The sequence below is a fragment of the Hetaerina americana genome, unplaced genomic scaffold, assembly GCF_022747635.1.
Source record: "Hetaerina americana unplaced genomic scaffold, ioHetAmer1.1.p SCAF_2, whole genome shotgun sequence".
Classification (NCBI taxonomy): domain Eukaryota; kingdom Metazoa; phylum Arthropoda; class Insecta; order Odonata; family Calopterygidae; genus Hetaerina; species Hetaerina americana.
In genome coordinates, this window is record NW_027286763.1 from 70,640,409 (window position 1) to 70,771,938 (window position 131,530).

The 131,530-nt window shown below is 40.4% G+C and overlaps 2 protein-coding genes across 2 annotated transcripts; one reads left to right on the top strand and one right to left on the bottom strand.

Moving 5' to 3' along the window:
• Window positions 1-18,955: 18,955 nt before the first annotated feature.
• On the top strand, window positions 18,956-27,240 carry LOC139688144 (insulin-like growth factor-binding protein complex acid labile subunit). Its single transcript, XM_071585572.1, has 3 exons — window positions 18,956-20,355; window positions 26,049-26,771; window positions 27,165-27,240. The coding sequence occupies exons 1-3, from the start codon at window positions 18,956-18,958 to the stop codon at window positions 27,238-27,240; spliced, it is 2,199 nt and encodes a 732-aa protein (XP_071441673.1).
• Window positions 27,241-30,964: 3,724 nt separating this feature from the next.
• On the bottom strand, window positions 30,965-118,936 carry DAAM (disheveled-associated activator of morphogenesis-like protein). Its single transcript, XM_071585234.1, has 20 exons — window positions 118,447-118,936; window positions 53,300-53,548; window positions 49,376-49,507; window positions 48,017-48,106; window positions 47,838-47,909; window positions 44,932-45,171; window positions 43,976-44,173; window positions 43,252-43,466; window positions 42,791-42,857; window positions 42,565-42,682; window positions 42,076-42,208; window positions 41,840-41,966; window positions 40,823-41,410; window positions 39,198-39,334; window positions 38,951-39,112; window positions 37,794-38,097; window positions 37,560-37,621; window positions 37,217-37,409; window positions 34,219-34,389; window positions 30,965-33,426 (listed from the first exon to the last, which is right to left on the bottom strand). Exons 1-20 carry the CDS (start codon window positions 118,531-118,533, stop codon window positions 33,079-33,081), a joined length of 3,693 nt encoding a protein of 1,230 aa, XP_071441335.1. The 5' UTR covers window positions 118,534-118,936; the 3' UTR covers window positions 30,965-33,078.
• Window positions 118,937-131,530: the final 12,594 nt, after the last annotated feature.

The following is a 131,530-nucleotide window of genomic DNA, read 5'->3' on the forward strand; positions in this document are numbered from 1 at the left end:
AAGAAGCAAATAATCTCGACACCCACGTATTCCAAAAAGTTTCCAGTTTCCTGGACAGTACTGACACAAACTCGAAAAACTGCGGATGAAATTAGAGAGGCGGACGTGACGTAGTATTTGACGAGAGTGAATATGTAGTAATCCTCCGCATAGCCATATACAAAATAACTATTAGGCCTCGGTGGCTGTCGCGCGGTTGCAAGGCATAACTAGGGGGGGAGGGCAGAGTAAGAAAGGGGAGAGTCAGTGGAAAAAATGGCGCACCAAAACCTCGACAGAAGAGTTAGTGGAGAGTGGAAGAAGTTAGATTTAAGAGAAAATGTGGGCTAAGTAAGAAGGGATGGACCCACAAGGGCGGGAAGGAGATGAGTGGGAGTGGTGTTAGGAGGTTGGGCCGGTAGATGAAAGGGAGGCGAGGAGGGGAGACCAAGGAGCTGGTGGGAGTGAAAGGGTTATGGAGATGCCTCGTCTCGAAACCTGGCCTTCCTTGCACCCGGTAATGAGGACTCGCACCACACCACCCTTCCCTCACTTCTCTCCCAAGGAAGGAGGGGGAGGGAGTATGAGCCGGGGGGCAGCAGAGGGTTGCGCCCCCATGTCTCCTTTCACACGGTGCAAATTCCATTTATGGAGGGGGAAGAGAATTCTCGGCGGTGAGTCGCTCACGGCTCCCAATTTGCCCGAGTGAAATCTCGACTTCCCCGTGCGTCGCAAAGTGGTTCCGCGCGCGCGTCGAGTGAAAGGCTCCTCCTTCCTATCCATCCCTTTGCCCACCACCCCGTCGGCGCTTCTCTTCCCAACCCTCCCAAGAGGGAGAAGGGCGAGGGAGTCACTGCGGCGGAGAGATCCCCCGTGAAATTCGTCCTCTGGAGAGCCCTGCTCCGGGCGGAAGTTAGTTGAGCAAGTCTCCTCCTTTCGTGGGAGGAGAGGAGAAGTTAAGGGCCCACCCCTCCTTCTCCCGAGGCGCGCCTTTGACATGCGGCCTCGGCTATTATTGTCGTTTGCCGTCACCTGGGGGATGAGCCATGCTACCCCGATCCTCATTACGCATCTCTGCGTAGACCGTGCTGCCCTCCTTGCGCGTCGCTCTCCCGACGAGGACAAGTCGGGCCGAACAAAAGCCAAAGACAAATTACCGGTGCTTTGGCACATTACGCGGGCTGACAGATTAGGACCTCCACAGGGTTCCCGCGGCGGATAAAGGTTGGGGGAGTTGAATGGGGAAGGATCGTGCTCTCCGTCCCCTTAGATAAAGGAAGGGGAAAAATGTTTTAAAATTTGAAGTTCAAAAAACATTTTCTTGAAAATGTCGTAAGTGAACTTAAAATAGACTGCATGTTAATAGCTTTTTTCAACTTCTTTGCTACAAAGATCCCTCGCCTCCCAGTATGAGTAGTTTTTTTAGAAATTAAATATTATTAAAATTGAATTGTCCGTTTGCATGTTTGTCCATCAAAGTGGCCTTTATGCTCACCCAACCCACCCATGCTGTAGCCGCGGAACTTACTATATCATTCCATGCGCAACGGTGCTCACTCTAATAACCCGTTGCACTATTTTTGCTAAATCTTGGAGGCGAAGAGCTAGGGTCAAAATAGTGAATTTTTTCAATTTCTATGTAAATTATAAACCTATTATCGACTTTTGTGGTCTCGATATAGACGAAGGGAGACAAATAATATCGATCTCAACGAGATCTATTCAATGATCATGGAATTACATCAGTCGGATGAAACTATAACCAGAATTCAAAAGTTCTTCAATAAAATAATTCAGCAACAAAACAACCTGACTACTCCCGGTACGGAGTTCCAGGTGAGTGAAACTGGTATTTTATTAAAGATTAGAACTAAAGGAATTTACCGAAAACGCTATGATAAAATAAAGATGCGAAATATTTATTGACCTCATGCATTGAATGTTACGCCAGATGGTCGCTTCCCACTCACAAGTATTTTGTATCCTCCCCTTCAGGGCACTCAAGTATACCTGTGGAAGCAAGATAATCTTTGTTGCAGCGGATTATATCCGCAGATTATGTATTATTAACACAAATATAGCACAATTTCACGCTTGCCAAATTGAATATCTCAATGCATTGAAGATCATTCCTTAAATGGGCCCTTAAGTGTTTGATAGGTACAGGTTTCTGTTTCTGATGGATACCTGTACAGTAACAGCTGTTCTAATATTATTATTGGTAATGTACTGTTTAAGATAGGTGTTGGGTGGATACAGCCTATTCAATGGTACAACTATTAATTTAGATCTATAAATGGACATGGGACAAATAATTGAGGTGGTTTCCCATTTCCTTTCTGGTTTTAAGGTGACAACATCACTCAAGTAGTCGCTCCATTGGAATCAGACGATTTTGCAGCCGCCTCTTTAGGAACAGGTAGTGCGAGGACTACCTTTCATTTGGCCTTCCGACATATATGACATGGATTACCCTACCTGGAATAAATGTCGTTGCTCACTTCAGCACAGCTCTAGAGGTCATCAGTACGCACAAACCCTTTCACCACGTCGCGGTTGAAGTCCATGTGGAGGGTGTCATAGAACAGAGAATAAAGTAGGTCTTCCAAGCTTCTGAACAATTGGTAGCAGCTTGACAGTATATGAAGGTTTTTAAATAAGCTACATTGAAGCTACACAAGGTTCCATTGGAATCAAATGAAGTATAGAATGTCAGTAAAAAATCCATCAGGTATAATAGACTAAGCCATAAAAATTATCCATAAACCCAGCACCTCCTGGCTCTAGGAGTACTTCATTTGATAAATTCTTTCCAGTTACTTTTAACAGATATTTTTAATGCTATCGATTCGCGTCAGGTGGATGAAATAGGAGCAGGGACTGGTAGGAATACATGAGCAAAGGGAATGTAAAATTATTTTATTCCCATCACCCATGAACATTATACGATGTTTGATGAGTGTAAACAGGAATCGTATGATGAGTCTAAATAGGAAAAAAAATGGGGTTTGTTGTTTTATTCATAGACTCCTTGCAGACTCCTCATAGAGAATACAATACGAAAATCCAACATACTTTTGCAACCCGAGTGAATCTTGATGAAGTAAGTAATACAAGTAATAATACAAGTGATACAAATACTTTTAGATAAGGTGAACAAGAGAATAATACCATCCATTGTGATGCAACTGATATGAATTACTTGCATACTCAAAGAAAGTAGATTATTGTATGGCTTTATAAAAACATGAAGTCACTTAGCAGATATACGTAGAGCAGTGAAATCTACAATTCATTAATGAGTCATGAGGGCTATATAGATTCGTTGTGACTCTAAGGTAAAACGTGTGGGAGGGCGCTCTTTACTCGAAAAACAATGAAAAAAGTTAGGTTATTCTTCTGATAAACTTACGTATTTAATAAATTTATTTTTAAATACTAAGGGAAAAGTACCATTGCAGTTACCCTATAACCTTTCATTTGTCGAGCACACTCGTAGCTAAACTCCAATTCTGGATGATGACCCGCTATACGCCAGCCGGTCGAATCATTCGTCAATTCCGACTTAAGCCGTGAATGATGCTCATTAAGAAGAGACGAGTCAAGAAGATGAAAAGGTTAAGGGTGCCTGGCCTTCTCAATCAGCGAAGCTAACCGAATTTATTTTGCATACGACATAGAATAAAGAGGATAATGTTCGATAAGGAGAAGAGGAGGAGAGAAAGCATGGGCAAAATGACATGGTGTTTTACGGAGCGACAGTATTTATTTTAGTATGTTATCAGCGCTGGATAAATAATTGTAAATCTAATGAGTGAATCAGGGATAATATCCATCGAAATACAGAACAATCGAATTAATGTACTTAAGCAGAAGGGAGGAAGCATTAGAGTAAAATTTGAGAAGGAACCACGGTTAACTGGATGAAATTTGTCACGTGCCCCTGGGGAAGTTAATATTTAACAAAATAAATCTTCCTTGTAATGATTTGAATTATACATGTATAAAAGTCTGCAGTGAGCTGGAGACGCAATAGCACTGACAAAGTATGTACAGACAATGTATGTACAGACAAGGTCTGTGCCAAAGGTAGTAGGACTTATTTTTTCCCGGATAGACGGACGGACGGGCGGCGGTTTCTCTGGCTGGGTTCGAGGGAGTGGAGTTCCAGGAAAGGCTGGAGGCCAGTGGCAGTTGGCTCCCAGCCTTTTAAGAGTGCGGATCGTTCGTTTGCAAAAACTTGTGCGTAAATAAAGAACAGTGGAAAGATACATTGTTTTTCTTTTAATGAACATGAACTTCCACGAAGTTGAGCCGGGAACAATTTAATGTATGACATGGTTGATAGCTTCAACAAGGCTAGGGAAGATTGCAAGCGGTAGAAATTGGATGCCATAGAAAAATATTTAAGATTTGCGGGGTGAGTTTAGGTTTATTGTATATTATGTAATACCCATCAATACGCATTTTGTTAGCAAATATGCAGTGAATATACAGTTTAGAAGCACTCTGTGGCTCTTATTCCTTTTTGAAACCTGCTCCAAAATTTATTTTGAGGCACCAATTTTTTAAACTAAGGGATTTTAGTGGTTAATTCAAAAAAAATAATTGATATAATTAAAATAAAGGTGGGTAGGTAACGCTATGTTAAAGCTATTAAAACTAAAACTCGGAGATAATTGGGTACATTATATCAATTTTTCGTGAGGACGACATGTTTTTTTCTTCACCGTTAATCCATAATTCCTTTCGTGGTAGTCCCCAACTGCCATTAGAGTATTTATTGAATCTTGGATTTTCGATGCCGATTTCTATAAAAACCGAAATGGGAAGCTCTGTTTCATCACAAATAGAGGACATTTTTTAAACAATAAACCTTGAAGAAATGCAATTTGATGATGGCATTTCCGATACTTTTAACGCCTTTGTTTGTAGCTGGACTGAGTAGAAGTAGTGCATAAAGTAGAAGTAGTTTTTAGGGGAGGCGACCCACAGCTAAGGTCATTTGCGCCATAAGGAATGGACAGGAAAGGATGAAGGGTGGAGAGAAACCCGGCGTCGGCATTAGCCTACTCTTTACGAAACGCGCCAAGGGGTCCGCGGAATTTTAACGTCCCATCCGACGGACGGCGTACTCACTTAAAGTGCCCTCCACTAAGCACCTCAAGTAGGGATCGAGGTACCACTGAAAAATATTCAACACCGCCGGGATTCGAACCCGCGCCCTCAGGGTTGGAAGCCAGTACGTTAGCCCCCGCATCTCAATCCTCCAGTAGTGCATAAAGTAGCTCAATAATGTTGAAAGTGTATTTCGTGGTTGCAGTATATTTTTGACTCAACCATAATAGGATACTTTGGATACAAGAACAGGACGTTAGATTTTGGGATGGAGTTAAATCCATCTCTCTCTCTCCCGAAATTTTTAATTGACCGCCCGAACGGGCAAATAAAAACCGTCTCGGAGAGTGAAGTCTCACCTTTATCGGTTTCTCTCTCTCGAGACATGCGGTCGAATGAGTGAATGTTTCTTTGCAGCAAGCACCATCAAGAAGACAAACATTTTGTTTCTTTCTCTCATTCCAATTATGTTTCATAATTAGAAAAATAATTCAGTGCATAATTTTATGCACAATCTCAAACTTTTTAAGATTTGAAGACTGGTAGAAACCTTAATAGTCAGTATTCAGGAATTTTTCTCGGGTTTCCAACCGGGTCAGGTTTCGGAGTACCGACGTTTCGATGGCTGACTCTGCCATCGTCTTCAGGGTTGAAGTGCAGAGCATGGAAATTACCCGGCAATTTCCATGCTCTGCACTTCAACCCTGAAGACGATGGCAGAGTCAGCCATCGAAACGTCGGTACTCCGAAACCTGACCCGGTTGGAAACCCGAGAAAAATTCCTGAATACTATTCGCCGGGAAAGCCTGAGATCCTTCTTAATAGTCAGTATTCCCGTTGATTCCTGTGAAATCTTAGACGTGTAGGTTAATGATAGTTCGCAGAAGATCATGTTTGAATCAATAGTATTTGTCCTTTAATATTTTTAAATGTTTTTTATTGGGGATCAATTAAAATTTTTGAAGTTCATTCTCCATGGACAAGAAAAATAAACAAAATATTCAACCCTAGGAGTGAATTGATAGGTGAGGGTTGATATCATCTCCTGCTAATCCCCTTGCGCGTGGAGATGCACACATGAGGCTATGGAAGGAAGTCCTTTTGCCTATGGTTATGATCAACTGGAAGGAATAATTGTGGGTATCCCTATGTGGAAACGTTGGATATTTATGGTGGAATAGAATAATTTGGTGGATGGAAGGAGAGATGGAGTGAGGTAGGATACTACAGTTTAGGAATGAGGGATGACCGCGGAGAGAAAGCAAATAGAGTTCAGCAGGTGAAATGCTCTACTGGTAACGAGCACTTGATTACTCATCAATATAGGCATTAGTAATTCATAGAAAATGCCTGGGTATCGACGAAGATATCAGTTGGACAAGATTAGACTCTATGATGAGATTATATTATGTTATGGTTAGCAAACGTGGATGCATGTTACCATGAATGTTCAATATATTTATAGATTTGTAACAGACGGATGAATGGATAAGGCAGGGACAGTGTCAGGATCGTAAATGTAAATGCACCCGTTCTCCTCGTATATCCACAATGTAGAGTTGCTGCCTGAGAGCTCAGCATAGTGCCCAGTGCTCTTTGGAATCTTGGGTGGCTTAATTGAAGTAACTGAGAGAATGAAATCTAAAAGGAAAGTAGTCATGTTGGATTAGAATAACATAAAGAATGCTTTTATAGTGATTATGAACAGCAAAATACTTGAGCAAGTGGATCATTTCGTACACATACGCTGTGCTTGTGAAAGATAAAAGTAGTAGCATTTATAAAGAAATTTGGAAGTGTGAGAATTCCAGCAGAAATTATATTGGTGATATGTCCAATATGAGTGAATGCAAATAAACCCAATATGAACATGGGAGCAAAAATATGTGTAAAAGTTTAATCCTTGGATATTATTTTAGGGAAGAGAGATTCGTATGCTATGTGAAATCTATCTTCAAATTCCTGTATATGGTATGCCTGAGCCAGCATTAATTTAAACTAAATTGTGTTGGAGAATTGAGAGCTTGAGGAATTTTAGGGGTAAAATTGATAGAGATAGGGTTTGAAATGAGTGGGTCATGAAATAATACGGATTGGATGCACAGGTGATAGACTAAAACTAAGGACTAGCTTATACAGGATACCATGGATTAATTTTGGTGAGCTTATAGTTTAGTATTTATTTGGGGAAGCAATGTTTAAAAATGTCTGGGAAATTTCATAAAAAACTTGGAAAACTAAATTCTTTTTAAAGCATAATTTAAATTACTTTTCAAGGCATAAATACAGGCTATGCACAACTACTTCATTTTTTGAGGGTCAATGTTCATTGACACACAATACATTGTAGCCACCATGTTTCACAACTGCTTCATTATCAGACATCTCACATTTTGACAAAATATATTAAGGTCTCCACATAGTCAGAAGGACTTAGGTTTTGAAATTGCTGTTTGTAGTAGGCAAGACACTTAATCAATGAACACTTTTCCGTAGCATTGTCATTGTGAGCCCTTGTTGCTGTGGTTGATATTGGAGCTTCACAATTTTTCAATGACTCAGAGTTCCACTCATTTATTACTGCAGCATTTTGACTTCTTGTGTTCATGGAGGAGTCCAGGATGTTATTCATGGCACTGCTGCATTCATCCTTGTTAGAATTCTCTCCACAACTTTGTTTGGTCTGATCAGAAACATCGTCAACTTGGATGCTGCTGATTGCGGGAAAGTCTCCAATTCAGGGTTCTTCAACTGCTCTGGCCAGAGAACGGCCTGACAGCCTCATTCTCTGGCCAGAGCAATTAACTTGACAACTAGCCTTTACAAGAATCTGGCATAGAAACCCAGAAGGAAGCATATTCACCCTTTGTTTCTAGTTTCACCACTTCCAGGTCACTTTTCACAGATCTCTTCAGGAATGACAGAATATCATTCACCGAAGTAGACATCGGTTGCACTTTCCAGATGTGAATATGGCACTTCTTTAATGTACTCCTGAAAGGACAATCACTGAGATCCTTAGCTTTTCTAAAAATGAGCTTACCATACTTTTTTTTGTGAATGCTCATTAATAAACCCATCATTTTCATTAGTGCTGCTTAAAGACATACTCGAACCATCTATCACCGAGTTCTTATCTTCTCTCAAAGGGGCAGAACTGGAGTGAATAACTAATATGTCCTCCTGAGGCCTTTTTCTATCACTATGATCTTGCATTGTATCTCATGCTTTTGATAAGTTTTATCGCCAGTTTCATGTTTTGCCACATCAGCATAAGTCACAGTATTCACCCTTGTAGCTAAGACCACTGAAGGTGGATGCTATAGAGGACTTCCTTTGTTTGGAATCAAAAATAGGTCTTGCAGTCGTTTTTAAAAAAGCTAACTCAGATTTCAGGATTGCAATATTCACCACCATTTTGGACAATGAAAATTTCCGAAGCTGGCAATTGAAACACTTCTAAAAAATATCTCTTTCCTTTTAGATCTTGCAGCAATAAATCATTTTGGCCCGTGCACTTAAAGTGAAAAAAAGTTAGACAAACATCGCTGGAAACCACTTGGTCTGGTCATTCTTGTCAACAGGTTTTTGCAATAGCCACACTGTAGGCTCTTGCTACAAGACACCATCTTCATCCTCAAACTTGATTTATGTGCAACAAATAATGAAATTATACTCCTTAGGGTATATCAAAGAATAACTGGCTGGGTAATCTATGGTTATTTCCAAGGAGATTTTAATTTTTTATTTCAAGTTGTCAATGATTCCATGGGATTAGTCATTGAAGGAATCATACATGCTTTCATTGCTTTAGAACATTTTGACTTGAACCCTATTCACCTGGTTACCTAGGTACACATTAATTACCCCTTACCACTCACTCAGCCTCTTTAATTGCCACACTATTCAGTAATAATTTTATCCAATCGCTCACCATCCATTGAGTGAAGTAATATGTAATACTGAACAATTGAGCAGTAAGAAACCAAACTGTGAATCCATTGATATTCTTAACGTGTGAGCTAATTCTGATTTAGTATCTCACCATCTAATATTTCTCATGTCTCAAATTTTGAAAATATTGATAACATGGGAAAGAAGGTTAATAGTTTTTTATATTAATATTAGTATTGATGATAAAAGGTGAAACTCATGACATTTTCACTGCTATTTAACCATTGATGATATCTAATTTCAAAGCATTTCTGCATTGTATCACAGATTCATCCTGTACATAGTATTTGTTAAGCTGCATAATGTCATTTTTTACCACTATTCACTTCTAGGCCTCATATTATTAGAGCTTCAATGTAATGTAAAAGGAGGAGGCTTTTTGTATTTATATATGCAGACGAAAATGGTAAGAGAGGTATGGGATGGGCTTTGAGTAAAAGAAGGGGAGCAATCTACATATAACATCAATGGATTGGCAGGTGAAAAGATATTTATTAGTCTGCCCATATTAAAAAATGTAACTGGTACCTTGTGAAATCAATGTGTAGGTATGTAATGTGAATTAATCAAATGAAAATTTTTGTGAAATTTTCAAGATACAAAGTGAGATAAGATAAACATTGAAGTTTAAGAGTATAAACTGGAACAGGAAAAACAGTTTACCTAATTCGGCATTGTTTTGAGGTTGAGGTTCCCTCGCTCAGTAAAATAACATTTAATAAGTGTATCTTTTAAAAAATAGGTTCATAGCAGTATCACATTCAATTTCAAGATTGTTGAATAAAGCTTAATTTAATGTAAAAATGGCATGTACAAATAGGAACACTCAAGGTTTCATATGTGAAAAGAATAAAAAAGCCATATGTGCAAAGGAATACAAATAAGGTATCTATGAAGAGAACCGCAAGGAATGATTATATGAAGAAGATTAAAAGGAAGGCATATATGAAGAGGATTACAGAGAAGGAATTTATGAAAAATATTACAAAGAAGGCATATAGATAAGTAGGATTTTAAAAAAAGGCATGGAATTATCTGCTTGGAGAGTCAAGTAGAACTGGTATGCAAAGAAGTCGTATCTTTTCCCTCATTCTGTAGCATGAGCTTTTTCTAATTTTTTTTCCATGCATAATATCTTCATTGTTCCTATTTTCTTACCTGTCAAACCATGAAAAATTAGCTGCCATTTTACTTATGGAAAGTTCTGGTTAATCTTTGTTGTATTTGCCTTTTGCCATTACACTTAATTCCTCTGTCCAATTAAATAGAAATCTGCACTCTGATATGACCTTATATTATCATCTAAATCCAAATCAGCACCTTCGAGAATGAATACTATTCCCTAAATCTGTGCCTAGCTATAGAGCACTTACTGATATACTTCAGAGTTCTTAGACCTTTCCAGAGAATACTTTAGACTTTCCCAAGAATAGTCTGTTGTGGTATTTAAATCGTGTTTCTTTTGATTAAACTATTTCTCTTGTAAAACTATGTGCTTCCCCCTGTGATAATTCTTTGTTCCTCAACTGTAGTACCCTACCTCACGCCCATATCCCCTTCCACCTACCACGGCATCCCTAACTACCATAACAAACAAATTTTTCCTCTTGGGGACACACACAATCATTTCCTGTAGTTGATCATAAAATTGTTTATTTCTTCCTCCATACTTTTTGGTGGTGAACCTGAACAATGATCAAATTCATTGGTTTAGCTTTTATTCCTACTAATAATATTCTATCACTCACCTTCTTTATGTTTACTCTGCTATTTCCTACCTATTCGTTTGATATTACTGCAATCCCTAGCTGGCTCCTTTTTCCCTCCACTATTACTCTAGATCTACTCAATGTTATGCTCCTGTTATTTTTCCTTCTCACCTCCCACAACCCTAAAATATGTATCTATATGTCCATTCTCCATCTGCTTCCCTATATGTTCGGATTGCAAGCTTAATTGAATTATGTAATCAAATGCAAAGTTCTAACTTTCATGGTGGTGAGTGTGCTTTCTAATTTGTCTTTAGTACAAAATAGGAGGAATTTGTGATCAAAGGACAAATTAGTATAGTTAGTTTTACAGTAAAACGCAAACAGCTGACTGTTGATAAATTATTTCTCTTTTTTCAATTAATACTGAAACAAGAATGCATATCTAATTGCAGATTCATTTACATTTTAAAAATTGCAATGCAGATATGGTAGGCGCAAATATTCACTTGTAAAATTTTGTAAGATAGCTAATTCTGATCAAATCATTTTTCTCATTTAGGAGTTCAAGCAATAGTGCCACGTATATATAAGCTATCATAAAAGTGTATGTGTATCCTCAACTTACATTTTTCATTATCCAGTAATATTTATTTTTTAAACTGTCAGTAGCCATTTTATTCATGATCTACTTATCAGATGGAACAGTAGTTTTAAAATATACTGGCAGCCAATGTTTAAATGTTTTTTTCACCTTTGGTTGCCCCTAGGAAGAGCCAAGGAGCCAGTTAGTGTGTAGACCACAGGCCCCTCTTAGACATACATAAAGAGATTTGGAATGTTTAAGGCTCATTATGAGAGAATCTTCATGCAATCTGTTGGTTTCAATAAGTTGGCAAAGCAGTTAAAGTTTGCAGCATTATTCACCATATTGCCTCAGGCTGAGAGAATCTTTGTACTGTCAGAATGCCAGTTTTAAAATTATTTTCACATGATGTTTGGTCTACTTGTAAATAGTTGATCCACTTTTTTTCCAATAACATTAATTACCCCCCATAATGCAATAAAATCAGAGTGTAAAAATCATTTGCCTAGACCGGGATAAGGTGAATGACTTTCATACTCTGAAATTATTGCATTGAAATGCCTACTAGCGGATGACTCCAATTAAAGTTACTGTTGCTGCATCTCATGCAGTTTCTTTGGAATTTACCCTCCACTAGGCGAAATTTTTATTCATAGAAGGCCAAATTTTTCCCATCAGACCCTGTTCAGTACACTTGTAATGGATTTTTGTTTATTCTCCATTTATAAAAAAGAAAATCATAATGCAAACCATTTGACACATTTTATCTACTGTTATTTAGTTTTTCTTTTTTATTAACTTTATGAATTACATCATTTAGCTTCCTTTGTCTAAAAAATGTGGCAGTCTCGGGTACTGCCAACAGAAGTGAAAACTTGAAAAACAGTAATGATATTGAAAGCAAGTCCATGGATTCTAATGTAAAGTATATACATAAAAATTGTAATTTACACAACCCAAAATAAACCCAGTCATGTGCAAGCACAAAACACAATCCACAAATGTGGGTATTGAAAGCAGTTCCATTGATTTTAATGTCAAATATAAACACAACAAAACAATAATAACAGGCAGGGAAACCTGTAGATTACTAGTATTTGTTGATATAGCTGATATGCATGTCACCACAATTGGCGTCTTTAAGAAGAATGAGCTGTATCTCTTTTATAGTTTTGAGTTAGCGCTTTTCTGACCCAAAAATTTGAAGGGAAAGTGGGAAGTAGGGGGGGACTAACAACCCCCACTGCTAGTTAACACCCTTGAAGATGGGAATAGGTGGGGTTTGAAAATAATAACATTGTAAGTGAACCCATCTTAATGCCAATTAGATGCACAACAATAATAACCAGCCGCATGACGTGACATCACGCATCTCTCACCAAATCACTCGCCATCTAGAAAAGCGAGAGAAGCGGACCTCGCATTAGAAGTTTTCGCTTCAAAAATTGTGGCCATGCTGACAAATAGTAATTACCAGTCACTTTCATGGTTTCCAAAGTAAAGTGTTTGGGTATTATTTGTCAATGATTTCATTTGGGGCAAGCGTAAATGAAAAATATGATTGCTATCCTGATTGCCACTTTGTTCAGCATTCTTAGGTGAAGCCGATAACTAAGACTCACTTCAAAGAGTTTTTATAATTAGAGGCATGGAAAACTGGGGCAAACCACATTTAGAATGATGTAATTGAAGTTTAATACCATGTTATGCTTGAAACTTTCCTCTATTCTACATAAAACCAGGGGTGTGTACTGTTAAGTAAGATCTTTTATTTAGATCAAGAGAAAGGTTTTTGTAACACCAGAGTATTTCCTAAGATTGTCATATTTTCAAAGTTTCTTTTAAGGTGTCATTTTCCTTCTTTCAGGATTATTTAAGAAAAATTTGTGAGATGTTACAGATGCTGTGAGGAAAATTTTGACAAATGATTTTTCATAAAATTTAGAAAATAACAATGGATAAATGACTTGATAATTGATTTGTTAAAGTAGAGTAACATGATCAAGAATTGCAACCATTGACCACAATTATTAGATCATTTTTTAATAGGAGAATAGGAATAGAAGTGCCTGATTCTGTAGTTGAACTAACCGTATCATTGTATGTTAATAATAGGCTTTAAAGACAGTTTATCTTTCAAACTACTATATCATTTCCTTTCTCTTACTTTATGGAACATACTTCAATAATATTCTGTGCTACTGATCCCAGTGTTAACAGAAATGCAATATAAAGATCTCATTGAATACAAATTGAAATTAGTGTACACAAAATTGCCTTGAAAGAATCACATGGAAGTTAATGAATCCATGAACTTATAAAATTAAAATGTATAGGAAAAAGTTCCTTCAAGTAGGTTTAAAATATATTTTAAACCTCTACTGGTCTTTTAAGACAATGGGATCTGGGTGAGAATGACTCTAGGTGGAATGTTTACAGCAACATTCATAATAGGAGGAGATAATCCAGGTACATGGTGGGTATTTCAGTAAGCACAGAAATTTTAGTTCCCATCCACTTATTTGGAACCTTAAGGACATAAAAATATCATACTAGTAATATACCCGACCTTTCCTACAAATTGCCTATTTCAATTTTCTATCTTGCTTGAAATACCTAAATTTCGCTAAAACGAAAGATAAATTTAATTAACTCGTTACAAACCGATTCAAGGCACTTGAATGGCCAAACGTTCTGTGCGTGCCCACACATAACAAATCTCGTTAAAGGTCGATCATGGGGAAAGTTTTCACAATTAATTTTGTGACAAAAGACTAAATGATAGTGATATGAGAAAAAAATATCACTCGGCTGCATTTCCGCGCCGAATTCCATTTGAGCAATCATCATCAGTGAGATACATAAGGAAATATAGTAATCCCAAAGTTGCCGAAGAAATAAAAACTGTGATGTTGTATACCTCAACATTATCATTCCGAGTTAGATTCAAAACATTGAAATTGCGTGAATGCACTTCTAATGAATTGTGTAAACATGAACAAACCAAAAACGTTATACACAAAACTAGAGACCAGAATCGTACTTGTATTATTATTGTTTACAATCTAGGTTTGATAGGAAGTCTGAAACGCTATCAGACAGGCATGATAAAATATCTTAATCTTTAAAGTTGAAACAAGGCAATGAATTTCATGGGCAAGCTTCGAAATTGAAAAATGTTGCCATTATTATGCATGTTGGTTTGCTTGTAACGATGTTCAAGTATTTGATTTTGTCTACAGCAAAAAAAGAGAGTAGTGCAAATGGGAACACGCCACTATCCTCGAAATAACTCATTATAATTTCTTGAGGTTTTGGGCTAAAGAGTTTCGAAAAGCAATACCTATCTCTCGAGCTGTGGATATCGCGTTACCCGGAAAACGAGGTTGAAAGCAACTCTCGTGCACGACGAACTGTAGGACGTTGTGAACGAAGCCAAATCGGCCGCTGCATATGTTGAGAGGAAGTCGAAAAGCCAGACAACGAACGGCGGGTGTACATCAACTAATGGTTGAGGTTTCGCTTATAATAAATATCGCATGTTGGAATGATACCGGTTAAATGTGTAAAACATTTCAATGGAAGTGCAATGCGTCGAAGTATTGAAGCGGGTTATACTTACCCCAAAAATAATTTAATGTCTTCTTCACAACGGTGGGTAGATGGGTAGCTATGCATTTTCCAATATACGAGATATCATATCATGAAAATGGTTGGATTTCTGTGGGCGTCCGGAGCCCCTGGATGGTGAGGAAACCGTTGAAATTCCAATGGTAATCATACACAGGAGTACCCGTTACAGAATACATACGACGCGCAGAAAGTCAAGGTTTTAGCGAAGAGGTTCTAGAAACAGCACTCCAAGCAACTGCTCCAAGCAAAAGTATTCGCTAAAATCATTACGGAGCTGGTAAAAACGGGAATGGCGAAAAAAAGTGAATAGACAAAGAAGAACAAAACCGTGTGTTTTAGCGGCACATTTCAGTTGAAAGGAATCAGGAAAGCCTGTGACGTTTCATCCTGATTTTAATAAATGCTCTGGAGTTGACAGTGCTAACTTCAGTTTATTCATAAATTAACATGCTAAGTCGAGACGTCAGTAAAATTCCATTGAGTTGTTTACACGAAGAATCATAGAGACGCCTCAGCTACTAGTAAATGGAATCCTCATGGAGTTGGATTTATTGGCGAATCGGATCGCGTGCAGCGCAGAGGAGCCAGATGTCAGCGCGTCGATGAGAAGACAGATTAGCGGATTGGTGATTAGATAAGTCCTGCGGACCGTTAAGATTGTTAGATAGCCCTCTCACTGGTGCATCCTACATTTTTTCTGCTTTCAAGTGGTCAAAAACTGGATTTACGAAGGCCATTCAAATATTTCATGCTTTAAAATTGTAAACGATAATCGTCAGCATAAAAATTTAATTTCTCTTTTACGTAAACTTTATTATGAGGACTGGCAGATAATGGTAATCACCCCGTTACAGTGGAAGTTACGAGGTCCGTATTTCACGCATGTAAGGACAAACAGCATAATTATAATTATGATGTTTCTACACAGCTCAAATCACGGTTATGACATAATCAAATATGGATAATTTCGCGAAGAGTAGTACAGCCTTCTTGAAATGGCAGAGAGTCAAAAAGGTAACTAAGCAATACTTAGACTAATATAAAAACCCTAGGGTTTCGAGAAAGTGGTTCCCTGAAGGTCAAGAATTTATATTTTACAGAAACAACATATCTCGGAGTTATTTAAAGAGCAATCTGGTTGGCATGCCATATTTATGACATGTCATTAAAAATTGAAAATAACAGCAAGTCGTCGTCTCGAAAGGTATAGAAAAATTCATTTACTTAGGAGCTTCTCAAATTCGGAGTCCACGCCTGTTTTTACGTCACACTGCAAGGCAGGCCCCCATTTCGTTCTCCACTCAACTGAACTCGCTGATAAAAGGCAGAACATTAAATTTCCCGTTTTACTGTTTATAGAATTCTAGGAAGAAGCCATGGTAAGATAGCAGGCAATCTGCCGGAGGTTTCTATTAAAATGAACATCTAATGGCAAATAATACTGGTCTAGACAGAATGAAGAATTCATCAAATCTCATACATGGATAATTTTCTACGGTCTTGAGGCATTGATGATAGGATCAGCTGAATAAAGGAGATTATCTGAAGCTACAGAAGAATGGTGGCAATAAAGTGGACTGACAAAGAAACATGTGAAGAAGTACTCCGAAGAGTGGTTGAAGACAGAATAATTAGAGGGATAATTGGAAGCATCCTGAGGTACGACAGTGAACCGAAGATCATGATCGATTGAAACATAGCGGGGAGTAATAAAAGATAAAGGCCAAGGATGAATTACAGTAAGCAAGTGATGAAATACGGCAGCACAAGGAACTATGTAGGAATGAAGAGATTGAAGCTCGGAAAATTACTAAAAATCAATCAGAGGGCTGGTTTCTAGTATTTGATTGCTACCGGTAATTGTTTACTCTTTCATAGCTTTGGGCCTACGAAAAGGAGTCGCCTTCAGTTCAAGTCATGATTTGAACACTCCTAAGCTCTAGGGGAACTATTAAAGATTAAAAAGACAGATTTCTAAATTTCGTTTGCTTCTCTAGAATTCCAAAATTAATTTTGCACTTGGAGATTCAAAGAACCATCTGTTAATATATTTATTTTCCCATTTAATATTTATCTTTTAAGGAGTCCTGGGGAAATAATAAATAATAATATAACAATAATAATGAATTGAATTGTTGCGATGGCCTGTGTATTGCCCTCCCACCACGTGAGTCCGGGTTTGAATCCAGCGGGTAGAAGGAATATTTCAATGGGGTCCCTTCATTCCTTAAATTCCTTCTTCAGAGCACCTAAGAGGAATTAATTGGATGGGACATTAAATTATGCACCCGCCATCATCCTTCGTTAAGAGTAGGCCACCCGCCGGCTTTCTCTCCACTCATCTCCAATTCCCTGAAAATCCTGTATTTACCAAATTACCCACCTGGCCCTAATGACACAATTGTCCTCATCTGTCAGCTGCAATCCCTTCATTATTTGTTTCGTCATTTCTTCGTAGCTGTCTCTCTTTGCTCACCCTAGTATAAACTTCGGCTTTTGTCTTCTTCTCGGTCCAACTTCTTTTCTCCACCCTTCGCCAAATCCACATTTCAAAAGCCTCCAATCTAGGCTCATCCTTTGGTCTCCGATATCAGGTTTCACATCCATGATGCCTCAAAAAACAAAAGGCATTCCTACTGTGTTTGTCTCTCCAAAATTTTTACGCCAGTGTAGTACGAAAAGCATTAATTTTGAGTATAATATATTTGAGTAATGTATGGAATCAGAGTATATCATGTGGGTGGCTTCAGGTAAGGGCTAAGAGAAAAAAAGGAAACTCCTCACACAATTTATTCATTTTTACAAACTTACTTTACAAATATTCTCACTCGAGTCGAGGGATTGGAACTTAATATTGTCTATGCGAATAGATCACACGCTTATTGATTTACATATAGACTACATGGGGAGGCCCAGAAGTACCCGGAAAAATGGCTCGGTGGTCAAAGATTTTCCAACCGTGAAGAAGTGATGTCAGCAGTTAATGGCTACTTTGAGGAGCAAGACCGTTATAATAAAAAGGGTATCGAACTTATTGAACATCGTAAAAGGGAAAAGTGTATATAACTGAAAGGTGATTATGTTGAAAAATAAATATATTTTTTTCCAACATTTTTGTGTTTTCTTTGTTGGGTCGGGTACTTCTGGTATTACCCTCGTATTATTATCATTCGTAAAATACAAAAGATATTGAAGTAAATTCTTCTGGTCAGACGAAAGCCAGGCTATAATGTCATTGGATAACCTACCATTATTTCCCTCCATGAATGATGGTTCTCTTTCCCTCAATTTATTTAATTTGACAACTTCGCACGAATTTTGCTCAGATAAATTATATTTGATTTTCCTATGAAATATGAATTAACAACCAAGAAAATGCCATACGAGTGCAATTAATTTTTCATTTATGAATTACTTCCATCCTTGGATAGGCTCATATATTGCTCGATTGCAATGCCCTACTAAATCCCTATTCTGTCTGATCGGAGCTGCTATGTCCTCCTCTCCCAGAGATCCAGTACAGACTTACTCCAGCGCTTTGCCCTCACACTCTCTTATCTCCGGCTTGCTCTAATCTCTCTTCTTGCTCGCCGACTCACACCTTGTATCAACGACTCTCACTCGCCCCCTCCCCCCGCCCCCAAGCCCTCCTCCACTTCTCCCTTCTCTCACCCTGGCCCTTCCCGCCGCCTATCGCCGTTTCACAATCTCGTGCGCCCGTCAGCCTCGTGCGACTATCCTTCCTCTGCCACTCCCTACGTCTTCGACTCTAGTGAAACGTTTTCTTGTCAACGGCAACTGTTCCTTGAGATGAGTGCGCCGCAGAGCTAATGTGAGCATCGAACCGGGGTCCCGAGCCCCGGCTGGCGCGCCTCTTCCTGATCCATTCCCGCGTGAGAATGGAATACGGCCGACCACTTCCAAGGAAAAACCACGCAGTCATATCTCTCCGAGTGAAACTCAGGCAGCCGTGATGATGGCCCCCGGGAGGCGACTGGCACATACGGCCTTCTTCATCCTCGGGTTCTCTCTCATCACGACTCTTTCGACGACTCCCAAGTACCCCTTGTGCCCATATCTCTGTCTCTGTTCGGGCACTGAACACTCGGGTATCCTCAATACGTCGACTTCGGTGACCAAGATCAATTGCTCCGGGGTCAACTTGAAGAAGTTTCCGACCGACCTCCCGAGTTCGGTGAAGGTACTAGATCTCTCCTTCAATCTAATTGATACCCTGCCGACCCCAGGGGCTTTGGCTTACCTCGTGAACTTGGAGACGCTGATTCTCCGGGGAAACAGTTACGAGGGGCCGGTCAGGCCCAAGGAGTTCCTCGGTCTCCGCGCTCTACAGAAGATCGATCTCTCCTACAACACTATCACCTCCCTGCACAATGAATCCTTCTATGGCTGTGATCAGCTCCGCATCGTGGACCTCAGAGGTAACAGGGGGCTGACGGTGATCCCATCTTTTAACTCCTCCTCCCTCAAAACTATCCTGCTGGATCGCTGCGGCATAGTGGAAGCCGGGAAGGGACCACTGCCGTCTAACCTGACCAGCCTGTACCTGCGAGGAAATCCCATGGTGGAGATGCCGGCCATAGTCGGCCAAAACCTCCACGTCCTGGACGCGAGTTCTTGTGCCCTGTCTTTTGTGGGCAGCGACTCTCTCCGGGGCATGCCCCACCTGACGGACCTCTACGTCTCCAAGAATGCTCGCCTCACTTCCCTGAGCGACGTGCGATCCGAGTCCCTGAGATTCATCTACGCAGAGGATTGCATCCTCGGCTCTAACGAGATCAAGGGGCGTAAGGGATCCGCGGTTGCCCTTGCTCCCTTGGCGTCTATGGGTGGACTGACCCACGCCCATCTTGCCGGAAACAGAATCAAGGTCGTGGGCCCAAATTCCTTCTCATCCAACGTGCATTTGGTGCACCTCGATCTTTCCCGCAACGGGATTGAGCTCATCACCGGGGACTCCCTGTTCCGCCTGGAGAAACTGCATGCCGTCAACCTTTCCTTCAATGCCATTAAGTCCCTGGACGAGGTCACCTTCTCCAAAAACAACTTCCTGGATACCCTGGACCTGTCACACAACGAGCAACTCACTCACCTCCCGGCATTCGACGCCATCTCCCTTCGCCGCTTATGGGCGTCCCGCTGCGAAATCTCGGGGATAGGGATCAAAGGGGAGGGCAACCCGCTCGCTCACATGCCTAACCTAGAGAGCTTGGACCTCTCTCGCAACCCGCTGGAGAGCTTGCCGAAGGATTTGTGGTCGCAGGCTCTCAAGAATCTCGACTTGTCCTTCTGCAGAATTACGGTTGTTGAGCCCCAGACTTTGAAGGGGCTGAGTCACCTCACATGGCTAGACCTCAGGTAAGATAATTTCATTTCAAAATCCATTCTTATTAGTTTGCTTAATATTATGCTCCCATCCATACCATCGCTTCCATTTATTAACAAAAGACCTTTGCGCGGAAACATGGTCTTTGAAGCAAGATGATAAACGTAGATTAGAATATTTTGAAATGTGGGTGTAGAGAAGGATGGTAAAGGTGAAATGGACAAAAAGGAAACAAACGAGGAAATTCTGCGCATGGGGGAGGAGAGACGATTATTGAGAGAAATCCAAAGGAAGCAGGAAACTTTGGTGCAGAGCATTTTGAAGGGATGATATGTTGAAGACTGTGTAAGAGAGGAGAATATTAGGCAAACGAGGAAGTGTTAGGAATGGAATAGGCATATTAGACCTTATGATGGGAGGAAGGAAATATGCGCAATCGAAGAAGGGTTCATTGTAGTTTCGGATGTCAAGTTGTTTTGTTAGGAGAGGAAAGAAAATGTTTCGTTGAGTCCATTCAAAACCTAAATTAACCGGTAAAATACCAATAGTAAAAATGCACCCAGCTTCCGGCCGATAGTTATTTATTTCTTAGGTTAAAATAGTCGTAAATTGTGTGAAAGGCACAGGGGTAAGAAAATAAGAGTGATTAATGTCATTAGGATTCTTAGGAGCATACCAATTAGTATATCACATACAGCTCAATAAATGTAATTTGAATTATTACTACGTACTTAATGCGATACGCGATGTCATAGAGATGTTGCTATCTAATGAGTTCCTGAGGTGAGCGAGCAGTTATGAGTAAAAAATTACCTCATAGAATAGAAACATTTGAGTTTACTGACGAGTCTGCCAACACCCAATTTAAAGTGTTTAAAAGTAACTACAACGAGCATCCATATCATGTTCCTGTGTACTGTGCACACTTGCGTGCTAAATTAATTATTTCTTTTAAATGAATCACCTGACCGGTTTCCCGAATATGGGAGAACAAAGAGAAGCCGAAATCAAGGGTGACTGGAGGAAAAAGTGGAAAATATTAACACTTGCATGTGAGCCGAAAGAGAGAGTGGGCGAGAATGAGGAAAGCAGCAAATTAGATTGAAAGCAGATAAAGGAATCCCGGAAGAAGAGAATGGATGCGTTACAGCGTGGAAGTGAGCATGGTGAGAAGAGGTGGGGAATATACTGAAATTTGGTATAGCAACACGCGAGTTACCAAAAATATGTTCAGTAATAGTTACAGAAATGTTCATTACTCCTACCCCTTTTCACCCTGCCGATATGTACTCTCTCACCCACCTAGACAGTGTCAGATCTATGCTTGACTTAACGAGTGCCGTAATATAGCGCGAAAGCGAAAAGTTGGACACTTAGAAAACTGGGTCGCTTGTAATAAATCTGTATCCCAAAAGCATGGACACTTGGCCGATTGTTACTGGGGACAAGCTTCGCACCGTGAAACCCGTGACTTCAGTTTGGTCACCTTCTGTCATAAGTACACGGTAGGAGGAGGTCGTAATCGCGCGATTGAGAATAGGGCACTTTACTCTAATACACTCTTACCTCTTCTCTGAAGATGAAACTCTACCTCTCTGTGAAGACTGCGACTCACAAATTACCGTGGGTCACCTACTGACTGAATGCCAGAAATATCTGGTAGCCTAAGCATCGAGGGAGACCTCGTTTTTATGATCGGTGATAACCCAGATGTCCTTGGCGGAGCAATAGCATTGTTAGAGGAACCTGGCCGCCTACAACTCTTGTAACGTGATGCAAGGCACAAATCATATTTTGCTTAAATGTTATTTTAATGTTGGCAGGACTCTTTTATTTGGCTAGTCTCATCATTCTTATCCGACTAGCCAAATGTGAGAGATGCTTAATGGCTTTAGTAGTAGGTGCACCCACATGAATGAATCACTACTGCCCCGCTATCTGGGTAAATAGCCATTCCTCCAGGAACAGAAAAATATTAATATTTAAATATTATACATAATTAAATTTTTGTTGATAATAAATTATACATACTCGTATTAGCTGTATCATGTCCATAAAACATAGTTGAAACAAATTTCAATTAGGTTTTAACATTCGCACATAAAACTGATATTGGTACGCTGAGCACAAGCGTAGCTAAATATATATATAAAATATTTATAAATCAGACAAAATATCAGCTAAAAAATCAGTCATGTCTATTAAATTGAGAAAAGAATCTCTCATGAATATCCCTCTCAAAATGTTCATCAACATAATCATTGTCTACTATGTAAGTTTGGGAATTCATCAACTCTTTTCTGCGTACCTGAAATTCTGTTATCATGGATTTTCCCGTCAGCACTGAATGCTTATCAACTTTGATATTACAGTTCGATTGGCGTTTAAATATCCTGTAATCTGATAACTACTTTCGGGATTCCTGCCAAAAGCTCGTTCTTTCACATGAATGTGCTCCGTGAGTTAAGGAAACACTGCATAAAAGTTAATAATGGCGCTCATAGCATGACTGAGGAAAATTTCTGACAATTGATGACGCATTAAAATGATCATATCAGCCCACCATAAAGGGATGACAGGGAGAGAGAAAATTGCCGAAGTGTGATCCACCTATTCTATTTTAAAAAAGTCAGGTGAAATATGCTTCATTATATGCGAAAAACAAATTTGAACAGTTTTCCATTCAACACCCCTTCTCCGTCTCCTTCGCCGACTAGTACAATCATTCAGCCAAAAACCGGGTGCAAAAAAAGCTGCTCGGCAGAACACTGCCGAATTCCATTCGTTTTTTTTAACTAATGAAGCTAGATTAGTTTAAAATACGTACTGAAGCTTGGAGAGACGATTATGACTCCTTTAACATCAAACTTCTGAATTTCGAATATATACTTTACCATCATCCTTCTTTCCTCTCCTCAATAACATATATACAAGAATGCAAAGGTACACCGTTGGAAGCATAGCAGCTCGGATAATTAACTTGCTATTTTGTTTCGCTAAAACCATTTCGCATCCTTAATAAAATAATTTACCCGTATATTCTCAGTATCCGTCATGCACATTTGTAACTATGGGAGTCGGAGTTTCATTGTTTACCGTATTTGCAACGTCTAACAAGGTATTACTTCTCAGGACTTTTTTATTCATAGCCTGACTGCTTCTGTACCTCACGGAGAAAGAAATAAATTGTTATTCGTACGAGAGTCCATTTGTGACTTTTATCCGCAACAAAACGATGCATCGAATTAAACTTTAATAAGAGAAAAAAATATCGGGATATCAGAGATTTGATAATTTTTCAGATGACTTGCAGCAATGACTCACAATTTACATTTATCGTCTTAAGAATCTATTTTTATTTCTCTGCACGAGGTTAAATTCTTCGCTGAAGATTACAACCAAGCAACGCCTTCGCTTGGAGAGCTAACATGAGTATCTACCTACGTGACGAACTCAGTCACAATCCATATTAACACCTATTCGAACGGACTATTTAGAAAGGAGGGGAACGCGGCCGTAATTGCAGTGATCAGACTCGTACTGAGGAGGAGGATCAAAGAAAATAAACATCATTATAGTGGTTCAATAGTTTCAGCCTCAACTTTGTGGAAGTTCATTTTAATAAATGAAAAAGAAACACTTTGTTTCAATCCACCACTTTATTACAGGTACTCTACTTTATTACAAGTACCTGTAATAAAGTGGTGGATTGAAACAAAGTGTTTCTTTTTCATTTATCATTATAGTGCTTCGCAACTATTGATAAAACCTTCGTTGAGTTTCTTTTATGAAATTAAACGGTTATTTAAAAAACGGGTAACAACATATTTTAAGGGCAAACGGATAGGTACTCAGCCTAAAGAGTGTTTTCAAGTTATAGTTAGACGCAATACAATACGAAGACTGACATGTACATTCCTACACCGCTTACCAGGCATCGAATCTGAAATTTGAGCATGAGCCGGGATTACTCGTTTCCCCTTATTTTTTTATTAATACGAACAGGCGGTGATAAAATGAACGTGGATAGGTTTGCATGAATTAAAACGCTGAAGGCCAGAGGGAAACATTTTTATAGGAGATGTTTGTGGATTATAGAGCTTTAAATTAGTCATTCGATCAATCATTTATAAATCCTGACTATCTCTGTTATTGATAACGGGGCAAACAAAGGAATTAAAGGACTCGAAAACAATGGAACTCTCTGGGATAACCTTACTTGTAGGATGATAAATAATAGATTACGCATTAGTTTTAAAAAAGCTAATGAGAGGAGATGGAACATTTTTCTTATTTGGGGAGCATTATGAGTGGAATGGAAGGGGCAGAAATAAGATTATAAGGAAATTTTCCATAACAATGAAGCTGTTGATTAGCCTTAGATGAAAGATTATTTACGAGAAATGTATTCAAAATAAACTCGTAAAAATAAGTTTTGAAATGTGGTTATGAGAAAAATAAGAAAGCAAAGTGGAGTGTCGGTAAGCAATGCAGAGACATTTTTGGATAATTGGAAGGACAATTAGTTTAGAAAGACGAATCATTGAAGGAAAGATATATGGAAAAAGAGGATTAGCCTGCTATCGATCATGATGAGAACAAGCTATGGAAAGCTGAGAAGTTATGCGTAGTAAAGGGAAGGTTGGACAGCCAGCTGATTCTTGGGTTAGTTTCACAAAAGAAGAAGAAATGGTGGGAGTGGACATTCGAATTTTAACGTCAGTGAAAACGGAAATGAAAACTCTTTTGGTAAAACGTAAGCAAATAGATGAAGGGCTTTTGAGATATCATTTTATAGAAGGCTAGTTAAGTGACCTCTAAAAGAAAGATAGCGTGTTTAAAGATTCAGATTAGGTGTGATTACTGAAGAGATTGATTCTACGACACGTGGATTAAAGAGAAGGAAAGAATAACTGTATCAAGAGGAGGATGAACAAATAAGGGATAGAAAGATAATAAGGGATTCAGACCGGCAAATAGGGATTGAAAAACTATCAGAATTTATTGTTATAAAAGAGGTATGAAACAGGAATGATGAATGTTATTTTCGAGCAAGCAATTTTAAAATTGTGGCGGTCAAACTTGCATGACCTACGTGGGTAGCAAAATCCTAACTTCAGTCGAGAAATCGATTAGATATAATATATACTAAGCCTATGAACATCATTTGAGATTCTCTCCATAACATTTTTCATGACAATGGGGTTTAGTTGCATCAGAGGTAAATGAACAGGACAAGACACCACGGCCATTATGAAATCAGTATAACTTCATTGTTTGGCGTAACTCCTGAGATGATTTTATTTTTTAACACTAAGAGCTGGGTGAAGTTTTTTAGATCATTGTAAATAAAAAACACATGCGCCGGCTGATTTGATTGACAATGCGTTCAAGTCCTTCTGATCCTGTAAATACCGATAGCAAGCATGATCGTCGCCTACTCCAGGGATCGCTGGTGATACTAAGTTCGTGTAGGGGCATACGGAATGACATTTCATGAATGTACAATGGAGAATGGCCTCGGACGTCGGAGTGCCCCAAGAAAATCTAAAACTAATACTCCATACCATTCATGAGTAACTGAGAAAGTATTCGCACCTATTAGTATTAACAGGAGGTCCACCTTGCAAGAATGCTCATCTCTAGCCGTCAGTCATTCGTTTACCGTATTTCAGATTTTCAGAGGAAACTCTAAGGAAATCATATATTCCCTTCGCTCTTTCAGGGGGAACCGTATCGCCACCCTGAATCCCGACTCAGTGCGGGGGCTCAAATACCTGGCCCTCTCAGACAACCCCTGGAAATGCGACTGTAAAAACCCGCGCTTCCAACAGCTGTGGACGGTGCTGGATAAGATGGAGCCCCTGGAACAGCCACTCCACTGTGCGCCCTACGACGAGGACCAGAAGCTTCTCCAGGCCCGCCTGGCGCCGGGCGAGGGCCTCAAGCGTTGGGAGGAAGTCTGCTCGCGGTCCTCCTCCACTGTTCCCGTGCCGGCCTCCTCCATGTGGTCCCTCTCCGTGGCGATGGTGCTTACGGTGGCGTTCTTCATGGTGGGCGGCGTGGTGCTTCGCCACTGGCTCCGGGAGAAGCGGAAGCTGAGGCAGGAGGCGGAGGGAGAGGAGAGGTCAAGGGGGCAGCGGCAGGAGGCCCAGAGGAGGAGGGTCCGCCGGCGGGAGATGACGAGCGAGGAGAGCGATGAGGAAGAGGAAAGTAGAGGGACGGCGAGCCGGGACATAGTGGTGGTGCGGCGGCTGAGGCCTGAGACTCAACCCCCATCGTACGAGGAGGCCGTACTCATGGCGCGCCCCGAAGAGGTGGAGGTGAGGCTCCAGGTGGATGAGGGAACGGGCGGGGAGGCAGAGCCAACAGCGACCGAACCTGGCGCCGCAGGTGGGTGCGAGCTGGGTGCTGAGACCGTACAGCCCAGGGAAGAGTCCCCCTGCAGGTGCGATTCTCTCGTAGGCATTCCCCCCGACTTCAACCCACAGAGTATACTGTAATTCCATTGGCGATAGCAGTGGAAGAGACGGCAAAGTGGGTGATCTGGTTGCTTCCGAGTGCAATATTTACGGACTACAATGGATCCCCTAATGTCGACGATATAGGTGCGAATTCGCCAGCGTGCTTCATGCGAATGTTCTCTTGTTTTCCCCCAATAGATTTCATTTCGGTATCGGTATCATCTATGTTTCGTCGCGGTCAAAGCAAAATTGTGTTGCATAACAAAGAAAGCCGAATCGTACCAAAATGCATATCCATATGAACGAGTGAGTGAGCATTTTAGTAGTAACAAGGATTCTCTATGAGAATTGATAACTTTCTCTTTTGTGAATTACAGAGGTTTCCCCCCAAGTTTCCATTCTTTGAATGTCACCCAATTCTTGGGGCCACTTCCCATTACCAATGGCCATTGAAGTGCCATGCTAGAAGTCTCCATTGTAGATTATTCTACTATATTTTTGTTGCAAAAAACTATATGCAAATATTTAGGTCACTCACATAGATCCTCCTTGTTTGCTATTCTGGTTTTTATGGGGATTCCCGTTATATATCTCGTCACTGGAGAACAATGCCCGTGGCTTTATTTTGATAGGTGCCGATGTTGGGGTAGATGAGGTAGCCACAAAAAGTAGGCAAGCACTTTTTGCTGACACCTTAGATTAATGTGGCGAGAGTTGTGAAGGGAAATAATTCTAAATTGGCCTCTTTTTTGAAGCTGAGAAAAACATCAAACTGAAAGAAAAGTCTGATGGCCAGACTGGTACCACCTAGCCATCTTCCCCAGTGGTCCCTCCTACAGCATATTTGTTGTGCACTACCAGAGACTTTTTAATCAGTCAGCATTTAAGCATTTCAATGCAAATCGGACCCTTTCATGGATATGCATGAAATGGATGAACTCGGAATGGTTTCCTTTCATTCCGACCATTGAATCCTGAAAGACAGTTGGGAGACAATGAAGTCTGTGGAAAAAGTTGAAAATACATTCTGTTCATGGAGAATTTTAGGCCACATATTTGTGCCATGCCTCATTTGCAGTCTCCTTTCCATGAACACATTTTTTTATGAAGACTTACTTGGTGAGCATTTAAAAGGATTGTTAAGCAGAAATAATTTGTGTTCAAGTGTACTAGGGCAGGTTTGATTATATGCTCTTGAAGAAAGACTATCAGAAAATAACTGTACAATAGAATATCTATCATGATTTTTTTCCATGGATGAGAAATTTCTCAAAAGGCTTAGTGTTATGTAGGCCCACCCTAAGTTCATGGGCAACATTTATTTGCCTGATTATGCCTACTGTACGGCTGAGCTGATTGAACAGCAAAACAAGAGGCAAGCATGTCTACAACTATTTACATGAATTTTATGCTTGAATAAATTGTCCAATTGATATATTTTTCATTATTTAGCATATTCACATTCTAGCAGATGATTATGTTATAATTTAAGGTTGTCCATAAATTAATGATTGGTTCAGATAACTTATGAAGCTATGTGCTTCCAGCTGATGACAATTTTAATTAATCTCTGCAGGAAAGAAGCCATTAGTATTGCATTGTGTTAAATCAAGGTAAAGCAGAATTTGATTGCTGAAACTGTATGTAGGACGTGTCTTATTGAACACTATCTTATAAAACCTTATCTTTGATTGACAGACTCGCCATATCTCTGGGAAAGTTGCCTTCTTGCACCTAATGATTTGCTTTTATCTATAGAGTTTAGTATCCATTTAGATGTAGTATCCATTCTATAGTATCATTCATTAGTATAGTCACATGGCCAGACCAATGAAGCCTTGATCCATGATCTTTAAAAGCATATATCTAGGTACCATCAATGATAGCCTAGCAAAAAATAAAAGAAGACTTCCCATTTTCATGACAGGTGGCACTGAAAACAATATGTGAAGCAAATGGATTAGTAATACCTCTCAATAGAGTTGTCATTAATTGTGAAAATCTATGGAATAAAAAATTCGTTTAATTTGCATCGCAGAGGACAAAGACAGTGTAGAAAGGGGTGTAGTGTTGGGCTAAATCATCAGTCGTACGACTGACGATTTAGCTGCGGACCCTTTGGCACCTTTTGTAAAGAGTAGGCTAATGCCGACGCTGGGGTACTCTCCACCCTTTATCCTTTCCTGTCCATCACTAATGGCGCAAATGACCTCTGCTGTCGGTCACCTCCCATAAATAGTACTACTACCACTTCACATTAAGCTGGCATAAGCTAATATTGGCTGCATAGGTTTTCGCGGTGGTGGTTTGAAGGATTCTGCATTCTTGGGTATCACCACGTCGTTGTTTGATGCTGACAACAGTTTCGCCTAAGTTGCATTCGGCCTCTTCAGGTCAAAGATGAGGGACTTGGATTTTTGCCACCCTTATATAGGTGGTCCCGTCTAGTGGCTGCTTGCTGATAGAGCGAAATACCAGAGCTCTGATAAAGAAATTCCTCATCCCAAGGGAAGAACAACGTGGACTGTTTTCTTCGGCCCCAAAACCACCGAGATTATATGGACTGCCGAAAATACATAAGGAGGGGATACCACTCCGACCTATAGTCAGCCAGATCAATGCTTCAACATATGAACTGGCAAAATACCTGGCCCAATCTCTACAGTTCTACATCGGAAAAACATCGTCATTTGCGAAAAACTCCGGATATTTCATCGACATACTGAAAAAGATCACAATTGACAGCAATGAATTGATGAGCTTTGATGTTGTCTCACTGTTCACCAACATCCCGATAAAGGATTCGGTGGAGATCATCAGATGCTTTACCTCCAACGGCATCCCGGAAGACTTCCCCACACTGGTGGAGCATTGCCTCAAGAATGCTTACTTTTTGTGGAACGGAGAATTCTACGAGCAGGCAGAGGGAGCAGCCATGGCTTCGCCGCTGTCTCGCGTAATAGCTAACCTGCTCATGGAGTATTTTGAAGAGAAGACCCTTAGCCAGTATGAGAAAAAGCCTAGGATGTGGTTAAGATATGTGGATGATACCTTTGTCATCTGGCAGCACGGCGGACCAGAACTTCAGAAATTCCTTGAGTTCCTAAACTCACAACATCACTCCATCAAATTTACGATGGAAGTAGAAAAGGACAACCAACTACCTTTCCTGGACGCATTAGTCACAAGGAAGAGTGCTGGGAAGCTGGGACATGCTGTCTACAGGAAGACGACGCACACTGACCCTTATCTAAACACAGCCTCTCACCACCACCCGCTCCAGAAGACTTCTTTGGTGGACACACTAGTTCACCAAGCCTATGAAATTTCTGATGCCGATTCTTTGCCAACGGAAAAGAAACCTCCTGAAAGCACTACAGCAAAATGGCTATCGTAACAATTTTGGTTCTTATAAGGACCACTAAGGAAGAAAGGCAAAGATGGGATTGGGACAAGTCCATCAAGCAGACAGGACCGGACCCAAACACATATGCTACTATCTCCTACGTATCGGGAACATCCGAGAAAATAGCCCTAGTCCTGAAAAAGCATGACGTGGTGACAAGATTTAATTGCACCAAGAAAATAGTGGATGCTCTCTCTGGACCGAAAGACCTATACAAAGGCATCTACCAAGTACCCTGCTCATGTGGGAAAGCCTACATCGGGGAAACATGCCGATCAATGAAAGTTGGGATGAAGGAACACCTCCGGGCAACAACAAATAAGCAGTTTCATCTGTCGGCCATCTCAGAACACAAATGGAGTGAACCCGGTCACGAGATCTTATTCCAAAAAGCAAATGTCATAGTAAAGGAGAGTAGATATTACCCACGATTAATTAGAGAATCAATAGAGATCGTCAAAAACCTGGAGAACTTTAACAGAGATGAAGGCTACCATCTCCACAAAGCATAGAAGAGAGTTCTCCAGAAACGGACCAATCAGCGAGCAGCCACTAGACGGGACCACCTATATAAGGGTGGCAAAAATCTGAGTCCGCAAGAAACTGCTTATTTTCTTAATTTTTATACAGCATTATTTTAAATGATGTAGACCATACTCTGATAGGAAGCAGCAACTTGTAGATTGCAATTCACCATACCATTCAGCATGTGAATGTGGCAAACTTTCTTGACTTGACCGAACAAAATAATATATATTTCACCTTATATTTCATGGATAACTTCTTACAGTTTTATTTCTTATTCTACACAATGAGTTTATGTACAAAAATACAAAAGCTCCCATATACAGGGCCACATAAAAAGTCAAATACTTGTTCAAAAACCACCATAATTTCTTACAAATGAACACTAAATGGGTTCAATACATTATCAGTAATAGTAGTTTTTGTACCAAAACATTTGACTAATAAGTAAATTTTTTAATAGGTACACATGCATTAACACAATTTATATTTGCAAGCATTTATGTTTTGAAAGCAGTGTACCGCTTACAAACATTTTATTTACACATCCATAATGGAAACATACAACAACATAAAAATGATTGACACAGTTTTTATGAAAATAATGGAAAATCAATGACAAAAACCCTGAAACTGCTGACTGTCCATGCTAAATATAGCCAAACTATAAGCAAATTTATGTTATGCACCAAGCTAAAAAATGAACATTCATTCTGTCTCATCTACAAGTGTAAAGAGGATAGGTTAGTACCATTTATGGTCCATTAAAGATCTTGAGTGACTTATACAAACATCAAAAGCTATCAACTGTGGGTTACGTTTAGAATTCAGAGCAATAATACCATGCTCAGACCAACTTTTATAATGAATATCAAGTTCATCACATTCAAAATTGGTCCTTAATACTCTGGAATTAGTTCAAGGTACCAAATACCAAAGAGGTGGAAAGAGGGGAAAATTTATTTGGGACTGACAGGAACATATAGAGCAGGGATAAAGATATTCAAATAGATGTATATGTTCTAAAATGTGGTACTTCAAAGTTTTCATCAAATTCCACTTAAATTGTATCAAATATCATAGAAATAAGGCATTTTCTCGCAAAAGATTTTGGAATATTCTTCTTAATTCTTGGAATATTTAGTCAAATTATCTTTTCCCAATTTTTAAATATCAAGCACCTTGGTACATAAATCGCCACAGTTAACATAACTGACAGTCGAGAAATTTTTCATGCACATGAAAAATTTCTCGACTGTCCAAGTCAATTTGTCAGGACTTGAATTATATAGGCAAATTGGCAGTGATCAATATACATGGATACCAAAGAAAAATTGTGACAGTTTTCTAACTATATTCATGATCTGCATTTAAAATGTTTTTTTTTCATAGCTTTAACTAGCATCCAGCAAGGTATCATGAAATCATTATAAGGATGAATTATACTTATCAATTAATAATGTGGACAGAGAAAAATAAATAATGATTTTATAAGTAATAATCAAATGGCATTGAAAGATACTTTAACACCATTAAAAGATATGCAAGCTTCTGAAAATTATTATCACAACATTCTTATATAAACAAATGTAGTACACATCTCTTCACAGAGTGAAATAACCCAAAATAACTGATTAATTTAGTGATGTTTGCTAAGCTTTTCAATTTGATAGATGCTCAATTGAAAGCTTTGGAGTAATCCTCTAAGATATCAGTAACTAGATGCACTAAAATTCATAAATCAAATACTAGTAAGGAATTTGAAAATGTTCATACTGTAACGGCACAGCACTAAACTAAATTTGAATTCCTTTAATCTAAAATTTTAATGATTTTGATATTTTTAAATGCCTGACAAACTTCAAAGGTTCACTTGAGACAAAACACTATTACTAACCCGAAAATGTCGAAACAAAATCCTATTAAATTTAGCAAATGAAATATGCAATGAGGGACTGTACAAATACTAACCCATTGATAAGAATGATATATGACATCAGCATTTTTATCAGTGAACAGCATTAATAATCTATGCATGCATCCTACTGATCATTCTGTATTTCACAATAAAATTTAACAGTCAATTAAGTTTTTTTGTCATGAATTAAAAAATGATTGACAATTAATTTACACATGCATCACAGCAAGCAATGCCCAAAACATATGTTCAACAATGATAAACAACACTTTATACAATACTATATGAATATTTTTGTTCTTTTTCTCTTTAAGAAACTGTCACAGTTTGGAAGTGCCATTGCTTTGGCATGGGACAGATGTTTTTCGCATGGAATCAATTTTCTTTTCCTCTTTCATCAAAAATTTTTAAAATAAATCAACATATTCTGGTCAACAACCTTTCAGTGAGGTCCGACACGTTCCCTGCCAACGGAGAGCACTCTTTCTCGACTGTCCTCACGTCCCAAGCTGTGATGTCCACTTAAACGTGGGGGTGAGTTGCCACTGCTGGAAACCCTTCGCCTGCTTCTTTTGAACTTGGCCATGTCTTCACCAAACACATCACCAGTCCTTAATGCAGAGATAAGGTCATCAAACTCCCCTTTGGCATCAACACTGCCATTAGCAGGAGCTCCATTTGGTACACCATTTTTCAGTCCCAGGCCACTGCTCACTACACCATTAGATTTAGAGCCAGGTGGAGCAACCTCTCCACGGCTGTGCTTCCTCTCCATTGTTCTCTTTTTCAGCTACAAGAAGTGAAAAAGTAAAAAGAAAATGAATTATCTCTTTCCTCTCAGTATCAACAGATCCATTAAAGTTTTTATGCATTTCCACTTCCTTGAATGTTTCTTACATCTCTAGCACAGATTGAAAAGCATTTATGAATTTCAACGAATTAAAGCATATACAACGTGCAGGTACACACACAAAATATAAAGGATAGCCATAATTGGTTTTCAAGATTTTGGTGGCCAAGGTGACAATGAACCATAACAATGACTTTATGTAATCCTTCACCCACACAAAATTTAGGATTTGCACTTGAAAACTTAATTTGATTAATATGTCCGTTAAATGTATGCATATGATAATGCTATGCATAGGAATCCTTCTGTCTTAAATATATTTTTATTGTCCCATCATCTGGCCTCAAATAATTCTACTTAAAATAGGTGCAAATGAATAATTTCAAAAATTTCATTCAACATTAAAATAATTACATTATTCCCCACACATCAAATACATGGAACATAATCACAGTTCAATCTGAGCAAGCTACTGTTCATTTTTACAGGGTTTATATTACAATGGATAACATTTACACAGTAAACACTTTGCAGAAAATATTTCTGCACTATTCTATATTCCTCTAAATAGAAATCCCCCACTACTTTGAACTCCCATTTTAGTAAACTATTTAAAAAATACTTTGTTGTATAAAATAAATTTTTGTAAAGGGTCATGATAAAAAATTCTTAGTACATATTCTGCATTGCAGCAAAAGTGCCAGCAGCTAGAGAGAGAGACTACTTCCTCACCTCTGCATCTTGTTTGGCCCTTTTCTCCTCTTCTTCTCTCCTTTTCTTCATATTCTCATTATCGTGCCTTGCTTCAGTAAAAGCTACAATAAATGCATCAAATATTCCAAAGAAGTCATCTGGCTGCACAGTAGTCTGATCTTCACCAAACAGCTTGACAGCACGGTCAAACTGCAATTGATATTTGACAAAAAACATTACTTCCATAAATATGCATGTTTCTCAGGAAATGTTTCTGGTCAAGGTAGGTTTTTGGATGGACACAGCCACTAAATAAAACATTTTGTGACTCCGAACAAAACACAAAATCCAGCATTCCACTCTATATCAGATCCCTCTTCATCTCCGAATACTTTTTGCCTCCCTTCATCCCGTCCAACATCCCTATCCTGTTCCTTCCCTTTCCTCGTTTCCCCAACATTCTCCCCTCTATTACAGCCTTCAACATCTCACTGCCAGTCAACAGCCCCTTCATCCATTTTTCCTGCCTCCATAGGATTGCTCCCAACAAACCCCTCTCTTCGCCCACCATACCAAGTACTTCCTCGTTTGTTTTCTTCTCTGTCCATTTCACCTTCTCCATTCTTCTCCCCACCCACATTTCAAAAGCCTCCAGTCGGTAGCTATCCTCCTGCTTCAATGACCACTTTTCTGCGCCGTACATAGCTACGTTCTATATCAAAGTTTTTACATGTCTTTTCTTAATATCCTTACTCAACGTCCCTGTCATCAACTCCCTCCTCCTTGTGAAAGCCTCTTTGCCTAGCACAATTCTTCTCCTTACGTCCTTACTACTTTGACCATGTTGGTCCAAAACAGTTCCCAGATACAAAAACTGTTCTACCTGCTCTAGTTTTTGCCCTCCTATTTTAATGTTTAGCTTAGCCTTTTTTTTCTAGAAAATCGCACAACCTTTGTTTTATTAATATTGATTCTGATCCCATATCTGTCGCATTGAATTTCCAATTCACTAAGCAATGCTTGCAACCCCTTGGCTGACTGACAAACTAAAGCTTGATCATCAGTGAACCTAACTGATTTTACTAATTCCCCGCCCACTTTCATTCCTACTTCCAGTTCTTTCCATGCATCATCCATCATTTCCTCTACATACAGGTTGAACAGCAACGGTGATAATGGGAAAATCTGCCTTACACCTCTTCCTAACACTGCCCATCTGGACTCCCCGTTCCTCACTCGTACCTGAGCAGCCTGAGACATGCACAAGTTGCGGATTAGCCTCCTTTCCATCCAATCTATTCCTATTTCCTGCAATATACTCATTAGTTTTCCCCAATTCACTCTTTCAAACACCTTTTTAAAATCTACGATGCAGGCAAATACCTCCTGTTTGTATTCTATATTCCTCTCAATTACTAATCTCATTACTGTGATGGCATCACGCCTTCTCCCTTTCCTAAACCCAAACTGGTCATCCCCTAAGTAATCATTTGCCTTACTCTCTATCCTTTTGATTATGATCCTGAGAACAACTTTAACTGTGTGGGTTATCAAACTTATTGTTTTGTAGTCCTCACATGATGTAGCCTTTATCTTTTTCGGAATAGGAACTTACACTGATCTCACAAAGTCTTCCGGCCAGATTCCTTCCTCATAGATACTACATACATACAGCCTCTTCCTCCCACATTTTCCTAAACCTTTAAGTAGTTCTGCAGGAATGTCATCTACCCTCATGGACTAATTTAAATTCTACTTCCTTAATGCCCTTTCTATGCCATCATTGGGTATTTCTGAACTTAGGCTATCTTCCTCTACGTCATGGTCCTTTTCTATGTTTAACTTTGTTGGCCTAAGTTCTCTACTATACAGTTCTTCTATATATTCCTTCCATCTTTCTTGGATCTTTCTTCTGTCAACTACTATTATCTTACCCGTCTTATCTCTAACTGTTAGCATAGATCTTCCTTTCTTTAGATAAAAACTTAACTTTGCTGTACAGTGCACCAATTTCACCCTTCCTCCGCAACCTTTCCATATTTTCACACTGCATCTTCCACCATGCTTCTTTTGCTCTATTTGTTGCCCGCCTCAATTTATTGTTCAATTCTATATGCTTCATTTTGTCTAACTCTGTGTTTACATTCTTCCATTTTCTCCTCTCATCCATCTTTGTAATCATCTCATCCATAAATAATGGTTCCCTAGTCCTTTCTGCGTTAATGGTTCCAATAGTGTCTTTTGCAGCTTTAGATAACCCTTTCTAGATACATTCCCATTTTTCTTCGATAGTACTTCACACTTTGCCATCCTCCATAATGTCCTTTACAACCTGTAAGTACTCTTTCATTTTCAAACCATTTAATGCGTCTACATTCCATTCTCTAAATTGCCACCCCTGCCTTATCTTTTTGAAACGGATGCTACATTTCATAACAACTAAATTGTGGTCAGAGTCCACATCCACTTCTGGGAAGCTGTGCAAATTTATCGCACTTCATAAACCTGTGTCTAACCAGGATATAATCTAGCTGATACCTTTCTGAGTCACCTGGCATTTTCCATGTATACCTGCGTCTTTTGTGGTGATTAAACCAAGTGTTGGTGATGACTAACCCCTGTCTCCCGCAGAACTCAACTGCTTTCTCCCCGCGGTTATCCCTCGTGCCTAAACTGTAGTCCCCCACCTCATCACCATCTCTTCTTTCGCCTACCATCGCATTCCACTATCAAATATTTTACTGCAGCAACACGCGCGATTATGTCCTCTAACTTTGATTACATTGGTAACTTAAAAAATGCATGATTTCATCATTACAGACAAAAAAATACACTTAGGAAACTTAAGAATAAAAAATTAAGGAAGAATGGAATTTAGAAAGTATGGAAGAAGATATAAACTAAGTAAAAATCTCATCAATATCAACAGAGGTAAAAATAACAAATAGAGAAAATATTATACCTTTGACCTAAATCATTCATAAAATTATAGTATATTTTAAGGGACAGATCAATGCAAAAGATGTCTTAATCTCACCCTCGTCTTCATATCCTGAAACAGATCCTCAAGTTCTGAAAAGCGGCAAGTAGCAGAGGAAAGAAACTCCTTCATGACTGGGAGGAAGCGATCACCAGTAGTAACCACCTGGGAACGATGGAATTCAATCTCCCTTTCCACTTCCTTGAGCCCACTTCTTAGCTGAGCCATGTCCTTTTCAAGTTCACCAAGACTAAGGGAAAGATACATGGGGAAAACATTCACATGATATGAGAATTATAGTGTACTTAAAAATCACATTCATTTAATACTACATGGCCAAATTTTCATAATAATCATTGTTGGAACAACTGAGAGACAATAAAATAAATGGTTTACTTACCTCACTTTGGCGGCTTCTTTCACGTGAGGTAAATCTTCATCCAATTTGAGGATATCCTTAAACTGGAACAATAAATACATATATGTAAGAAAAAATATAAGAAATTTAATCAAAAAAGATTTTTCAAAAAACATTTAGTGAACACAATATTTTTATGTAGAGTATATGGTAGTAAAAATGAAAAAAACAGAAAAATATAGAAATATTTTTCTTTGCAGAAGTTAAATAACTAACCTTTTTCTCAAGGATTTCTACCAAGTAGTGAAGGAGTGTGGTTCCTCGTGCAGCACTGGATTTGGTGTCTGCCAAACGATTCAAACTGGCCAGCCTAAAACCAGATGCATTGCCTCGTGCTCCTCTATTCATATAATTTCCAAGAGCCAAAACAAGCTCCAAGAGGCGTCTAAGGCGACGAGACCTGGTGACTTCCCGTGCACCTTCCATTACAGCTCTTATACGGGGTTCCACTTCACCCACCCAAAATGCAAATCTCTTTTTATAGTGAAGGCAACGCAAACGCTGCTCGTGGTGGGGTATCCTGTAAATTGAAGGAAAATGACTAACGTCAGTAATTACACCTATGCAACTACTGTGATTCACACTAAATAGGCAAACTCAATAAGCATGAAAATTAACATTTAGATATGCAGTGAAAGAAGAGGACCAAAGCAAATACTTTTAAAATTAAATTAGACGTGGGCTTAACTAGTACTATCTAATAAGCAAGATATTGATTAATCATTAAATTAGAGCACTTGATTATTGGAATGACCAAATTGCTCAATGAGTAATTTAAGTAAGGGCCAAGTATATGTAAGTATTGCAAAATTGGGAGATAACTGAAGTTAAAAAAAAAAAGAATTTGAAGTAATGAAACAAACCTGTTAACTACATTTTAACTATGGTGTAATTTCATTAGAGCATACTATGTTGAAATTTTACTTGGCATGAAGCAAGCTTCTAATCATCTTTGTCTGCCACAGCATATGTAATCCCTGTCAAATTACCGTGCAAAATAGTTTTGCCCAGGCACAACCTAATGAATTTAAATTACTACAAATGTCACTGTAGCATGCACTTTCTTACGGACAATAAACAAGTGATGATAGAAATACCAAAACTTTTCCAACTGCTTATCTAATTTCTCATATGGGTAACCAGTGGCATATTCATATGTTACTGATCTATTGAAAAATTGCTGCCTTTGCATTTGTCCAATAGCAAAAGTCTGATTGAGTCATTCAGTGAGACACAAGGTTTTGAAAAGCATGAATGGTACACCCAAATAAAAATTCCTCTATCAGAAAAAATATTCATGCAAAAACAGCTAATGCAAGAGCCTAAAGCAGGCTATTACAAATAATTTTGCCTCGATTTATAATTCAACTTACTTTGAAATTTCATAAAGAAACCGATCAGCTCGAGCAAGGCTGTCAATCTCATCACTGTGTTCCTCAAGCAAAGCAGATTCCTCCGCACTTGGTGTAAATTTGAGCACCTGCTCAACCATGTCAATGGGTAGTTGGTCTTTGCTGTCCATACTCAATATTGCCCTGAAACAAATGCATGTTGCAAATGAGTCCTATATTCTATTTACCTCAGGAATCAACTTATCTCTCAAAATTATCGCAAACTTACTTGGATATCTCTTCATCAGACATTTTCAATTTGGACAATAGGATGGTGCAGTTCTGAGCCCTTCTTCCATCAATAACAGATAAAATTTTGGAGCGATTCTTTCCTATTTGTCTTAAATCTTCGACAGAGCCATCATTCTGAAATTAAAAAAAAACATTCACTGGTTATTTTTCACAACAATTGTGTCTAGCCATCTGCTTGGAGCAGGTGACTGGCTTCAGGTATGACCTGGAGCAGATAAGTGCAGAATCCTGAAAACATGCAATCTTTGGGTCAATTAACATCCAAATAAAAATAAATGAATGGAAGAAACCCTTCCCATACTTCCTTAAGTTGTGACTGTAACATCAGATAATCACTATTAAGCAATACAGCTGCCATACCCTAAAAAGTCTAGCTATCAAACCAAGTACACAAAACAGCCATGCCAAGTTGAACTTCAATCTTTTATCAGAAAAGTTAACTATACTTTCGATAGTAAAAACCCATCAAACTTTAATTATAAATAATTCTAGATAATGTGTTACTTTTAAAACCCTAATTATAACCGTGATGTACCCCACTAGCTTAAACAAAGTTCACTGAAGTGCATATGCTAATATAGATTGAGAGAATACATGGCTGTAAACAGTACCCATTGCTATCAGAAATATACAGTGGAATTTTGCTTGACGAGGACCTTGCATAGTGAGTAATTTGAATTACGAGCAAAATTGTCGGTCCCGAAAATTACTTGCTTAACGAGTGACTTTTTGCAAAGCGAGTGAATACGATAGGGGAATTCCCAGTGAATGTCCAGTGTAGCAGACTACGAAGAAGAATTTGTAAGATGAAAGCCACAAAAGAATAAACATAACAGTGGAAATTAAAAGTAAAGTCATTGAAAATCAAGAACAAGGACAAAATTGAGGATATAATGTTTCAAAGAGAATGAGAGAGAAAGATACTTAACAGTGTTGAAAGGTTGTTCCTCATATGGATAAAGGAAAGGCAATTGTGAAAATCACTTGTGAGAAAGGGAACCCATTTTGCCGACCTCATCAGAAGATGTCAGGATCATCAACAGATGAAGAAGTATGTAAGGGGAGCTGAGAGTGAGAGTTCAAGAAATTTACTTGAAGATCCAGGATCCATGGCATTGTGAGGCATAAGGAAGCAGCAAGCTCCAAGTCAACAGCAGCAGAGAACCTAATCGGTGACTTTACAGCAATATTCCAGTTTCTTAAGATATCAAAAATCAATATAAATATGTTCTTATACACATATATACATGAAATTTCACCATTTATAAACCTATCATAGTACCTCAGACAGCCAATAACCCAAACCCCTACAACAACCTCCAAAGTGGACAGCTTTCCTTCCATTATGCTACACTAATAATAGTCATGAGCCTCACTCTAGTCATAAATAGACACCTTTCTTTACCTGGAGCGTGAATCAGAGAACAGAGAACCTCTTCAGGAATTTCATGTTTTGCCCATTAAGAGAGCATGTAGAGTAGAAGCAAGGAGCAAGAATTCTCAAAAGACTTTTCCATCGGAGAACACATACATAACTCAATGATAGCAAGAGAATAAAAAATTATACCCCAGATTTTTGAAGAGAATAAAGCATGCACTTACCACCACACCATTTTTCTGGTATGCACAGAATAGTTTGTCAATGCTTTCCAAATCCATTACGTTGTACAACTTGGTATCATCAAGTTCGGTCCAAATAGTTCCTGTGACCTTCATGTCTGGCAGCTTTGACCAGTTGAATGATTTCAATGGGTTTGATGGAACTGGCACATTCTTCTTCTTCACCTCAATCCTCGGAGGTGCTGGGGCAGGGGGTGCAGGTGCTGCCGATGGTGCCACTCCGTTGCTTGGAGGAGGTGGGGGAGGAGGAGGCATGGAGGCCGAGAGCTTGCCAAACGAGGGTAGGGGTGGTGGGGGTGGAGGGGGTCCACAGGGTGGGAATGGAGGAGCAGATGGAGGGTTTGAACTTGAGCTGGCCACAAAACCCTCAGCTTTAGCATCATCGGGGATGCTGCCAGAGGACAGAAGCTGTTGGAGCCTCTGGCACTCTGCGTGCTCCCAGGCTGCCTGCTCGCTCAGCTCCGACAACTTGTCCAACAACTCTGACAGCTTCTGCTTAGCTTCCAGGTGGCTCTTTGTCTCCTTCTCAAGTCGCTCTTTCACTCTTGCCAAGCTGGTTTCTATATCCTCCTGAAAAATTTTATTTCTCATGTTTAATACCAGAATTGAGTTTCAGGCATTGAGAGTATGGATGACTGGATGCATACCAAGATGGTAGACTAAGAAACAATGATATATTTTGACCTCTCAGATAATTATGATCAATTATCAAAATTTAATATGCATTAAATTATTTATTATTGTCAAAAAATAAATATCATAGATTAATTATTTGGAATGGATCTTTTAAATAAAAGAACTTGAATATGGGAGGGGTTAGAATGGGAGGTAATGAGGTGCAGCCTGAACAAAATTTAAGATGCCCTATGGATAGATTAACTATGATTGCAAAAACATTTCATAAAAACGTTTTTCAATGCAAAATTAAAGAGGGCATACAAAGATGTTTTACCATCAGTTAAATAGATTAAACTATATTCTTCATTATTCACAATTTACCTTCTCTTGACTCCTAAGATCCAATTCTTGCTCCTTCTTCGCAAGTTTTGTCACTAGTTCAGTATTTTCCTTCTCCATTTCCTCCGCTCTGGTACGTGCTTCAATTAATTCTTCTTCCTTTGCTAATCTGAAGTTTTTGAAAACATAAATTATTAGAAACATCCATCTGATCAGGATATGATATTGAAATTACTAATATACTTTTAGCACCATTATAAATCATCTGGATTACTTACAGATGGACTAATTTCTTCACATTAATTCTCAAAGCAGACACATCTGGATCACCACCATTTTCAGTCTGTAATATTATTTGTTGGACAATTCTGTCAAATAAAAGAAAATGTTGTGGATGGGATCCATAGTCCACTGAAAATAAAATAACAGTATTTCTCAAATATTAATTTTACCAAACCACTCATGTACAAATGTTTATGATTATATGTAATTTTGCAATAAAATATTTTCTTACATTGCAATGAATTTTATTTTTAAAAACTACATTTCACCAATAGTAACACAAAAGTATTGGCTATTCTGTTTGACAATAAATAAATAACTTTTTGAATTGCAAATAAAATCACTCCTTGCCAGGCATGCTGGAGTGTGCTAAATAAGGTTACCTCTATACCCTAAGGAAACAAAAATATAGCCAGGCATATCAGAATATGAAATATCTTCTGTTTGCAAGAAAAGAAGACAAATTAGTTTTTTGACAAACTTACAAGGTAAAAGCAGCATATGCTGAAGAAGTGATAGTAAATGCGGGTATGCAGCTGTGTGACTTAGTTTCTTTCTTATTAATTCAAACATGGCAGTAGCACTCTTCGTATCCACATGTTCCTACAAAGGAAGAAATCAGGCAATGAGGACAGGCCCATCTAAGTCACATTTGAATGGTATATGTATGAAAACTTCAAAATAAGGAATACAAAAACCATGCCCACTCACCTTATCAAACTTCCTCGCCAATTCCTTCTCATCCTCATTTCGAACCATTTCAAAGAAGTCCAAATGCCTTAAGAAACATGAATAGTAGAGTACATAAATATTTTACTTCCATACTATCGGAAAACAACTTAAGAGCAATTTACTGAACGGAATTCAAACTCAATTGATAATATTCCTCTTCCAACACAACAGACACTGTGATTTGCAGCAAGTTGCAAATATCACTCAATAATACAGGCAAAAAGTAACCTTTAACTGGTGTGATAATTATGCTTAAAAATATAGGCTTTCAACTTGCACACAGAGAATTCTCAATGAGAAGATGGCCACAATTCAACAGCTTACCCAAAAATTATGAGTATCCGAAAATTATTGGTCTTCAAAGTTACCCCATTAAGGTCCCTTTAATTAATAAAAACTATAAAAACAATACAAGAAATAAAGCAAAATTAATAACATACCGATTCAGAGTTTCATTTTCGTGTGTTCTTAGTTTGTCGATAATGGGTTGGATTCCAAGCATTAAAAACTCATAACGAAGATGCAGCCGGAATTCCAGACTCTCCTGCCCAGGCCCATAGTTTAGAACAGCATTCACCAAGGACATGATAGCCGTTTTAAGGCCAACCTCATCTCGATATATTCCAGTGCTTCGATCCAGGTCAGTTACAATACCCTGAAATATAGATGGATATTAGACATTGGTATTTCATCATTTGAAATGAATTGACTTTCTTAGTAAGAAAAATGAATTATAAATTGTTGTGACATTAAGCATTGAAGATATTCAACACTTGGAAAATTATTAAACAGGTCCTAGATGTTTTTGAGAAAATGTTATTAATTTTTCATAAAATTTTATTATAAATGGCACTTAACCATTGTGGAACAATTAATGCATTGAATAAGAAATCAACATATAATATTTTGCACGTGAATACTGTTAACTTTAGCTGTGTTCAATCATAAAAACATGATGTATTTGCTCACATGTCACAATTACATCTGTAGTTATTGCTTAAAACTTCTACAGATTTAGCTTACCCACTATTTATTCAAATTTTTAATGTCCAAATGAAATTCTATTTTTCTAGATCAATATGCCATATAATATAGATTATAGCAAAAGAAAATGAATCACAAGGGCATTGGAAAACAAAATGGACATTCATTTTCTGTACCAACCTGAAATCTTGTCCTCTCATTAGCAAAGCGCTGGTAATGAAGCATGGCTTCAAGAACTTTCCGGTGACCTCCTGGCACAAGACACACAGCACCAAGAATTTCAAGAGCAGCCACCTTGATTTTAATACTATCCACTGCAAGACTTTGAGCAATTGTGTTGATCCCAGTTGGATGAGCCAATACATGTGCACGGCCGGTCTGCATTAGGAAGAAGGTTGCAGCACTTTAATTACATTACCTGATGAATTATTTCACGAGTGCACACTAAAATTGTCTTATTCATCATATGGTTCAAATTTATCAAGGAATTAACTGCAGTGATTTTGTCCAATTAGTGTCAATGCTCATAAAGCTGTATATTTGCAAGTACAATGCCATAATTTTTTATAGTAAATGCAATACTCTGATTACAATTGTAATATCAAAATAATTATAGTCACCAAGCAAAAACATCTTGAATATTCACTATAGAAAATGTAACTTTAAAAAAGCAATTAATCGGCAGATTAATATAAATTATCATAATTTTAACAATTGATTTACAAACTATACTGATATGGAATAATTTACACAGACTATGCCAATCTTAGCTTTGAGGGCTAATTCAACATAATCTTCAAAAAAACATAATGATGATAGCAATCTAATACATTTGACAACTATGGTTAGCACCAATCAAGAAATGTCTTACACTGAAATTTAATTTGGCTATTTTGCAGAAGCATTAGATTTATAATTAATGTGGAGGCCTTTGCAAGGAATTTTACTGACATTATTTTCTTTATACAAGCATGCCACCCAAACTTTTATATCAAAGACAAATATCCTGTCGTTCTAAACTTATATTCATCGCTCAATCACATTTCTGGGACATATAAGCAATTGAACAGCAAGTGATCAAAATAAATGTCCCATTGTCATACTAGTTGTCTGAAAATCTATGGTATGGTACTTACAGAGTTATTCATCAATGCCTTGACACACCCAATGAGAGCGGTATGGACAGGGGAGTGAGCCGTAGCATGGTCCATTGATGCCAGGAATCCAAGTAATGATGGCAAACCATCAAGCTCTACAAATCGCAACACGAAACTGTGTGGCTGAGTTCTTAGAGCTGTTCGAAGTGAATCCAGGATACGAGCACGCACTCGCAATTCGGAGTCTACCTCTTCTCCTTCTCCTGATGGAAATGGCAGCTGAAATGTAGATGAAAATCAAAGATTGAGATGCGACCTTAATATTTGTGATGCTTGATTTGTACTACCATGATGTAATACAGTCAACAATTCAATTGTGGTATAGTAATCAAGACTTGAAATTTTTACAGCAGTATTATTAGCATAAAAAGTTTGTGCTGCAGAAAAAACATATTTTGGAATGGGCTTTATTTTCATCTATCAATCAATAAATTGTTCACTAAATTTTAATTCACATGATGAGCATCTTGCAATAAAATGGAATGCTAATAAGAAATTTATGAGCACTATCATTTAAGTTTGCGGCATTTTCCATTCAATGTAATCCTAAAATGTTGCAGGTTTCTATCAGATAATTTGTTGAGACTGAATAAACCCATATTATTAATATTTCTCTCCCTTGGAATTTTATATGATGAAAGTGCAATGCCAGATATCAAACTTTATGGGGAAGTGAACATTACATCTTAAAGTGATGCCAGAAATATTAATAATATTTGCCTTTAGTGCAATTGTTTTAAAACCCCATGAATTTGACCAATAATTATCTACTTTTAAACTTCTTCCATCTTTAATTACAAATTAGTCCTTGCAGATTCAATGGATAATCAATTTCAGATCATATAATAATACACACAGATGATCACACAAAAATCTCCCCGAAATGAAAAAAAATTTTCCCTGAAAGTTTTAGGTAGTATCCTAAGGAAACTTATTTTAACAAGCATCAATATTTTACCAAGAATAAGGAAACACTTAGTACTTTAGCAATGTAAAATATTGTGCTTTAACTGTCACTTCACTTCTCTTACTAACATGTGCTTTGAAAATACATATGTAGCCACTAAATTTAAATCCAAAGTTTATACACACAAAAAAAATATTACCAAGTAAGTGTGTTTAAACATTATAATTCGTATGACCTAATGACAATGCACGTTTCAAGAAAGTTAGACTTCGAGGAGACTTTTGCATTTTTAGAGGTTAATATGCTACAGAAATGCTTTGTACAGCAAAGAACAAGCATTAGAAATATTTCCAGAGCTTCAACAACTTTTGAAAATAAATTGTGGATTCAATAGCCGTTGATAAATATATAAGTGTATAAATGCTTCAAATTTCACTATGCCAACAATTACTTTGAATATGGCAATACTATATTAGTGATTCAGTTTTCACATCATTTAGAAGGTCTTCTGTGAGGCTAAGTAAAATTTGTCTATTTATAGTATCACTTATTGGCATAATTAAATAAAATTAGGATTAATAATACCATAAAAAAGTGTATATATAGTTCCAAAAGACAGAATATTTATAACACATTGCACCAACAAATCTGAACATCGGCCATTTACCCTAAACTCTAAATAAAATTCAAACATTTTATCCTAAATCACAAAAACTAATAGTATGATTCATCTCACTAACTATTCTTAATGTACATATAATGGTATGAAAAGTGAACGGTGAAAAATAAGCATTAGTATATAATCAGTGTTCAAGACAGAACAAACTTGCATTAATAGTCATACAGGGTTCGTCCGGAAAATAAGTGTACTGAGCTCAGGAAAAAAAATTTATTACACTTTTACATATCTTAAGCCAATATTCCTCAAAATAGGACCCTTGTGAGTCGATACACTTGTTCCAGCGGCGTTCCCATTCCTGGAACGCTCCCGCGAAGGCATCATCGGGAACCTCTCGAAGACACGTCGTCACGGCCTCTTTGACGGCGTCCAAAGTCCCGTATCGCGTTCCTTTCAAACTCCTCTTTATCTTCGGGAACAGAAAGAAGTCCGGTGGTGCCAAGTCCGGGCTGTAGGGCGGGTGCGGCAGCGTTGCCACGCCGTGCTTGGCCAAGAAGTCCGACACGACAAGCGCGGTGTGAGACGGCGCATTGTCGTGATGCAGCCGCCAGATGTTTTTGATCGCTCGCCAGATGTTTTTAATCTCGTGCACTATTGTTTTTGGCACATTACACTGCTCTGCTATCATCCGAACACTAAGACGACGATCAGAGTTCAGTACATCGCGAACTTTTCGCACATTTTCGTCGGTGAGTGTCGTTGATGGGCGTCCAGGCCGCGGTTCGTCGTCGACCTCTTCTCTGCCCTCCACGAACATCTTGTGCCACCGAAAGATCATGTTTCTGGACATGGCTGACTCCCCGTAAGCCTGGTTAATCATACCGACAGTTTCGGTAGACGATTTCCCAAGCTTTGCCGCAAATTTGATGGAATAACGCTGCTCCAAAAACTTCGGCATCGCGTTCCGTGACGTGGGTCGAGCGTGGAGGTTCGCGTTAACAGAGCTCCTCACTACACCACAGCTCAGAGCCGACTGCCTTTTTCAGCGTCGCTTGCCAACATACCCCCCTCCAATCGCAGCCCGTCAGAGCGGTGCTGGGCGCGCCTGGAGCGGTGGGAAAAAATCAGTACACTTATTTTCCGTACGAACCCTGTAGATTGCTAAATAAAATTTCTTTCTTTATAAATCATTGACAAAATTCATCATTTAGAACGAAACTTGAGGAATCAATATGCCTGTTTCAGTTTTATACTTAGAAACAGGTAAAAATAAAATCAATTCATTTGGTCTGAACATAAAAAACCTGACTTCTAACAGTCACATAAAACAACTTATTGAAAAGAGAGCTATGAACTCACCTTAGCTAATGCGTTGGCACGTTCTATGTAATACTCAGGTAGATGAGATAAATCAGTTTCTCCTTCTTGGTCCTAAGTAAAAAACAACAGCACAATTGATTATTTGTTTAAATAAGGGTAAAAATTATTGCTATATTGAGTCGAGAGCATCATGGAAGCAAGCTTTATGCCATAAATACCTTTTTACGACTGCAGTATATTTGCCATTTCTTTTCTGAAGGCAGGCTGAGCATAGCTGCCTTGTTTGGAGCAGTGAGATCCAATTCTTCCTGTTGATTTAAAGGGAAAATTTTCTCAGGGTGTTTTCATAATAAATAATAAATTTACAGTTAGTCAACTTTGCAGTGCTAAGTAACCGAATCGAGGGATCCTGATTGCTACTCATTTTTTTTCATTCTGTAATGATCATTCCGTTAAAAGTTTACAAGATTCCCCATTGAATTAAAGCGAGAGTCATAAGTACAGGTGACGGATGTATCATATTCTTTTGTGAAATTTACTTACACCATGTGTTCATTCATTCATGTTACCTAACCTGTTCTTCCTTAAATCTATAACCAATGTACGAGTATGTTAATATATTTTTTTACGCTGAAAAATTTGAAACATACACAAAGACAAACACGCAAAATCTTGTATGTAATTTATTTAACATATGCAAAGAGAATTATGCCCACATGAGACAAAATAGATGGTCATTTGCACTAGAAAAAAGCTTGGTGCAAGTAGTTACAAAGTAAATTTGGCTTTCTACGATTAGTAAAGAATTGGATAATGGGAATGGATCATCCATCAAATGTAATGCCAAAACCTGGTGAGATATTACCACACAATGGTACCTGCATATGATAATATGTGCTAAGTAAAGAAACGGGTTTATCAATGACAAAGTAACACAGTAATTGAAGAAAAACAAAGGAATTGGTAACTTGCAAATAATATGGATTGAGTGAGTATGACCTACCAATAATAATGTCACATATTTTATTCAGTTGATTTATCGAGGTATAGAAAAAGCTTCTTTAATTTTTTCCACAAGGTTCTCACTGAATGTAGAAAGTGATATACATGTATAACATTCAAACAAAAGCGATGTCTATTTACATCTCACAATTATTTTAGAGAAAGTAGGGACAAAGTAACAGTACCAATGTGTTTTTTTGGCAAGTTTGAGATAGCATCAAAGCATAAAATCGACACAGAAATTACACACCAAAGGCAAGTGTTTTGGCAACAGTCTACCTAAATTGGAAGGGGATGAAGAGAAAGGATCATAATCCTGTCAATGAGATCTAACAATATGGGTAAATGCAATTATCATTCATTGATTCCTCAAATTCTAATGGTTATATCTTAGACTCTTTGCTTATACCAGTACATTCACCATGGAAAAAACACACACATACACACACACAAGAGGGACATCCATGAATGCCTGAATCTTTCAGATATATCTCAAAGCTAAAAGTCAATTACAACATCGATAAACAACTAATAAATTAGACAATTAGACTTATAATTAGACAATTAGAACTTACGACAAGTTCTGCAAATTTGGTGTTAAGTTCCTCTTCATCTTCTGGCATGGGCTGCGTTGGAGTGAGAGCCTGCAGGGACAATGTTCCTGTTTGGTCCACAACACAATAAGTGATTTCTGGTGGTTCATCATTCTGAAATGATCAAAGAGCACAATGAGTCTAAGTAATATTAAAGATGCAGATAGGTCAGATGTCATATGCACATTTGGACCTGGGACAGCTGGGTAACCAAATAACAATTTAAAGGAATTATAAGTGAAAGCAATTAAATTTCATTAAATGGCTAACCAAAGATAGTATTAGTCACACATTTGGGTATTCATTATATCCTACCATTCACTTAGCAAAATAATAATTCAACCAATAATTAGTGAAAGCAATTAAATTTCATTGAATGGTTAACCAAAAACAGTATTAGTCAGCCATTTGGGTATTCAATAAATCCTACCATTCATTTAGCCAATTAGCTTTCATTTATTACTTTTTGGGGAATGGAAAGAGAAAATTATACAACTCCTGTATTAAAATTATTTAAGAATCATAAATTCCAGTAACAATACGGGTAATCTACGATGAAAAAACAACTACTGAGTTGTCAATAGGTAAATCGATGGGTTAATTAATTGAAGCCATATTAACTGGTAGACTGGTATTTTGAGACTTAAACAATGAAAACTGTTTTAATTGGAAGAACCAACTAAAGTGTTAAGCAGAAATCCAGTAAAATTCCTGACCTTTACTACAGACACTTTTTTCACGTGGCAAAAAGCATTAAATTAAAGAGAGAAGGAAGTTCTCCCTGCACTTTTCAAGTTCCATTCACTCTCTCCATGGTAAAAAACGTAATTTCAGAAAAGGAAAAAAAGAGGCTTTTCATTTAATTAAGACAGTTAAGCTACCTGGGCCAAACAAAATTGCAAAATACAAGGTTCTTGGGAATATATAAAGCCTCTACTATCTTGCATAATTGCTATTCCATCTTTATATTTAAAACATCTTGTACATCAAATATAGATATAACCTTTAAGTAAATAGGCAACGCGCTAAAGAACCAATGAACCAGCACTCGTGAATACCCTGATATTCACCAATCTGTTAAATACCAACGGGCATAACCCCTAAACGAGTCCCGTAATAGCAGGTGAAGAAGCCCTACCTAAAAACACAAGAATAATGTTTCAGGCGCAGGTTTATAGGGCTTTAATAAACGGGTTCAAATGGAGAAGAAAAAAACGTATGACATGATGTAAAAATTCATTCGTACCATGAAAAATTTTGGGGAAATACACGTGACTGTCGGACATTAAGTGCAAACGTGACCATCTACGCTGCACATTACCACTAAAAGGATATCAACCCAGCGCGAGGTGCTGACGATATACCTTCTTTTCGTAAGCCCTGCAAATCGTGTGGGTCCTACTTTACGTACTGTCCGCAAATATTCGCCAATTTTTTCTACTTTTCCTAATTTCTCCTCCATGTGCAGTCGGCAAAACAGTTATTCGAAAAGGATTGTAGCACCATACAACTTTTAAGCGTGGGAGTTTTCTTCTCTCAAAACAAACAAGAACAAAAATGTAATGCAATGCCTTGGAGGACGGATAAAACCTTTCGTTATCCTGAAAAGAAAGGGGCGTGGTCCGGGGGAAATAACAGCGCGACGCAATTAACGTACGATCCTCGGGTGTCAACCATATAAACCTTTTTCCCTAAACCGACAACAGACAAACTAAATATGAAAAATCATTCATCCTTTCAAATTATTTTGGTTGGTCAACTCTTCTCTGGTGATGATTTTAATCGAGGTAATATGCAACGGCTGAGCCCAGCACGAGACATCCATGGAATGTATGAGAAGAATTTCGCTTATGAATATCGAATTTTTATCAATTTCTTTGGGTTGATTTTTAAGCATTTGGTAAGGAAGAGTCCCAAAGTTATGGGATAGACTAGTTTAGTATATGCTTGGTTTACCATTACTGATTTTTTAAATCATGCATTTATTTAAAGGTTTTGATCTTCAGAATCACGCGCGGGTGTGCACGAATTAACTAGTTCACCAATAACTTGAATAAAAATATGAAATAAGACAAACTCCTAAACTAGATAATTCATAAATATCAAATAGAACAAATACAGGTGTGTGTAACTGACTTCAACTTTAAATTAAAAGAGAGATTAAATTAGATGCCAACTTATTCCAATTCTTTGTCGTGAAATATAGTATACATTGAATTGATTATCTTCTATCACTGTGGTAGTATGAAATATCTGTAAATACAAATTTTGCATTGCATTCACAGCATACATCTACTGTATCCACCTCACGTCTTACTGTTTTCCTCCATAAATCTAATTATCAATAAAAATAGATCTATTAACCATAACTCAAATGTTTTATAAATGAAAACATTTGTGTACCTGTTGTCAAACCAACAAAAAATTAGTAAAAATTGAATAAAAATAAAATAAAAACTAAAATTTATAATTATAAAGCTTTCAAAATAAGTCTTCCCTCTATTCCAGGTGTCCTCCTGATTACGTATCAACCCTTCAGTCTCACCTTAGCCCTTCGATTGGTATCTCTTTCCTCGCAAGGCGTTTTTATTATTCCTTCCCTTACATAATTTACTTTAATGTTTCAAATGGATGGTTTATTCCACTACGAACAGATCTGTAATGGTTTTGTCAAGTTCCAAATATTTATTCGTGCTATATTTTTCTCCACTATGGCATTATTTATCCACGGCCTTCCGCCTCTGTTTTCTACCATACCTAGAGAATTTGTATAGCACTCGTGAAATTCTATGAAATATCCAAACACTAAACTCATTTCCATAAAAAGTTTTAAAAGAGTTTTTGCCTCCTCTGGCGTCTAACATCCTAAAACATTTCTCCCTTGATTTTATTAAAACCGGCATACTCGCATATTAATTCATATTATTGGGTCAAGAGAACTTTTGATCTTTGGAAAGAGCAAGAAAATTATGAAGTATTTCATAACACCACCAGATTTACGGCGGCTCGACGACAATACGCAACAACTTCAATTTTGTGACGAAAAAGGCCCATTGGTGGAACTGGGTCGCGAAAAGAAATGAATTCGGTTCCTCGGGAGGGGTAGTATATCGGGAGAGTAAAAAATAGTAGGGGAACCTCAGAGATAAACAAAAAAGTCGCTGGCACGAGTCCGCGATATCAATACTTGTAAAGTTACTCGAAAAAATGGGGTTCGGAAATAAGTCGTGTTTGTTGGTCACGGACAACCGAAATTCGTAACTACCGTCAACGGCTAGGGATAACACGCTCTGGACACAATTTTCGGGAGTGAAGATACATTCCAAGCAAGGAGTATCCTCCGACGCTTGTAAGTGCTGCAAACACTAACGATTGCAAACTAAAGGCGAGTGCCGAATAATCCTGGAAGCAATACACGGTGGTATTTATCCTGTACCATTTGAATGCACCAATATTACAAATTTTTGACCCCATATGATGGAAAAGTGATTATATACGTACATAGATCCCACCTCATAGTACGCCCGTAAGACGAGTGAAAATTCGCGCATTTAGGTCGGTGGAGATCTTTCCTTCCGCTGTACTGCCAGCAATTTTCCGTGAAATTCTGGTTTTCAGAAAAAAATCTCTTCGATTGGATCATAGCCGGGGTGGTCCAGAGGCACTGATCGAGATTTGAACCCATGGTCCGGGGTTTGCCGGGCCACCAAGGCCATTAAATGAACCCTCTACCTACAAGGTCACCACACGAAGTGCTTATGGCAAAGGTGATAGAGAATACTACTTTTGGGATTGACTTAGAAGGCTTGTGAAAACGAAAAATAAACATCCCTGTGAGACGTTCCACGTCAACTCTGACTCCAGTCTGCCGTTAACCGAAGTCGGGAGGACCCGCCTTATCCTCACCTGAAAGCAGGCGCACCACCCGCGTCGACCCCGTAGCCCCGGCATGTTGGAGGCTCGCTTGTGCAATGGTTTGGTGGTCGTCGCCGCGGCTTCTTTGGTGTCCCCTGGGTCAGCTGTTGCGGCCCTCCGGTTGCGGCGCAGGGAAGTGGGGAGCGCGCCGGCCAAACGCTGGGATAGCGATCCCAGGTCTGGAAGCCTAGGTAATAAGGCAGCCAGGTTCAGGCTTAGAGGGCACTCCTTTGGCACCACCTGGAATGGGAAGAGAATTCATCGTAAATGAAAGAATGTCAAAGGATTTGACAAGAAAATCGAAATCGAATGGAGAAAGTTTGCAATGCGCACACAATCCAGTCGACAAGTACACGACGTCGGCGCAAAAATAATCGTCAAATGAAATCACCTATAAACACAGAATTTATTCGCACTGAAACTCAATAACAACTATGCGTAAGGCATTAAGTACAACGGCCTTAAAATAGTAAAATGTAGATAGCCACAAGTGACTCTTAAAAACATAAACTGCTGTTCTTTAAATAGCTTTATAGCTGCATTTTTCCCGTGCCTTGCACCGAATGGTCGTACTTGTACCCTACCAATAAACTTTTGATTTTTCAATGCCGATTTCATCTTTCAGTTGACTGGCAGAATAAAAGAATCCACCTCAGGCTGGATTGTGTGAACGAGGGGTATTTAGCAAAGCAGTCACACAAAATGTTTAAAATATTCATAAAAAAAAGAAACAGACTCAAGATAAAAGTGAGATAGTGATAGGGAAATTTATACTAGGAAGAAATAATTGATGGTTTCAGACGTAACTTCATGGAATTGATTCATATTTTAAAAGAGAAAATAGTAACTTAGTGATGTGAAATAAATTTTACCGAAGATGACGTTGAACGTCGAAACCGGGGTCGTATCGAAATAAATTTTCTATGAAATCACTAAGTTACTATATTTTCATCATTTCCATTAGGAAGAAACATTTTTCTTTTTTGTACACGGTTTATTCTTCTCCAGAATAAGCTGGTTACTTGCTTTTCATTCAACATTTTGTCGTAATGAGAAATCATTGATTTTGCATGAATACTACTTCGACCCTAAGTTAATTCTCTTGATCAAAGGGTCGAACATTTTCAAAAGCTTACAATTAATAAATATTAACATTTGTCGTAATATGCCAACTCCTAAGAAGAAAATGCCAATAAAACATGTAAAAATATTGGACAGAGAAATATCTTCGCATTTCCATATTCAGGCTCATTCTGGGGAAAAGTTAACGAGGGCAGTGGGTGTTCCACATGCCGCCAATTATTTCATGTTCATTGTTTTCCGTTTCGAGGCAATGAGCAAATATCAAGGGAAATGTGGCGGTGCATCTGCTCAGAGTACGTATTCAGCTTTCAAGAGCAACCAAAGTAGAATTGAGGGTAGCGATGAATTAAGACGACGTAGCGTGCACAACTGTTGATGCATCAAGCGCTGGTGAGGGAAGCGGTACCGGCCTGCTTAGCGAGTGGCTCTCTCAACCTTCCGAGCCTGCGGCTGTCAACGACGCGGCACGTGACTCCGAGGCAACGTTTCGCGGGAGACGGATTAATTCATTCATCACGTGCTAGGATTCCCATACCGTCCGCGCATGCCTAACCTCTCACCTCCAGCTCCTCCAGTTTCATTTAAAGCCATCTCTCGCCATTAAACGACCGGCCGGCGAACTGATCCATCTGAACACGAGAAAGATAACTGAGCAGCGAGGCGCCGAGCCAAGCTTTACGTTTAAACCTTGCCAATAAATAAAGAAGCTTCTCCGACCGCGCAAGTCTCTCCTCCTTCCCCCCTCCTCAATGAATAAAGAAAAGGGATCAAGGGATTAAAATCGTTTCCATGCCCTCTGCTTTTCCACCGTTTTGTTCCCACCATTACATCGGACACTCCCCGCCGACCTTTTCATCAACCCATTCATCCGTCACGTCCCCTTGTGATGTTTTCGGTGTTCCAAGTCGACCCCCATCGCCCTCCTCGTAATTTACAGCAATCCGAGATGGCACAAAAATATTGAAAATATTGGCCCACCCATCGCTTCTCCTCCGTTTCCGAGGGGCCTCCCCCCCTTTTGAGAGTTGCGAGGACTCCCCCCCCCCGTGGACTTTCTCCCTTCAGATTCCCACGCGACCACGCCGCATCGGGACGAGTCGTCGTCCATCCCGGTCGGGTTCACCGCTCTTCATTATCTCATTTGTCCGACTCTTCCTTCGGCCTATTTAATATCACCGGCGTCGCTCTCCCCTCCTCCTCACACGCCTCTCTCGCTCTCTCTCTCATTCCCTTTTCCCTCAGAGACTTCTTTCGAATTCGATGATCGGAGCGAAAACATTCTCGGAGGTCGACCTCCATGCCGGCTCCTCCACACTTCCCTTCCACTCCGCCTGCAATTACATCCGATGAGAGAGTTTGGAGGGGGGAGAGTGGATACCCCTGGGGGCGGGGGTGTGAGTCTTGCTCTTCCGATAATATGTTCCTCCGTACGATGGATGCACGACGGGGATTTCGCGCGGAGTGAGAGAGACAGCTGATGGCGAAACGAAAAATATTCCGGTTCGACCGCGAGAAGGGTCGCGCCGCAGGACTATTGAAAATGCGAGGAAACCTCGTAGTTATAAAAATGCTTTTGCCCATTATATCGGGAAAATGGCCGATTGAATTTTCAACAGTTAGAGATATTCTTACACCCACTAGACCCAAACCCACCCACTATTGAGGGTCTCTTGTAACCTGTAGTTCTATGTTTTCGCAAACTATATTTGATCACCTGTCTGCTTCGTATTTATGCAATAAAATTATTACCTTTTTATACTTTATATTAAGGGGCTTGAGTCCTAATAATTAAAATAATAATAAATAACAAATATAACAATAAAAAACAAGCATTACAATAAGATTATTTTTACTATTGCGAGTTGCTCAGATTCTTCACCAGCACAATAAATGTTGAAATGCAACTGATGGGGTTGCAGTCTATTATCACCACCGAGGTTAGAATCACTTTGTCGAGACATTTATTAAATATTTAACCTTAAAATATTAATATTTAGCTGAGTAGAACTATTTACACTCTGGAATAATGTATGCAAAATTGTTGCGAACACAGAGAGCCTGAATTTGAGTTGGCCAGTCTGGTCCACTTTGGGGATGCTCTTAATTAAATAAGGCGGCTTTAGTGGACGAAGGGGTGCTGTGCCACTTCATTGAGTTCCCCCACGGCACTTAAAGAGAGAGAGAGCCTTAAGTGAAGTCTCACGTGAAGTTTATCATTACATTGCTTCAGTCATTGTTTATGAAGAAAGTATTTCCGTTATCCTGAATCACTTATGAGGATGTTTTTCAAATAGCCACTAATTACAATGTCGTTTTTGGAAGTATTTGAGCGTTTGCTATCACTAAAAAGTTTGAAAATGTTCATTTCATTTCACCGTATACATTCTAATGCCAGTGAAAGATATTTCAAGGTCGTGTACTCCTTTAGTTCATAAACGTCACTTGTGCTGATCAGATATCGTAGTGACAAAAACTTCCATAAAATCTAAATGCGCTTTTCTTATTCCTGTTTTTTTTAAAGGTGACAGTTGATACTGACGATAAAGCGCCGATAGTTACGTAAGAGGAGTTCACATGTTATGGAGCCTCACAACTGGGGAGTGAAAAGCTGATGATGGCAATTCGGATTTTAAGAACAGTTTCTGTTAAGAGTGGAAGAAATAAATATATTCAAGGGCCTACCTATATACAGGTCTGAAGGAGGATTGAATCACACTTTTATTTCCCTCAGAAATGAACATTTCCTATCAGTCGCCAGACGTCACCAGAACATTTTCTTCGAAACCTAGGGAGCCTCTCAGCTCTAGCATTCTGGATGGTGGTAATGATAACTATCATGGTTAAATGTTATGTAAGCCGCTAAATATCCAGGATTCAAAGAAATAGTTCACTAACAATCAATGGAACTACGTAGAACTCGCTCCCTATAGGACTGCTTTTTGCGCGCGATTTCAATTCTTGTACAACCTTAAACTTCACACAAATCTGTTCTAGATTTTTGCCCATCGTTTTAGAGAAAAGATTACAAATATTCGAAATATTAATTACACTCCTCCGGTTACAGATAGGCGCTTCCTTTAGGATGATTTTTTCAAAGGAGTTAAACTGCCATTTCGGGAAATGATTTAAGAGTACCTTAAGCGAAAATTGAATTTCTCCGTTCACTAGACACCCTCGCTGCAAAAAATAATTCAAGAAAGAAGGCTGGAAAGCATCCCAACGAAAATCATAACCGTCAAAGCGTTTTCACATCAGCTACGATCCGATTTCTTGATAAGGAGTAATAGGCTTACCATACATAGAATTAACAATGTGTTGCGAGATATGCGTGTAATTGGTCTATTTCATCAATAATGCTACAGAATCCATAGCGTAAAACATGATATTATGTTGAAGAGGGCGAAAAATGATAAGAAAAGTATCTTCACTTTTGAACATCACAACAGATTCGAAAATTTTGCATTGCAATTTCTACACAAAAATTTACTATGCTAGGAGCAATGATCAATAAACATGGAGGATTCATCAAGCAGCAAGGGACCCAAAATTAATACCAATGAAACATAAATCGCTCATTGACTTTCGTGCTTTTGTACAACCGACGGCAAATAAAATTTCACCTGGTTCTCGCGATTCCCGAAAAAAATCCACTTAAAACAATTCACAGAATTCTAAAATTGCTGAGGACAGATGGTCACTTTCGTGAAAGGGAAAAATGCATTTCCATTTCAGCAGTAGGTCGAAGAAGGCAATAAACACTCCTCACGCAGCGACAAAATGTCTCGAGTATTTATCTGGAAGTATAGCAAAGTGACCTCGATCCGCAAAATGTCTACTTAATAACACTTTAAACCCAAGTTTAGCAAAACTCCTCAATTTCCACAATCACTAGTTTCACGCCTCATTATAAGTAGAATTGTACTGGTTACACTCCTGAGTACATTCAAAGAGACCAATCCGTATTCCCTCTTCTACGATTCCTTATTTTCCTTCTTGTATCGCCGTAGGAGGATCAGTTAGCAGCATACCGAAATTTATTTTTTGTTGATCATGAAGTTTTGGATTGATACAGTTGAATAATTCAAGTCCTGGCGATTTTCGACGATAAGAAAAAATAAACAACAGCGAAGAAAGTGGAACTATCGCATTTGGTTTCCATTGGGTAGATCGCACAAATTTACCATACCAAAAATTATTACAGTAAGACCCGGTTTTTTTAATGTTTCGTTAAATCTAATCGTTATTTAAGGTGAACGTTAACTTGAAGAGGAGATAACCGACAAGCCCAACTTTAAAAACAAATAAGATTGCTCATTAATGAATGTGAATGCTGTAACCGTAGTGACATCGTCCTTCAGCTATTGAGCTGTTTAAATGTTCGGTTTTGAACTTAACTTGCAGTCATAAAAGTTTTCAGTGATTTTTATCCTTAACCATCAGTTTAACGAGACATAACCTGGCTTAAGTGGAGGGAGCGGACCATATTTCTGAAGGACACCGAAATAATTGAATCACGGTTCAGATGGACTCGATACATATGTGTATTGAAGAGCAGAACACCACATCGTTTCACATTTCTCGCAAAAATATGAATAAGACATAAAATATGCCCTGTGATTATCAATTGAAGGCATTTCCTTCCTATCACTTAGGATTGTGGGGGCGATGGGTCGAATAAAACTAAAGCATCTTTCCTGAAGAGCATAATATAATTTTTATGGGTAATAAAATAATTTTTTCCTTGAAAAATATGGATTTTGGTCATGTACTCGTTTCCATACGGTTTTGGAACTATTATACCAAGATACACCACCACTATCCATGGGTAGCATTAAGGAAAGTGGGGCAGGATCATTAATTACACTATAATCCACCATCCCGGTCATTTTGCTACTTGGAATAATACTGAAAGTTTCCCGTCGTCATGGTTTACTTCCGTGGCAGAAACTAAATGTGGTATTAAGAGTTTCGCTTCGATTGCGAGAAGGAAACGTTCCCCTACTTTTACTCCACTCTGCAACCCTTCTATCAACCCCTACCGCCGCACGTAACAACCAGCTAGCGCGGGAATGCCCGTGCCGTCCAACTACAATTGCCGAGCACGACAGGCAAGGAAGGCAGCAGCAGCCGTGGAGGAGAAAATGAATGACGACACCGTCGCCCTCCCTGTAGTCTCGGGAGGTCACCCGAAGAGAGAGGTGCCGCGGGAGAGCTACGGGGTATTATTGAGGAGAATAGACTATTGGAGAGGGAAGACCGCGGTGGATCTGGAAGGGTTCTCTCACTCTTCGAAAGTCTTCAACTTCTCTGATTGCCGAGAATAATACGTGTAAACAATTCACAAACAAATAAAATACCAAATGGTAAGAGTTCATCATGCGACGTTCCACACCAGGGAGAATGGGGAAGAGACGCCCCACCATCGGGTGAGGTGCCACCGGATTAAGTGGTGGGTGGCACTTACCGCGCTCTTGCACGCTGGCTTAGAGACCTAGATCGGGAACAAAATCGTCCACATAAGTACATCTTTGATTCCCTGATTGGAACGAGGGCAAGACTCAACAAGACACTCGGTGCGAGCATAGCTTGGGAGAATGTGGCAGAGTTGGAAGAATTATCCTCCACAACGACCTCTTTCACGGGGAGGTGCGATTACTACTGCTAGTGGAGATTTCGAACCGAGAACGCGTGTGCCTCATTATTCTTGCCGTCCACACATTTTGGTGATCGTAGCATTTTTACAAAATCTACACCACTCTACCTTAAGCTAATTTTCACACTCACACTCGATCTTGTACCTCGTAAATAAGAACAATAATTATTTCCCTACCAATAACAGAGCCTTTGAAAAATGCTAATGTTCGGTGCAGCTTTTTTCTATCAAAACACCGCGGCATCTCTCCTAAAACGGAACTGAAAGATGCGGCAGGCATTATGTTTTAAACATTTAAGAACAATCAAGGACCCATAATTTAAGGAGAACCTATCTTTATCCCTTAGCGGAAAAATTACAATTAGAAATATAAGAATCCGTCGGGATATTTTCCCTCTCGATGACTACAGGAAGGCGCAATACTTTGAGGTAGAGCCGCTTAACAAGATGATATACTATACGAGTGAAACGCCGCAGCGGACATGCGACGTTGTCACGTAAAATTCGGTCGTGTAATGCTCAATTGCCGGAAAATATTCAGTTGATGATGAACTAAGGCGGATATTTCGGACTTGTGATCACGATCGATGCCATTACATCATAAAATCGATATCAACAAAAGAGAGGAGAGGGCATCGGTGAACCGACGGCACACCGCGATGCGAATTCAATTAAATACGACATGAATTCACCCTATAACATTGAAAGGAAATTATATCGATACTGCTGCCATACTTGCGTTCATCAAACAGCCTGGCGAATTGTCGATGTTCATAATCTAACACTTATACCTCCATAAATCTGGCACAATTTCCCAAGCACGGACTGAGATTTACTTCACCTCGCGACAGCACAAAAAAGTTCATATCGTGCCGGTCGGTACAGATAAATGAATGATTGCAGTGAGAGGTCGTGAATGAAGGTCGTTTTGCTTCTGCAGGAATTGTGTGTTGGTAAGCACGTGCATACGCCAATATCTAATATATTTCTTAAATGCACGCAGAAATCAACACTCCACACATTAATTTCATTTAGAAAATAAGGTTTTGGACTAGGGAGCTCAATAGTTTTTCATTGTGCATCTCTAAAGGAAAATCTCAAATGTCAAACTTGAATTTCAATTTCAAATACTCCATCTACCTGAACCAAGAAGACACCTTAGCTGAAGTCATGACTTTGAAGGAATGAAAAAGTCGACCAGAAATAAGTGAGTTTCGATTCAGAGAAAGAAAACGAGTGTTCATGTAAAAAGAGCTGCGGCCGAAGAAGAGTATGGGAAAATTAGTCGACGGCACAGCTCACGCATGGTAAAACGGTTCCGATTCAAGGTTGAAGGAGCTACTGAACAAAGTGTTTGTAGGCCAAGATATAAATCACTCGAGCAGCTGACTCGACTGACTACTTTTTGTAGCATTACATGACGAAAGAGACTACAGAACACAGGAAAGGTAAATTCAGGCCCTTAGCGCCTGAACTTGACAAAAAAAATCACAAATGCGTAACAGCATCAAAGCTAGAAAGCAGAGTTTCCGAGTATTTAGCATACACCCGTAAAAATTGGCCGGAACACTTGACTGAATTATTACTGTTAGATAGGAGTCAAAAGATTTTTCGCGGTCTATCTTTGAGAATTCAGGAAGAAGCTGTGCAATGCTCACTGCAACCTTTATCGAATGTATATACTTTACACTTTCACGCTCTGCTTCGCGGAATTGTTTGATGCCCATATCAAATGAGTTTGTTACAAACTCATTTGATTTATCGAATGTATTTGCTAATTACTTTCTTTCATTTCAAAAATTAATTCCTCCGCTAAAACTTTGGTCAATTTCTCGACTTTTCCAGTTCCGTAAGGATTTAGCAGGTAGTGTCGAGTGCGTCAATAGTTCTTAAGCTTGGATGGCTAAATATATCTCGTGCCTCGCCTCTATTTAAAATTACAATCCTACAACTTGGAAGGGAGATTCGGCACGGTAACATTTGGAGAATAAATGGAGCATAATCCCCACCAAGTTGCCTGAGGTCTGTTAAAAAAATAGAACCTAGTTCAAAACTCGAAAAACCTAACCGCTTGAATAATTGGACACGCCTTCGCACTCCCGAGTGCGTAAAACCCTCCGAGGACTGCCCCACTCCCTTCTGACCCCTCGGCAAATCGCCCTGGGCACAATTCAAGCAACGGGCGAGTACGTGGACTCGGAAGACGTCAGGCAACGGAACTCGGGAAACGTGGAAATTAAGGCCGTGTCACGCCGGCCAAGTCTCCGTACAACTCGAAGGTGGGATTTCATTGAAACCGTGTGTGAATCGTACGAGAGATTGTGCGGGATTGGAAGATTGGATCGACACTTTTATTTTTCCTAGCGCAAGTTGCATGAAACTTAGAATCAGAGACGAGCATAATGTGGCTATTAATAACATTACGGCGTTGCGGGGCGAAATTGAAGCATGGGACAGTGTGCGGCTGTACTAGACAAATATATCTGCCAAAATTGGAGCAGGGATGAATACGCGACTGAAATTTCGTTCCCCCAAAGTGAGCGAAATAACTTCAACTTTATAACGGCATTGAAAATTTTTGTTGCAGTATTAACGCTATTTTCTCCGTGTTGCACAATAGCGCGAGAGAAAAGGTCGGATCCAAGGATAGGGGGCGGGGGGGGCGTGACTCTCCCCGTTTACGTTATATTTTTGGCTTTCATAAAATTCATAGTTAATATTACATATATTCCCTCCCACCATTTGATTTTCAACTTCATTTATATAAAAAGAAAATAAAATTCTTTTTTTTTCGTAATGAAAATGACCTCCCGCTCCGTTTAAGAGGTTTTTTTTAGATCCACCACTGACATAACTACGCCACAAGATAAGCTGGGTACGAGTCTGATCGAATGCTTTCTCGAAAGAGATGTTTTATATGGGAAAAAGGGGCCGTGTCCCCACGCCTTTAGTCTTTTAAACTTGGGCGGGCTGGTGTGGCGGAGGCGCGTCCCTTGTGATTACAAACAGCTCCAAGCGTAATGCCTGGAAATTATATTTTTTTAAACTAACCCTCCTATTCCACACCAAAACTTGGCGGGCGGGACGTGGACTGGGAGCTGAGATTTCGCCGCACCCCACCTCTTGGATCGTGGAGTTTCGATGTGTGCGCTTTCAATCCACCGGTGCGCGTACGTGCGTACAGTGCGCGGAGACGGGGAGAGTCGAGAATGAAGACGAGGGTTCAGAGAAGAGAGGGGAGGGGAGCTGGATGCGCGCGAGGATAAGTAACGGTGAGTGACCCACCAAAAGGTTCAGGCCTCCTCGGACCATCATCGCTCCGCTCAGACCGAGCGGGAGGGAGGCGGGGATGCAAGGGCCATCATCGGGAAGGGAGAGAAGAACGGTTTAAAATCGCCAATGGGTCACGCTCATCACGCGAGAGTGGTGGATAATAAACTTAACCTTCTGGACTATTACCACTCGGCATTCCGAGACAATCGCCAATTCCCAATCTCACCACAAGGCACTCAGATACTAGTTGGCATCAAAATTAATGAACGAATTTGAGCCATTGGTATAAATTTTATTGAAGACAATTTCCAAAGCAACATAATTATTTAAAAAAAGAAAAAACTCTAATAGTGTTGTTTTTTCTAACTTTAACCATCACATTGACCATAAAAATGTTCTTCAGTATACATGATACCGAGGTCCAAAACTTCAAGAAGGAATTTCTCAGGGGTTACCAGTCAGTTAGCAGAAAACGCCAATTTCCACGAATTGCGATATTCTTTCCAGAACCCAGAAATTAGGAGACCTAAATAAAAGGAAAAATCGAGTGCGCAGAGGTTTAATACGATCGAGCAAAATGATGTTTTGGTGAGGGAACTGGTGCTCTTGAGCACTGAAATTTTCAAGAGAGCTGGTGTTACAAAGATATGTGTCATATCTGGGAATTGGAATGATCCTGAAGAGAAGCAGATGATCAAGGTCAAGAACACAGTGTCTCATACCAAAGAAAAAATTCCGGCGAAATTGATCGTAAGTAAATCAAACAGCATGAACTGTCTCAGAGCTGAAGAGATGGTCTATGAAAACTCCAACACTATGGCTTAGAGGTATATCATAGAGCTCAAGAAAATTCTGATACGCTTATGGTCTAGATTGCGATGGGTGTCACGGAATTTTGGATCCATTCTGGGCCCGAGACACAGGCCAGTGAGGGTTGCCACTCCCAAACGAAATTTTGAAATCAAATTGTTCTGTAGCCCGCGAACATAATTCTTGTAAGGGTGGAGTCCGTGACAATATCCCTGAAGACTTTTCCGTTGCCATATTACTCTGAGGAAAGGCCGCTTATGGAAATGGAAAATAAACAAAAATGGGACGATTTTTGTACGGAGATAGCAGGGAAACAAGACCGTTCCATGGAATTATGCCATGGATTCAATTTTTCTGAATCATTCAAGCTCTGCGTGGATCTAAATTGTACTTACCACAGGTGATATTAGACCGCAATCGTGGGTTACGTATTGGCATGCGAGTAAAGATATAGAAATATAATTTGATTTAAAATATGGTCTCAAACATTTTTTTGCTTTCCGTTTGCAAGATTGAAAACAGTTCATTTATATTAACGGCATTTTCCACGAATTTGTATTTCTGCTAATCTACTCTTGTCGACTGTTGCTATCGTCCACGTCTCTAAGTTGTAATAAACACCCCACTATTTGCATGTCAAAGACTTTCATTGTTTTCTAATGTCCAAGGCTTTTTCTAGTGCTATTTGACGTTAGAAAGTTAAAATATACCAAATAAACATAAATCATACAATGTGTGTCAAGAATTAAATTGATTTTTTGTTGTGCTTTGACAGTATGAAATTACGTGTTTAATATCATGATGGACTTCCTAAAACGCAAGGAAAAGTGGATGGAAGAAATTTTGAAAGGTAGAGAAACATTGGAAGTGGTAATATATTGAGCGTCGTGATAGAAAGGAGAACGTTAGGTAGACGGGTAGAGGAAGGAAGATTTAGATAGTATGAAGGTATGCTTAAGTTATGAAGAAGTGAAGAAGGAAATGAGGAAAGCCATAATATGCCAAAGAAAGAGGAAATTATCATGATTCTAAAAAAGTAAATAGTCGTTTGAAATTGTCCCACCGTAAAATAGGTAAAATACAGGGTTCGTCCGGAAAATAAGTGTACTGACTCCTGGGCTGGGCGCGCCGTTCCAGGCGCGCCCAGCACCGCTCTGACGGGCTGCGATTGGAGGGGGGTATGTTGGCAAGCGACGCTGAAAAAGGCAGTCGGCTCTGAGCAGTGGTGTAGTGAGGAGCTCTGTTAACGCGAACCTCCACGCTTCGACCCACGTCACGGAACGCGATGCCGAAGTTTTTGGAGCAGCGATATTCCATCAAATTTGCGGTAAAGCTTGGGAAATCGTCTACCGAAACTGTCGGTATGATTAGCCAGGCTTACGGGGAGTCAGCCATGTCCAGAAACATGATCTTTCGGTGGCACAAGATGTTCGTGGAGGGCAGAGAAGAGGTCGACGACGAGTCTTCGAGAGGTTCCCGATGATGCCTTCGCGGGAGCGTTCCAGGAATGGGAACGCCGCTGGAACAAGTGTATCGACTCACAAGGGTCCTATTTTGAGGAATATTAGCTTAAGATATGTAAAAGTGTAATAAATTTTTTTTCCTGAGCTCAGTACACTTATTTCCAAACGAACCCTGTACCTCTAATGAATGGTTTAATATCATAATGTGAATATCATATGAAGTTCACGGGTGAAGACATGGATGCGGAGTGATAATTTGTGGAGATGTTTGATTTTTCGTCTTTCATCCAGGACTATATCAACCTAGCAATCATGCTAATCATGATCATGTGCCAATTGCACAGGCCGCTCATACCTTTAAGTCCAATCCGAATGGTATCAGAATGAGAGGGTCCTGGATGTTTCCTGGCTCGACGAATTTTAAGCTTCCTCGGAAACCAGAAGGTATTTTAAGTCTCGCTCCCGGTGATTTTTTTCTGAAGCAATCCGTCAAGTAAAGTAAGAAAAGGGAGCAGAACAAAGGCTCTTATGAAGGGCGTAGGAGTACAAAAAAGACATCGAAAGACCCGTCGGCTCGTGAGCTGCTGCATTTCACGGGGAGAATGGGATTGGAAGACTATTTTTATCCCCGAATCCAAAGTGGAAAAAAATTTTCTCCATCACTTGCCTTTATTTAAATTATATTGCACTGACCAAGCCCAAAACAAAAGGCGATAACAAGAAATGGAACATGGAGATCCAGAACGGAATCCGTGATGAAACGGTACCTTTTCAAGATCCATGGAAAGTTTTACGACCCCTGACAAACGATAAAAATCTAACTTCCGAAACAGCTATCCACTTGTTCCGCCTACACCATTCTCGACACGAATTTTCGAGACCCAAATAGTTTCGAGACCCACCCAACAATGAACTTTTATTGCAACTTCAAGTGTTAACGGCATGCATGATTTAAGCAGGTCACCGCGACAATATGTTGAAAACCCTCCCATAGAAAAAGAATATGTAAAGCATATTTTTAACACTTCCAATTAAGTGGAGTGGAAAAACAAATTCCTTAGCATAGGCTACACTTGAAATGGACAGGAAATTTCACTTAATCGCGCATAGTTTAGAGGGTGACGACTATTAATGAAAGTCTTTAATTAAGAATAATAAAAATGGAATGAGTATTTATCACTAAGGGCCGTATAAACGACTGAAACAAAATTAGTACCAATTTCTTCAAATTTTACGAGCTTGGTTTTCGTGTCTGCCTCAAAAATTGTTTAGTTTCTACTTTTACGATTCGAAACTCATTTTACATACTGAATAACTTACCAAACCGTTCAGAAGTCCAAAAAATTATCTACATTATATCCCATATACGGTAATAGTGGTTAGAGAATTAAAATTTCCAGGGAATATGAAACAGGTTTGTCAAACATTGTCATTCTATGCATGACTACCAAATGTACCACCGACAATACCCGTCAGCGGGCTAAATATTTATATTTCATTATTGTGAATTGTATTAGGAAAGAATTGGTACAAAAGGTCAGTATACGAGCATACTCGTATTCATCTTTTTTTTGGATTCATTCAGGAGGTGGTAGTGCAGTGGGTGTACCGCGGGGCTTGGGTTCGATTGTCGGGGACGCATCTGAGAACTCACAGCTTCACGCAACACTGCGTATAAGGAACTAGTCCCCTTACCTTGATGTGTCACACGGCATTGATCTTAGTACACACTGACCTTTACCCTCACCTATCAATTCCGGTTGATAACTTTCTAAAAATATGTATGCATATTGAGTGGCATCATAACAATAAATTCAGCGGAAAAATTAATTTTCTCTACTTACATGTAAGTTTAACTAGTATGCTTAGTCTACTACTTAGGCTACTACGCTAAGTCACAACTCATGATTCCACAAAAAATTCTTTTATTTTAATATACATCCTAGAAGGTATACCAAAACACGAGAAAGTCCATGGCCTCCGCACGCTAAACGGAAGGCAAATTATCTTGAATGCGACGAATGGAGGAAAGTTTTCACGGTCGACTTATTCTGACTGCGTCTTCAAGAGCGAAAAATGACGGGGAAAAGTTTCGGAAATCCTCAACCAAATGGACAGTCAGTTGGAAAACGCGGAATGTATAATCAACCCTATTGATCAACGCCTGCATGGGTTTCACCAGAGACGCGGCCGCGGAGGACCTCCACCAGATTAACGGGCACGGGACTCAAGATCCGACCGTCAGCTACGACCAAGAAAGAATAGTTCGGTGGAACCCTAGGAAAAAATAATCATATCTCTTACACCTCCCCTCCTTGCCCCCTCCAGTCCCCCAGATGGCGCCCCCACCATCACACCTCGGCGCCGAAGCGCAAATGTCCCTCTTCCTTCGCTCAAATATTTCCCGCCAACAGCCCAGAGGTCAAATAGGCCGCTCTCATCAACCGCCAAAAACATTTCCCGCGCGCGGAAAAACTCGTGTGAGTCACCCGCTCACCTCACAGATCCGAAATATTCCTCCGAGATGGGAGAGGAGGGAAAGAGGGAATGAGAGAGAGAGGTAGAAAGAGAAAACATTCCCGAACGCCCGCACGAGCCCACATTCGTTTTTTTCTCTCTCATCCCATCGCTAGTAAACGGAACGGGGTAAAGGTAGACGCGGTGCTGGGGTGTGAGTTGGAAGTGGAGGAGGGGGTGAGAACGGTGACGGAGTGAATGGAGGGGTGATTGGGAGTCTGCAGGTGTATCCGCGTTCTCCGAGATCGCCCGGGGGGTATCGCCCGTTTGGCAGATGAGAGAGTAAGTGGGTTGGAGAGGGGATTCAGGGGAGTAGTGGCGGAGGAGGTATGTAAGGAGGGGGGGTCCACGGAGTTGAAAAGGAGTTGAGAGAGGGAAAGGTCACGGGTATGCACGGACACAGCGCATACAACGCCCCAGCCGCCTCCTCGCCCCCTACCGCCGCCACTCCTCCTTCCTTCCCGCCCCTTCGTCTTCCACAGCCTCTTTCCCCCTCCGGTGGAGCGGTTCTCCCCGAGTCGCCCCGCCCTCTCTCAACGGCGACCCAGTGGGCACAGACTCTCTCTGGGTCAACACCAGCCGGCTCCTCCGGAGAAGACGCCTCCGTGGGCTTTTGGTACTTTTTTAACGGGATGTCTTTATTTTTTTTAGTGTGGCCAATCGAAGGGACGATTTGGAGTCCACAATGCTTAAAGCTGCGCCGAAATATTTGATCTACTGACTGAGTGCACAGGGGAAATAAGTTAACCTCGCATAACCCAGGAGATAAGTTTATAGTACAAGTAATTTGATGAATCAACTTAAATTAAATTGAACAATGATCTGAAATGAAGACCTATGAGGGAAATTCCACTTATTTTCATGTAATTCCGAATTAAGGTTGCGCGAGAGTAATTTTGTGGGTTTCGTAAATACAGCAAGGTCAGCAATGTTGCGAATTGGGCAGAGTTTACATTGACTGGTTGGAGGATTCCGGGTTCATATCTGGTTGGTGTCTCACACTTCAAAGTGAAAAATCAAAGTGGTGGTTGTGGTCCTGATCTCAACAAAGCAACCACCGAGATGATTATTAACATTTTTCAAGGTCATTAATCAAAAGTATTGTACCATCTGACAATATCAATGAATAATTTTCTTTTCGGCGATATTTCACGCCAGAAAAATATCAGACCAAAAATATAACACAGATGGCGTTACAGTTGAATAGGCACAACGCTCAGGTACTAACTACCCCGGGTTAAAATCCGGGTAATTCCACCGGGCACCCCTTAATTAACTGGAGCCGAGTGGTTTTCTGGATCCCATAACACTCGAAAAACTACAGTGGGCAATGGGAAAGAAATTGGATCCACTAATTTGCGTCCATTACAATCAGTAGCGGCAAAGCAAGGGCTTACCATCAGGTGTAGAAACTAGTAAGCCACATATGAAACCGGTCTTCAGGTTGAAAATTGTGGTTTGGGCAAGCAATGATTGTTAGTGTGCTCTCAAATCACTACTCAATTTAATTTATTAATTAAAAAAATAACTCTTAGCCTAGTGGGTATGGCGTTTAGTTATTAACTGCGGGGTCCCACGATGTGGTTTTCTTATGGTCTTGGAACCCCTTCAATAGTCCTGAGTACATTATACACACACTACGCAACTGCTGACGCATTTTGTCAGCGTATAAGTTATAACTCACATAAACGCATCGACTCCTCAACTCTCGTAGAAGGGGCGCGACTGATAGTGCAGACGCGCGACAGATAGTGCTTCGTTGCCTGGTCAGGAATTTAGGCAATTAATGACATCGTGTCATAGATGTTAAATGCAGGAATTAATTGGCACGTCGTTGAAGCATTTTTAGGTAAGTGCAATTTCTCTCACTCTTCAGATTCGATACGGTAGAAATAAAAATATTAATAACAACTTCCAATGCATTAGAAAAGCCCGCCACCATTTGAATTAATATTTCCAACTCGGGACACCAAGTTATATTTTGAGCACACAAAATTTTGTTCGCTTGGCTGAGAGAGCTGTGTGTCAAACGCTGACGCTTATCAAGTTTTTAAACAAATTTTCAATGATAATCTACGTTAATGACAAAACATAATTACCGATAAGAGGCATTTAGCCTTAAAATTATAATAAAAGATAACGGATGGTTTTCTAGCATATCCTCTCTCCCCACCGCAATCAAATCTTGGATAAATGCCCGTTCCCATTTGAGAATGTCATCAAATTCTAATTTATGGAGTCAACATCTCGATTGGTGCTGGGGAAGCTGTAGTCGTGAGTCGCACACAAATGAGCTACCGCCCGCTGAATTCCGTTCAGCCTCCCATTGACAGTGTGGGAGCATTGGAAACCAAGTGATCTCGATACTACGGCTATGTTGCAAGAGTAATCCTCTCGATTCCGCGAGTGAAACCACCACCGTACCAAGCCTCTCCTAATGCTTCCAACGTCCGCCTATAGCTGAAAGGTTAAAAATGAAACCGAACAGCTAACCCGAGCCGATTGACGGGCGCGAGAGATCCTTTGTTCGTCCATAGACCTTTCTTATCTTTGATATATTTTCTTATGACGCAATTGCCAGGATTTTTTGGCACATGAACCCTTTCTTAGCCATCGGATATTTTCATTCTTCTCCCCTACATATAGATTTAGAAAACGAGTGCGTAACCGTTACAAATTAATACTTCTAAAAATGTTTAATACTTGAAAAATACATCTTCAGGTGTGAGTTTCATTAAAAATATGAACTTCAATTGAGAAGTTTGAATTATATATTCATTAAATTAGCCATTAATAACTCATTCACTACGAGAAAACTAAAAAGTGGATCCTACGAAGTTTAATAAACAGCATCGCCAGCATGTGACATTCAATGTTTCCTTTATACTTTTTTGTTGTAGCGTTCACGTTAGATGATAACAGAATAACCCCATCGGAAATAGGATCATCCTCAATGCAACAATTTCAGAGTGTAAAAATCATTCGCCTTGACTGGGATTCGAACCCAGATCCCTCAATATCCGGTCGAGTGCTTCAGCCAGTTAAGCTATCGAGGCGTCCTCTTAAACTCTGAAGTTTTGGGGCTTTCTTTGGAATTTGCCAAGGATCATCCTCGCCAAACTATTGATTTTTATTGTTTTACACCCACTTATTAATAATTAAATATCGAGGCTGGATTTATGCAATAAAATGTCTTATTTGCCAGCAAGTGAACATGCACTTTTTTGCACAAGAACAGATGGACAGTGAAAATAATCAATCTTTCTGTTATCGACGACCTCGAACAAAGTATACAGGCTTAGTAGCAGGTCAGAAAATTAGAAGTGGAAACCTTGAAAACAGTTTGTCCTTGATAACTATACTAGATTAGCAAATGAGTCGATCGCGTACATATCTCAATTTGCGTCTTTCGCACATCCCGTGAAAACTATATGAAAATAATTATTATATGGAAGTTATTCATGCCATCGTGCTAAATAATAAAATCCGTGGAGTCATTTCAATGAAATTTACATTAAAACCTATGTATTGGCTGGGTCATTTTATTATTTAGGAGGAAAAAATACTGAGCTATAGATTTATCTTAACACCAGCTTGATGGCCAAGTGACGCAGAGATTTTGTGAACTCGAACCCCATTGATACGCAAATACCTCTATATATAATTTGTTTCTTAACAACACTGGCAAACTTCTAAGTCATGCCAGGAGATACAATTTGTTTAGAAAATTTCCTCTGGTTAATTATTCCGCATCGTGCGGTTTATTTATTACTAAAATGTACACAAACTAGAATAATTACTAATAAATTTCTGATTTATATGTATCGTGTAGAATGCGGACGCTGCTTCTGAGTAAACTAAACCTTTTGATCACTGGCACGCCAACGAGTGTCGTATATCGCAGCAACGTAGCGTTTGAGTTGTTCAACCGCCTCAGTAATGTGGTTGGTATTTATTCGCACAAGGCGGCTGCACACATATTGCGTAACACAAACTTGAGCCATTTGATGATCAAAATTCAGCGTTTTCCAAAGAATTAGAAATCATACCCTGCATGATAAATATGGATCGGTATTGGAACGGCAATTGTTAGTTTATTTTAAAAGCTCATGCAGCCCTATATCCTTTAGTTGAAAAGTGACGTTAGGGCCGATACTCTGTTGTCAGATCGCTGGACTTCGTTCTTTTTTTGCTTTAGCACACCTTAAGAGCGTTTAAATGGACGGAGAGAAAAACCAAGGATGAAGTTCTAGGCATTGCACGGGAAGGGTTGCTTTATTTGCCGGGAGAAATTCGAATATGACCGAAGAAGCTGATGAAAGAGATACTTAAATAGGTAATGGGATGTTGAAGACGGAATGGAGGGGAGAAATCCGGGAAAGTAAGGCGGAGAGAGGAAAAGAATAGGCATTTGGTACGGATTTAAGGGAGGTAGAAAGTATGTGGAGCTAAATAATGATTTTTTTAAATATTCAATATTCGGTCTAAGGAATTTTTATGTCATGTTAGTTAGGCCTTAGGAGTACTGTACAGTTTAGCCATACAGTACTCCTAAGCCTCGGGATCCACCAAATAACTACCCTAAGCTGGTTAACTATTACAATAAAAATGATAAGTAAGAGTTGAAAAACCCGAGGAAATTGGCATTTGAAGTTGATAATCAGCTTCTTGAAGGGAAGCCATCTCTTCTAATAGTCCTTCGTCCCATTCGACTTACGGAAAACGAATTATAGTATACCACCATATACTTTTCGCTCCCAAGTTGAGGATAATGATAGACATTTTATCATATCGTTGTTTTCTCCACAGAGAGAAAGAGAGAGCTGTCACAGGACTTAGATGTCAAACTTTCCTACTGTCGAAGTGGGCGAGAGAAAACGATAAGGAGGCTAAGACAGGGAAATTCGGCATCGGAAAAATCCAGCTCGACTTCACTCCCAGGCTACGGCCTAAAGAAAATAGAATAACGCTGCCACTCACGAAAATGTAACATGCATATTTTCGAACCCAGATGATTTCCAGAATACGTCCTAGAAGCTCGTCGGTTCAATTAAGAAACGCCCTTGAGTAAAGTGCCCCTGAACTAACCGCGGTGACGACCCATCCACGGGACGCGACTATGTGCATACAACGGCAATCCCATGGCCACCGCGTCCGAGTGTGCACCAATTTAATCACGTAAAAACTCATTCCCAGACTGCGACCCCAACATCTTCGCCGCTAGCATTCCCAAGTCAGCGACGGATTTGATTGCTTGTGAACTTTTTCCGGTCGGTTTGGGTCTGTTTAACGGACTGGCAGTCAAAGGGTTTTTCAGAGCGGAGATTCGGCCTTTTGGTCGGAGAGTCCGCCAGATTCCTTTGGCTGACATAATATTTTTATGGCGAATTGCTGGGCACGCTCACTGGAGCTCGGCTTTTACCAAACAAAACGCGAACGAATCAAAATGATAGATTCGGATGAAAATCAAAATTAAAAAGCCATTATTTCACACTGATTACTTCTCACACAAACCTACCGCGAAAATTTGTGAACCAGCCCGCAAATATTTATTCTGGACTAGACCGATTTCGAGAGAAAATCGCTAATTTTTCTCATAAAAATGAATGAACGACGAGAAAAAGGCCCATGATTCGTTGAGTACCAAGCATGTCGAGTTTTTCAACGGAAGAAGACTATGCACAAGACTACACCAAATAGAAACGCATTCTTTTTTTTCGTTTCGTTCAATCCAAACTCAGCAATGCATCCGTACTTGTACGTTAGCCATACGAGTAGTTTTGAAACCAGTTTCCCCGTAATTACCACTCGAAGGATTAGCGTCCTCCAGTTCGCCCTTTGCCTTTTCTTCTTATGAAGGAGAGCCTAACGCTTAGCAAATGAATTCTATTTTCTCCGGAGAGTAGTGCCCTCCATTCTGAATTGCCTTAATTATCGGATGCTTCTGAATCACGTCGATTTTATAAAATGTTGTCCAAATCGCCTATTACGCGATTTCTTGTCCTGTTGAAGTCGAATAGCCAACCGAACGCTAACGGCGCATTGCCTGACCGATCGCCTCACACCTAAACTGAGGGTCAGTAATCATAATTTGTGGCCCATCGGATAAAAATCTCCCCTATTATTTCAAGAACAAGTTATGTTTCTTCCTTGCATTGCTTTTGGAAACGAAATTTAATTATATTTTGCACAGCCAAATATTATCACAGATCAATATCATACCGAACCCTCCGTATCTACATCGTTCATCCTGAAGTTTTGATACCATATTGCACCGAAATAACCAAAAAAATACTTTTTTAAAGTGAATTATTAATACCTACACCACAAGTATTTCGTTATGCAAATTAATATTAACTGAATCCACGCAAGGGGAACACTTTCCTTTGTTACGCGCACAATATTTCGAAGGCTAAAATAATTCTCCTGTACCCCAGCATTTATTCCAATATCCTAGATTCAGAAAAAGAGAAAAGCCATTCCATCCAGAAGGTCTTTTTCACATAGGCGGAAAAGGTGACCAGAAGAAAATCAGGAATGTCTTTACATTTTGATTTCTCACAGTTTGAAGGAAAAAAGTCAAATGATACCTACGTGACTGGTACGAAAATTAATATCTTACTTCCGTGTCGCACGCTAAAAAATATTTCGCACCGTACGTCGATACTAATTTCCTCCCCATCTTAAACGTCCTATAGCATGCTGTTTATTATTTTATAGGTAATAATGTCTTCCGTAAAATAGAAGAACGAAAACACTATGGTGAGTTAAGCGAAAAAATTGCGCTCTTTATACCGCGAAGAATACGTGTAAAACGCTCACGGAAATCCAAATGTGGGTATTATTTTATTACGGCAATTAAAATGGCAGTCATTTTACGATGTTTTCATTTTAAACATTATTTTGGCACAAAATGTCGAGATATTTGTTATATTCTTCAATTTTTCAATAATTTAGTTAGGAATACAAATAAATACACAATTTATCAAGTATTCGGTACAACAATATCTGATCCATAAATTTCACATGATATTGAATCCATTGTCATTAAATTTCGCACCACGCGGCCTCCGGTATCAGATCGGTATTCACGGTTGAATATTCCATTTCCTTCAATACTGCTGTATAAATATGCACTCGTTTTTATGGTGTATAATGTCTTCGTAAATCCAAAACAAGCTGATCAGGGCCAATTTTCATTATACGAGGGTCATCCGGAAAGTAGTACCCGTTCGTGAAATAAAGACACAAAAGTAAATATTAACAAACATAAAAAATTTTATTTGAAAGAGGATACTTTAAACTACTTCTCAACATAATCTCCAAGCAAATTAAGGCATTTGTCATAACGAGTGACAAGTTTCTGTATTCCTGCTGCATAGTCCTTCGCCGCCAGCTCATTGAGATACGCGAGGGACCCATCTTGCACAAATTTTTGCATAATGCAGATGGTGTTTAACAATTTCATGAACAATTGTTCGAGAAACATTGGGAAAATGCTCACAGATGTCATCAATTGTGACGCGCCGATCGTTCCTCACGAATTCGTCAACTGAGCTCACCAGTTGGTCTGTAATGACAGACGGTCTCTCCGAACGCTCATCGTCGTGTGTGTTCCCCCTCCCCATGTTGAAGTTGCGACACCACCGCCGAACAGACGACTCGTCCATTACATTGTCTCCATACACCTCCTTTAATTGGCGATGAATATCACATGGGCGAACGTTTCTTGCATTGAGGAATTTAATCACTGCCCTCACTTCACAACTGGCGGCGTTCTCAATTTTTTTAAACATTGTAAACAATCACAGAAACAACACAGGCAATGCTAGCGTCACGCAACTTGGCTCAGAGAAGGCAGACAAGCCACTGAAGCTATCTGACCTCGTCCAGCGGCTACTCGCGTCGTCAGCACTTCATGCGGCACGAACGGGTACTACTTTCCGGATGACCCTCGTACATACTTGAAAAGCGCCAACTTTCATCTTGACAATGTATAGATCGAGAAGATCCCACATAGACGAGCACTGGGACCCGCTTCTCAAAGCTTAAGTTTACAACTCCTCGTAATTTGCAGGTACGAACTCTGATAATTACAATAAATAAAGCAGCACTTGCTGCTAGCTTTAATATAACAAAGTGCGAATTTCAATTTTTTAAATATAACCTTTAAGACTTATAAATCGACTTGAAGTTAAGAAAAATGGGTCGCTAGCGTCGGACCTCAATAGGAGGGCCAACTGATACTGAACTTCGAGCGATGTCGATGGGGAGACACGTGACTTGGGCCCACGCGATGATGCTCGAGTGCATTACCACTCCCCGCGACGGCAGCTCGGTTCCTGGCATCGGTCACCGCACGTGTGATGATGAGTTCAAGAATACCACCCAAGGCCCCAGCGAGCAATGTTCCTTTCACTCATTGCAAGGACTCGGGGCTTATCGTCCCTCCCTCTCCAGCCCTCATGCCTCCGCGTTGAACATTCCGGACGCCTGAGCCACGTCCCCGCTGCCACTTGTACACTCCGGCAAATCCCGAAAACGGGGCTCGCTCGGCGATTTCTCCCTTCGAGGGTGATGAGAAGAGAGAGCAAGCAAAAAGCCCCGCGCGCCTTATGTTAAAGCGCTGGAATGGAACGAAATATCCGAGGGAGGAAGGGAGAAGAACAAGATCCCACTGTTTTTTTTTTCGGCGATCCAAACTCTCCGTTACCATTACATAAGGTTTCCATGTTCGGCCCAAATATTTCCGGGATCGAAGGAAAGCCAACGAGGAGTATAAGAAGAATAAGATTCTGATAAATAAGAAACAAGAAACACCACGGGCACGAGCAATATACTTCTCTATCTGATTCCCGCTTCTCGAGAATCGCCATTCCGAGGATACGTACTCTTTGGGGGATAAAACAATTCTTATTTCCGCCTCCGCCTTCCGCCTCGCAGATAATTGCCACCGTTCAATTTAGGTGGCGATTGCTCCCGGATTAATTCGAGGGTGTCAAGTCGCTTCATGTAATGATGAAAACGTTGCGAAAGATAGGTCTCTGGTAAGACACCAACTCGACTCTCATGAAAAAAAATGAAATCGTTCAATGGGTCACGGAAATGTAAAATTACCTCGCAAGTACGCTCGCCCAAATGTCCGTGGTCGATGGATCTAATAGCGATTAGGGGTAGACTCTAATCTATATCATGCACAGCAATCCGCTTCGTGGGCACGAAGGAAGGGGGGTGGGCACAAAAGCATTAAAATATTTTGCCTTAGGGATATAATAATTGGTTTCATGAAGTTTTCGTAAATGGAATAACAAAATACTTAGTAGGTACTCTTGGTGAATGGAAGTGCTCCCACCCTCGTAGGTACATGGACAATAACTGTCAAAACATAAAACACCCATAAACTTAGTTCATATTCTATGAATTTAATCGACTTTTTTGATTGCACTTTCCCATGGGCAGTCCAGACGTTGCACGAGCACGGACTAGCGTCCTGTTGGCTAATCTGGGTGAAATGTAGTTTGCCGTTGAATCAGGATGATGACTCCACTTTTTTGTCCCACGGACGCCTCTGGTGGATCGTGTGCCTCCGAGTCACTGATAAACCACATCATCAAGTTTCTCACGGACTTAACCTCTAAGAGTTCACAAATACCCAGGTCCAAGGCGGGACACGAACCCGCGACTCTTGTAGCAGGCGATGCATGTGTTTCCTTGGAGTTGTATCAATTGACCCAGACAACTTCTTATAAAAGTGTTATATATCACGATATCCACACACCCGGCAAGTCATCGATCCTCCGCCGTTACCATCGAATCACATTTTTTAAGAGGTGATGCCTCCTCTCTTAATTACTGAAGCCGATCTTTTCACGGTCGGTGTTAGAGAATTCACACACCAAGTACGGAAGTTTTCTTTGCCAGTAGAATAAAGCTCTGGCGCTGCCCATGATGTAATTACGCCTGGGCGCATTAGGTGGCGGAGAATTAGTCCACTGTGACGCGGGTTGGGGGGAGAAGGGTTTCGCTATCCTTCACGTCATGGTAGGGATGGCAAAAACAGTGTTCCCTGTCCTATTAACTGTACCTAACTTGGGAAGGCCACAGTGCAACAGATGTGACAATCATCCCGGAATCGAGGCAAGAGGTTACAATGCTTTAGTCATCAACCTGTTATGAAAATTTTACTCTCGGAGAATCTTTTTTTGGCTGGCTTAAATTGCGTTCGACGTTTGGCAGACTGGCCAGCATGGGCTTCCGTGCTCGAAACTATCCAGTGAGTTCTCATTCAATGATACCCAATCGAGCGAATCGTGCACTATGATTAGAAATTCCAGTCAAATTATTAAGATGGGAGATTACATTACGGAGCATTGACGTGCGGAGATTAAATTGGGTTCAACATGACGTAATTTTAAACGGAGGGCGACAGTTTGTGACGATGAGAAGAGGACTTTGGAAATAGCCAAAACTATCGCGACGTGGCCGCTCTCTTCAACCGGTTTTCTTGTGGTTTATAGTCCACCTAACGTGAACATTTGGGCTAGTTTTTTTCTCTTTGGACATTGTTTTCTTCACAGCGTTTAAAGGACCAAAGTCCGTGGCACTAGAGAATGGCGTCTCTAAGGTTGATTTCGGGTATGCGTTATTGTGAATCACGGTTAACAAAGGTGAAGGCGACTTCACGTGATGCAATGAAGTTCTAAGGTCCCCTCGTTTTTTATGACAAATCACTTATTTCAGAAAGTTGATAACTCCGTTACTTCCAACATTCTCTCACTGCAGACGAACACATTTTTCACAGTGTCAAAACTATGATTCAAAAAACCGTTGAGAACACTTCTATAGAGGTCCCTTTTGCCCACTGGAAACACCGGCTGGTCCGTGGCCGAGGCTTCTTGCCGTTCGTTGCCGTTCGGCCTTCTTTGAACTGCAGCACCTGCGACGGCACATTTTTCTCATCCATAAAACCATTACTACATGTCTCTCTCAACGGACGATATATTTCGATAAGAGTTCAACCAGGAAAACGGGGAAACGGCTGATAAGTAGCAGTCCTTGTCCATTAAACGATGACATTTTAAGCATGGGAAACAATGCTCACTATAGAGCCATATATAAGAACCCGAGCAGTCATCTTATGTTTTGCATTCAAATAGAGTGCTCGCGTAGTAAATCTAAACCACATCTCAATATCTACAGCCAGTCCCAAGGAAAAAATTGGGATACCTCAGAACTTAAAAGGAACCTAACAAATGGATAAATTTAGGCACCGTTAGATTAAGATCCGATTCTACCCTTTTGAAAGCCGTAAGTGAATTATCTTGAAAAACAGAATGAAATCCTGAAGAAAAACCTCAATAATTGTTTCCACTCCAGATACACTCAGTCTCTTATGAACCATTGAAAAGTTGAGAGACTTATTCATCGGTTCTCAATACAAGCTATACATTCTTTTAAGTCAAAAGTTAAATTAAGTAAGTAATTGAAGAAACTGTGTAAATACCATTACTCCTCTTCGGAACTAAATATTTTAATTTCGGATTAAAAAATTTAAATTTCGTAAAAATATTTTCTCATTTGAAAGGGATGGGTAGCAGAAGAATGAAGGCTTCTGTGCCCAGAATGCAGTCTCTGAAAATATTCCAAAACCCATATTGAATAAATGGAAAACTGAAACGACACCGTCACTGAACTAGTACCACTAAAATATCCAAACAACCTACTTGAGTTCCATCACGTGTCCGCGTTTTGAGGCTTTGATGGCACACAAGAGCTCTACGTAATTCCATGTTTTCGCTGAATTTGAATGAAATTACAACACACTCATCCCCTGGTTATGAATCACAAAATGCTTCCGGACCCGGATATAAGATTCTTTTTACGGAAAAGCGCCCTTCGCTTTCCGCCATAAATTGTCCTCGGCACTGATTTGCGGTTGCCATATTTTCACATGATTTGAGATACTTTTTTTCTGATCAAATCCTTTTTTCAGAACATTTTTAGTGACGTACGCAACAGGAAGTGGTGGCCGGAGAAAATAATGATCTGATGAGGTATTTTCCCGTTCGATGGCGTGGATAATGCGATAAAACCTAAAATGATTTATTAGCTGCATAATACGGCATAGTTTTGGGTTCCTTGTAATTTCACAGTCACGTCAGCTCAAAGCCAAAATCCTTTCTTACAAATTAGTTTCACTCAAAAAAAGGAAACTTCCTTAGTCACTTCTCTTTTAACCCCGATTCCGCCGGCGCTTTGGTTTATTTTCCCTTTCGTACGATTATACTGACTTGTGAGGATCGAAAATACCACCGCGACCTTACAAAAAGTGTTCATATTAATTGTAGGATCAAGTCGACAAAATAATGTTTCAACCATCTTTTTCACTCCTCAATAGTCGAGGAGCGAACGCTCAAAATATTAACGAATGAATTGAGAACACCCACCAACACAGAAATCAACACTTAGTTCACTAGTAGAAGGTCAACCTAAATTAGACCCAACGGCGTGGGACATTAACACATTAACAGGACATCGAGGAGGGATCTTTTCCGCTTCCTTCGGCGTTTCATCGGAAGATTATTATTACAATGGGTAATCTACCTATAAAATGCAGTATTTGGACGGAGACGGCCGAAGTAATGGAATTTAAGAGGAATAACGTTGGGCAAAGTATCCGTTTCAAAGAGCAGGGATTTTATGGCAAGGACCTTGCGTAAGTGTCAAAGAAACAGAAAGTAAAAACTTTGATATAAAGCTTAGTACTGTACGGCTCGGAAACTTGGTCGTTGAGACAATAGGATAAAGAGAGATTGGAGGATTTAAAGTCCTGGGTCGAGAGGGAAACGGAAAAAGTAAAATAGACCGAAGTAAAACAATGGAAGAAGTACAGGTACGAAAGGGGAACAGAGAGGATTTTTGGGAGACATTCAAAGCAGGTCAGATTGGCGATGGAATCTTGAAGACCATGAAATAGAAGGGAGAAAGCTAGGTAGACAAGGTTAGGGGAGGAAGAGAGTAAGCATGTTGGACGGAATGATAGGAATTAGACCGTACGCGGGATTGAAGAAGGGTGTCTTGCAGTGAGGGGGTCAGGTGGACACAACCTGACTAGGTTAGATTAAATAGATTGTTAGGTGAGGTTTAGAAATGTATTGGTGGTTACTCTGTCTATCCATCCAATTCCTACGATATCCGCTAGACTAACACAATAACCACGAAGATCTGAAAATCCGAAAAATCTCTCAGCTTGGGTGAAGTTGAAGGTGTCTTGAGGAGGCACCCGTGTTTGAATCCGGGCTCTCCGGTCAGTACGACAGAACACTCTACCCTCCATGCCGTCACTCCAGACATGAGGTCGTCAACGAAATAACCCTCGTATTTTTCCATGTCCCCCAACACGCGCCAAGGGATAATTGGGCGTGAAATCGTCGACTGCGTGGTATTCGCGCGCGAGGTTATTTTCAAGAAAATGAGATTTTCAAGGGCAGCGAGGCGGATTATTGTAGGGCGGGAATAAGTCCACAACCTCCCGGGACCAGAGGAGCGCGACCGCAGGACCACCAGCCGGAGGAGCAGGTGAGAGTGGAGGCAATCCAGCCGATGTCTGTCTGTCCGACCGAAACGGGCTGACCTTCTCGCCGGAGCAGGATGACACACCCCCGGGCAGGCGTCGGCCGCTCCCTCCCGTGGCCTCGCACATACTATAATTCCCCGCCCGCCAGTATCAACGGAACCGTGCGCTTCAGGATCAAGCAGGAATGGAAAACGCATAGCGTGCGAACATATTTCGAGATCACACAAGGAAATAACCCCAGCAAGCACCTATTTGAAATGAAACAATATTTTTCCTTTGGAAAAATTTCCCGAGGATTGGACAACGTATTTAATAGGTGTTGGTTGAGGTCGTGAGGCGGATGAATTCGAGGGCCACGACAAGGCCATGATTCGAAAAGAACCAAATTGACAGGGTAAAATGAGTAACTAAATGAAATCATAAGGGCATGCCCATCACCCTTTGCGGTAGATATGGCATATATACGTAGAAGAAAGAAGATGCGTATGAAATAGTGTAGGACAGAAAAGAGCAATTCAGGACAAAAGCAAATTATCCTCAATTATGAAATAATCGAAAATTAGGCCAATCAAGCGTCAGATTGGTGACTAAATAATGAATTCTGGTGCTACACCAAACACCGCCAACTAGAGTGGAGAATTCCCTTTCAAACGGAGGGGGAACCTAATCGTAATAAATTTTGTGGAGCTTCGTCGTGACTCGATTGATATGGGAATCCATAAAAAGAATTCTGGTACAGAAACTTTCAGTTTTCCTGATCCATCCAGGTCTTCTGGGCAAAAATTTCCAATTTTATCATAGCGGAAGACTGACAAAAGAATCCACAACATTGTAATCATATTGAACAGGTAAGTATGCTTAAACGTGAATGGCTAAAAGCAAATTTCTTTTCGGGGAAAATTTCTCCAACTAATATTTTAAAATTACCTATGTAATAGCGCGTTTGCGGGTAATGCCTCGACAATAACTTCAATTATTTACGCACTGACGTGCAAACAAATGCCAGACACTCACGGCGTAAAAAGCATTCACCGCCTTGAGAGGAATTCGAGGCCAGAACCCTTGGAAGTCGAGAGATCCGGGTCGAACTTCTTCCCAGAGATGCGATTAGAAGAACTTGTAAGGAACTGAGCAAGCATATATTAACGACCAACAGCCTTAATAACACCCTCTCACCGCTAAAAGCAGTCATATGAAGCTGAATGAGATTATTGAATATCATGCCATTACATGTCCTCAAATATAAACGAGAATTTCTTCCTTTCAGGTTTTGCCAGAGGAGATTTAACTTCAGAATTTTTCATTCCAACAGCTATGATTGATCCTTAATTGAGCCTAATACTAAACTTCGCAACCACATCTCAGCGTCATCTCTAAATTGAAAGGGCTCTTTTCACAGGGGATGCCCAGAAAGGAAATAACTAGGATGAGTGAAAGGTGTGTGATTGGGATAGTGAGGGATGAGTAGGGGAATGAAATCATAATCCCACAGAAAAATCTTGACGGTTATACTTCTCCCACAAAAATAACATTAGTCAGAAACGTACACAGCTTAAACAATAATAATTAATCATTATTAATGACAATATAAAAAAAAGTTAAACTAATAAAATTCCTACATTTCATCTGAAATCTTGAGGACAACTCCTAATTTCGGAAACGAAGCAATTTAATAGTTTACAATGAAATAAACGAAGAGGGTGTGAACTATTGGCTTTGGTTCGCAAGATGACAATTCTATTGCCAATATTTATTTTTTTGTGGAACTTATACCGAAGTATCGGTATATAGTTCCACAAAAATAGGTATTACCTTCAGGATTGTCACCTTAAAAAATTTACAATCCAAAATTACAACAATGTGCCATAGTTTTGGCAGCTAAAGGGCCATTAAGCACTTTGAAACATGCACGTACAGACTTACTACACCTTTTATTGAAACCCTATGGAAGCTCCAACATGCATTAAGACTTCAAAGTTATCAGATTGTGCCACATAACATTCTACATGGAAGTCCAGACAAATACTGAATGACATGAGGCACAAATTCCAAGAAACTGTGGGAGATGCTGCCACAGTAACTGTTAACTTAGCCATTCGCTAATATTCATTTCAATGCAACAATTTCAGAGTCTAAAAATCATTCGCGATTAAAAATTTGACATGCTAGTATTATATTTTCCTTGATATTATTATTACAATTTCTCACTCAAATACGTACTGACACACTATACGCTGTTAATTCGCATTTTTATCTTTCTTCACTTTCATTTCAACAAAAAGTAACTATGGTAGAATCCCCAGGTGGTCAGTGTACACCAAAGCTTAGAATCTAAATCCTGACTGACCTCGATATTCAAACTACTCGTAGCATTAGAGTTTTTATAAGCTCTCTATATGTGAGGGCCAGGGAATGTCAAAAGTCAAAAACAATGCCAATCATTTAGTTCCTTTTGGGGTCAGTAGCTAGATTAACATACCAGTTTCACTCTCTAAATAATCCATGTATCTTACCCAAAAAAAGATTCAACGCCAACGAATATTGACTGCCTATTCTTCAAGTCTTAATTCCTCATGAAGCATGACTTGCCTCTTTTTCTCCAAAGTTCCACTGAATGCCAGTCTTCCATGTCTCGCTAAACATAAAAATTTATTATGTTTGTGAGAGAATGTCCCCTGTTGAAATTCACTTAACTGTGAACTTCTCCTGGCTTACGCATATCTCATTCATCCATCAAGTACAACTTCTACAAGCGCTACTCATTAATTTTATTCATTTTAACTCCATACCACCACTGCCTCAAAACTGGTTATGAATAGGCTTCGCATAGATAAAGTTCAAATTACTCGAAGTCTTTATGAAATGGGCAATTTACAAAATATAAAAGAGCATAAAATTAAAAAGAAATCCACGAATGAAAATGAGGAATATTAGCGTTGGGGGAGAAGTCTTGCCTCTAGTGCCTCCTCCTATTACAAACGCTACACACACCTGGGAAACCGCGCTGTATTAATTTCCTTTCACTAAGGGGAGGAGAAATTACAAATGTTACGAGAACTTTCACGATAAAAACGATCTAAAACATTCCTTACTTAATGAAACAATTTAGATACACGTATTTCTGTGCTCTAAGGTTGCAGTCCCTCTTCGTGAGATAAATATACCGTATCAGGTTTTAACCAAAACGTAACATAGATCGTTCAGAAAGGATATTTCACGCCCTTTTAAACACATTTTTCCCAGTCTTGCGGTAGAATGGAAACGTAACCCGCTTTCTTCATGCAAAACAATTCCAACCGAAGGTCCGAAGCGAAAACAGTTGTCCGTAATTATAAACTAATCAAAATCAAGGTACCTGCGTACTTTTAATGCCGAGAACATTACGTGAATCAGCAATGCTCGTTCACTAAGGCCCGGGCTCCGCATTGTTATTTTCTTCCACCCACTCGCTTTAACATTCCGCACGGGGAGAATTCGTATGAAACCTATCCTCCTCCCTCCCCATGCCGCCCCTCCCAACTACCCGAGGCCCGGCGTAGGAGTGCGGGGCGAAGTGGGACCACCACATTCCCCCTCTCCTCGTACCGCTTGACAATCCAAGTGGGCGCGGCCCGGTTCGCGGCGAGCCGATGTTAATTAGATCAGCCGGAGGGGGAAGTAGAGCACAGAGCAGGTGAAAATCAGCGGAGTACCCAATAAACGGTGGGGGCGCGTGAAAAAAGACCGGATCGATCTTTTTCTCCATCTCTCTCCCATGCGATGCCAGTGTTTCCTGTCAGCCCTTTCGATGCGGACATGGCAAGTGCAACGACTTCTGCTCCCTCACTTTCGAGGGATCCCGAATGAAAGGGCGCGTATTCTCTGCCGTAAGCCCCGGGATTGTCTCCATGCGCCGGTTGCCCTCGTGACGGCTCTTGAAGAAACGGCTGTCGCAGTACGGAGCTCTTCAGAAGAGATTTAATCGGCCACGACTGACAAGAGGGAGACAAACACGACACAAATTTAACACGCAAATAATAGAATAATAGGAAATAAACTGCAGCAATCTTGAGGGATTTTCTAGCTTCCTGCGGTTTTTGGAGGGAAACTTTGACGATTACTAGGGCATTCAAAAAATCCTGCACGATAAAATCGACTATTGTCTCAATCAACCATCATGTCACATCAAGATCCATGGCTTCCATTCTTCTTTATCTACATAAAATGAAGCGGGGAGAAAAAAATTACGAATAATTGCCATCTTCAAACTAGGAAAAAATATCGAATAATTGTCATCTTCAAACTAGCTGGTGTTCCATCAATGCTCGCGACACTTGGTAGTGGTTACGGGCGTAAGTGTTGACTTCTTGGTTGGAGACGGATAATTCATGCAAATTGTAAAGAGAGAGAGGGGGGGGAGAGTGAAGGAAAACGTCTTCCCTCTATCCTCCGGGAATCTCTTCTGGGTGGTTCCAGAGAGAGAGAAGTCATGAGGTAACAGAGAAGAAAATATTATGGTTCTCCCCGATAAAGGTGAAAGAAATAACCCATTTCGGAATTCCGCCGGTAGGAGTCGGAATTTGAAAGCTGGCTCGGACATGCTTACCATTAACGGAGCGATTCATTTTTTTCCCAAAAGCATTTCGAGAATGGGAACTCGACTGTAAGGAACGGAATAATTTGACTTCGCAGACGAAAAAACAAATTTAAACCTTCTAGCCACGCAGAATACAAGACTGCCGTATCAGTTATAGGTTTTACAGATCGTTAGAATTTCGTAGTAAATCATTCCCGCAGTCATTTTATTTAGCGATCTGGTGTATTTCTGAATCTATATCCAGCAAGAGAAATTTTTGTGCCAGTTGATTAATGGATTGAATTCTGCTTGAGCGCGACAAGAATGTCCAATTTTAGAGCATGTAAACATTCTTTTCAAGTAATACAAACAAAGGTACAGGAATGTCACGTGAGATTGCTGTACATTATAGTTAAAGTATTTAATTTTGTAACGATGTTTTTTCATTATCATGATCTTCAAACCTGGCAATAAAAGTATTCTTTTCGGAAGAGAATAAAGATTTTATTATTTAAACCATATATAAAATTCGTAGTTTAGCACTGATTTTCCCCTCGTATTGCATAGTATTCAAATGAGTATCGATTCATATATTATTCAGTAAACAGCGGTTTTTTTCAGTGTTCGATAGGCAAAGGTCAGGTAACACATGGAAAGAAAACACGATTGCCACACGCTCTCGCCCAAACCTAGCGCTACCAATTCTCGGAGTGTCAAAATTATCTGGTAGCCAAAATCCGCGAGTGAAAATCACTCGGAAATCATATGGACCATATGAAAACGCCTTTGGCTAAACGATCTTCTACCACGAATAGATATTATAGAGAGAAGCTCGGACAAATGTCCCAATAATGCTCATTATGATTCGCATCTTGAACTCCAACTCTATTATTTCTTACGCGTTTGATTTGAACGTGTATAAGCGAAATAACTGATAGCTAAGTTACTCGTCATTTGGTGGTACCTCAATCTAAATAGCTTCATATGATGCAAATAGTTAAACATTAATATTTTTAATTATCAGCTTGTGGTTTTACATATGAATAGAAAATATTAGTTGGACCCAATTCAATAAACTTTTCAGTTTACGACAATCCCCACACGCATGCCCACTAATGAACTATGACAAATAAGACATTCCAGTCAACAGTGTACGTTTATTAATTTCCTATCCCAGCCACTTGCCTAACAACATTTATTCGAGTTTCAAATTACACTTTTATGCTAGGTTCCATGCAAAAAATAAGAAGAATACACCGAAATGAAAGGGTAGAGAAACGGTGATAGACCGCCATCACATTATTTACATGAAGCATTCCATCGGTACATACAGACGGTGAATGATAAATCCACATTAGATCTAAAATCAACTTCCTTTCGGGTGAAAATGGAGGGAAAAAAGCGTGAATAAATGAAAAAGTGGCGACGCTACCGAAACGTATGTATTTAAAAAAAAACGGTAAAGAAAATAAGAAAACATGAGTATCAGGAAAATGAAAACATTAATTCGAACACCATTATGGATTATATGCACAGGCGATGATTTTTGAGTTCATAATTTAAGACGAGGAAAATTACATTCAAAGCACACGCAGCTGTATAAACTGATGAAAAATTTTTTTCCCAAATCCCAAAACTAGTTGATCAAAACATTATTAATTCAAATATTTCACGTTATCAACGGTCACGGCTGAGTTCAATAATTCACAACTGCACACAAGCATAGATACAACACACACATTTGCACATCGAAGTATGCCAAATATGCATAAAAATTGAAAAATTAAAACTGATATACTAGTATACAAACAAAAGCATGGGTGGATCATGGAACAACAATAAAGTAAGAGAACATCTGGATCTGTGGGAATATGTCATGTCCATTGTTCCGTGGCGTCCAGGGGGGTCTATTTGCTCAAAGACATTTGAAAATCATAGCATATTTTTCCCAAGTACGGCAGAATAACGACGGCAATGCACTGAACCACTATCGCACCAGACAAAATAACTACGTTTCGGCTATGTGAACGTAATTAAACGAAGCATGTGAAGAAAAGAAAGATTATTATTCATAATGCAACTGGTAGAGTCTTGGCAACTTTCCAAATTATAAAATATATTCCAATTAGCAAAATTTCATCCGCATAAGATTTCTACCTTTAAGCTGTTACGCATCTCAAGCCACCCATACTCCGCATAAATATAATTTATACGCTAGAATGTTCGACGAATGCCTAAGTTAAAGACGTAAACGCTGCTAAAATTAGAGCACGCATTCACGGTAGCCGAGAGGCAAAATTCAACTTAAACTAGTCATTCGCATTGCCCCACACGGCAATCAATCCAAAGCCGTGATTTGCAAAACATGACCGATTTCACCGCGGGGACATACTTCAGCGCGCATGTAATTAGTCTTGTCCCCAAGCGACAGTTGCCCCCAAGACACCAGGGTACGCCTCAAAGACAGTACACGCCCACCTCTCAGCGACCCCCTGACATATGGATCCCGTTCAACCGAGTGCAGGATGAGTCACCGGCTAGACCCATCTCCTCTCCCTGGGGCGGAGAGAGATGGCTGCGCGCTCTTGCGGGGGGGGGGGGGGGGGGGGGGGGGGAGAGGAGCATTCCCCGCGAAATGCCGCCGCGATCGCAGCCTCGGATTGGGCAACCACCCTCGGGACGGCGGCGGGGCGCCTCCTTCCCGCCATCCTTGAACGCAATACTGATATGGTCAACGGCCGGGGAGCCCGCGACTCCATGTTCGGGTCTCCGCCGGCGAAGCGCACCCAATTACGTGCGGCGGTGACAGTGCGGAGGGCGTGCGGAGTCCCCCAGGATTGGAGATTCGGAATTAGCGGGAATGCTGACGAAAAAGACTTATCGAAACTAAACCAAATCGGACACGTGCACCGGCCATACGTTGAATTGTGGCACCGCTGGCTCAGGACACCAACTGAGACTAAACTAATTCAGATGGCAACATGAATGAACTCCACGAAATTTAACGCCATAGTCGTCGGATCAACGCGAGCTGAAAATTTAATCTCATCTCGTTATCAATCTTTGATAAATCGATTTGGGGGAAAAATGTCAAATGACTGGGTTTGCCGATTCCAGAGCATTTAGTTTCGTTAGGAATGTGGGTTCATGTCCATCCAATACTTTTTGAGTTTCAAGATGTCCAATAATGCAAGGTCAATTCCTGAAAGGAAGTTGTAAAAAAAATATCTTGTAAAATTTCAACAATAACTTAGGCTAAAGAAATCTGATGCCAATAACGTAATTAGGGAAAGGGCAATTTTTAATGCGTGTAAAGGTAAGCTCTGATAAAATTTTGGCGTCGGTATCAACCTACTTTTCCTAACTTATCATAAAATTAAGCAAACCCAGCACAAGAACGCGTGGCGGGTGGTGTTAGGACACCGTAGGTCAGGGTAATAAAGAGGTTTTTGACATTTTCGGGGATGTTCAAACTTTTGAACGTGATGTTCTCTATTTTTGTGGTCACTCATAGCGTAGGGGGAAAAGAATTCCTAAAATTGGTCTGTCCAGCAGTCAATTAAACGCAATTATTCCCGCAGCAGTAACGATTAACCTCATAAGATTTCTATTCGCCTAGTATGTGTATTTAGTCGCGCATGTAATCTTTGTGTTCCACATGTTTCCCAGCAGAGATAAATGAAATGAGTTCAATTTCAATCTCTTACGGAGAGAATTGTGTTTCCACCCAACCAGAAAAACGGGCATCTGCACTAACGCCTTAACCTTAGGCGTTGGAATAAATACAGCATTAAAAAGCTAAATCGCTTCAATACTTAAAACTATTAACATTTTTTATCGCTGACATTCAAGGTAAATAATCGCACCTGGTGTAAATGTTATCATCCCGTAGCCTGGTGAAAAGTAACACCCTAACGAACCAAAACTGGCCTCAACACCAATAATGGTTGGCATCGCGACAGCGAAAGGAAACAACTTGCTTATACTGCATTGTCATCGAATCGAAGAACGCCTTAGAAATGAAAGTAATCTCACAACATGGTTTACGAGTTTAGAGAGTCAATAAGAGGACAATTTTAGATCCCGGGTCACTCATTGATTATAAAAGCCTGAAGATACAAAAGAAACAGAGGATAAAGGAGAGGTTGTGGTCAGGATAATTCACAGTTCACCCTTTTCAGCGTCTGATAAAAAATTACGTGCTGCCGTAAAACCTAGTCCCATGGAGATAATATCCTATTATGGCTCTGAATAGAAAAATTAACAATAGATTTAGGTTTCCAATAAACACATGAAAACCAGGAAAGCAGGTTAAACTGTGATGTAATCCTACAAGTCAATTGTGGTGATAGTATCCGCACTGTCTCGAATCCCCTTGACAAAATTTCATTCTCGACTACATTTAAAAATTCCATCTCCAAAACAACATTTGAATTTGCTTATTATTCGTATTTTAGACGCATATTTTTTAATTGCAGTTTTTACGGTACAAACTCGGCATAAAACATGCCACCTTTGAGGATAAGAAATCAAAATACCCTCATATTTACGACAGAATTCCAATTCCCTCGTCATTCCCACTTTGAATGAGCTACACTGATTATAGTAATTCACAACAGAGTAAAATACCAATGGAATTACTTATTTGTGAAGCTGAAATCAGAAAAACAAAAAAAAATGATATAACATTTTATTCCTAATTTTAATTATGTACGCTTAATGAATATAAATTTGTAGAAAAAAGTGCCCTTGTACCTCGAACCGGATATAACCGGTCAGGTTAGTCTTTCGAGTGTTGAATTTTCCGGCTAACCTGAAGGTCGAGTAGGTATTCAAAGAACGCCTAGGGCTTTGATGTCGTTATTATGCCGAGCCTTTAAGTTACGGTTCTGGAACGGCAGCCGTCGAGAGACTTAATGAGAGAATATTTCTCGTAGGTCTAGGACTATAAAGCATCCTCTTGCTTAGCCTAACTGGGATTACAGGGTACATCATTCATTCAACGCCTCAGCATGAACTACTTATATCTTTTTACTACTAAACTAAGCAAAAGTCGAAACAAATTTGCGAACAAAATGAAAAGTTTTACATGATATAAACGTATTTATTCATTTGTTAAGATTGGTTAAGGGTGGGTTCATCGACACATCAAAGGTTCGCATATTTCTCTACGTTTTAACCGAAGTAATATGGATAAAAATATTTAAATATTTTTCTGATACCCCGCGTATCTGAACTACTTCATTTACCTAAATATTTCATTTCTTCAAAGCTATTTTTTATAGTAGTCGAACGCTACGAGGAGCCGCAATATTTGCGAAAAAGATACGATACACTGATAATGCAACTAGAACGTCTCGAAAATAACTTCGGCAAACACTCGAAAAACAGACGGTACTATAGGGAAGAAATCTCTTGCATACATTTGACATAAATTTCTTTTCACTCAAGGAATTCTACCTATTTTCAGGTAGGGTTCGGGAGATCCCAACGGCTAATTACTTTTGATAACGTGAAAACTTGCTCTTTACTTGCTCAACATTATTTTCTTTCTTCATTTCTTCCTACTTCCAGCTGCCTTCATGCTGTCTTAAAAGTCTGCACTCTTCCTTCCTCCACCTCTATTACCCAACGTTTCCCTTTCTATCATGACATTCAACATCACCACCTCTCGATGTTTCCTCCATCCACTTCCTCTACCTTTTGCGGATTTCCCACTGGCAACTGTCCCTCTTCGCCCACCCTATTTAAAACCTCAGCGTTATTCTCCCTCTCTTTCCAACTTATATTCCTCACAACCGCATCTCAAAAGCCTCCAATGTAATCTCATCCTCTGACCTCAAAGACTCACATCCGTAAAGCACAAACGCTCCGTACAAAAATATTACACATCGTATTAGTGCGATAGGTTTGAACCCAAATATGACACTTGTCGCATGATGGACAGGTTTAGAAGGTAATATTTTTCCGCTCGACACGAAACTAGGAAAGTTTCTATCGAAGTAACCTATGAGATGATTATTACAACAGGTGATCTAGTGAGTATCCATATTTGTGTCATCATCAGCCATAATGGCTTTTCTCGCGTAAATAAGAGCACTAACTGCAACTTAAAGCGCATACTGCAGTGCATGCAAAACCTTACGGTGATCAGAGTTTCTTTCATTTTTGGAAAATTGTCACTTCTTGATAGTTATGTATCCTGTCTGATCAGTGACATGAGGGTTTCTATTACACGTTGTGTACCAGAAAGAAAATTATACGGGTATAAAATGAATATGAAGAGGTAGCACAGATCTAATTCAAAGAAAAATATGCCTTGACACCAACGGCGAAGTGTAAGCTCAATAAAAGCCGTTTTCTTCGACAACATCTATTCTGCTAATTGGGCAATGATGGATGATGCAAGCTGGCTGAAATGGAATGAAACGGATGCACCATTGAATATACCATATACCCACAGGTACGTCTAAATCGTAAATAACAGCAGTATGTAAAACAAAATTCAATGTAGCACACGGTACAAGGCACCATAAACTTACATTACGCAGGGGTACTAAAAAGGGATCGTAAAAAAAAGTAAACACGCTCTGGCACGAATGAAATCATGTCGCCCCATCCTTGGACTGCCGAAGAAGGATTGAAGCATTTATTCACTTCATCCGAGATTGATGCACGAAGATTGAGGAAAGTCTTCGAACGGCTTCTTTCACTTCCCCCGCCAAGTGGAAGTGCCTTAGACTCTCTCGGAAACACTTTTTCCTTAAACGCCTTTTTTGCTCTCAAGACTCGTCTTCTCCTTGTACAACAGCCTCGAATTGTACGCATTTGGCCGCCATAAAAGTTGAAGTCCATGGGGCCGCGACGAGAGATTGCTTGCTCCTTTACGCCAAGCACTCACTCTCGGCCTTCCCGTCTCTAGCATGATTTACTGAAGTTGAGGTGGTCACCGAGACTTCCGACGGACAGTAACACCTATCCCAACCTAGTTCAACTTATCTCAACGCGGTCACACTTTTATTAAAAAATTAAAATCGCCGTCACCATTCCTATGCCTGAGTTATTCTTTTAGTGGGAATTGCGTTGAAAATTTATTTTTCCTGATTAGACTTGTGGCTATCATACCTTACACGGAATGAAGTCATGCATCTGCTTGAAGCACTCACATTAATGCGTTCCTACATTTCATGCACGCGTTTCCACAATCCATTTCCTATCTCCCAACAATCGTGCGAGCATTTTAAACCTCTCTATTAAAAAACGTGGACATATTTTAATACATTAAGAAATATTATTGACGATCATGATGTGTTTAATTTTACACATCAATTCTTTGTTAAATACTAAGTCATATAGAATGTGCATATGGAATAGAAAATGCCCAATAATATATATATATATATATATATATATATATATATATATATATATATATATATATATATATATATATATATATACACACACACATATATAGAAGAGATGTCATCAAGTGAAAAACTAATGTCATGATACACGCATTTAATACTATTGGTCAAGCAAAATTTATCCTTTTAACGCGCGGATTCACTTTTCTGAATAAAATTGAATCAAAAATATGTGCAAAATAACACATAAAATAAACACCACCAATCCAAAATCTTTTCACAAAAATAACTGTTGGTATGTTATGCAGGGCTGAAAAATCAAATCCCCGCCGACTGCCAATAATTATTTCCACTGCCGAAACATTTTCATAACTTTCCGAAAAATAAACATTCTGCCCTCGTGCTTACCCTATAGATAAGTATCCGCGTCAGGATTTCTTCCCACCCTTAAAGATTAGGAGGGCTAGGGGTACAACCCCAATCTCGGATGCAGCTTCCAGGCATTGCTATTCAACCAGAATACGGCACGCACCTAGCGGCTTGAGGTATTTTGACGAGGTTGGCGAGAAATGAACACGAAAAACAAGTTCCAGTTATCACCAGGAGAAGAGCTCGTGATTATGACGAAGGGCGGGAACGATAACAATGTCACGCCGAGAGAATGGAGGCGTAGAGAGTAAATGCCAGTGCAAAGTTCACTGAGATGGAACCTTCAATCCTCATACCGATTCAGCTGATGGCCATGCCAGGGACCCACGAACTTGCATTCGACTGAAAGCAAGGTTCAAAGATTTTGGAAAGTAAGAAAGCGACTGACGGCTCGTTTTTTCACCTCGATACTAGGTAAAACAAACACGACCACCCGTAGAGTTTGGCGCGTGACGGAATTTTGGATTGACAAACATCGAGTTAAGTGGAGTGCATTGTATTGCATTTCACCTCCAACCAATGATCTGCTCCTAGAGCTGACGACAAAGCAATTTGTAAATAAAAAAACCCTTTCACTCACATCACACAGGCCGAGAGGTTTCGCAGCAGACACCCATGTCTGTTATAAGCGTGACTTTTAAATGCATTGACACGTAATGGATCATAGTGTTATACATTAGTGGATTTAAAACTTTCGACTGTTGAACGAAGAGCTCATGGTTCATTTCCGGAACTACAATAATGTCCGTTGACACTTGACACCGAAGCATAGACCAAAGGAACATAAGTTTTTGGGGAACCAGATCTTTCTGGGGGATCACAGGTGGCAAATGGGATGGACCTCAGACTCATTAATGGTTGATTGTATCACCCCGTATGTGTTTCCACGAAGTAGACTTCACCCTGATCAACAAATCCACCCTAGGAATGACTAGTGTGGTATTATTGGTTTCCTAAAGACTCCGACGGCAATGTCCATACCACAACCATCATAAGTCGTCGGACACAAGTCAACATCATACGCGCCGACGTCGTCGACAGGATCCAAGTCCACAACCATTCGGGCAAGCACGAGAGTTGGTATGCCTCCAAGAAAATCCGTGAGGCGCGCATAATGCAGTTTAGCCCCGGCGATCGCCAGAAACCAAAAGTGACGAAAAGCAGCGGGGCGAACGTTTCCTCTCTTGGGTAACGGGGTAAGGAGAATTGCGCCATCTACGAGGGCGGGGAGGTTGTTGAGACGAGTGAATCCCTCAAAGAGGCGCCCTTTGAAGAGAGCGAAGGAACGTCGCCTCCCTCTCTCGAAACATCGGATAGCCTTCCTTCTCCCCCCCTCTCGCAACCTTTGTTTCCCTCACGAAAGATCGAAGGAAAGTAAAAGTCACAGTAATGCCTCGAGGTTTCGGGAAACCATCCGAAGCGAGAGGAGATAAATGAATTCGCGTTTGGCAAAAATAATTCATCCACATTGCGTCGCAAAGCTTTCTCCCCCGCATCGGAGCCCGCTGCCCTTCACACTAATCTCATAACCGAATCAAAAGGAATGCTTCCAGGCATTCAAAGAAAGTCTCCATAATCGTGCGCAAACCGTCGAACAGACACTTGGTCGCAAAGAACTTTGAGGAGTTTATTAGCGGCATTTAACGGCAAACCGACGGCCGTGAAAAAAAGGTTCTACGCCTTAACTTCTAAGCGGGTAGCTGACTCTCGACTCTTCAGAACTCTGCGTTGAGATTCGATGAAGTTGATGCATTACTTTTCCATTGGTTTGACCAATGCCCCAGTGATCGAAGTTATTTCCGCTAGGATGGGGCCTTACCACCGTCGGTGGCGTTTGAAGTGTCGAATACCGGTTGCCAACTTGAGGGAAACGGAGTAATATTTTAGAGTCGAAGAAAACATTACATAAGATAAAAACGCCGGTTTAACGACACACGACTCGGGAGGGTAATAAAAATCTCCGAACTTTTGTTCCCGAGGCGAAGGACGCGAAATTTAAGAATTGAGTCTGGAGCCATTTGTAGGAACAATTTTCCAGGTAGCGGAAGCGATTAGAAACTCCATCAGCGATTACTGTACCACGGCGAAAAACACAAGCGAGCTCACATCCAAAATACCGGCGTTTAAATCGCAACAGTTAAAAACATTTGTACTTGAACATTCTCGGATCGCTCGCGAAAAATTTCGCGCGGTGTGACTCGGAGAGAAGCGGGAAAGGAGGTTAGAAGAAGTCGGCTCGGGGGCGGCGCGGGGGAAATAAGGTGGAGCGGGGACGGAAAGGAACGCCGCGGCGTGTATGAGCACGACCTCACGCAATCCAGAAAAGGAACGCTTCCGTCGTCGCTGGAATCCTGAGCGCTGCTCCGCGTCGGAGAAGTTCTCCTTCCCTCTGGGGATGATGCACTCGTCACTCCTCCCCAGACACCGATTTCGCTTCTTTCCCGTAAGAGAAACGTCGAGAAAACGTTTCGAAGAATAACACATCTCACCTCTCGTTTTCTTACGCGTCCATTAAACAATGAATTGGCTTCCATCAGATTCCAAACAAAAATTTAAATTTCCATCGAGAAAAATACTAAACTACTGAGGAGTTATTTTTTGCACCGGGATCAAACCTAGACGATAAGAGACATTGCGTCAGAATTCATCCACAATCATTATGATTCCTTGTATGCGTCAAAGCATACACAAAAGAACACGGCAGAATAAAAGAGCAGCGACGGTGATTTAGACACGATATAATCTAGGTTAGTCACGTCACTTTGCGAGGATTTATAACATTCATTGCAAAAATTAAATTCACCAGAGATTTTTCACACAGCAACACAATTTTTGGTAACCGAGTTTAACATAATGCCGAAGGGAATTAAACAACAACGCATTTTAAAAACTCCAAGAAGGAAATGAGTTGAATGTGATTGCGTTGGCAATAGATGTAAAATGATTATCACGAACTATCACTTGACCGTCGCTGAATTCCACAAAAATCTACACACCATCTCAGCTGATGACCTCCATGACGGTCAATTTTTAGAAGGCATTCCTCTAGTAAGGAAGTCCAGTCCAGGATCCCAGAAGTAATTATCGTCCGGGATTTGGAAGCCGTAAAACAAATAACAAAGGAGCCTATAATTGATAGTCACGACGCTCACATCACAAGGCCCTTACAGATGAAAAGCTACACTCAAAGCGGAAGCTGCCCCTTGGCAATGCAACCGTATACGAGATTGATAAAAGGAACAGTAAAATCAAATGGAATTTGACTGCATTCCTGCGAGGCATGAAATGAACCCAATGCCCAGAGACTTCGAAACCCGTTACTTAATCCATTCAAAAGGAAAAGGTATTTCTTCGTGAAGTCTTCCACTCAAAAGTCTATGTCTACCACTTGAATGTAAAAGTAGGGAATGCCGTAATAAGGCAAGGCGACTTCGGGTAGGGGAAAAGAAATTTTCTCCCATCCAAAATAGGCGATAAATTTCCCTATTCAATTCACTGTGTAATGCAAACGGAAAGCGTTTTTCCGTGGCATTAGGAAGAAGTTAAACTCACACTCAGCGTTGTGCCTAGTCACGTGGAAATACAAAAACTTTCCTTTTAGCACCTTTCGCAACATAAGGTATATTTTTTGAGCAAAAATATTTATTTCAACACCATTTACCATGGATGTTCATTTCTGGCCAAAGTTTGGACATCAGACTATTTAACTGAGAGAAATTAGATATTCCTCGTAAAGTACGTCCTTCTGGTAGGCAACTATGAAATATAGTATCACTTCGGTGTACACGTTAATTTGCTTTTTCGAAATAAGCCAGTAGATGCTGGTCAGGTTGCTGGTCTGATAGTATTTCATTTGGTTAGTATTTCATTTCAACCGAATTAAATGATTCGGAAACCAACAATGCAATTCATCATGAAGTTGTTCGAAATATAGTAGGTTGGAGTAGGTACACTTGCAAAATATCAAATTAAACATTAGCATTTTATATTTTTATCCCAAGTAAAATCTTAAAAATACTAACATCACACCTTGGCTCATACCGTACTAACTATTAAGAAATAATAAGAAGATAACTCCTAACAGAGATAAATGCACCGGAGTTCACCTGAGGAAAGTTATCTTTATTACGGGGTGAATAGATTCGACCAAACCACGAAACTTTCACGAAATAGCAAGTAATCTCATTAGAAACAAAACATAATACGAATACAAATGCAAAAATTTGCACACATCTCATGTAAATTGGTATGTGTGGTAGCGCCAGAGCCAATTGCTAAACCATTTATTTACTATAAAAACAAGTGAACTAAACTAGTACTATAAAAAACAAGTTAACTAAATGAAGGACAACAATAATGACCTTTGAAATTCACAGGCGAATATTCTTTTAGGAGCATTTAAATATGCTGTGGTAGTTGCTTGCTATTCCAAAGTGTAAAAGGCAACTGATGTTAATTTTACTAGCTGGAATATCCCCCACTGGAGCACAAAATTTTCAGGCGAAACCCAGCCCTGCTACAACCGAGCCAGAAAAAAATTAACAGAATTCGCTTACCGGTCCAAAAGTACTTTTCGGATTACGCCTAACTCAGGAAAAGACAACTGATGAAAGACTTTCAGTACAGTCTTGTGCGTTCTTCTACTTCCAACTGAGACGAGAAAGACAAACATTTTTAACAGGAGAGTTCGACGCTCGACTAAGTTAGGAATTGAAGTCTCCATATATCTACCACATTCCAATGAAGTGTTTGCGTCGACCGTAACTTTTCTGAATGAATATGCCATCAAGCCTAATAACCTACGGCGTTATATCTAAAATTATTATTATCATCGGTAATCTACCGATTAAGGCAGATTTTGGATGGACATAAGCTACCACACAGTACAGCAACAATTTCCTATCCTCCCCTAACAAAACCCCCGAAAAACAGCCCAACATCCTACACTACGATAAGACCCTCTTCAACTCCGTATACTTTATTCCTTCCTCCATTCCGCCCAACATACCTATCCTATTCCTGTCCTTTCCTCGCTTGCCTAACAGTCTCCCCTCTTTCACAGTCTTCAACACATTGCCAACCAAAATGCTCCCATGATATGAATCATTATTTAAATGTTATTTTAATTCATTTTTGCACCGAAATCTATGTGTCTCCAAGAAGACGAAATATTCATAATGGTCGATCTAAAATAAGCAGTGACGAAATGGAAAAATGGAATTTGATGAGCATGTGACTGAGCCCGTTTTCCTCAAATGCTTCAGTCAACTATCGTCCTCTCATTGTGTGAACACGAGGAAATGGAAAAAATTAAGCCCGTGACATGAACCGCAGTATCTACGTTACAGTTATTCTATAAATTGAGTTTAAGGCATCTAATGTTGATTTCGCACTTTGTTAAACATATACGTTCAACTAAGTCAGGGAAAAAATTAACAGACCTTACCAGCAACCAGGGTACGGCGAAGAGAAATGCTGCCCTAAAACGGGAGATCAGTCATTCGAATCCTCTCTCAGTGGTCCGCGGAGAAATAAAAAATGCAACGAGAAATGCCATACCTTTTTGAATACAATTAAACAAGCAGTACTTTTTTGCTGTAATTAAACAAGTGTATAATATGGAAATTTTATGCTAATTATTTCGCGAGGTTCAACATTGAGTTTATTAAGCCTAGAGGTATAATGGTTAGCGGCCGCTGGCTTAAACGTAATCTATTAGTAAGCAAGGAAGCCATGATAACGCAATCATAATGAAAAATCGAATTTTGGCGATCTTTCATTCTACCCGAGACGATGATTTCATCATTAGATGGATCCATGGATAAGCGTGCATTTATTTCACACACTCAACCTCGGTTGCTCTGTGCATAAAACCTCGTCCCTCCTCCCGAGTATCACCACGGGGGATCTTTTTATTGCACACTTTTAATTATTATTGTCCCCTTAGCCTCTTTTTAATTGGCTAAAATCATCCTATACCCAATCACTGGATTGGACGGCAGGTGCTCGGGGAACAACGCACGCCGGGAACAGCTGAAGGTCGAGTGTGATTATCTTTTGAGGCTTCGCCCTTTCCGGTTGGCAGCTTCTGGAGGACCGTGGTGAGACACAGGGGAAAATGATTCGATGGCCTATGCGAGCACGAGCTGATCGGAGCATTCTGGATGCGAGCGGACCGACGTGACGGCGGCGGCAGCTGCACCGTGTCCGAAGGAGACCTTTGCCGGCACAAGAGGCTCAGGGAGGTGGCCACCTGACGCCGGGGAGCACGAGTCGCCTGCGCCCTGATTGTTTTAGCGATCATGTTTCGGAAAATGGTGGGTAATATCGAGTCGATCAACCGCCGTGACGGCAGGAGGAAAAAGAATACGCGCCAACTCCCGAGCACGTATCTATTTCATTGGATGAAGAGTCTCATGCAACGACAAATTAGTACGGATATATATTAATGACGCCAACTGCGTTTTTAACATTTGAGTGGAGTAAGGACAGAAGAAAGTCATCGACCAAAATTTTTTAAGACAAAGGAACATTTGATATTGGTCATTACCATATTTGTTGAAGTGAACTCTATAGTGTCTCCTGAGTATGGAAGTTGGGGAATACATACCCCTGAGTACACTATTAGCGAGCACAGGGAAAAGCGTTTTAAATGCAACATTTTAATAAAATATCGGGTTAGAGACCTATAGGTGGTCTCCTATTAACACGGGTTAGAGTATTCAAATTACGTTTAAACTATAAATGACACTAACCCCACACATTAAAAAGCGCTCATAACAGTTTTGATTGACCAGTCAATATTTTCAACCACACGAAATGTTTATTTATTAAGCAACAAAATGAGGTGCACCTATAAAATGCCTGTCATTCGCAATATGGGCAAGTGGCAGGGAGCGCTAGTACGTCGGCCATGAAAATAGAGGCTGAAATTTCCACTTTTTAATGCGATAATCCTTCCCTCACTTCAAATAGAGGCTGTGAACTGTGCGGCGTAAAAAAATCCTTGCAAACGGATAGAACAAAAATGTCACAACGAAAACTCTGTTGTCCATGAATTCAGAGAAGCGAGGGTGACACACATTTTGAAGTTTAAAATGTTATGTGTGATATGCCGTTGTCCTTCACAAAATGCCACACGCAGCGAGGCAGCTGCAATCCCTTCGAAGTGGACACACACCGACCTTCAACACAGTTCAACATCATTGAGTCAAATCATTTTTATCCTGGGCGATTTTCGTTATCAAACGCAATATCCATGGCTCTTGCTATAAATAAGTCAGTTAAGTGGCACTAAAGGCAGTCCGTAAAATTCACCCTCGGCTTGCAAAAAAACATTTATAGCAGCGCCTAGAATTTCCATGGGATAATGCCTTTCACCCGATTGACTGCAATTGCTTTCATCAACGGAACGTTTACATTTAGAACTAATACAATAAATTTAACTTGGGAACAAGGTTTTATGCAGCACATTCTTTTATAAAGAAAGTTAGAGATAACTTGATATTGGTTAATCATCTTCACCTAATCTAACAAGTTAAACTGAACGGGAAAATTAAGAAATGTATATTAATTCACAAATCAAGAAGAGAGTCAATACACAAAGAATGTACAGTCAAAAAGTATTATTATGATAAATAAAATGGATACGTAATAAGAGCAAAGAAAAGTATTTATTAAAGACACACTTATGAAAACTAACACGTTTTCGAATGGTGTACAGGTTACTTTCAAACCAAACAGTATTCTAGACAGGATACTTTCAAACCAAATTCCCAACGGAAAGTAGGGAAAAATAAGGACAAAAATGTTTGCTCGAACTCGACGCTTCACGTTACGTATAATCGTGATATCCTAGTCAATTATTTTCATTTCACCGCCAATTTCACCCCTGATTTAGAATTATGTCGGACACAAACGACTAGAGCACTTAGAAACATGACATCCATAAATTCACTGGATCCTATTTGCTAGTTATCCAGAGCTGAAGGCAGATTTTTCGCCCAAGATGATGGCTATTTTGCTTCACAATCAGGTTAAATCAGGTAGATTCAGGTTTAGGAGCAGGGCCTCCTGAGTCGAAGCCGGGCCAATCCACACGAATAACACGGCAGGAAAGTTCAACTCGTGAGTCGAGTGAACGTATTTACGAAACAAGAAATCACTCTCCTTAAATCATTTAACAAATTAAGAAAGTAACATGTGAAAACAAGAGGCATTCGAATGAATGAACAACTAAATATGTCGCAAATGAAAGAAGGACGCAAAGGAATGAATGTTGAAATTTTTAGCGAGTGATTTTTTGCTATCTGCAAGTACATTAATTGAGTCGAGATGCAACTTCTCATGGATTGGTGCAAAATAACTTCTTGAGTAAAGACGAGATGCGAGTCTTACGGCAACTGCCATGAAAAAACTAAGTACGAAGTCTTCAAGGGGAGTTACGTACTTTCATTTTAATGTTCCTTTCTGTTTGAATAAGTCGACATCTAGCGCCGTGTCTTCCATCTCATGCTCTGTGGTGATGAATTAACTCAAAAGATTCACAGATACTTTGAAAGCATCGAAATAAGAAAAGTCCCCACAGTATGGAATCGGTTTGAGAGACGGACGAGGTTCATCGAGCGATTTGCGGCAACTATCGGTAGCACCGGCGACGCTCCCTCGCCCCGACACCACCCCGCGCCGCGTGGTTCTCAGGAAACACCCTCCCTCATCGGGTGGGCTAATGGGAGCAGAGGCTGCCAGACGAGAAGGGTGTGGCAACGGGATCCGCTCACTGCGAACTACATGCGAGCTCGAAAACCAGCACTCGATGCCATTAGTGATAGCGGAGGGAGGAAAGAAAGTGAAAATATAGTAGAGAGAGATGGTTGCACTGACCGCCACCAAACAGAGCGCGACTAGGGATCCAATGCCCCCGTTCCGTTCGGACATGCCATTGAATGGGATTGCCACGCACTTATCAAAGAGAGGCGAGCATATTTTTCTCCATCGCAATGAGAATACTGGGGTAAGCTGAGTGAGGATTTTCCGACGAGGGTATGGATTGCGCGTCAAGCTAAGTGGATAGTTGAAAATTCAGGGGAAAAGGGCAGGCTACACACCTTTCGCACAAGTAATGTTATGAAAACACTAACGCCAGAAAAATTGGAAAAAATCGTGAATTTTATTCCCTGTGGTACTACATATATTGCACGATATTTAACAAGCTGTTGAGTACTGAAAAACTGATGCGAGAGTTTTCGCGTTTAAAGTTGGTATGTGTTTATTAAGTTAAAATGCCGTTTTTAAGTGTCTCTTATGGTCTCTTATCCATTGAGTCGACTCGTTTTTCAACATTGATGTTCATTCTGCCTTGTGAACGACGAGTAAAATATTACAGTTGAAACAGGTGTCTAGCATTAAATTATGTCCTGGTGCTGCGAGGCTTAAAATCAATTTTCACCCAGAGCGAGGCTCAGAAAATCTCAGTTTTAATTCAAATAAACCGCATGGCATACTAATAAAGTAACTTTAACGTATCAAAACCCCAATGCAAACATAAAAATGAAATATTATTCGTGGTTAAAGAGATTCTGGGTTTGAAACCCGCGACCACCAGAGACACCAGAGAACACGTAAAAATCTGACCAGATCTGCCAAAATTACTTCCCGTAAAAATGAGCCAATTTAGAAGTATGGGTGAGAACAGGCGGGAATTCTTAACATCGGAATGTGACCTAATATACGTTCTAATTTATTCTCATTCTTTATTCTCATTTAAGCACAAACGTACACATGAAATCACGTTGTCCATAAAAATTGGTGTATATTTTCGAATCGGCTGGTAATTCTATGTACGGTTAATTATAACAGGTGCGTCATGAAGCTCCAGTGGAGATGCTTCGACAAAGTGGCGTCGGGTAGTCCACCAACAAAATGGGAACAATGAATAGAACTCAAAAGACCAGAGAACAAATTTCCTACACCACATAATATTCAAGACATTTCACCGCATTGAAACAGAACTTTCATCGATATAAGGCAAATAGTCACGCCTCACGTTACTCGAGGGTATCAGGAAGCCAAAATTGGTAACGCTTAAAAGAAGGAAAAATACCGACACAATAGCAACGTAGATAAAAAATAATTCCCCCCCCCCCAGGGAGAACTGGGTATTTTTGCGAGTGTGGGCGTGGCCCTCTCCGGAGACAAAAGGCAATCGGACGGTGGGCGACCGGCGCTTGAAGCGCGTGTACAATGCACTTGCAGAGAAATTCTCCGCTCTGCCTACTCCGCGGAAATGGCGTTAATTGAACGAAATAGGCCATAAAACAGGGAAAAATGACGTGTTGGAGAGTGGCAATAAGACTCACTCGTCGATCTTTAAATGCACTTCGAGGATTTTCATGACGCTTCACGGGCTGACCAAAACTAGGGGAATCCATTACAGCTGAGGCCCTCACATCTGCAACCGAATGCTTCCCTTGTGTATCATTAAGTTAGCAGCGAAATCATGCGTAGACCCTTTCCGAGTGAGTTTAAAAATACGAAATTTTCGCGCAGCAGTATTGATATAAGAAGAGAACGATAACCAGTCACCCTACCTGAGTCGTAGCGGCAATTCGCAGACCGACGAGTTCCTTACGGCAATTGCGATTCGCGATTTCAAATCAAAAATTAGCACGACAGCCCAAGCTTGATTTCCCCCCATTGGACCCAGCAGAAGTGTGAATTTCAAACCAGTCTAAGCCAGAGGGCACCTTATTTCATTTCCGCAGACATGTAAATGGACAAATTTCCCTTAATTTGGCCAAGAGAAATGGAAAAAAGGACATAGTCATCACATATCATATCACGTGACGTGGTTTCATTTGCATTCATTAAGTCAAATAGCTCAAGTTAATGCAGTATCCATCACTCTCTAACAACAATCTGTAGAATTACTTCGAGGAAGTCCGAGTTCCGAAACTTGACTACGAATATTTGAGGTTTTTACGGGAAAAAATTTATTTTCGAGGGGCCATTTATCAGAGCATACATGGAAGCCTAACATATCTTTGAATTTAAGAATATCACTAATGTGAAGTGAACACACTTTAGAAATTAAAGATGTAAAAATATTGCTATCAAAGAACCGATCCTATAATAATACCATGTTTACGAAAACATTAAATTAACCAGTATTTTCGAGGTCAATTCATCTAAGCTATATTTTTTTAGACGATTATTTAAAAAATATCGACAATTTCAAAATATTTCGTCGAATCTTCCAGAATTTTCAGTTTTACCTGCACAAACAATTATTTCCCCGGACTACTTCAAGTTTTCCTTTATTTCCAGTACATCACCCGAGGAATCTTCTCTTTGCAAGAACATAGGATCACATCTAGGTGTTTGGAAGAGTAACGAGTCTCTCAACAATTTAACGCATCGCCCGGAATTTTGTAAGTACTGCAGGTCTAAAGAAAGTTAATAAAGAATAAATTCTTTGAAAACTGAGTCAAAACCTATGCGACTTATTAAATATGACATAAAATTTTGTACTAATTCCGGGGGATGAGAGGTTACCCCTTGATCTCGATCATATCTATCAAACACATGGCCTTATGGCTGCGTAATACGCAATCAACCAATCTCTAGCAAAACTTTATAATTATCTTAAAATTACAGAATCACAGTAATTACTAAAAATAACGAAGAACAATCTTAAAGAACATCAGCAGACCTAAAGTGTACTTCATATGATTAAAAATGGAAGAGGCCGAATGGCAAAAAAATAACACGACGACGCCATCCACACAGAATTCAAAGAGAAAGACCGTGAAATCCTTTTAAAGAAACAAATACAATAAACTTGTACTGTAAAATGATTCATTAACGCGCACGCTTCGCACGATAACAAAAACCAGCAAAATGAATTCTTGACGCACGTTCGAGTAATGAAAAGATGAGATTCTACCCACCGACATTCACTTATTTTCGCACTGGGCAATTCACGCGTTGAAACGAGGAGGAAAATGTGCTCAAATTCCCGAGAGTCGCGAAAGAATATTGGAAATGATTTCGAGAAATTACTGAGCTTAACACGCACTAACGTATGACTCACTCACAAGACCTCCCAAGGAAATGCAAGGCATTGCATTATAATTTTACACAAGTACGTAATTGAAAAGCGAAATGAAGAAAACGTTTGGATTAAATAACTGCCAATGAAATAAAACACGAAGGGGCAATAAAAACCGCGAGAGGCTGGTAAAATATTTCACATCTGACTAATAAAATACGTCGTCAAAAAGTATCTTAACTAGCGAGTCTTTAAATTAAAAAGGATGAAACCGAAAAGGTGGCATGATTCAGCATCAATAGAATTGATATTATTCACTCGTAACTCAGTTATGGTTGTTATTAAGAATGTAAAAAAAATCAAAACGCATAACTTGAGGGAAACAGTTAATGTGTCAAATTATTTCTCACCGTTCAAGCGGCCTGGATATAAAATCATAGGAAATCATTATTACACAGAATGAGACAAAGATGGAACACCAAGAGTGGATATAACTTATTCTCCCACAAATAAAACACTCGAACGCACTCCATTTATATCAGCACCCCGTTAAGCTAGATGATCGGGCAAACGAAGCAGCAAGTCGCAGCCGATTAGTACGTAGCGTCCCCATTCATTCGCCATCGGAGCATTAATTGCGCGCGCTCGCAAAATCTCAAAGGAGAACCAGCGATGAAATTGAGCGATGTTTCAAACATTCCCGGTCCCTCTTTCCGGAACCTTGGGGGCGGAGATCGGATCTCTCGCCCCGACGCTCATTGAAGCGCCGAGACACAAACCGAGAGGGGATGCTGGGTGAATCCTCCTCTGTGCGTCAGAATTCCCGGAGACGCGAACGGCAGACCACCGCGATTTTTTGCTCGCGGGAACAAAAGCGATGACGCACCGTGAGGGGTTGAGGGGGTGAGGTGAGGGATGAGCAAGAAAGGGAGGGGTGGGCCGGGGTAGGAGGCAGGGGAGAGAGGGGGTGAGTGTGGGTGAAAAAACAAAATCCTCGAATCGATGGAAGTGACCGGCGGTAGCGGCGGCAGCCAGTTGATCTGGCTGACTCACTTTCTCCCGAAAGGAGAACTTACTCTCCCCCGTCCCTCTCTCTCTCTCTCTCTTCCCCGCCCCCACTTCTTCATCGGAAGACGGGCGCGCATTCCTTCCCGCATTCCACAACGAAACGGTGGTCAATAAACATACCTGGGGTAAATTACGCCGCGGGCCCGTGGGTGGAGAGAAGAGGGAAAATGGGTGGTAGATGACGGGACGGGTAGGAGATTTGTATGAGACGGACGTGGATGGGGAGGACGTCAAGGTGATGAGAACTGGCGAAATCGCCCGTAAGGAGTGCCTCCGTGAACCGAGGCTCGAGGGAGAGGCCACAGAAAAACCGCTTCCTCCTAGGGCCAGTAGTCGGCTGACTTCTGTGCGCTAATGAGTAAAATGATTTGGTGGTCGAGATACGCCTCGACAGATGCTTCGGCAATCCACGAAAGAACGTAGGAAAACTAAATGGCCAAGGATTTTGAGGGGGCAACACTGATAAGCCGAGAGGCACCAGAATATTCTGTACCACATATCGCGAGAGAGCTCGCCTGTTTTCAACAATCCGAATTCATCACCGAACTTGGTCATGGCCAAAGTACAACGATTCCGGAAGAAAAATGCCATTTCGCGGAGGATAACGTCAGAATGAACACGCGCTCCATTGCCTCCATCCAGAAGAGGAGAAAATATCTTGCACGAGGGCCACACACGATAAGACCCTCTTGGTGAATGGATGAAGGGTTATGCATAGCGTGTCACTCTTTTAGGCGGAGCAGATCGATGCACCTTCGCGGGTACTGGTAGGAGAATATTTTCCCGGTCGCTTCTCCAGAAGGATATTGCCAGAACTAACACCACTTCAATTACACTGAATATACCGTAGAGATGTAATCTAAAATAATACCATAATTACAAATCACTTTATCGTTTAGGATATAATCTTGTACCAATATTTTTATGAATGAGGAAAATAAGGCACGGGTTATTCTTTGAAAAAAAATACCAAATTCAAAGCATACAAATAGATCTTCCAGACTTGCAAAATTGTCCAGAGCTTTTAATTTCCCTATCCTACATTCTCGTAGTTACATTTACACACTCCATTATTTACGGACAGTTGAATTATTTGCTATTCCGTTACGATACTGCGGACGATAGGCGAAAATACATGAAACAAGATAAGTTTGTGATAATATTAGCAGTCATCAACTTTCGTTTATTGAAGATTACAACAAGAGGACAAAAGTTCAATGGGCTCCGCAGGTAGATGAAAATAAAAAAAGATTGTATGTAAACGATAGGCAGAGATTTGATCATCTCTGGATCTGAGGAATTAAAGAATCATAAATTTTTCTCTCTTGATTTTATACTTGATGAATATTTAATAAATCAAAGCTCTAAGAATCATTAGGTATAATTCAATTTTATTAAATGCCTGCGCAAAAATTTGTACTAAACGTTGGCTGCATTTCTGACATGACTACTCGTCACAAACTGACCTTAATGCTTTATTTTCCTCATAAAGACAAAGACATGATGCGAAGTATGCTAGACATGGTATAGTACGCTAGGTGCGAAATTCTTTAGGTGTTGGCATCGTTTGATCAGAGCAATTTGCTGGAATCCAGACACGCGGCAACTACATCGCAAATGCACGCCAGAAGTAATTACGCCAGCGATCACATGAGCCCGGAGGCACCGCCATATTATTGGAACGAGACAAAAGCATAGTTATGAAAAAAATGAGAATTCAAACCACTAAGAGAAAACGAATAAAATTTCATTTCACCTATCTGCACAATTGGGTAAATCTCGCAGCGTGAGTGGAAGCCGGTCAACTAAGTATCACACTCCAGCCACGCCTAAAAGAACTGAAACTCAACGGAGAAGCGATTTCGTTCACACCTCACGCGACGGCGAGGGACAGGGGGATGACGGAGCGGATGGGACTTGCGAGTCCGCAACGAAATCAAACGCATTCAGGAAAAATTACCCACCACGCCTCCTCATCCGGATCTCGGGGCGAACAGGTGGGAAGGGGGTGGGGGGAGAAGCCATCGCTAAGTCGCCGAGGATTGAAGACCACCCAACTTTTGTTTTTTTTTGCGAGGAAGCCGCGTCAGAAACATCACGCGCAGAAAGGTCCTCCGCCTGAGCAGGTGGGCGTCCGCGGTCGGGGCCCGGCGGTCGGGGCCCGGCGGTCTGGGAGGCCGGAATGCCCCGGAACATCGCCCCCGCACACCCATTTCGGCCGAGGGGGTGGCCGGGCGACGCCGCGCCTCCAGGCCCGCCCCCTTGCGTGCCCACGTCGCAGGACACCGCGTCGCTTCGTCCGGCCCCATTCAGAGTAAAAAGTTAAAAGAAAATCTCCTATGGCCGTAATAATTCCATTCAAATTTCGAGAAGATGTGATTCAAGATGCCAACATACATAAAAGTGTATAAATATGTAGGTATACGACAGTAGTACGTACATATATACCTGTATGTACTACTCTCGTTTAAGTCAAAGGAAATGAAGGCAAGGAAAATTTGACGTAGTCCGCATGTAGTTTGGCTGTCTGTTTAAGATACAAGCTCCGTGCTTCTTTAGCAAATAGCATTGTTACTCAACAGTCACCTCAAACTATATTTTCACCCTCGGAGTAATATACTTATATAAATGTTAGCATGATGAATTATCTTATGTCTTATTAGTGTTATTAAGCATGCCTATTAGTGCTATACGTACCTAAAACCTAGTCTTTGAGACAAGAGCATAAATGTGTATTGGAAGCCTCTGAGACGTGGGTATACAGGATAATGAGGAAAATTAGTTGGACAAGAAGGAAGACATACTTGCAAGACGTTTAAAATATAGTAGGCAAGGAGAATAAGTTACTGGTCAATCCGAAAAAGGTAGAGAAAGTGGACGGAGGAGTAGTATAAGGGAGGATATAAGCAGTGATATAAGGGAGGATATTACGTATCGTAAATACGATATTGCGTATTAGAGGAAGGAAGAGAATTGGCTTTACAGACAGCAGCACGAAGCCAGACCAATGTTACCAGGAAATGAAGAAGGAAATAATGTATGACATACTAAATTGCTAAATACTAAAAAACATAAAAAGTTCTTGCGATATTCTGTAGATAATAGCTTTTTGGGAGGGTCGAAGAAATTTTCTTCAATGGGTAGAACACCACGAAATATTTATTAATAACTGAACACCCACGACGCGAGGGAATAAGGCGTTCTTTTTTATGAGCGTTCGGAAATTGTAAAGGTGTGGCAGGGGAGTAAAATTAACTCTTTTTTTACCCCACCGTTTAATTCACCCAATGTGCCGCCGTTTCCCTCCAAATCGTTAGACACCGAAACCCTTCCCGCCCACACCCGTCACAATTCCCGAGAAATGAGAGCTAGTTTGGGGAGGAGCGCGCCCCACTAGGAATCCATGCGGACGGCAATGATTGAAGCCTAATTTGAAGGACACGGACCGAGCCCTTCGGTCCCCTCCACCTTCGAAAACCGCCAGACAGTTTCATGGAATCCGGCGGCGACCCTGTTGTCCCACATGTGCGTTTAGGATCCCCTTATGGGCCCACCGGGGAGGAAGTTGAAAGGAGCCGAAGCAAGGAGCGGCGGCCAGCGTTAGCTGCCACTTTCAGGGGGGATAACGAGGGGGCGATTAGAGAACTTTGAATGGGACCCTTTCGATGCACGGGTATTCTGCGATCACCTCCAAACACGTAAAAAACAAATTATACAAGTTTTATGCTGTCACGCAAATACTTAACAATATTAAATAATGGTAACATTACATTACCTTCAAAATTATTTTCATTATTACACGTAATATGTATGCGAACCTAATATAACAGTGCATCTCGCACAGTGATCACAGGATTGGGTACTTATAATTTCAATCAAACTGAGGCACTTATGGTATGTGAAAAATAGGTATTAGAATAATTACAGTCACTCTTAACAAACCAGTAATAGACTTTGAAAAGGACCAGAATGATTGAGGACACTGTCCCAGGCTTCACCAGGTGGAATTTCTCCATATTCTAAGGAATGGTGGAAAAAAATGAACTGTGAAATACAGAGTTTTTCTAACATTCCTTGGAATGTAATGATGAAATTATATTTTGCATTCTGCTAATATAACAAGGTATATGCTTTCAGGTTTCACTTCGTGAAAGCTGTATCATCAATTACATCAGAAAGAGCAAGGTACTTCTCTATTGAGTTTCATTTTTGGGTACAACATACACGAATCTCCCACGATCTGATGATTTCGACATGATCACGACGAAACGCGTTGCACCAAGTGTTAAAAGATTGTGGTCAAGCATGTTGTTTCTTCTGATGCTATGGATTAATATGCTTGATCTTATTTGATTGAAACTGGAAAGGTGAATATCTACTAATGAAGCAATAATGTAACGATAAATATCGCAAATGGAATAATTCCTATGTAATGTTGCAGGCGAGATCATAATGCTCGGTTACTAAAAACTGACGAACCCACTGGTACAAGAAATCTGTTTGCCACCTTTATTCACGATAATAACACCAGAAAATATTACGAAGAATCTTTTTCGATCTAGTGGATAATGGCTGTGGATGGAAAGCATGTTCGTAATAATTTCATCGTCAAATCATACATATTTAAGTTGTATATTCCCTTAATGGCCATCGTACCGCTACTGCCATCATTCTGCCCTTAAAAACCACAGTAATTAAGCTAATGTTTGATTTGTAGGGAGAATATAGAGCCCACCGTATCTTAAGTTCTTAGGCGGTTGAGATCTGCACTGGCGGTTGAGATCTACATTGTCAGGGTCAGATGGCCAGTTTAATTGCATATGCAAACTAAGGATTTCTATTAATTTCTGCTAACAAGCAATTCGCAATAATTAAATTAAATAGATACTTGAACCTGCGACTGATTGGTGCATACCCCAACACACTACCCAATGGATTAACGCCCGTGTGACAGAATCCACGACTTTTAGAAGCAAGGAGGCACATTCGCCTTCTTGGGAGGGAGGGAAAAGAATAGAGGAGATCGCTTCAGTGATCTCACGCAGGTATTCCATTAGTGACGCGGAAATAATGCTGAGGGCGCCGCGCGGAAATATGGGAGGGAAAAGTTTCCCCAATTTCGGAGAGTCGATTTGAGTGGTCCGTGGAAATATTTCTTCGCACGAGCGACGAAAGCAAACGGTTTCTCCTCATCAGAGAAAAATGAAGTCGTCTTTCGGAGAATGTGCCGAACGAGCGAAAGTACTCGACGTCAACGTCAGAGTAATCGTTCAATTGAGATGGGCAGGAAATCAAATAAACGTGGCAAAAAAGACACAAAAAAAACAGATTTATCTCCTCGTCCCAACTCTGTGGATTAAGGCTGAGCGCCGAATTTCATCAACAAAATAATCGCGTTTTGCCATTCATTATTCCTTGTTCAACTCCTTTAACTTTCTCACATTTTCATGCCGTTCATAAATGACTCCTCCCTTTTTCCCTCCTTACCGCTCTTCTAATATTCTCCAGTTTCTCAAGGCCATCAAAATCTCTCTGCCTCCCAATATTTCCTCCATCCACTTCGTTTGCACTCGATGGGTTTTCATTTTGTGTACATCCCTGATGGCCAGAGTCATTTAAAATTCATAGGTAAACACGTTTCTCCCTTGCTACCAATCCAAATGTTTGTCCTACAACATGCCTGTAGTGTGTGCTCGGTAGCGAAAATTAAGGATCACACAATACAAACCGATTTACAGGAAATTCTAGTCACTCTAATGAGATAGAGATACCAGTGTTAGGGAGGCTTTAATCTTGTAAAACATTTCACACCGTCAGCCTCGTCATTCCAGGCCACCTTAATTGCACGAGGTCCATTAGCGGAGGTCCTTACTAATAAGGCGCTTCAAAGCATCTGCCTTCGTTTGCCTTGGCCGCCCTTAACAGATGTGGATGCCGAGTTAAAACGCCGTTAAGGGTCATTTGGGATAAATTTACGGCGAGAAACCAGACTTTAGGAGGTAGTAAAAGCACATAAAGACCTAGAAAAGTTGCCGGCTCATCTCCGTGGCGGAGTGGGAGTGGAACATCGCATAATCTGCTCTGCTCTGAGCCGAGCAAAGGTCCCCACAGAGTAGCCATTAGAACCCTCGGGGCTTAATAAGGTGCAGGAGACATACCGGCCGCTCAGCCGTTACGTAAAGCAGTGCGGAATGCGACCGAGGGATAGAAACTGGATCACGGCGAAGGAGTAAGGAAACCCTGGCCAAAGGGGGTGGTGGAAAACGTGCGGTAAAGCGCTGGAGCCGGTCTCCCACCCGATCCCTCCCACCTGGAACGTTGTCTGTGCCAGACTGTAGGGGTGTGGATGTATTTCCCACGTCCACAAGCGCGTTAAAATGCGCATTTAGATTAACATGTATTAGAGAATTGGAATAATTATTCGCGCAAATGGCACGAGTTTTATGAAAAAACCTTGCTCTCCCGAGTAATTGTTAACCAATCATGTACCAACCCCATCACATTTATTCCAGAACGAAACTACGCAAATTTTTCAGAATTCCCACTCGCCAATTACGACAGCCCGTAAGCCAAAAAACTTTCTTGATAATATAATAAAGGCTAGAAAAAATTCATTGAAAATCAGGTATAATAAATTTTAAAACACCCTTATGTTAAGAAGGCAAGGATAATGATCAAAGCAATCGATTTTTTCGATACCCTTCGAACTTTCGGCATTGATGGGCCCAAATGTTGTCTATTTTATTCATTTACTCAATTTTTCAGAATTGACTGCCTGTTGTTCATTAGTTTAAAATTATTATAGATTCTGTAAACGATAAATGCAAGGGCGAGTGTAAATGGAAGAATCATCCCGCAACTAGGGATTATAACTGGAAAATCACAAAAAGTCCCATGTCCTTCAATGTTTCAACGATTTTCTCCAGGACGGAAAACTAATCCGCGAGTATGAACTCGCATAAAACGGACTCTATAATAAATTGCCCAGAGTACTTTACAAAGGATTAAAATCACCTCCAATAACCTCCGGCAACAGCCTGTCGGGGTCGACCAGACGAATGCGTTCACCATTCCACTGGAAGACCGGCGGTCGATGACTCTCTCCCGAAATTATTTTCCATTCAAACTCGCAGATTTTATTGCACTGCATCTTGATAATGTTTTCGGGCATCGGAGTATTATCAACAACTTCTACTACTCTTGTCATTTTCCCAGCAATATTCTGATTAGAACATGTTTCCCCAAAAGTTCACTCCACACGTTGAGTCGACTTTCAGGAAATGGAATCATCGAAGTCAACCAAGAAATTTAAATAGTAAGCGGTATAAATTCCATTTATTTCATAATTTGAACAAGCCTCAAATACTGTAGGTAATCTTTTTAAATTCAGCTCTGATTGACCTTTCGAAATTCTTTTTTATTACGGCACATTTGAACGTCTGTCAGCTACTTAGAAACGTTGACGTGCTCATAGCAAACATGGGGGATAGGGGAATATCAAGTGAATGGCGCATCTACAGCTAACCCAGGGCGAGCAAGCACTAAGAGGGAGTATGCATGGGAGAGCCGATGTAAATTTAAACCCGTGTGTCAATTAATAGCAGGCTTTGATGATGAAACAGAGGAGATTTTACGTTAGGATTGCTTAAAAATGTAGTCATGAAATGGTAGTATGGATCCTATCCTATACAATAATTTATGTCATAATTCAAGGAATCTTAGAGTTGAAAGTGCTTCACGTAACTGATCTAAAGCATTTCAACACAACATTTAACACAATATCGCTCCCGAGGATCTTGTCATCTAAATGTCACATTAGTTCACAAACTGCAAACCCATTTACTATTGGTAGCCTCATTACCATTGGTCATGAATACCGTCGTCACTTACTGATTATACATCTTGAGGCACTGACCGGCAGAAGATCGGACAAATACAGATCTCCATCTGCGAGTGACATTTTTTTCCAAACAGCATTATCGGTGAATGAGGAGTACCCATCCCCACCAATTTATTTCCGACTACTCAACCCGCCCGCTGAATAGAGCTTTGTGAGACCTCAATTTAAGCACGCCAGGGCGTCAATCTAGTCGGCTGTGGCAAAACATCCTCGTGGACCCCTTAAATCAAACCATGGTCCACATGTTAAGTGAATGATAACCTTGAATCTATAATAAAAGGTTTTCCGAGAAAAAACGAATCACGAGAACAATAAAGAGATTTAAGTATCATTTTGATGGCCTTGAATGAGACAATTTTCCCTTCTTCCTGATTCATGAAGTGTAAATATGAATGTCAAGGGTGCCGAAAAAAGCAATACAGCCACAATTCTAGGGAAAAGAATTAGAATTTAATCGCAAAAACAAAAAAAAACAAGATAATGCAGAGTGCGATTTACCCTTCTCCGGAGCTTCCAGTCATCTTAGGCGTGGTGTAATTTTGAATTTAAAAGTTAAATAAAAATTTTATGTCTAACATCCTTGAAAGCCAGTCATCGACGGTCATCTAGGATCTTGAAACTGGTATTGCAAATAAATTTGTGATAAGTGCACAAAGATAAATCTAAAATGTAAAATTAATGCACATACGATAATATTTTACTCGTTTGGCTGAGGAGAATTGGACATTCGTTTTCTTTCATAGTTAAAAAAATATGGGGAAAATTATGCGATGAATTATTAAACATTCTTGAGAGTGAAATGTGACCTATAAATTACAGGATTCTGTGGAATTATTTACAATACCAAGCTTCGTTAGCTTTTATTTCGAAATTGACAACCTATTGCTAGAAAGAACCGATATTATTCCCAGAACAGTATCTTGCACGAACGATAGCAAGTCAGGCAATAGCTAAGTTGACAGTGGACGGGAAGTCGAGCAAAATCAGTCACGATTAACGAGCATTTATATACACGGCTGCCAAAGTGATACGTAGTGTGATTGGAACGACGATCAATGCCAAGTCGGCTATTGCTAATGACTTCGGCATTTCCTCGCCCATAGAACCCGGGGACTCACCTCCATGCTCAACTAGACTCGATAAAAAACCTATCCTTGTAACTAGATCGCTACTTCTCCGACAGACTAATTTCGATCTGTGCTGAAAATTCTCGTGGAAGAAAAATCAGGTAAAACAACAAGACATGAGCAGGAACGACGAAAAAATAACGCATCACACGAATAGAAAAATATGAAACACAAGGCTGACTGGAATATCTTTACAGCAAGTAATCAATTTCAGGGTCCATATAAAAGAATTGAACTTCGGCGTAACAAAAATATGACGCCAATTCACAGGACACTTTTCGAATGTGAGAGTTTTTCACCGCCTTACGTTCATTCAGTCAACTCTAGAGAAGCTTCTGCACCCTGGGCAACCTAAAGCTCATTCGTAAGAGCGCGTTCCAGTGAGATAAATAATAGCAGTCGTTATGCCACCGGAAAGACTTTGGATCTTCGATTCATGATACTACACGCAAATTACAAAACTGCTCCTACAAGCGATGAGCAAACCGATGTCCGAAATTCACGATTCACCACACTTAACACCTTTGCAAAATCCTAGCAAGAGTAATTAATGATTTTTTCGTCATCATCTGAGGTTGAAAATAAAGAGAACCGCGTTCGAAATGCACTGTCAAGGAATGTAGAGTCAGATTTCCGATCAAGGAGTAAACTATTGCATGAAAAGTTTCCCGACATTAAATAAGGGATAGATCACTTCGAACGGAATGGAGAAATCTTTAGGTATCATAAAAAGACAAAGCAAAATAAACTAATACATAGGAATATTTTTAAAGCATTCCCATATACCGGGTGGTGGGTTGCAATGCAAATAAAGCAGTACAACTTATTTATTTGTGAATTGTTCGCCCTGCATGAGTAGATTGCTACCTAGTAATTGTTGGCTGCGTTGCATGTGATCCTACCCTTTTTATTAGGTTTCCTTATGTGCCTCTTTAGCGTAGACTGTAATTACTAACAGTAAAATATTCGTAAGGTGTGTAACGGATGTATGAATGGTGACCGTTCGCCCCCTTCCACGCGCCCTTTCGGTTTATCGCGGGATGTCATATGTACGGGGAAGTAGTAAAGCAAAAGTAGAATGGCTGATTGCCTAGCAGGCCCTGCCACACGTCTTTGCGACGGCTTGAGGTTTAGTATATGGATTCAGATGTAAATGCATACCTATAAAAGTCCAAAATGTATTTTATCTAAATTTGCAATTCTAGAATTTAGTAAACATACCCATGAGTTTCCTTGAGGGGCAAGACGAGACTAAAACACTAAATGGAAAAACCAACAGGACGGAAATGTTACTAGAATTTTCATCTCAGAGATGGGTGAGTATGCTGAGAGTGGTGGAGAATTATGCGTCAAGTGTTCTCCATACATGAAAGGACTTCCAAAGAGTAACACCGTAGATAATTTCGTTTTCGCTTCATTTGTTTCTGAGCCCCCGGCTATTTTTTTCATTAATCACAATCAAATACATGCCACTAAAGAGGCATTCATTCACAAGTAATTTATGGAAAAGACATTCCTTTTTAATTAAAAAAACACAGTAATCAACCCGAAGGTCGGTTTGGTAGGTGATGGTAGAGTTCACCCAGTACTAAGCCCGACGGCGGGTGAAATTCACACATCAGGGTAGGGGGGCCAGTTCCTTTCCCTGTGCCGGTTATGGTTTCCCACGAAGACCTAGTACCCGAAAATTCACATAGCTTGGGTGGAGCTGCAGGTGCCCAGAGTGCCTTGCCCGAGAATCGAACCCGGGACCCTCCGGTCAGCAGTCCAACGCTCTGCCCATTGGACTACCGCGACCCACCTTTTTTTAATTACGGATCAAATTCTTTCTTCTCCTCATGGCACTAACGATGAACAATCACGGGTCCCTGGAGGCGAACTGCCGGCGTTCGTCTGACCGGGACCTTCACCCATGCCTAAGGCGGGACTCGAATCCGAAACCACTGTGATAACAGGGGTCGTCCTGACTGATCGTCGGCGTGTCACTTCGGTGAATAAAATGCCCCGATGAGAATACCAGCCGAATGAATACCGGATCGCTGGGAGAAGAAGGCGTATTTTCAGGGGAAGCACGCGATAGATGTGACGACGGGCCGGGAGGCGGAAAATCGGACAATCAGGGCCGACGGGTTGGAAAACGAGGGCCCGCGTCGTAAGGGAGGAAAATTATCCAAGGGAGAAAATTTACTGCGCGAGCACTGATGAATGGTACTCAAGAAGAGATAGGAGTGGGTCAACTTTGGATGGGCTGGACGTGTGCAGACTCACCATGTTGATCTTTCCCATAACGGCCGAGGGAATACGGTAACAACCTCCCGCCACACCCGCGCTGTTTGAATCCGCCTCCGCACTCATTGGATCGCCATCGCAGGGCGGAGATTAGAACACACAAACACACTGCCGGCACCGTAGGACGGAAGCGTTCCGGACACCGAGAAACGCATCCGATCTCGAAATCCTTGCTTAGGAAAAACGATTTTCTTTAATTAGAGCGTTCCCCTCCGCGTGTCAAGTCAAAATGAGAGGGCACACGAGGCGACACCGCAGATCAGTTCCGAAACAGCCAGGTCACCAAAAACATTTCACACACAACCTCCACCCTAAGTCATTCTCACTCCGAACGATCTTCTTCTCCAGTTCTCGTCAAACAGCAGGAGCTCGTGCGACGGAGAACGCCCGATCGCCGACACTCAAAAAAAAAGACACTCCGCGTCTGCAGCTTTCTCGCGTCCGCCCCCTCGGGAAGCGAAGTGTCCGTTAAAACTCCCAACGAACGACTCACCCACCTGCACGTCTCGAAACGTACTGAGCGGAGCGATCGAAGGTGGCGGGGAGGGAGGTGGGAACCGGAGCGGACGACGACGGCGCCCCTACGAGCCGGGGCGGCGAAGGGGCGAATCTCGTCTCCCCACGGACTGCACGCGAAGGGGTGGCCGATTCCACGATTTTGCGATTCGTCTGAAGGAATCGATTCCGACCGTATCGGCCGAATCGATTCACTTTTATGTATCGATTTCCCGAAGTAGAATGATAGGAAACTTAGAACTGTATTCTGTCAATTTCGTTGGAGAAAGTTTACCGGTTAGGCATAGTGAGGTTATGGACGCTCTCTATCAACGTTTTTCGTAAGGAACTCGTTAACATATTTGCAAGATGTATATACGTATGTGCGTATGCAAATGTGCATCTTCCATTGTTGGAGAAATACATATTCTTATATACGCATGAGAGAATATTTATACATGTGAGGCTGGTATCCGAACACCCACCACCTCATTCACTTAAGAGCGGCTTGCGTGGTATAGTGTGCATCCAATTTCGACACTTTCATCATTAATTTCTACTTGCACAACGTTAATGCCTTCTTCAGTTCGCAAATTAAATCTATCGACAATCGACCTGTCCAAAATCTCTCTTCCACCCACCGCTCAAAATTCTTCCCCTGTTATCACGACCTTAAACATCCCGTCTACTTCTCTAAATGTACTCCACCCATGACCTTTTTCTACCCTCCACGATTTTCTTATTCAATTTTCCGAATTCGTCTCTTCACCAACTATACGTAAAGGTACATCATCTCCGGTCTCATTCGCCAAACTAAATTTCTCTTATCACGGCCGGAACTCAGAAGCTTGGGGGAGAGAAAATTCAAACAGAGAGACGCTATATAGAGACGGGAAAATAGACAAAAGGATTCGAATCCAATCAGGTCTCGGGAATCCGTTCACTAAAGCTATTTCGTTCCCAGAAATGACTGTCGGCGAACAATTGAATCGTTTATGGGAGAGAGCATTGCTATAGGTAAATGGTAGGAATGAGATGTGTAAATTAGAGAAAAGGAATTAGTTTCAAACCCATCGCGATGGTTAGTGTTATAAGAATATCACATCCCAACGAAAGAGTGATGAGTATTCGATTCGTGCTGTGAAGGGAGAAAATTCAAAACACATACAGCCAACATCTATCAAATATCTCGCAAGGATGCATGGTCCCGCAGAGTTAGCGCAACAGCCATTTGTGCATAAATATGCATTCACACCTAAATACGATTAAACATATGTACACAAAGCACACGTAGGTATCGTACACTTAAACACACACGAGCGTTCATTCATCATGCAATAATGAGTGTTTTTCGAGAAAATATTTGAATTTTCCTTTTTGATTTAAAAATCTAGGGATGCTTACGTTGCATTAGGGAAGGTTAGAGAGAAAATTCGAAATGGTGGAGGGCAGAATTGGGAAGGGAAAAATCGAGTGCAATCATATCGAGTCAGTTGATTCACCGAAAATATCGAATTCCCAAAGTTGATTATCGATGAGAGCAGATTCGGGATTGCACTTTAAGTGAGGGAAAAATGGAATATTTTTTAAGTGCAAATAGAAAGTCGTGTCAAATCATTTGGTACTTAGGAGACACGATGTTAGTTAGTGAGATTTAGGTCTCTTAAGCTGTGGGTGTCGAGGTTTTCAAAATTGGACCAAGAGGATTAGTGAGGGAGGAGAGGATTAAATCAAATTTAAATACCTAAACTTAACTTTAAAAAAAATGTGGCAGGATGAACCGCTGATTTTATTGATTCCCTTTCCACACCTAATTCCCCATTTATTTTTTCTCTATTTTTCACTCGAAACGAACCAGCTTAGAACGGCGATTGGGACCTAATCCGCTCGAAACGCGTCTTGGTGGAGATGTGACGGCGTTTTGAAAACAGCTCCTCCAAATCAGAAGTCTAATGTTTATTTTCATTAAATGGTAAAGATCAAGTGGCTAGAAAACTAAGGAGCAAGAGGTCTTATCCAAATCGACTATCAAACCTTTTCCCTCCGCACCTGATGGGATCGGGATCATCACAGGCAATCTTACAATAGTTTTCGCTTTTTGTTTGTCCTTGCGTATCTTGAGCTAAGCCTCGAAAGCCAACTGCTATCAAGATTCATCAGCATCTACGCACCATCCCACAAATCGCCGCAAAGGTATGGTGTAATAATTTCATCTTAGTTTAAGTTTATTATCCTTTCTTGTTACTAGCTGATAATTCCCAACGTGTCACAAACAAAATCAAGTGCTCTGTCTCTTTCTAAAAGTCTACGCAAATTTATATTCGAACTCTTCTCATTTGGAATGCCCAATACGCATATCATGTTCCTTGCTTGTTTCAGAAATTTAATGTCCCGGTTTTTTCCCGAAATTTTTTCCAGAGTTTTTGAAGAAATCGATCATTTCGCGGCCTATTCCCGAGTGGTCACGAAGGAGTCCCCTCTGCTGACGCCTCTTGAACGTTGACGTCATCTGGCCGGAAATCCCCCAGCCTCAACCAACGCCCATGATGCTCCCTGCATCACTCCGGTCCACCCAACCCACCTTTTCCCCACAATGGGCTAGTATCATTTCTACATCTACATATCACCTTGTAGACATCCTGGAAGTGGAATGACAGGTATTTTTTGTTAAGCAGGAGACTTTACCACCTAGGTTGCATTTTATTCTTGAGTATCTTGAATGGTTTTCCCTTCCATTCTCTTTTGCTGTGATTACGAATTGAGCCAGGGAAACAGGGTTCATTCCATCGAATTTTCCAGTAGTTCATGTCACAGAATTTTTCATTGCAATATCGACTACCTATGCAATCAGGGCTTTTACGGACGATCGAATTTAAATAGTTATGAAATGCATGGGAATCGAAATGGATTCGTGATAAAGAAGGGTGAAAAACGCCAACTTAAAAACGAGAGGTGCGCAGTATCTCTGAATACTTCGGATGGGATATTTCGCATCGGTAATCACCTACAGTATTCCTCCTAACCAGGTGCGACTGGAGAGTACAAATCCATGCTTTCAAAATATATTGGACGGTCACACGCTTTTATCCGGGGCGAGGAAACGATACAGATGTGGAAATCGCGAATGCACATTAACGATTCCGAATCGAATGAAAATAGAGTAGAATCGAATAGAAAATATCGATGCGGACATAATAAAATCGAATCGTTGGTGAATCGAATAGGAATCGCTTATGTCTGGCGGAAGGACGACTCTTACATGGAAGGGCGTGTGAGGGTAGTGGGGGTTGGAGGATGGTGTGGAAAGAGTGCACTGGGCGAGGGGGGTTGACGGCGCGGGGGTGGATGGGAAATGAAAAGGAGTGGATATGAATTGCACGGAGGGTCGTGGGGAGGGAGACGATGCTGGAGACGAAAAGGGAGTGCGAGATGAAGAGAGAAAGGGGAGGGGGAGGCGACACACCACCTCTTTCCGTCCAAACAAGATTCGCAAGTTTTAATCCCTTCTCCTCCCAGTCGCACACACGACGTCTATTCCACTGCATCCGAGCATCCGCGTCCTGTCGCGCGCATGGCTGCGCAAGCTCTCGCACTGAGTTATTTTAGTTATGAATGGAAAACATAAAGGCCACCTCCGCCCAAGAATTCACACGAACTCGACTTTCGAGACCGTGTGCGAGGTGAGAACGTTGTACGCGTAAATCGGGAGTAATTAAGAAAATAATAAGTACACAGCGAATAAACGCACACTTTATGCTTTTTACATTTCAAATCTTTGCGATGCGAGACCATTTTTATCGCTTTTTTTAAACAGCGGTTCTCCTGCTAAAATATTATATTTCTACGTAATTAAAGAACACTCCTTATCCGACGAAATCTACACCACACATTTCCGCACAGCATCGCCTTGCGTTTCGCTGTTTAAAAAGCAAATAACAAATATTTCCTCTAATTCACACACTTGATAAAATCACCGGGAAAATACGTAACGTTTAATCGGAATGATTTCGCTAATAGAAAGAGCCCGAAAGAAATGATAGAAGACTAGGCATTTCCTGATCTGCTCTCCGCCATCAAATTAGGTAGATAGCGGCAAGATAGGTGGAGAAACAGTAATTTAATGTTCTGAAAATTACCATTAATGACATACAATATGATAGACTACCATTGTATTTTTGATAAATATACAATAAAGATCAGAAATATTTAGAATTATAAATGAAAGTCGAGTGGGAAACTGAGAGACTGTTTCGAGGGCTGCAGAATCTCCAGGTCGCTTACTGCAGAACACTAAAGATTAGGAAACAGCCGTTTGACATACGCGTAGAACTAAAATCAGTGCAGTGTTATAAACACGGGATAGTAAAGGATACGCGAAATACGGGTACCCACAGCCATGAACACATGAAAAAAACGGAAAATAACTCGGTAAACAATATTAGACACATTAAACTGTGCAAAATGTATTACTATCTATTAGATATGACACCCACAGGAATTTCGGGTTCAGTAATTCAGCGCTGAGATCGCTATTATCGGAGATTATCCCTGGACGAACCTGAAATGAATACCCATAAACAAGGAAGGAAGAGCATGAGTCCACGCATTCTTCACCCAAGCTCGTAAGTACATCAAATAAGGGGTATGAAGGATGCAAGCTGATTCGGAATACAAGTGAGACACTCGAGATTCGACAAAAGAGGGTGGGATAAGGAGGGTATAGGAGAGACGGGGTATGGGAGGAAAGGAGACAAGAAGTGATGGTACCCAGGCAAACGACTCGCCTGCGTGAAATGGAGACAATTAAGTCCACCCATATGCCCCCCGGCCATGTAGCATACGTGAAGTGAAATGACAGCGGGGGATAAGGACTAAAGGGGTCCGAAAGGGGTTGGAGAGGGAGGGGGCGTTCGAGTAGGGGGTGGTGGGTTTCGGAACGGCCGGAGTGACTCGTCCTACCCCAGTCCACACCGGCCACGCTCCCGACCGTCTCCATCCCCTCTCCCATCTAGTCCTCTTCCCTGCGGTGACTGCTGGCTGGGAGAGAGCTTTGAGAGGCTTCCCGAACTGCGGGGAAATAAGGAAGCCATTTCGAGGGCCAAGGTCTGCATTGTGCACTCGTCCCCCTCCGCCCACGATCCGACGCCGAATAAAATAAAACAGGCCGAGGATGATGCCATTTTTTTTGCGCATTATGATTTTGGGTTGAAGGGAATCCGTCATTTTTTCGTGGGCGCGGTCCGATCCCTCCCGCCGGCTCCGGTTCGAGCCTCTCGCTGAGGAGCACACAAAGAGAAACTCCCCCTAAGCTTATCAGTGGAGATCCGCATCGATCGCCGCGACGCAAATGCACTGCGGGTTTTAAATGCCTAGGTTTTAATTCCACAGCGTCAGCACAGTGCATAAAAATATGAAAAACGGATTCGGAGGCGAAGAGAGTCCTCCGGGGGATGAATCTTCTTATATTTTCAACGCGCACATTTAACTCTACGCCTGGTGAGTGGAGAGGAGAATATCTTGCTTTTCCATAAAATATAAATGCATTTGCGACCGGTTTCGATACAATAGTTTATCATTAGGCCAGATGATTATACTCTGTGTCGAAATCGGTCGCAAATAAATTCATATTTTCCGGAAAAGCAACATATTTTCTTCCTTACTCAACATGAAGGAATTCCACGAAGTGAATCCATTCAATATTGAACACAACAACTACTCCGCTTGACAAAATAAAAAACCTTAACCCAGACACATCTGTCTTATCACAATCAACCGTCGCGGTAAAATATATTTTTCTCTAAGTTTGAAGGAGAAACACACAAGCACATCCAAGCACTCATTAGGATCAACGACTGCAATAAGGTTAATATACTATTTCAACGCCCGAAAAATGAGGGAAAAATTTTTTTCTCTTTACGAAGTGCATTTTATGTATCTATTACCGACCTCCGAAAAATCTAATTACATATTAATTTCAGTCGAATACGCCTTCGCCTATGTCGTCGAATATGTGTGTAACCCGCCCTCTGGATGTTAGCACCCCACGAGGACTAAGTGTACCGGAGGAGAGAGGACCGGACGACTTCAAGTGGAGCATATTTGCTCCCTGAAGGTCTGGAGCAATGATTCTCAGCATTTTATGAATGCCCGTTCTCTTAACCACGAGTGCAATATATACATTTTTACCTATCAATTACTTCGATAAAACTACACTAAGGTGCCCTGCCATTTCCGCTTATTATCCAACGTTAATGAACTTGATATTTCCAGGTGTCACTCGGCAGTACTTCATTTCATGAATAAAATCAGCGTAACGAACTTGGGTCATAAATAAATAACAATTGCACAACAAAGAATTTGTGAAAGTTGCTAATCTTCTCTCTCATTCGTGAAACTAAACATCCCACAAAGGCTGAAAAGATTCAAGCGAGAAATCTTTCGACCCGATGAAAGTGATTGGAATGTCTGTGAAACCGCCCCAGAAAATGGATCAAAGCAGTAGCAACTGGAAAACCACTGAGTCACCCTCACGACACCATGGAAGCTCACCATCAGCAAACCCAACATGAGGAGATATTTTATGCGACGAAGAACGTGTATATTCGAGTTCGCAACAGGAACTAGGTTAAAAATCATAAAAACAATTATCGAAGAACCTCATTGAAATCTGGAATTCCAGTGACGAATACCTATTGTAACTATCAACTGCACGCGACGTAGATATTCAACATAGAACCCATGGAATGAATACAGTGTGAGAGAAATCGTTCGTGCTTAACTGTAACTTACAAGATTGTCAATAAATGTACAAAAAATTAAAACATAAAGGCATCACCTTGCTTTGGAACAGGGAGGAATATTGCGGCTGATGATTTCCGATAGTCACATTTGAAAATAAAGCGGATCAAGTTAAGGCTAATAGATTTTATTGGAAATGTGATGGAGATACAGGAGAATATCATATGCCTTAGAGCTAACTTTTACACACAACTATCAAAAGTCATCATCGGGTTGATCACTGCAGTTAGAGTACTTTCTTCTTCTAATATAATTATAATGTACGTAGTTATGCCAATTTTTTTAATACTAGCGCATCATCAAATCTCTAAAACTAACTACTACAAGTTAAATTAGTATATTTGTTAACTAAATATTAGTAGGCCACATAGCGTAAAAGTTATAGCTATTATGAGTCTTGCAAAGAGCCCGAGAAGAATCAAGAGATTCCTCATAATACATAGGTTTCCATAAAAAAAACGAATTCATAATAACTTATTACAATGGTAACTCACTAGGAGCCTCAGAAGCGCTCAATCACGGAATTAAAGAACAAAACCAGGTGAAATGAGGAACATTTGAGGTGGAATGTGAACATTTGGCGAGGAAAAGTTATTTCCGCGACAAATCCGGGATTGTCGCGAACAAGGCCAAATCCGGAGGCCAATGAATGCCCTCTTCGCCACTGCTCAGAACGTGGCGGGGTATCCTCTGCCCACAGCCGCCGCCAAACGGGCTAAATGGCCGGGCTCCAACGTTCCAAATGCAGACAGGGAGGTGTCCGAACGCCAGGACAACGGAGATGCTGAGCAAACTGGTGTGTGACACGCATACGGCGAGGGAGTGAGGGATAGACCCCATCGACCGAGTTCCGTTAGATTATGGTCGGCGAGGTGGCCAAGTAGGACCACCGTCGTCATGTTTTCTTTCTCCTTCATCCACATCTACACAATACCCCGCAAGCCGCCGCAAGGTCGTGTGTCGAGGGATGTTAGGGCACCAGCCATACATACAGAAATATTAGTTCATGAATACACTTGAATACATATCAGCTCAAACACAACTCTCGTCCACATACATACCTGTATACATTATACAATAATGTTGAAGTTCATCAAATTCTAGCAGCCAAGTTAATTTTTTTCGGGCCCTTCGGTTCGATTTTTTCTGTGTACAATGGAAGAGAAGAATGAGTACTTGAATCTGACTGTGAGGGTGCTTACGTGTCTCAAAATGGTGTCTATCTCTCAAAATTCATCACGATGGTCTAACGAATTAATATCTCGTAATTTAGTGGCGTCAACCTTCCCTCGGTGTCTGAGAAATACAGGTGCCCTGTACTTCTCTAAAAATCTATCTTGCCAGCTCTCTCTGCAAGAATTGTGGGGCTCCCAGCCTAAATCCTCCAGCATACCTGTGACACCCTCTTGTCGTAAAAACAAACTTAGCAGATTTTCTCCGAACCTTATCTAAATCTTTGGTTGACATTTTCTCCCAAGAATGCTTACTATGTATTCTAAATATGACCTGATCAAAGCGAAGCAACTCTCTCACATTTTTATTACATTTTTCTACAACCCGTCCGATGAAACCTAGCTTCTTTAAGGCTAATCCGCATATTCTAATGTGTGCACCTCATGAAAGGCTTGATGTCAGTGTAACACCGAAGTATCTGACCTGTGCTGAAGTGCTTAACTCGTTCTCAACCTTTAAAAAATTATGTTTCGTTTATCTTTTCTTTTAATCCAAAACTTCAGTGCTTCAAATTTTCTGATATTCAATTCTAACCCCCTTTTGTAACACACCACTACGATATCTAATCCAAAACGTAAGAGAGAAGTACACTACATGTCGGTGTCCTTATTTCTATGGAAATCACTTAGCCGTCAGCAAATAATCTAAGATTCCTGGTAACGTGAGAGCCTAAGTTTTCAATGTATAACAAGTAGAGTAAGGCTCCTATAACACTTCCTTGAGGCACTCCCGAAGTTACGTTAGCCTCTAATGAACTCCATCCATCTACTTTTAGTTTACAATTAGCTAACAACTCCCTAATCCAGTAATTCACTATCTCGTAACAGCATAATATCGTAGTTAATCAATTTCTTGTGAGGGTCCTCGTCGAAGCTTTCTTGAAATCTAAAAATAAATCATCCAGTTGGGTATTCCTGTCCCCTGATTCCAGGATACCATGAACAAAAACTGGCCGTCCCTCGCAGATTTGCTTTTCCTAAACTCGAGCTGGTTACAGCAGTGTATGTTCCTTCTGTCGGGAATGGACATTACCACATTGCTAACAATAATATCTTCTAAGATTCTGCAGGGTATCAAGGAAAAAAGAAATTGGTCTGTAATTACTGGGGTCCTCCCTATCGCCGGTTTTGTAAAGAGGGGTTATGTGAGTGAGCTTCCCTCTCGCCCGACCGACGGGGTAAGAACGCCACAGCGAGGGGGGTGAACGGAAGGGAGGGTGGGGAGGGTAACGTCGACAAGAAGGGGAGCAAATTAAAACGAGAGGGAGTTCCGAGCTGAGTTGTGAAACGCGATCCGTACAGCAGCGATCCCTCGCCGCAACCCCATTGCGAGCGAGCCCCTTACATCCCGGCGATCCCCACGCAAATAACTCATTCTTCATTCTTCCCTCCTAAATTTCCGTGATGTGAGCTAGCGTCATCGTGCGTGCGCCGCAAGACGCCCGATTCCCCGGAGTGGCGCAATCACCAAAGAAGATTATTACCGACCACGTGCCCTGCCTTCAACGGCTGAGAAAAACCAAACCCTCGACTTACGTATCTATGGGAAAGAGAAGGGCGGGTGAATTCTTCCGTCAATCCGTGGTGAACAGGGGTTGGACCCCACATAGGGCCTTGTGGAATTCATTTTCTAATATGGACGGCCGATTATTATCGGATATACGTATCGAGCAACATCGATTTGATAAATCTATCGAGTAAAACCGACCACATAAGGTATACGGATTAATGTCTACAACGTCGAGAAACATCGAAATCGCTCACATCGTATCCTGGGAAGTCGTTGGTGGCACTGGGGAATGAACTGGCCCTCTCACCCTGGAGTGTGAGTACCACAGCCCGTAAGAACATTGGACACGACCTCTATCCTTATAAATTAAAACAATCTACGAGCAGAACGGGGCAAATATTGCGGTTTAGAGATTTATCATTGTGATGTGTATAATAATTGTATGATATATTGTCTGATTTCGCGTCACAATCCTTCGAAATTTAAGAAGGTCATTTTCAATTTGCTCAGTGTTAAAAGTTCACAATTTCTTCTCCTATTAAAGTAGCTGTATCGACTCTTAAGTGGGTTTCATTGAATTTTCATTGAAATCTATCGATTAAATTTCCTTTACAAGCCAATTAACATGAGCAAGTAAATGTCGTTTATTTCACAATGGCAAATTTTCAACATATTTCAAATAAGAAAATTAACGGAAGAACACGCTTAATGAAAGGAAGCGATTCCTACAAATAATTCGGGGGAAAAAACACAATACAATAATTTACAAAACGTTCCCGCGTATATTTTAATTGGATCAATTGTATAGCTAACAAAATAACCCCTTGTCTCAATCACAAATTGTGTCATCACTCAAAAGTTAGCTGTAATTTTAAAATTAACGAAAGGAACTTGTTTCAATTATTTAGAATCTCACTTCCACGCTCAACTGTCCACTATAATTCAGCGTAAATACTTGCCCGGGCTATCAGCACATTTTTTAAAGTTAATACACCACTAAACCCGTTAATGAGGGCGTTTTGCGGCGATATCTACCTGGATATCAGATCCTCTCGCTAGAGATAGAAAATGTGTTTATTTTGTTCTCAAACTTCACCACATAGGTGAACTGTAAGCGGGAATATCAATTTCTCATATCACCCCTCGAAAAACCGAAATGAATTAAAAAACGACGCGCAGCGTATCCCTGTCAAAACTCAGATATAATGATTTTCCATGATGAAGACCGCAAAGGAATTAACTATTTCCAGGCAAATAATAACGGAAAGCTTTTTTAATCAAAAATGTGCTACTAATATTCCTACTATTCCCATTGATCATTAAATAAGCTACCACTGGACCTTACAGTTGACTTTCCTTGTTGAACTTGTTTTAATTGGAGATTGGTGTTTCAGCATCCCATTCTGAACGCCAGAGTGACATGCCAATGATGATAAAATGATTTATCTAAGGTGATTTACGAGGTGATTTACGAGGAAATGCACATACAATCCTTTAAAAGATGATATAGAAAATTTACCTATAGGGACATTTTGACCTCATCTGGTTTCCTCAATTATGAGACGCCGTCGAACTTGAGTACTCCAAGTGAACGATAATTATTAATTTGCACGAGAACACAGTTGCCTTATCTTAGCTCCACAAGAGTGATAATCTACATCTACGTGTCCGTAGAACATTAAAGTTAAAAAAAAAATTATTTTTTTTTAGTGAAATGCTCTTTCGCCAAAATCTGCCCTACCAATTCAATCCAAATTATAACATGCTAGAGGAAATGGGTTATTTAACTACAGGCCTTAGGTTTACTTGTTTCCAGTAGTTTGACCACGTTTTTTCTTTCACGATTAATGCTTTTTAGGAACCTTTTATATTATTAATGTGCGCAAAACGAAATTATGTTTCTTGAAGTTCTGAAAAGAAGGTGTTCTTTTGGTACCGAGGACAAAATAATTTTCATCATAATCATGCCAAATATGCCTCTTCACGTTTTCTAATTCGTTTTTTGAGCGCAAAATTGAAAGGCATGATAAGACGACGGTGACCATAGATGATGAAAGCTCGGGTTCAACTAAAACAATTTAATGTCTAGATTTTGTAATATCAATAAACACTTTTCTTCTCACTACAAGTTACCAGGAAGCAAGTTTTGACTCAAGGTTGCCAAAACTGGTAAACTGAACGGATGAAAGCCTAACGAAATAAAGTAAGGTGAAATTATTTAAGTAGAACCCTGTAATGTACTCTTGTGTATAGGCATCTATGTGTGTAGGCGTACATACTTGTGTTTATGAATATAAAAATATATATACATGTACACCACACAACATACATACACCTGTGACATGCAAGCGCTTAAGACTTCTTTTTGCTGAGCACGGCTTTACGCTTTTGACATGAATATCGTGCCCCAGTAGGGTGTTTCCTTTGCGGTCCTACATTGAGCATGAAGGATAAAAAAAGATTCGCAACATCAATTTAGAAATGAAAGCAGATTTCCCTCTCACAAGTTACTTTAAAACATTCATTTTCGCGCATGGTGAGACAACGGCCGCAGCTCGCACCACGCCGTGGCGCCCATTTCAGCCGCCTCCAATTGATTCTCGTCCCATTTCCACATGAATTCCTAAATACGCACTCGTGCGAGAAAACACACTAGGCAAACTCGCAGGCATTCACCCGCGGAACAAGGCGATAGGCAAAAAAAAAGAATCATATCCGTTTAAATTCCACAGCACTTCCCATATTTGCATTCGGTAACGAAGGAAAAGGGTCGCGCAGAAACCCCAAAAGAAATCTCGCGATGAAGCGATCTTTTTTTTTCTTAAACTTGTGGCACGCTTTAAGACTATTTTAAATTCAGCGAGAAAGAAAACGTATAGGGTCAAGTCAAATGAGGAATTTGGGTTCCCCGAGGACATGCGCCACTTTGAACAAAACGATCCCCATTCCTTGAGGCAAGAAAGGGAGATCTGGCTTTTGAGGAAGAAGAGGACGACAGGAGGCGAGAGTCTACGTCCATATTTTTACC

Excerpts from the sequence above, each read along its gene's own strand:
- DAAM (XM_071585234.1), bottom strand. The coding sequence starts at position 118,533 with ATGAGTGCGGAGGCGGATTCAAACAGCGCGGGTGTGGCGGGAGGTTGT. Across the intron at positions 42,209-42,564 it reads GCATATGCTGCTTTTACCTT|TGGACTATGGATCCCATCCA; the intron begins GTAAGTTTGTCA and ends TTTTATTTTCAG. Across the intron at positions 39,335-40,822 it reads ACCAGAAAAATGGTGTGGTG|AATGATGGCTCTGTCGAAGA; the intron begins GTAAGTGCATGC and ends TTTTAATTTCAG.
- LOC139688144 (XM_071585572.1), top strand. The coding sequence starts at position 18,956 with ATGGCCCCCGGGAGGCGACTGGCACATACGGCCTTCTTCATCCTCGGG. Across the intron at positions 20,356-26,048 it reads CTCACATGGCTAGACCTCAG|GGGGAACCGTATCGCCACCC; the intron begins GTAAGATAATTT and ends TCGCTCTTTCAG. Across the intron at positions 26,772-27,164 it reads AGGGAAGAGTCCCCCTGCAG|AGGTTTCCCCCCAAGTTTCC; the intron begins GTGCGATTCTCT and ends TGTGAATTACAG.